The sequence below is a fragment of the Chroicocephalus ridibundus genome, chromosome 5, assembly GCF_963924245.1.
Source record: "Chroicocephalus ridibundus chromosome 5, bChrRid1.1, whole genome shotgun sequence".
NCBI classification, from domain to species: Eukaryota; Metazoa; Chordata; class Aves; order Charadriiformes; family Laridae; genus Chroicocephalus; species Chroicocephalus ridibundus.
Window position 1 is genome coordinate 35,169,629 of NC_086288.1, and position 143,739 is coordinate 35,313,367.

General features: G+C 41.6%; 3 protein-coding genes across 12 annotated transcripts; 2 read left to right on the forward strand and 1 right to left on the reverse strand.

Moving 5' to 3' along the window:
- Positions 1 to 16,790: 16,790 nt before the first annotated feature.
- On the reverse strand, positions 16,791 to 19,788 carry TIGD4 (tigger transposable element derived 4). The gene has a single exon (XM_063336046.1). It carries the CDS (start codon positions 19,664 to 19,666, stop codon positions 18,104 to 18,106), a length of 1,563 nt encoding a protein of 520 aa, XP_063192116.1. The 5' UTR covers positions 19,667 to 19,788; the 3' UTR covers positions 16,791 to 18,103.
- Positions 19,789 to 19,929: 141 nt separating this feature from the next.
- ARFIP1 (ADP ribosylation factor interacting protein 1) lies at positions 19,930 to 70,306 on the forward strand. Of its 9 annotated transcripts, none has more exons than XM_063336486.1 (10): positions 19,930 to 20,264; positions 24,609 to 24,688; positions 29,604 to 29,705; positions 38,911 to 39,025; positions 41,785 to 41,856; positions 43,344 to 43,453; positions 48,278 to 48,499; positions 51,944 to 52,101; positions 55,137 to 55,311; positions 63,583 to 65,849. In XM_063336486.1, exons 2-10 carry the CDS (start codon positions 24,611 to 24,613, stop codon positions 63,736 to 63,738), a joined length of 1,188 nt encoding a protein of 395 aa, XP_063192556.1. In that variant the 5' UTR covers positions 19,930 to 20,264; positions 24,609 to 24,610; the 3' UTR covers positions 63,739 to 65,849. The 9 variants fall into 9 exon arrangements, 8 of the variants coding, with proteins under 8 accessions (XP_063192556.1, XP_063192557.1, XP_063192554.1 ...); XM_063336487.1 differs by having other exon boundaries at positions 38,911 to 39,019; XM_063336484.1 differs by having other exon boundaries at positions 19,931 to 20,264; positions 41,785 to 41,880; positions 63,583 to 65,847.
- Positions 70,307 to 70,803: 497 nt separating this feature from the next.
- On the forward strand, positions 70,804 to 108,414 carry FHDC1 (FH2 domain containing 1). 2 transcript variants are annotated; one of them, XM_063336506.1, is made up of 12 exons: positions 70,804 to 70,917; positions 75,454 to 76,083; positions 83,089 to 83,150; positions 83,730 to 83,832; positions 92,567 to 92,652; positions 92,738 to 92,838; positions 95,483 to 95,553; positions 95,644 to 95,751; positions 96,645 to 96,715; positions 98,953 to 99,070; positions 101,210 to 101,374; positions 104,361 to 108,414. In XM_063336506.1, the coding sequence occupies exons 2-12, from the start codon at positions 75,601 to 75,603 to the stop codon at positions 106,404 to 106,406; spliced, it is 3,414 nt and encodes a 1,137-aa protein (XP_063192576.1). In that variant the 5' UTR covers positions 70,804 to 70,917; positions 75,454 to 75,600; the 3' UTR covers positions 106,407 to 108,414. The 2 variants fall into 2 exon arrangements, with proteins under 2 accessions (XP_063192576.1, XP_063192575.1); XM_063336505.1 differs by lacking the exon at positions 70,804 to 70,917 and adding an exon at positions 71,373 to 71,586.
- The last annotated feature ends 35,325 nt before the right edge of the window (positions 108,415 to 143,739 follow it).

The window sequence follows — 143,739 nt, forward strand, 5'->3', positions numbered from 1 at the left end:
AGCAGAAAACCACATCATTTTTTGTTAGGAGCAGGTGGCTTAGCTGGAAGGCACTTAGACACAGGTGTGACGATGGCCGCAGATGACAGGGGACAGAAGGTCTCAAGCCCCACCAGGATGGGATGCAGTGCCTGGTGTGGGGGTCCGTGGTGCCACGGTGGGTGGAGGTGGGGATGGGGCAGGTAACTCCTGCCTCCCTTCCTCCCTCCTCCTCATTTTTGTCCCCGCCCCGGCCCCCCTCAGTGGTCTCTGGCTGGGGGCGCAGACTGCAGGGCATGGCTGTGCTCCCCCATGCTGCCCCGTCCTCTGCGCCCACTGCCCCACCACCGCCTGCTCACTCAGAAACAGGCAAGGGGTCACCAGGGGCTTCCATGTGTCACCTGTCACTGTGTAAGAGCAACAGAGGAGCTTCAACATTAAAAAACCCAACATTTTCAATCGTCTTTCTATAAGGGGTGGGCCAAGCCAGGGCTCAGAAATTGGACCTGGGTCTACACCACACCTGTCCCAAAGCACGGGGGGTGGTTGGACCATAGGTTTGGTTTGTTCCACTGTACAAATAAGTACTAGGTCTGAAATTTATCCCTCGGTCCAGGAGAGTCTGCACCCCAGAGTTTCCTCTGGAGCATCGCAGGCTTGAGCGATTTTAAATACTTGCTTAAAATTTTCCAGTAATAAACTGAGAAGAAGAGATATATGCTGCCTCTGTAGCAGCTTCATGGTACTCCCTCTACACATCAGTCTGTGTCAAAATCTGATTTCTGCTAAATTGGTTGGAGCTGGCAATGGTGAATATTTCTGTTCATATTGGTGGGAGCTGCTGAAGTGACCAATTGTTGCTCTCCTGCAGCTAATAATTTCTCTTAACACACTGATGCTTTTATAGGTCATCAGTTATAGTATCTTAGCTTGAGTAGGTGAAAAATAGGTCACTGATTCATTTACTGACCAGCTTGTTAATAGATTTAAAACAGTTGAATGATTTAGTTAACTAAAAATCTGAACTGGTTGCCCAGTATCAGCAATGTACGTTTAAGCACTTCATAAAACAGTGGGAAAAAATAGAAAAACAAAGTTACAACATTGCAGCTACATGAAGATGAAGAGGAGCTCTGAGTTATGAAACCACTGACTGACTAATTAAATATTTCTACGAGATATTCTTTAATATGATGTCATAGCCATTCATGATAATATTTACCAGACAGAAGTGTTAGAGGGGAGACTTGTGATTGCTTTTAAGATTTTCCCGTTAAAGAATTACACAAGTTCCAAGTATTAGTAATACCATCTAATTGATATAGATACTTTCAATTATGAAAGTACAGAAATCGAGGCTACCCAGGCATCTCCTATGTGCTCAGAGGTGCCCTGGCTTTGTCTAGTCTGGCAATGGGAAAACCGATAATCAGCCATTGGGGCAGCAGGGGCAAGGACTGTCCGTGTTTCGATGAGCGTAGACTCATCATAGCGTAGACTATTACTATTGTCCAGCCTCAGCTTTTCTGTAGCTTTAGTCAATAGTAGGCAAAGTCATGCTTTTTAACAGTATTTTTATCTGTCATTAATTTAACGCATAAAGGATGTGTCATCCTCCTTGCCATTTCTTCCTCATCTTCTTCCCAAGTTTGGCACTCTCAGTCTTCCCAATACCCCATGGGCTGCAAACATTTTCTCTCCGTTTGTCCTGCCCTGTGTTTTTGGCTGTTTTGCCCCATTCTGTAGACTTAGCCCAACTCAATCATCCCTTACTAAAACATAAACCCAGATAGAAAGACTGGAAGGGAAAAGAGGAAAGAACTTGTTGCTTTTGCTTTGTATTTTTGCTGCATTTTACCTCCTATCTCTAACGTACAAGACTACATCCTTCCCTCTTTTCCCTTCCAGTCTGTCTGTATTGGTTGTAGCATTTCCCACTCGGATTCCCATCAAATACTTTTGACACACGTTCGGCTAACAACTCCTTGGTGCCCCTTGAGACCAAGAGAGCCGCCCACTGGTGTGTACCCAATTAATGATTTCTAAGGCAAATTAAGGAAACGTGACTTCGTGCCACATTACATTTTAATTAGAGACTTTAGGGTGACACAAAGGCAGCTGGGCACGCATTCAGCTATTCTAATTTTTAAAAAAGAATTGTAGAGAAAGAGGAATGAGGTATTTTGGATGCTGACGACTCGGACTGTCGCGGAAGGGCAGTTACCTCAGTCCATCCCCAGCAGCGCTGTGACCGTGCTCCCGCTGGCGCAGCCCCAGCGGCTCCCTTTTGGCTGTGTGGGAAGCCAGGTTAGCACCTCCGCCTCGGTCACCATCTTCAGCCGCACGCTTCTCTCTTCACAGCAGAAATACAGAAACCAGAAGCGGTAGCGACAACCTTGCTGCAAAACAAACTTGTGCATTTGGGAACCCAGATGATTTTGGTAAGGGGTAGATTGTATCTCATAATTTCATAGGCCTTAGTGTATTCACTAGGATCCACAACACACTTTAGCAAAAAGGAATCTTTTCACAGGTGAGACAACTAAGTTTCCTGGGTGTTTTCAGTGTACGTTACCCAGCTGGAAACACCTGTGCGTGCTTTCAGTACTGTTTCATTGATTTTTATGTTATAAAGTGCATTTCCGACTGTGCAGCTAGGCTGTTTGCTACTGTTCTTCCCTAATCAGAGACAGGTTTGCATCACTGGGATTACATCGCTGTGACATTTTCCGAAAAACAGAAATGTTTTGTAACGCTGCAGCCACTTGACTCACACTCTTCTTGTTCCTTTTTTCTATGAAAGCACCAACACAACAACAACAGCAGCAGCAGCTGAACTTTTGAGAGTGATGGAGCAAGATGCTGCTTAGTTATAGGGCTAATATTATAAACTCCTGCTAGTGCAGCTTGTCTGCCGTGGATATCAGCAGCTAACCTGCCTGCTGTGAAGTGCGGGCAGGGGCTAGCGCCAGTCAAGTTCTGCTAGTCCCCTAATGACTTATTTCTGCCTCTGACATATGTTGGTGAAAGGACAGATAAAATTTTCCCACTAGTCACCGTGAAAGAACGGAAAATTGCACTGTATTGAAATTCACTGCAACATTTAAAAAAAAATAATAAATAATCCCCAAAGCAAGGGAGGGTTTGCAAAGCCCACAGGGATCTTCTCAAGCCAGCCTGAGTGCCAGCTGCAACGGTGCTTCAGTGGGCTGCAGAGATAAGTAAGAGTTGCAGAATCAAGGCTAAAATCCACAGCATCCTTGTGTAGAAACCTCACGTGGATGGGGAGCCGCATCCCCAGCTTCAGAGCAAGCTTTGCCTGGGTGAGGTGCAGAAGATAAAGCTTTCTCTCTCCAGTAAACTCTCTCAATTCTGGATTATATGAAAAGACAAGTTACATTTTATTTCAGCCGCAGAGGTGCTCAAGAAAAAGATTTATACCTTTCTGAAACCAATGCCACCAGTATAAATTAGAACAATGCTTAGAACAATGAGATATTGGCCCTAACTGTGTATCATAAAATAACATAACTAAAATTAGAGTGATAATAAAAGCATAAAAACAAGTACCTGCCAGTTTCAAGTACCTGTCTGCTTAACTGGGCTTGTAAATTTCTGCTTTCTTTCATTGTCTTTTTCCTTATTTTTTTCCTTACACGCAACACGGGCCATTAAATCTTGGCTATAATATTTTGGAGACTTCAATAGGAACAGAAAGAAAATACAAAATTATACTTGAAAACATCCAGATGTTTGTATCTAATTTTCCTTTAACAAAATGCAAAATGGATTCAAAGAGAGACTTCTAACATCGGAAAACTCCTCTGAAATGAAAGAGACCGCAGGGTGCAGCTAGGGCCCTGGCAGACTTACGTCAAAGTGTAGCTGGACACTTCACTTCTACTCTGTTTTTGGAAAGCGGTACATGGATTTTAAATTTTGCACATGCCAAAAGCTTCCTAAGTTAGTTGTAACTTGTGTAAAATCCTAAAATGGACGATGCCTGTATTAAGTTTGCAGCACTGACTGTGTTTTGAAACGTGCTTCCTCCTGAGGGCTCAGCTTTACTTTGGGCAAAATCTGCAGCTGAAGACTGCACCTCTGAAAGGACGACCCCTCTTCAGCAAAGTCATCTTATTCAACCACCAGCGAAACACAGCGTCACTGTGTGATGTAGGTAGTCCCAGGCAGTGCCTCGGGCGGGTTTGCCCATGAAATCTTTCACCCTCCATCTTCCAAGACTCCTACCATTGAAATCTAGGTGAGACTCCGTGAGATGTACCTTTCTCTCGATGCAGGCTGGATAAAGGTGGGATGAACCCCCCAAAGTACAGCTTCAGGGTTTGTTTGGGGGGAAAGCCTGTGCTTATCTCAGGGCTACCAGATTCACGTTCTCTTTGGTGGCTGAATAATAAGTGTTCTGTCCCAACTTTGCAAGGTCTGAGCGCTCCCGAGCTCCATCAGCGGCTGTGCACACCCCACTCCCCCCTCACCCTCTTCTGCTCCCAAAACTCTCTGTTTTAACACGGAAACCCTCATCAGTTGGACCAGGAGACTGTGCCCCACTTTATTTCAAAACTATGCAAAGCACCCTTGTGAGACAGGAAGCCGCGAGCATCTCAGACAAGCAGCCGAGGCCTGCCTAATGCAGTTCTGAGAATCACGTTTTCAGGCACTTCTATTAATTCTGACAATACCACTATTGTGACAGAAATCTACAATTTATTAATCTCTTCTCTTTGGATCCTTCAAGGCCAGTGATGGAACGAAACTGAAATAAAATGCATCAGCTTGTAAAATGGCTTGGGTCAGTTTCCTGATCTTTTATGGAGGAATAAGTCAGGGTTTCACCTCTTTGCAGAACAGCACAGGGAATTATTAGTTAAAGGTTTGTCTCACTCTTTGAAAATAATTATGTAAATGATGCATTACAATGCTTAGGGTCTAGGGTGGAATTAGAGACTGAATGATTTCAATATAAATTTTCTGCAGGGTTGCAATGTATCCCAAACACCTTTGGTATAAACAATCCAAGATAAACTAATGTAAGGAACAAGTGGTTCACCCTGCAATGCTGTTGGCAGGGGAAGGTCCCCTTCCAGTCCCCACCAGAGGTTTGGGAAGATGCCTGACCAGAACCAGACCCCAAAAATCGTGTTGCATGCGTATGGATGTAATAAGCTACGTCTTGTGCTCAAATGCCTGTTCAGAACAGGAGGTGACCGCAGACTCCAGTATCAGGAATAAAGTCGTCTTGTATGGAAATGACTGCGTAGGCACAGGAGGGGAGCAGACCTCGCAGTACAGACAGACACAAGACAGACAATACAATTGTAACGCTAAAAAGAGTACCTGCTCAATTTGGAAAAACACTTCAGAGAATGGAAATTCTCTGTGACTGCTCCCGGGAGCAAGAGAAGAAACAGTGCCTGGGTGTCCGGCACGAGGATCAGAGCCTTGTCTGGCCACAGGCTTTCATGCGCCAGCTCAGTTCATGGACGCGCAGACGCCAACTTAAATGGAAAAAAGACATCGGGCGATGAATTATCTTTACATGAAATGCCACCACTGCATGCCTTACATGGAGGTGCCTACTCATTAGTTGTCACTTTCAAGTCAGTGTTAGCTTAAGATTTGTCCTGAAAAAAACCCCACAGTGCTCTATAGAAATTGAAACATTTTTCTTAAAGAGATAACAAGAAGCAAGATTGACGGAGTAAAGGATTGAAAAAACAAACATAAATCTGCCTTGAGTGTATTCATTGGTGAATTTAGTAAAATGAAGAGTAGAGAATCAAGATACTTTCCCTCAAGTAAACTAGAATTTTTTTAAACCCTTCTTATTTTTATTTCTAGGGTGCTTCAACTGAGGGATTGAAGGTTATTTTCTCAGCTGTGAACAATTCATAAGAAGAGAATAAAATCTGAAAAGCACATTCTTGCAGTAATGCTCTACCATAAGAAAACACGTCAGCACATCCAAACTGTAACGTGAGTACTAAGATTTTTCCAGCCACACCTTAAGTATCTGAAGATGAACTTTGATGTCCTAAAATAATGCTGCTTAAAAGTTGCTTGATACTTTTTTAGGCTGTGGCAGCTCTCATTTGATCCTCCCATCTAAGCCTCCCTTTCTCTATTCTTGAATTAAAATGTTCTCTACTTTCTCCTTTGCATATTTTCACTGTAATTACTCAACTTTACTTCACAAATAGCTAATATGAAGTCCAGACTAAAAAGAAACATTAAAGATGAGCTTTTTTAAAGCTACTTAGATACCTAAAGCTGCAAATAAGCACTAACTACTTTCAAGAGTAGGAATATCTGATCTGGGGCAAGTTTGGTTCCTACATACTTTGAAAAAGTGTATTTTCCTAGTTGGTCATTTAAATATCTTTAAAGGATCTAAGCCAAGTGCCCAGTTTGAGTCTAGCGTTATGACCCACCCTTTAAAATCATGGAGACAGGCTCCAATCCTGTCTTAGTCCAGCTCTGGCAGAAGCTGTGCACGTATTTAAGCATTTAAATAGTTCCAGTGGAATCAAAGCGACGGCATCCGGATGAAAACAAGAGAGATATTAAAGGAAAAAAGCGTGATAGTCTGTAAAGAGATTGTATTTATAATGTGTATGCCAACAAGAGGCTAAATTAAGGCTGTGTGGATGGCTTTCAGCTCTGCGTTTCGAGCATGTGCCTTTTTAACTTCAGGTCCCCGTACAGAAAATCGTCGATGCTCCTGAAGGCATTTTTGCACACTCTTTTATGCCAGTAGAAATGAGGACAGAAGCAATGAAGCATAGGTGGTTGTTTTAAAATGGAGCTAAGTATATTTTTGAAACACGATTTTTAAAAATGTATGCAATTAAACTATTTTTTATGTCACTGGTTTGAGCATCACAGATGCTGGTATGTGATACATCCCTTTGTCAGTGTGATCGTATTAAGCACACAGACTGCTAACTCTGTGAGTTTTCTACAGCCTTTGCAATGCCAAGGACGCTACTTCAGGAGTTTGTAAACTTCTGCGTGGTTTCTCAAATCATTCAGATGCCATGCTGAAACCTGGCAAGCCACATACCTACACCCTCATTTTCACTAGGCAATGCGAGTAATATCTTGCCTACAATTCTTATTTCTCTGAAAACAGTGCCCTGTCCCAACACAGGGTGTATTTAGTCCCTGACCAGGTCTTCGTGCAGCTAATATTTTTTTTTCTGATACTTTACTCATCCAAAATGCCATTGCTCACAACCCAGGGAGCGATATGCTGAGTGGAGTTATGGCAGCAAGCACCTTTTCTCCACACCCTGTGTTTAAATCTAACTTTCAGTTCAGTATAGCCGACTATAGTGCTGCAAGTGTAACTTGCAGGGAAAAAAAATCAGAAATTTTGCCTTGTGTCTTTTCTGCTACTTTATTTTTGTTTCTTTCTCTCTAAGATATGCCTTTCTTCGTTCCTCATGAGAAACTATGGTGGTTTATTACATTTTTAAAGTAAGTTTATGTGTTTATTCTCTTCATTTAGTCTGAATGGCTCCATATTTAAGTTGCAATATAGCTGTCACTTAGTGTAACCTTAAGAATTTGATTAAGTTGTGCAAGTGCTGAGCTTACCAAAATGTCACTTGGTGAAACCTCATGAATTTGTACAAATTATAGAAACATTGAGTTTGCCAAAATACAAGCAGCTGTCTACGTCCCTTTCCTCTTGCTCGAGTCTGGTATGGGAAGAAATCCTTTCCAAACAGCTGGGTTAGATGTGCTGTAGCTCATTTTCAGGTAGATCCATGTTTTGACCAGTATCTGTGACACCAGCGCAAGTTGGCGTACCTTCACTAGATTTCTTTTTTTGGTTCCTGGAGAGAGCTGTAACAGTGAAATATACTTCAGGATGGGCTAGCAGTCCGAAGAGCACTATTAAAGGTCTCTTCCAACCCAAATGATTCTATGATTCTATACAAAGTGATACCCTTTGACTCCCACGGCTCCTTTTCCATGTACCTACCCATCCCACAGTCACACCTCCGTGCCAAAGTGTAGGTGCACCAAGCGTGGTGTGAAGCGAGAAGTTCCTGGGCCTGACAGGCTGCTGCACTGCCTTTATGCTGCTCTCCAAAGAGTGATCTACTGCCAGAAGGTGCCATGTTTGTACCTAGGTGTACCTTGCGTACGAGGCAAGCAATATTAAAATCCTGCGAGAATTGCTATTCGTCCGGTTACAGGCAGCTGCATCAAAAGTAAAAGAGGTCAATGCTAATGGCTGGTAATGAAACCCAGGATGGAAAGAATCACAGTTATGATCCTATAGGAAACAGAGGCTTCCTGGAAGCAAACGTGTGATTCCTCTGTTAATCCATTTTGATTCTGACTGCTTAATTGTGAAGTTTTACATCTCCTGCCATGTCTGAAAGGTTAATCCCCACATAGCTTGAGTCTACAACGCCCTTGAAAGTCAGTGAGGGCAGATCTCTGCCTGGTATAAATTCTTATAACTGTATCTCGACACGGAGAGAGGAACGCGGAGTTCATTTGAGGTCCACAACTCATTCTTTTCCCATTAGAGCTGGAAATGCTTTTAGAGAATGCAAATATCTGGAACTCAAATAAAAGCAAAAAAATGCCTGCCAAATATAGGAGCTATATTTAAAGCCTGTAAATCAGGCGTGTGGGTGGCACAGAACTATCTCAGGTTTCTGAACTGAGATAGATCTGTGCCTGGATCGGATCAGGCAGGCGTCTGACGGGGAATTTTTAATCTCCGAGGAGCTGGAATGGTAGACAGGAAGAAGAGTGCAGGATGAATGATGAAAAGCAAACCAGTACCTGCATTTCTGCTTTCTGAAGATGTAATCTCACAAATATGTGCTTTGCCTGAGGAGTCGGCATCCTCGGAGAAGCCTGGCTCGGCCCCCTCGGGAGGCAGAGCAGCAGTTACACCTCCCGCTGGCTGGAGCATAAGGGCTGTTTTCCATATGTTGCAGTGTTTCCTCCTGATTCTTGCAGACTAATACGCTGGCAAACACTAGCAGAGCTCCCCACAGAGAAGGCTGTTCAGAATGATGGTGCTACCCCCTGTGAGACTGCACCAGTGCAAGCCACTGGGTTCTCTCCTGTGTGAGATGAGGTGAGAAGATGAAGAAACCCGAAAGAAGTTTTAAATTTGTAAAGCTTCCTAATCCCCATTCTAAATAATCCCTTAGGAAGCTTACACTAATGTAAATTTCATATAATCTTATTGCCCAGGATGATACCTGCCATCCCAGCATTAGTCCTTGACAGATCAACACTGGCACTTAACTAGGAATACAGGTTTGCAGCTGCACATGTGTGTTAAGGCTGGCGATAGATAATGGTGTAGGTATTGTTAGGGAATTACCAAGTCCTGTAATTTTCCTAAAGCCTCTTGGTTGCTATTTAACCATGAATATTTAAGATGCAATCGCAAGATGGTTTCTAACCATCCAAGCATCAAGTTTCCCAAACGCTCTCCTTTTAGGAGTAGTGGTCAAGTTGCTGCCATTAAATTAGATTTTGACAAATCTTTGAAAGTGCTGTCTGATTTAGGGAACTGTGCAGGTGGCCCCTTGTAGTAAAGTTACTGAGTCCACATGGGCTGAACAAAGGCCAGGTAAGAATGTGACATAAAAACTACAAGATTCATTGTGCACTTACTTCAGTTTTACCTTTTGTAGGTCTGGTTTCTGCTGCCAACTTCTACATGCTACAAGGGTATGAAGCACGACATTGCCAAACTGGCAAGAAAAGCTCAAGTCTTAAATCTCTTTCAGTTCATGAGAGGATTTCCTTGGCTTTTTGAAAAAATTGGGTTGGTAATGGGGCACGTAGGGAAAACCCTTCTGATGGGGCATAGGACAATCCTTTATAGCCATTCAACAAGCGGAGCCGAGAGCCTGTAGCTCTGTCTGCCTCTACTTGTCTTTTCCGTCTTGCTGTTGCATGTCTACAGTGTATGCCATGTCTGCTCCTGCTTCCCTGCAGGTGCTCCCCATACATGCACTGTGCCTGGTCGTCTTCAGCTCTCACAGGGAGAATTTGCTAGAATTTGAATTGTAATGTTTGTCTGTGCCGTGGGTCGCACGTACATGTAACGCTCTTTGCCACATTTTCTCAGAGCTGTAAAACTGATATCCGTCATGCCAGCTTTTCAAAAATAGTTCAGTAGTTGTTGGGAACTGCACGTCATAAGTATCTCTAACCCAGAGATCCCAAGTCCGTTCTACAAAGTGTCTCTCAGTAATTTCTGAAATGCCATGCCAATCTTCAAGCTCATCTGACTCTTCCTGCAACTTCTAGACTATACAGAAACACTGCTCTTACACAGAAATGCTGTTTCAGCCTTGCTTTGTCTCTAGGCAAATTTCTATTTGCTTACTGAATGTAGGTGAGCGGTACTGAACACAGGGCCGCGCGGTTTATGCAGATCATGCCTCCTTAGCTCTGGGAAAAAAACCCTGCATCAATTAATTTTGAAGACGAGCTGAATTACGGGTGGCCATTTCTTGCCATCCCAAATTCAGAAAAACTGTGGTGTTTTCTCTCATATCAACTTTCGTGGCTCATTTGTGTTTGAATGTGGACTTTCAGAGGACTCTGAATATTGATTTTGAATAAAAAGTTCTGCTTAACCTGAGTTACAAATTCTCCTCAAGTTCCTGCAGGGGAATCTCAATGGACCAGGACCTTCCCTATTAACTCCTCTTTTTTTATGATCTACCTGCTTTTCTCCATGATCTCAGGCCATATGAGCTGTCTACAAAGCCAAACAGGGCGTAAATATCTGAAAACTCACAAACAACTATTGAAACAGGAAAAATCAGAGTGAAAATAAACAGCAAAAAATGTAAATTCAAATAAAAACCTTGATAGAAACTAGCTAAGGTCTGACCTGGCTTTCAATCTGATTTATTTTATAAATCAGTTTAGATCGGTTAGATATGTAAACAAATAGCCCCAAACTTTTTCTTAGTGCCGGTTTTGTCTGTGGGTTTATTTTTTTTATGAGCTTGAAAAATGAATCAAATTCACGCTGGTGATCAGGAGTGCAAAAGAAAGGCTCAAGCAAAGGAAAGGCTTGAAAGTGCTAGGAATAAAGAATGGGAGAAAACAAAATGCAAAAAGGCAAATTAAGGGAAAGTAGCATACTTTTAATCAATACGCAAGCTTTGATCTAAAGGTATCATGAAGACACACCAAGTGAAACAAAAAGCAAAAAACTGGTTGTCTCCAGAAAGCATTAAATATTTGGGTTTGGAGAAGAGAAATAGACATCGAATCATGGAAAGGAGGAAAAGGGAGTTTGAAATGTAGTTTAAACATTAGATGGGGCCAGTAAAAGAGGAGGGAAGAAAGATCCAAAGAGCTGAGGTTAGGGGTATGATATTTAGAAATGGAAATGTAAAAGTGAACTGTGGCGAGGATGCTCTACAGGCAGATAAGAGTAAGAGATGAAAGAGAAACAGAAACGCTTTAGATGAAGATACTAAGTGTCAAATTAAGAATCTCAAAAGTACAGATCAGAAGGGACCACCGACAGAAGGAAAAAATGGAGACACCTGAAAGGAGAGAAAGATTACATGTTTTATTACCAATTCTCTCACACATCCCGGGCAACTGCTGGAAAAAGCACCACTCACTCTCCTCCACAAAAAGAAAAGACAAAAAGATATGTGGACCTAATAAATGTTCTTGGCTCAATGAAGCAAGGATTTGGGAAGGCCACTAAATAAAGCAATGGAGAAATTAGGGCCTGAGATCACGAGCATGTGTACCAAGAGGGTGAGACTAGCTGATACATGAGATGATTCAAAAATATCACCTGCAAAAGATAATATTAGAAATAGGGAGAGTAAGGAGAAAAGCTGGAAGGTTGTGCCAACAACCCTACCATTAACACTACAATTAGCAGGATATCAATGAATATAAAATGATAGAAGGCAATGGATGAAAAAAGGTGGAAGAGGAAAGCAATACAATTTTAAATAGCGAAATATCACATTGTATCATTTATACAGCTTAGAAGTATAAGGTACCACCACTGCTAGAAGAAAAGCCGTGGTTTCAGGAAGTTGTCTCCTCGTATGCGTGATGCAGTGGCAGCCCCACAGCACATGTCTCAAGAGAAGTGGATGACTTCAGATGAGAAATCCAGCAGCTGGTTATCACATGTGGAAGCGATCCTTCTTAAATACCGAGTGTTCTGCAAGAACTTCTCCAGAGAGTAGAGCTCTTCAGCTTTGCTACTGAGCAGGGGCCAGGAGAGCTGAGACTTCTTACCACCCTCCTGGGATGCCTCTATCAGCAATCCCAGGCCCCGCAATGTTTTCATATGTTATGAATGGTGTTTCATTTGGCGTTTGGGGTGAGGTTGCACCCTCCATCTGTTATGGTTTGAGGAACCCACAACAATTTGTTGTCGTTTAGACAATTATTCTATCACACAATGACCCTTCCCCCACCTGGGAAGGGGAATCAGGGAAAAAACACAGAAACTGGAGGATTGAAATATAAATAGATTTAATAGAATAAGACAGATAATTAACATTAATAACACTGAAGAAGCAATATTGATCCCAATACCAATATAAAATACACAAGGATTATACTCAGCCCATTCTATGAGCAGGAAGCTGGGCACTCCCAGGAGGGGACAGGAAATGTGGGACACTGTGAGCGCTGCAGCTTCGGGAGGAAGGGAAGGGCTCAGGGGTCCGGCACCAGGTCAAGAAGTTCTCAGGATCACAGCCATCAAGGGAGAGAGAGAGCTTAACAGCAAACTTTCTAATTTATGTTGAATATGATGTCCATGGTATGAAATAATCCTGTTGGCCAGCCTGGGTCAAGTGCCCAGGTCTCGCTCCTCCTCATCCCTGCACCTGGTGAGATCGAAAACACTGAGACCTTGAAACCCACATCCCATAGCTGGCTATAAAGTAAATATTTTCATAAATCCAGATACTAGAGTCTTTTAAAAGTGCAGTTTTTCCAAGCGTTAGAAGAGAAATTTCTCCTGTGACACCATTGTATCACAACTTTCTCAGACAGATGAGATTATAACCAAGTGGTTATTGTAACCAAGTGATTATAACCAAAGACTCACACAGTCACACAAAGCAACACGAGTGCAGGAGAAGTGGAGGATGCAAACCAGCTCTGGAGCCCACCTCCCCGGTGACATGGCTGATGAGCTGTGTGCAGGCTCACAGTTCGCATGGGTTGTAGCTGCGTGTGGTGAGGGGATGGATGGACCTGTTCCCCTTGGTGGAACAGAAACACGCGCAAGGCTGGACAGTTGCGCCAGAGGTAGGATGGTATGGAAGTTTAGCAAGAATGTGACTTTCAGCTGAAATACTGTAAAACACAGCAAGGCATTTTAAAAACTGTTGTAAATACTGCATCTTCTCGCTCAGCAGATCGGGTAATTCAGTGTGGTTATTTGTTCACTTTACTGATCACACTAATTTGTCATTCACACTTTTCCACTCCGCTCAAGGAGTAGAGGTGACACAGCTCTGAGAAAGTTAGCAAGATGCTCCTCGTTTTCCCACTCTGCCATAACCCAGAAGTTGTACGGTTTAACGAGACTGAGACAGCTAAACAGCTGCAGCTGTAAGAGAGAAAATACGTCTCAAATGGAGGAACTCTAGTTGGCAAGAAGGGCAATGAGCTATGCCTGAATTAGTAATCCCATATAACAATTATGTGGTTATACCACAGCCAGTTATGTCAGTAAAAGAGAATCGCATCTCTATACATCACCGCTTTAGCAATACAAAAGCTGTGTGTAAAAGCAGGCCGTCGGACATAAAATTGTCATCTTTTCATCTGTTGCAAAGATTTTTCTATTGTTAAGAATGTATCGATAAGAAGGACACTGTCACTCATCAATGTCACACTAACTCCAATTACAAGAGAGTTGTTTGCTTGTGAATTGACTGATTTTGGTTCTGATTTTCAAGAAAGGAAACCCCAAAATGGTCATATTAAAGCATCTGGATACAAATACTGACTTCCTTGCTTAGATATAAAATCTCTTCTCTGGCGATAGCCCCAGTAAGAACTTTGCAAAGTCCTCCTTTGACAATTGTCAAGTCCTCCCAAAACCAGGAAGCACCAACTTTTATTGATATTAAAGCAAGAAAATAATGCGGAATGCTGCCATTGCATGCCATGGCTGCCCGGTCACCACAAGTTTTAGTTAACTGTTGAGTAGGACAATATTCATTCTACCATTTCAGTGGACACAACCACCAAAAAATCTTGAAGGTATTTTACTAATATTTTAGTGTTAGAATTTAATTGACATTTATGAAATCGATGCAGTTAAATCTGACTAAATCGGTTCCTACTGTTCATTGAAAATTAGCTGCCTATCTGAGCATACTTATACTTTCCAGGGTGGTAGAGAGAACAAAGGAAAATGATCTGAAATTAACTGAAATTAATACTTGCATGTGGTTGCTGTTTTCTACTGCAAGAATACTAGCTACAAAGTAGTATGGCATTTCTAAAATTAAAATCACTAAAGATTCTCCGTGTTAGAGACCATCATTCTCAAGCTTTATTTAATAAATAACAAGAAACCATCTACTTATTTACTCCCTCCAGATTCCTTAGCTATCAAAATGTCACCGATCTTGGGTATGGAGGCACATATGGGTTGCTCTCCTATAAATCCCTGACTGCCCCCTCACTTCCGTTTTTGCCTAAAGGTGCAAAAACTTGTTAAAGTAATTTCCTTTTACCTTTAGAGGTGAGTAACATTCCTTTGAGTGACAATTTTAAAAGGAGATACGGTTTTATAGATCTGAAAGGCATCCAGAACCACACACAAAAATCAGAAAGAGTGTTGTATTTATTGCAATTTTCAAATGAAGATGTATTTTGAAAAGCATACTTAATTTTACGTATTATTTGTCTCGAGAATGACTCTGAGGATTCTTTTGATTATTTCAAAGATCTATTTTGGCCTTGGTTTGGAAACTACTTATATTCTTAAACTTCATATTTATTTTCAGTTTGCACTTCTAAAAGTAACTGTGGGTTATTTAAAGTGACCTCACTGACTTGATGCCAAAGCACATAATTATTATCTAGCTATAGCATAAAGTACAAAAGCGTAGAGAAAAAAAGCACATAGATGTCCAAACTAGTATCTGAAGTACTAAAGCAAATGACAGCCTTAGTAATCTACCTTTTCTAGAAGAGGTTCTTATTTTTAAATATGGTGCAGTCCAAAGCAATATTCTTACTCTCCCTCCAATAGATACCACGCCAGACATAAAAAGCCTCTGTCCTGAAGGTTTACCTAGACAATGTAAAAAAAATCTCTAGCTTGAGCTGTGTACACAGGCTGAAATGACTAACATTTACATAGCGTACCAATTCCTTTTCCACTGCTAGCATTTCGGATCTGAGGAGTCGGCACTTCCCCGTGAACAAACACCTGAGATAACAACAAGCTTCAAAATGGATTTCACGTGCTCTGTTCGACTGTGTGACCAAAATCCAAGTGAAAAGAAATATTTGGGCTCCTATAAAATTTTGAAAGCTGTAGTATTAGAACATAAAGTGTCTGACTTAAAAAAATTGTTTTGGTGACTGCCTTTTAGCTTGGCTTCCTAGGAGGCTGAGAGAAAGTCATACATTCTCTAAAGATACAGGACTTCGATGGGTTGTATGTTTTTTAAAGCAAGTTCCACAGTTCACCTTCAAAGTCCAGGGCAAATCAGTAAATCCTTCCTGTTGTTTTCATAAGGGAGTATAACAGCATTCAGTAATTTATTTTCTTTGTCATCAGCTAATGATGTTATGTCAAATCTCCTGATTTTCTAAGCCTCTTCTTGCAAAGACTACACTTCTTGTACATTGAACCCTTGTTTAACCAAGGTTTGCTGCCTACTTGCACAAGTCTTTCTCACTCAGATCAACCTTTTCACACTGAGAATTCTCTCAGAAGGAAACAGAGAATCTCCTTATCTGCATCCTGGGCCGATGAGGTCCACATGGGAGTTGAATCTTAAAGAATATACAAATTTACTATACAGGTAACAGAAACCTTTTCCTAAACTTGTCTTTAGCAGGAGAAGCTGTTGCAAAGAAAACCATGGATTTTAAATGAAAATATTACTGTAGGAAAATTATCTGTAGGGCTTTGTGGGACTTATATGAACTTCAAATAAACTTAGCCAAAATAAAATGTACTTCTCACAAGCTTGTGCTAAAGTATTAAAGCAAGCAAAATGTGTTGATTTACTTGACACAGCTTCTGAATTTAGAAGGCTTTGCATATGTATCTTAACAAAATTAATAGTGAACAGAGATAATACAGAGGAGTACCTCTTTCACAGAACCTATAAATCTCTGTGTGGGACTTTATTTGTTGGAATTTCAACAGAAATTTCTTCCTTAATCAGAATATCATTTGGATGGAATTCATATCAGATATTGCATAATAAGAAAACAGAAGTTCGTGGGGGCTTTTTGTAATGTTCTAGTAAAACATCCATAGCCATATGCATTTTCTCACTGTCACTCCCCGCTCCCCACTTTGCACTGTTCCAACAATTGGATACATTTTCTGAAATGCTTTTAGAAAAGGATAAACTGTGCTCCCCCAGAAAGAACAGTAAACAAAGCTTTAGCCAAACTATTTATTGAAAACTAAATATTCAAGTAAGCAAGAGATTGTTTCTCATGATTTAATTATAGGCACCATAATGGATTCTTCATTACACAGGTTTCCTAAAGGGCTTCCATAAAATATTTTATACTTCCACTAAAATAGAAAAATTACTATCTCTAACTTCTTAAAAAATTAGAATTGGTAGATGTGGAAAATGTTTAAAACATGTTTTGAGAAAAGTCACAAACAGCACGTCTCCAACAAATTGAGATTTTTGGCTCTGGTATGATTACATTGCTTGAACCCCATCCTTAAAGACGTGTAAATGCACTGTCATTTACTCACCTTCACACTGCATTCATGCAAACATTCATGCAAACCCCTCTTAATGGCACCCATAATAATGAACTGCATCGATGCATTGACTCCTACAAGTAAAGCCTTCAAGTATAGTAAATAAAACAAGAGTTCAGTAAAGTTTTGAGTGCAGATACTGCATAAGCTGTTTTTTTTTTCTATATTTACTGTAGAAACACATGGAGTTGCACAGAAGGACCTATATCAAATCCTAACACCAAAAAGGCTGAAAGGGAGAGAATGACCTTCCTTTTTGACCTCTTCAAAGACCAAGTAAAGGTTTGTTTGTCTTTGACTTTTGGATAAATGATTATGCTATTTGTGTGTACCCACACATGAGCAGCTTTAAGAAAAAAAAAAACACGTCCAAAGCTACTAACTTTCTGCTGTTCATCATCTGCTGCAAGAATAAAAGATGGCCAGAATTCTTGAACAAGGACCAAAAAAATTTATTTTAAAAACCCCTTAGTTCTCAGAACTGAAGCATGTATTTTCTGTGTTATTCAACTTTTTCTTTAAGTATCAAAAGCACCAAGCTGCTAAATATTTACCGTTCCACTGACAACAATACCAAAGACGCTGGTGAAATCATCATAGAATCATAGCATCATAGAACCATAGAATGGTTAGAGTTGGAAAGGACTTTAAAGATCATCTCGTTCCAACCCCCAGCCATGGGCAGGGACACCTCCCACTAGACCAGGCTGCTCAAAGCCCCATCCAGCCTGGCCTGGAACACTTCCAGGGATGGGGCATCTACAACTTCCCTGGGCAACCTGTTCCAGTGCCTCACCACCCTCAGAGTAAGCAACTTCTTCCTCGTATCTAATCTAAATCTAATGCTAATCTCTTCCGGAAGACAGAACTCCAAGTGGGCACCAGTGCATCCTGAATTAACAAACCGCTCAAAGAATTGCTTTTGCCTTCACTGCACTTACTATAGTTATAATTTTAAAGGTTCAACTTATTTCCTCTTTCCACCCCAAATTTTGTGTTCTTTCCTCTTCATTTTGTGGAAAACTTAACTTCACAGCCCTTTTTCATAATTTCCTTTTGTTATATACATCTAGGCACCTGAGCAAGGCACACTAGAGAAGATTGCAACAACAACTGTTACTAAACTGCCTATTTTTCTTCAATTATAGTTTCTTTTTTTTCAGTTACTTGTTGAATAAAATGCTCCAGGTCAGCTAGGGAATCTTGAAGAGAATCATTTGTGTCTTGACTTCTGAGAAACTTTCGAAGGGTATCTACAGCACTCAAAGCCTCATTTTTTGATGGTAAAAGTTGTTCAGCTCCCTGAAATCCATCACCTTCATCAGCAACAAATGTCCCAGCTTCGTCTGATGTGGTTTCTTCGGCACACATCCTTTCATTATTTGTGGGCATTTCACAAGTTACCAAGCCATCATCTAGAGCTGCATATTCCTCCAAAGATAAACCTTTTAGAAACTGCACTCCAGCTGCCTGTGCATGTGCAATCAAATCAAAATCACTTTCAACTTCTGTGTCGCTATCATTTGCCTTGGTTTCTAATTTGAATCCCACTTCATCGTAACTTTTTACAAAAGTCTCTGGTGTTACTTTCCTCCAGCACAGGTGCAACATCTCAATTGCATCAAGAAGTGTCAGCATAAACTCTTTATTACCTTCTACACAGTCAATGAATCTCTTGGTAAGACAGTGCCTGTATTTAAGCTTCAGACTTCTGATAATCCCTTGTTTCATAGCTATACATGAAGAAGAGTCTGGTGGACAGAACACTAATTTGATAGACTTCAGGTTCTTTACTTCTGTGTGTGCTGGGAGAGAATCAGCAAGAATAACAACTTGCCGCTGCTGTGCTTGAAATCTGTCATCAAGTTTACGCATCCACTGTTCAAACACTTCTGAAGTCATCCACGCCATATCATTTGCTTCATAATCCACAGGTAGCGACTTTACATCTTTGAAAGAGCGTGGACTTTTGTTTTTTCCTATAACAAGCAAACGAAGTTTCTCAGAGCCATCCATATTTGCACCCACCGCTACAGTTATTCTCTCTTTGCTTAGTTGACCTACAGAACAAGTTTCCCCTTTAAATGCAAATGTGCTATATGGTAACATCTGATACAACAATCCGGTCTCCTGTATAAAAAACATGTTTTTCGGCTGATAATCATTTAAATAGTAAGGCAGAACATTTTGATACCAAGGAGTTGGAGCATTCACTGTAGTAGTAGCAGCTGCTTCTATAGGCTGAGCTCTGAAAACTAAGCCATACCTTGACTTGAAACGATCGAGCCAGCCATTACTGCATTTAAAATCACTATGTCCAAGCTTCTGGGCAAAATCATTAGCCTTGAGGCGCAACATAGGACCGTTTACCGGCACGTTCAAGCACTGAGCCATTCTGTACCACTTCACCAATGCCTCCTCCAGGTCAGTATAAAAAGCAGTCCTTAGCCTTTTTCTTTTAGGATCAAATCGTAAAGATTCAAAGGCTTCCAAGACTTTTTCTTTATTCTTCATAATCGAAGACAAGGAATTCTTCTTTATGCCATACTTGGCTGCGATCTCTGCCTTTTTCTTGCCGCTCTCCACAGCACTTATGATGTCGATTTTTTCCTCAATAGATATGCTTTTCTTCCTCCTTACTACGGGCTCGGGCAGAGGACTCCCCGAAGCCTCTGCCATGGTACTGAGCATCCGTACCCCGGCAGGCACGCTCCTGCTCTGACGCTTTTTTGCTGTGGGCACCTTCAGTGAGGCCGGTTTTCAAGACTGCACTCTGATCTCACGGGCATGGCACTTGGCAGAGGCAGGAGGAGCCTGATCCCGGTTATAGCTGGCACACACACCAGTGCCGCAAAGCTTAATTCTGCGAACGCCCTCGGCTGGGGAGTGTAGCGTAGCTCCCCAGCCGAGGGCGTTCGCAGAATTAAGCTTTGCGGGGCTGGCCGGCTGTATTCGGGATCAGGCTCCCCAGCCCCTCGCAGCAGGCCTAGCACCGCGCCTCAGGCCTGACCAGGCCCCGGCTCTGGTTGCCATGGCTACGGCTCGGCCGGGTCAACGACCATAGAGAGGCGCGCCCCCGCAGCCTAGAGAGGCCGCTGCCCGCCACCGCCTCCCGTCAACCGCCTTTCCGGCCAAGCGTTTCCGGCTCCTGCTGGTACCGGAGGAGGAAGAAAATAAAGCTGGAGAGGGAGCACCGGCACCGCCCCGCCCGGTTTCCTCCGTCCCCCCCTCCCTCCCTCCGTCCTGTCCTCCCTTCCCCCTCAGCACGACGCCTCCGGGGCGGCAGCAGGTGAGGGACGGGGCCTTTAGGCCCCAGGTTCGGGCCGGGCCGGGCCGGGCCTGGCCCAGCCCAGCCCGGCAGCAGGGCTGTGAGGGCCGCACCTCGCCTCCCCTTGCCTCCCGTTCTACGTGTGGCACCGCGGGAGCGGCCACCGTTTCCCCACGCGCCACGGCAGCCTCTGGGTGCGAGCAGCGGGCGGCTGGGCCCGTGGGCGGCGTGGGACCCCTAGCGGGGTCCACCCGGGGGCTGCCGGCGGCCGCTTCGTCCTGCCCGCCGCCCCGGGTGCCCTTGCCGCAGGGGTCGGGAGTGCGGTGCTGGTTGGGGTCTGCCCGTCTCCTTGCCTGTTTGCGGGGGGCCGGTTCCGGCGGGTGGTGGGCACCCGGTGAGGTCTGGCACAGCCTGAGCTTGGTAGGAGGTGGGTTTCGTGGGAGAGAAAGGGAACCTGATTGTTGGTGGAGGAAGAAAACTCTAGGTGCTGCATAAATTTCATGCCCCTGGGACTTATTCCACACCCTGACAATTACTCTTTTAAGTGTTCCAATTTGTCTTTTGCAGCTGGCTTACTATTCTTAAAACATGGAAACACTGTGGTGTTCTGTGACAAGCAGGTGTTGCATCTGGTATTGTTGACAAACTGTATGCAATTCTTCTAGTGTTGCTTGTAGTACATGTTTGATCTATCATTTTTAACTGAAACCCCTCATAGCCTTTAGTATTGCATCCCCTGAACTGCGTGTAATTTCAGCCTCTTAGGTGTGCTTTTTATGCTTGGTGGAACTGGTTACAAGAAGTTAGCACTTGCAGTCAGTGGCTTTGTTAGCTAAGTGTTGATAATCTAGAGTAGATAACAGAAGGGTTCTTTTGCAGAGCTCAAGAAGGATGTCATTTGACCAGTGCAACTCCAAACGGCTGTGTGAATGATACAGAAGTTTGTGTATATATGTATGTATACACGCACAGTTAAAATTGTAAGGGATAAGTAATACAGAAAAAAGTTAGATTGGAAAAAAATGGAAGCTGAGGCAATATCTTGATCATCTGCTTCTTTCTATTTTGGTAGAAGTTGAAACCATAATGGGAGCCCATGCCTCAGCTAATCTGGAGACAAGCAGAGCGTTGAAGTGCTTAGGGGCAGGTTGACCGAGAGTAGGGAGTGTGGTAGTGACAGCCCTGTTCTCCGGTCCTTATCTCCATTGTGTCTTATAACTTTCAAGCATAATTCGATCTTGCAAGTGGAGCAGCCAGGGAATTCAAGAGCATGAAGAGGAAACTATGGTGTGATTGCAGCAGGAAATGTTTAACACAGTTCTTTATATTATTTTTTAAAAGGGATTGATTTTGATCTTGACAAGAATTAGTGATAGTCTTCTTAGTTAGAAATTGAAATTAAGAAAATATGTGTTAAATCATTATTTTCCACCAGCACTTGCATTTTCTGCAGTGTTACAAAAAGTGTTACTCCACTTATCTGTGCAGTGGAGTAATAAGACAACAATAAAAGTGTGTAATAAACTTTATCTGGACAGAAGATATCTTGCTTTTAACTTATTGATGATTAATTTTAGAGAAAAACTGAAGTGCAGGACCCAGTGCATCCTGCTTAGAAAAAGAGGTGTAATTGTTAAGAATTCTGTGGTTCTTGTTTCTGATACCATAAGTCATTTGCTTAAGTAATGTAACTACATTAAGAATAAACCCCATATTCAAAACAAATTTATTCTTGATGATGTTTAATTCATATTTGCATGAATAAGCAAATATAAACTTGCCTTTTTCATGAAAAGTCCATAAGTGTGCTCTTATAACCACTAATTATAATTGGTTAAATGTCTCAGAAGTCTTCATCCTAGAGGAAGCTTAGTATGTTCTTTCTAAGTTTTTGCTTTGCTTTTTATTTTGCCAGTTGAAGAAATGATATATAAATCCCCAGGACTTAAAATTTGTGCGGTTTTATTTATGGGTGAGCATAGCTTAAAATGACTGAGTTTGTAATCTGAGATGCGTTTAAAGTGGCCTTGCCATGGGAGGGAGGATTCTCAGTTTATTCTGTCTGCTCTGTTCTACTCTAGTACATTATTTGTGTGGATTTGCATAATTGGTCTAGTGGGGAGAAAAAAATGAAAATCCAAAGGGGCACGAGTGATGAGGTCAGGGCTTTGGGCTTAAATTCATGTTGGAATATGGATCAGGCATGTTTTTTCCAAGTAGAACATCTCTGAGTTGCAGCTGATGGTAATTAATGTCCTGGTAGACTGAATAAGTCACCTAACATGTTCTAAAGTCATGGCTGCTTTAGTGAAAACATAATTGCTAATGCAGAATTCATATGGTACTGAAGATTAGCAAGCTCTTATAAAGAATGGCTCTTTCTCTGACACTGCAAGAGAAAATTAGGAATTACTGAAATACAAAAGTTTATATGCATTTCTGTAATGGAACCTTAAATATAAGTAAAATATATATATATATATGTAGATGCCATGTTTGCCACAATTTCATGCGAATGTCTTAAATTCTGAATCTTCATAAACATGTAGAAAGGTTTTGTCCTTACATTCAGCATTGATGTTTACATCCCTATTTTTTTGTTATAAAAGCAGTTGTGCAATTCTGTAGTTAAACTAGACTGCATGGTTAAACTTTTTACAAAAGCCACCTTTAATCTATGGTTTACCCCTTACTGTGTCTTAAAGTTGGTCAGTGTGATCCTGCAGAGCTGTGTTGATACTGCTTGCAGGAAAAGAATACTATACAAAATATTGAGGAAGGGAAGGTTGTAATGCAAATGGTGAATTAATTTGGATTTTAAAACTTGAATTATTTGTCTTTACATAATGTCTTTTATGTGGGTTTGTGAGATGGTTCATGCCTCTAGATTAGGTTGAGTTCTTAAGGCTGTCAAGAAAATATTTTTGCTGCTTGTACCATTTAATAGTTTTAAACAGTGTTACTGTGGTATGTAAGTTTGTGTGTGAGGTACAAACATAACTCCAGGATCAGCAATGTGGTGAAACTGAGGTACAGATTGCCTTAACTAAGTGTGCACTACAAGACGAACTTAGCTTCTTGTTTAACCAGAAGAGCAAAGAAATCACACTTACTCTTCTAGTCCATAATGGACATTTTTTATCTACTCAGACACAAGCTGTTAAGAATGGAGGTTGTTTTCAACCACAAGCAGAGTTTGGACAGGACTGTGTGGGAAAGCAGCACCACTGCTGTACGGTCTTTCCTATTCGAAAGAATTGTAGAAAATTACGAAAGATATATAAAAAAGTTATACTTAATTACTTTGAAAGGAATTTTGTATTGGTTGGAGAAAAATCCAACTTCGTTCAGTGATAGCCCTGACTGAATTGTTTTTCTGGACACAATCTCTTATGTGTTTGGTTTTCCAAAGGAAGGTAGTAGGTTATCCAGTGTAACATGATATAGATAGTTCAGTTTCTCAGCCTTTGTGTCCTTATTTCCCTTGTCATGTGAGCTGCTTACCTTATTAATTATTTGCTTTAATTAGAATGTTTTATAGCTTGGAAAATACAATATAAATAGTGATCTCTGGAATTTTTCTTAATCTGCTATGTGGCTGAACATGTATAAAATGGTGCAAGACTTAATGAATTGAAGTCACGTGGGATTATAGTCAATACAGACTTTGTTTAATTCTTAATGATTGGTTGTTTCCTCCTCTCAAACAGCTGAGTGAATTGCAGTGTCACCTGTAGATACCAGCTATTTGAAATTAGATTTAGATACTTTTCTTATTTAAGCTATATTAAGTATGTAACTTATCTTTTATAATCACTCTACTCGCAGACCTGATTTCTTGCTCATGTTGTCAGTGTTATCAACTTTCTTTGCTTCTGTAGGTGAGATTTTTTTGATAATAAAATGAAAGGGATTCTGTTTCTAGTTCAGCATAACAGACTGAGTAGCTTCCTAGGTTCCAATGGCTTAGCATCAATATAAATTTGCAACATTTGCATAAACTTCGTGTCTTAACAAAATTGTGATCTTTGCAATGCTAGGATACAGTCGGTGTATTGTTGCAGGTGACAGCAAATATCAGCTGAAGAACCTTGTTTGACTTGCTGGTTTCTATGTTGCAAGCTTAGCTGTCTGTGCGGGGAAGGCTGCTTTGGCTATGGGAGTTTATGCTAGACTATATTCCTAGTCTTTGTTAGATTTGGGAGAGCTAAAGTGCTGATAGTCATCAAGAGAGGGAGGTTTCTCTTTGCTTTAGCAGATCTTGTAGAAGAAATGTTTTCTGAAAGCCTGCTTCAGTTTCTGTAAGGTGCAACACCCAGCTCCTGTCACATCAATTAATGCATGCCAAACCTATTTTATTTTCAGGTATGTCAGAACACAGCAATGAATCCACAACACTTGATGAATCTCACCCAGCTGCAGAAGAGGTCCAGTCTGACTCTGAGGTGATTGGGTGATAGTTTTATTAGTGTAAAATCAACCAATCCCACCAACAGTTTCAGACTGCCAAAAATTCTGGTATACATAGCACAATGAAGTTAGTATGGGAATATGAGCTCATGCGCGCTATCTTGAATGGGTGGGTTTGGTTTTGAGACACTATTAAGAGCAATCCGATTAATTCATATCAAAGGATTACTTCAACCAATAGTCTTTTGCTGAGCTGCAGTATTTGTTTTGCAGGCTGAGTAGATTTAGGTGGGGTAGAGAGTCTGAAATGTGTAGGTGCAGCAGGAAGGAAGGGTTGGTACTTAAAAGGCAGCAGTCTTTGTGTGTGTAACCTTGCTATAACAAGGCATTCTATCTGCTGCTGGAGTGGTGAATCTTTTTTTCTTGGGAGCTGTTCTTGTACCTTCATTGTGGAGAAGTCTGTGACTTTTTAAAATAATAAACAAATTCCTAAGGTTCTCGATAATAAACAGATGTGCTTGGGAGGCTGTTTCAGAAAAATGAAGAGTAAATGTTTCCCTGGCTGCTCTAGAGTGAGAATGAAAAAAGGTGATGCTGAATTTATCATAAGAGTTTCAGTACCAGTGAATTTTCTTAAAACTTTTTGTAAAAACAGAATAGTGATTCCATAGATATTTAGTGTATCTCCAAATCTGATATTTGCGAACAGAGGTGTGCTAAGAAGAAAGTTACTAAAGATTTAATATCTTTTTCTAAGTGAAATATCTAGCTCAAACTTCATGGTTTTCCATAGTGCTTATTATTTACTTTAGACTCTTCCTACATTGGATAAATCTTTTTCTGAGGATGCAGTTTCTTTATATACTTAGTTTAAATCATGTTTTGGAGAACAGAATTGAGTGGATACCCATTCCCTTTTTGGGCATAGGTCACCTTCTTTGAGTATGCGGTGTTTCCGCAGTCTTGTTTGCTGTACAAATACATTGTTCTGGCCCAGGAAAGGGGTGGGGGAATGGGGGAAGAGTTAGAGGTAAAGGGCAAAAAAAAAATAAATCAGGGGCAGGGGGGACACAAGGACTTATTCTTGGCAGCAGTGCTAGCTTAGACTGTTGGCTAAAATGCAGCTGGTGATCTCTTGTTATGTCTGAGCCAAATTAGCAGCTTATACCACTTCCCTTTTTCAGCTGCTCACTTAATTTCTTTAGTGCTTGTCTGACCTCATTGCAAACTGATCCAACTCACTGAAACTGCGGAAAATGAGCCTGGTGAAAAGGTCCATTGCCAGGCCAGTGAGTTTAGTCTGTTTGCTGTACAGTCAGGTGAGTGAGCAGCAAGTGTTGTGGTTGGGAGATGGGACACTTGTATTGCTTGTAGTAGGGACTGGAAAGGGGCAGGATGGAATCATAGAATGGTTCAGGTCAGATGGGACCTTGAAGATCATCTAGTTCCAGCTCCCCTGCTGTGGGCAGGGGCACCTCCCACTAGACCAGGTTGCTCAAAGCCCCATCCAGCCTGGCCTGGAACACTTTCGGGGATGGGGCATCCACAACTTCCCTGGGCAACCTGTTCCAGTGCCTCACCACCCTCCAGTAAAGAATTTCTTCCTAATATCTAATCTAAATCTCCCCTCTTTCAGTTTAAAGCCGTTACGCCTTGTCCTATCGCTACACTCCCTGATAAAGATCCCTGCCCATCTTTTCTGTAGGCCCCTTTAAGTACTGGAAGGCCACTAACAAGGTCTCCCTGGAGCCTTCTCTTCTCCAGGCTGAATAACCCCAACTCTCAGCCTGTCCTCATAGCATAGGTGCTCCTGCCCCCTGATCATCTTCATGGCCCTCCTCTGAACCCGTTCCAACAGGTCTCTGTCCTTCTTGTGCTGAGAACTCCAGAGCTGGACACAGTACTCCAGGTGGAGTCTCACCAGAGCAGAGTAGATGGTGGGTTAGTTCAGACATAACATGAAACTGAAGTTAGCAAGTAATTTTTTTGCATTCTCTGAAGTAGATATGTAGGTTTGCCTCAAGTAGAAACACCGAAAAAAGTCTATGAATTGCTTCTAGGCCTTCTTAGATTTTGTAAGTTATCCAGAGAAGCTGGTGATTTTTTCCTTTTCTAATGTATGTATTAGAGACATGTATGCACATGTGTGAGCATGTATACCTCTGAATAAATGCATAAACATATATCAATGTACAATATTAGCAAAATTATTTGAGATTCTTGATGAGAAGCACCCAAGCCAAGCTTTTGTTTTGCCTTTAGTTAAATTTGGAGATGCAATTTTGTTTGTGATTCCTGCCAAACTAAGTGTATCCCTTGACAGTACAGGACTTCCCCTTGACACTGTTTTTTCTGACAATTTGCAGAAAGAACAACAAGAATAGCTATGTTAGCTGATGCTAATGTTTCAGTATTGTGCAGATTGCTGTGACAGGCCAAGTATTTTGAAAAATAGCTCACTTTACCACATCAAGTAGAAGTATAGTTCTTAGCAGTCTTGGAGTTTAAGCAGATATGAGATTTAGAGCAAGCTTAAGCTTTTGGACAGATTTCTAAAATTAAAATCTAATGTGGCAGGTAACTAGAACGTTTGATCTAATGGTGTTGTATAACAACTCCCTGCGAGGAGCAGGGAGTTGGACTCAATGATCCTTATGGATCCCTTTCAACTCGAGGTACTCTATGTTCTGTGAAATGAAACAAATTACTGTTTTAAAAGTAGTAATAAAATATAGATATTTTGGTGTGCTTCAATATTTTCAATATTCACTTAAAAGCTATGAGTTTTGATAATTTTTTCTGTTGTATGAAGAATCACCCCAAAACCAGCTGTTGTGTGTTCTAGTTGTGGGTGAAGACTGGACTATATGGAAAATTTGGTGTGCTAGGCCAATGTGAATGTACGGCATGTGAGCTATGCCTTCCCAGTGCTGAAAGAAGGTACTTACTGGATCCTAAATGAGAGGGACTGATAGGGTAAGTTAGTGTGTTATAAAGTCACTTTTTTTAATTTATAGCACACTGACATTTTCTTAAATGATTTGAAATCTGTTTCCTGTGTGTTTTAGAATTTTTTCAAAAGCTATGTCTAAGTGTTTCACTTCTCATTTTAGGGAAGTGTTTCATAAAGCACTATTTTTGAAAGAGTAGCTTTCAATTCAGTTTTTGCTAAGTCAGTTGTAGAGAAAGTCTTGATCCTCAAAAGGGGAAAATGTATCATCTCAGGTGGTATTTTATGGGTGTGCATCCACGGATTGTAGTTCATATGTATGGTTCTTAGAATGCCTTGCCCTTCATCTTTTTCTTTCTCTTCTCTGTATGCGTAAAAGACAGCATTTACTCAGAACTTGATGGACTTCTGTCTCCTTGCTCTCTTTTTTTTTTTTTTTTGTGGCGGTGGTAATGCTGCTAATTGACGAAGCTTATTACACTTTCAGAAATGTAAATCAGATTTTGTAGATACCAAACAAAGTTTGAATAGTGAACTCTGCTTCAAAAGACCAACAGAGGTGAAGTCTCAGTAATTTACAGTCTTTGGAAGAAGTAATGGTAACATAGCTTTGAAAGCTATCTGGAGTTAGTGAAGCATGATTATTGGAGCCCACAGACAGTGACTAATTAGAAAAAAGCCTGGGAGGCCTCAAAGCTTACTAAGGACATCAAGCTTGCTTATGTAAATGAAGTGGTGATAGGTGAAAGTGGGGGTGAAATATTAGCAGTGGGGTATGATAAAATATGTTGCCAGTTAAGAATGGTGCAGGAGATCCTGAGTAAGTACCAGTAAAATCTTTGTTTTATATCGATATCCTGTAAAAGCTTCACCTGTGGTTGGAGAAGCTGCTGGTACTTCAGTCTGAGCTCAGACTGGCTCTCTTCCTGACTGTCTGACTGAAAAGAGCTAGTTCAGTTTGGTGATTTGGAGCTTTAAGGGACCTTTAAGCACCTATTCTCAGGTACATGTTGATGGTGTACCATGTCTTACGAGTCTTGCATAGGTGCATGGGCTGGTTTGAAGACTTCAGGCAGTTTTTATGTAAGTAATTGAAAAAACACTGCTTTGGTTGTGTGTTGATTCTTCTACTGTTTACACTTTAACTGAATAATGAAGCTGTCTTGCAGAGTCAGGGCTAGCTTTTTGAGAGGGCCAGAATTCTCAGTTTCTCTTAGTTTTGGAGAGTGTTAGGGTGCCGTTCCCTCTTCAGGTGCTTGTGAATGGTGTACACTTCTTCTGGAAATGTCCCTTCTAAGTTATACCTTGTGTCATTCTTGAATGCAGTGGTTTTACAGTTGCTCTTACTGTGCATAATGCAGCTGCATTTTGAAACTGACTTTGTTTCTTGAATTGCATTGGTGCTTTTAAGTTCTTGTTTCTGCATTGTGCTTTAGATTTACTGCTGTTGACTGAATGAGAGTTGCATACCAACAGTTTAGTCAGAAGGTGGCACTATATTATGATAAAATAACAAGCAAGTTAAACTATTTGAAAGTTTGCAATCATTACTTTTCTATTTGTAACACGTGATAAACTCATTGCACTTCTCTGATATTTCTTGCTTATCATTAGCTAGTACAATTTTTTTTAGCCAAGCTAATCTTTTTTATTTTTTGAGATACGTAAACTACTCTGAGGGTCAAATGCGCATATAAAGTACTTGCCTGGCCCCACATGTCTCATTTGTGCCTGACACTCCCCCCCCATTTCAATGGGCTATGTTTTAGTGTTTCTTTTCTCTTAGATCCTGAAGCTTTAAATTACTTCTCTTTGGGCTGTGCTATTAATGTGGTTTGAGTATGTGATGAAATGAATGTATATAGACCTGGTATATCAGAATATTATAAATAGAAGTTAGAAATCAAATCAACTGTTATGAAGCCTATACATCAAATATTTTCATATAGATTACTCATTGGAAACTTAAGATAAATGGTAACCTGTTTCTTATACTATAGGAAGGTGCAATGGCTCAAGAGTCTCCCAAAAATGCAGCAGCAGAAATTCCTGTGACTAGCAATGGACAGCTGGAGGATTCTCATGAGCACAGCTTTAACAGGGTAAGAATTTTCTTTGCTGTCTAACAAGGTACCATTTTCAAAAATGCTAAAGTTACAATGCAATGCATAGCAGGCTTCATTTGACATAGCTTTCTAGAGCTTTAATGGAAAAACTCATAAATTATTGTTAAAGTTGACATAACGTAATGTGATTTCACGTTACAATAATCTTTATTTGTATAAAAGGCATATTAGTAGTGGCAAATATTTCTGAACATGAAATAGTGTAAAGAATTTTGTGCTCTGTAATGCACGATCAAGTGTATATGCTTCGATGTTCTTGTCTTTGATCCTTGAGGATACTGATTTTTAATCCAATAAGTTTATTCATAAAACAGGACAACAAGCATTTTAAAATGAGACTTAACAGGTCCTGTGAATTCAGGCTGCCAAATCCTAAATTTTTTATGAAGTATTAAATTGTTCGAGGCAAGCTAAGGGGTGTTAAGTTTGAAGGCAACATGCCTAAAAGTAAAGATAGTTACATTCTTATTTGAAATTGTAAACAGGGGAGAAGTAGCTTTTCTTGTGTTGAAACTGTAAAATTACTACTGTATTGCTGCATGCTGTATAGGTGAGATGTATCAGAATCCATCTTATTTGTTGTATGTTGACAAAAAAATTATACTTCCATAATAATCTGTATGCAATTTTGCGTTCTTTCCCTTAACCTTGATATATTTTACTATGTTCTTCTTGTGTTTGGCTGTCCAGCAGAGGGTGCTATGGTATAATTAATGGAATTTGGGCTTGGTTTTCTTTACTTTTTATTTTTGTTTTGCTTTTCAGTTGGAAATATGAACACTAGTTAATTATCCATGTTTATTTGGTGGTGTTGAGACTTAGATTTTAAGGAAATAGCTAAGCTTTAACAGTCCCACGCTGACTTGCAGTCCAGGATTATTTCTAAAAGAAATACTGAGTAGAACTTCAGCATTTTGTTCTGTCCTACCAAAAGGTTGATTAGAGGGGGGAACCTTCATAAGTTGAAAAGCAAATTAAATATCCAGCCTGAATATTGGTAAAATAAGCATCTGCCTAACTTTTTCTTCTGGTTTTAGCTTTAATGGAAAAACTCCTTCAAAGGTAATAAATTATTGTTAACGTTGAAGCAGATACTGCATGTTGCAATAACTTTTTGTATGAGAGGTATATTAGTAGTAGCAATTTTTTCCTGAATGTTAAGTGGTGTAAAGTATTGGGTGCTCTGTAACGTACAATCAAGTGTATAAATTATTGACTCTGAGCCTTTAGGATACTGATTTTTAATCCAGCCACTTCAATCCTAAAACAGGAAAGCAAGCATTTAAATATATATTAAAAGTGTATTTTTAAACATGTATTTATTACATTATCATTATAATTAAAAATGTTTTTTAAATATGTAAAAATATGTACTTTAAAAAATATTAAAAAATAAAATGCATCCTGAAAAGAACACCTGAGACCATTTGACTGTGATTGCAGGGTAGCTGTGTAGTGAGCATGGCTGTGAAAAAAAGTATAAAACTTCATGAGATGTAAAAGCATCCATATATGAGCTCGTATTAAAAAAATGCTCCACTTTTTTTTTATTACTGCATATTTTTTCTAATTCTGCTGAAAGGGCCATGATTTTTTTATGAATAGCACTGCAGTGAGGGAAGATTTACGTTTCTTAAGATTTGTTGTTCAACTAAGATGTACCAAGGAACATAATGTAAAACCTAAGATGATGCTTAATGAAATAAAGTTAAAACTAAATATTGATAAAGATGTGCCTATTTTGGGGGAGAGGGGAGGTAAAAAAAATACACCTTGAGATAGTAATGAATTTGGGTTTGCCTGGAAATAGAAAAACAGATTTACTATTTTTAAGTCTGACCTTGATGCTGCTGTGACTTAACTGCTGTCTGAGTTATCTTTTCCTTAAGTAGTAATGGCTTCTTCAGTGTAGTGCATCCAATACCTATTTATTAGTTACAGTAAATCGAACTTGCACTCCTGTTGACGGGGTCAGAGCCCATGTTCGGTCAAAATACAGTCACTATTTTCTATGGAAAGTTGAAATATTAAAGTTGTTTCTGTCTGTGGCCACATACATATTTGAAGTATGCTGGCATGATAATTATTTTGCTGACTTGGAGTTAACTAGATTTGAAACTTCCACTTAACACAAAAATGGGTCAAATACTTGGCTGAGTTGCAGAAAACTCATACAGTGCAAGCATAGTTGCGTTTGCTGCTGTAATTATTTTCACTGTGCTTATTCTGAGATCAGTGAAGATGAAGTGCACTTCAGAAATTTTTTTGAACTGTCTTGTACAAGTTAACACCTGCATGTGTGACCTAAACTCAGAATATGTGATAATCGGGGCTTCTTATAAACAAAACAAAGAAAACAAACTTCTTGGAATTAACATCTAGGTCTGTTTACTAATCTGTTAGTCTCAAATTCTAATATTTAGCTTCTATTCATCTTGCTTTTGTGTTTGTTATTTCTAATGCTTAATGCTGTGCTTTCTCTTTTTTTCCTTGCCAGGTAATTTTTTGTTTTAACCTAAAGCAATATGAATAGCACCACAAAATTTCTGTGCCAAGTTTTCAGGGGTCTTTTTTCCTATCAACTTATGGAAATGACAAGCCAAGTACTGTTTTTTAGGAGGTCGCTTAAGAAAGGCACAAGAAACCATTATGACTTTAAGTTGTACTATTACCACAGCGCTTGGTAAGACTATGTGACTATAGTAGAGTTTAGAGCACTCAAACTCCAATACAGCATAGGTTTCAATTAGACCTTCTTGGGTATTTGCGGAACAAGGTTATTTTAGTTTCTTGTTTTCTTATTGTTATGATCAGGGAGCTGTTCGTTTAGATGTTTTATAATTCAGATGTAAATGATAAAACATCATATATCCTGTATATTTTATTTGTTCAGCTATTTTGCGACAAGCACTTAAGCAACTTCATACGCTTTTGATAGACTGAGCAAAAAGGTAGTTGTACAACCTTTTCTTCAGGGTTCTTGAATTACAAAACTAAAGTTTCCTCTAGCCTCACATTCTATTTAGCGATTCCATCAGACTTCATCGATAAGCTACTCAGGCATGAAATGCACATTTATTTTCCACGAAATGCAGTATTTGTATGTACTCAAGCATGAGAACTCTTTCATTTTGCAAGGCAGTGCAATGCGAATGTATTTACCTGGAAATGGCAAGTAGGGTTGCTCCTTCTTTGAAGAAAAATGCCATTAGTTGTGCAGAACATCAGACGGCATAGATTGCCATAATATAATTTCAGAAGGAAGCATATTAGTTCCAGTCTTGTGGGAACGTGATATAGCACTACTTGATGCATCTTCTTAGTTCCTTAAGAAAAAGAATCAAAAGCATGTTTATAAGGTAACTTAAATAAGTGTTTGCCTAACTGTAAAGTCTCATTCAGAAATATGCTGCTACGTTCTGTCTTATTCTGTAGTAATAAGAGATGCCTGTGGAATTCTGACAAGTTTTGTCCTGCCCATATGATGGATAGAAACTTTTTTTAACTAAAAAAGCCTGTAGCTTCATTTGACATTGGATGAAATGTCTAATGTCCTTTCATTACGAAAAAGCTTGACCCAGTGCTTTTCAGCTCTCCGAGCTCTGTTGGAACTCAAGCTTTAAAAACTTGGTGTTTAGAACTGTTTACCAGTGTCTGGATGTTTGTTAGTCTGTCTTAATAACACATGACTTCAGCATTTCCTAATCAAACGTCTGTCTTCTGATGTTTTTCTTACTACCTTATACAAGAAAACTCAAAAAAACCCAAAAAAAGCCTTACTGCTTTATATTCTTTATTAGTTTATTTCGCTTATCCCTGACTTCTAGAACACAGTTTTCCTCCCATGCTATTATAATTATGTGATTAGAATAGTGGTGTTTTAATGTTGCTGAGGACTGTGGGAAGCAGTGAAGAAGTATATTATTCCAAATTCAATAACATGCCATATAGTGTGGAAGCTGCATATGAATAAATTAAATTAATCAAAAAACCTGTTTGGTCTGCCTGTAAAGGTATTCAGGCAGCTGTAAGCTATTTGTTATGTTTAAACTATTGTACAAAATCTATATGAAGTTCTTATCAGTCTGAGTCTCTGAAATTGTTGTTCCAGTTGTTTCCTTTCATTTTCAGTGCAGACTCTCTTCTCCTGGCCCTTTTTATACTCTTATGGGGACAAAACCATTGTTAAATATGTATGTAATACCAGTAATAAACTTCAGGCTGCAAAAAATAAATTAACTTTGTGAGTCTTCAATTTGTCTTATTTGTCTTATTAGAATTGTGAAATAAGCTCTGGGATCTGATGAATCTGACTGTATGTGTTTAGTATCTTGTTCTGTAGTTTTATTGCCAGACTGCACAAATAGATAGGTCAATTCTTTTTTTGTCTTTTGCCTTCTGAAAAAAATGCCAGGCTTGTCACTCACGCTCTACGTGAAACATCTGAGTTCATATCTTAGGTTTTGCCATGTTGACTGGCATAGTTAGATTTTACTTTGGGCAATTAAATTTCAGTAATGTAGACAGATTTAAAATGTATTTCTGTGTCAGTTCTGGAAAACTGTTTTCAGGAGATGAAACAAAAAGGTCTTTGTTGCCAAGTGGTCTGCTTCTTATAGTCTTAAAAACCAAAGATATGGATGTTAATGATAAGACTAGAAGAAACTAATTCCAAACACAATTGTTGTATGATGTTAGGTAAGTCAAAAGGGATGTAGTAGAAGAAAGGATCTTCTGAGTGAAGGGCAATGTATTGGAGAATGGAAGCAATGTGTCAGTCCATGTTGTCACTTCAGCATAGATTAAAGCCTTTCAGCTCTCCTCTTATCTATTTTTATGTTTGAATTCATATCAATGTAAGGATCTAGTGACTTAATTCATGGAAAATAGGAGCTGAGTGATATAACAGGGCAAAGAGAAGAAGAAAATGCTGAGCTGTGCTTGCACACAAATTAGGGTAAGATATTAAAGTTCAGAGCCAGTTATCTTACTGGATAGATGTTAAGTCTATCTACACAACTTTTTGTTTCACGGGACATCTTTAAAAGCTTAAACTGTGAACTTTATAATAAGATGTGCTGCAAATTTTTCCAAAAAGTAACTTGAGTAGTTTTATTTTAAATATCATCCACCATTAAAAAATAAATGAGCATATGATTGTTCCCATTTTAATTGCTCCAGTTTTAATGGACTTCTTGAACTAGCTAGTGATGTGGGTGTTTTAAAATAGCTTTATTCAAGGTAGTAAAGGCAAGTAAACCTGCATCTTTTAAATCTACTGTTGGTACTAAGCAAAAGATAATGCTTAGTCATGCATTAATAATGGACTAACATAACTAAGAAAATAATAGTGTTGTTTGCTGGCTAGCTTTGGCTGGTGGAAAACCAACATAGTTCTGGTATCTTTCCCCTCTTCATCTTGGATTACTATGGACATCATGTATGGGAGGTATCTTTTTGGAAATAGTCGTGTAATTCTGCCAGCATTCCTTCATGAACATGCATTCTGAGCAACTTTTGCTGAGTTTACTGTCTCAGTAGGATTTATATGTCAAAAATTCATACAGGTTCATCTAGACCCATATAATAAACTGATGAATATCCTTGTTAGTTGCATAAATAAACCTTACAAAAATATGTTTAGCTTTATGTGGTGTTTTGAACTAATTAAAATGGGATTTTAACAAAGAGTTAAAGCAGTTTAAATGCTCTATACAATATAGGTTTTCAGTGTCTTGACTAGACTAAATTAAGCTAATGCAGCTGTTCTGTGTACCTGTATTTCATGCTTTTGCTTCTTTGAGCTTTTAGCATGCTAAATGGCTGAGAAGAGGATAGGTAATCCAGTCTTTTGACTTTGTGGGAATCTTCTGAGTTATAGGGTTTTTATACCTCTATCTCTGGGTCTCACTGAAGTTACAACATTAAAATACTTCTGTTAGATGATAATTGGATAAACATGCAATGGTTTTTGGCTTCCTACAATTGAAAATTACGAGTGAAGCATTTTTTTTTTTGTGATGGTGATCCCTTAACAGATTTGTGGTTTTGAAATGTATCAACAAATTTTGCTGAACTCTAAAGACTTGATTTTCCTTTTACAAAGAAGGAGGGAAATCACTTATGAATTTGAAAGCAGATTTTCTGATCATCAAAATCTTCTTAGCTAGAAGAGCAATATGTACTCAAAATATAATCACTGTATTGTAGTAGGGGAATCTGTCCTCACTTCCTGTGTTGTACCACAAACCTACATTTGGTGGGAACAAAAAAGAAAGCTATTTATGTTGCTGCCTTACCACTCTAAAATCTCCTTAAGTACAGTCATACCTTCTCTGAAATGTGGTTTTGTGCATGTCTTTTCTTACTCTAAGGCTGTTTCTAAAGTATACTCCTTTCTAAATTATTGAAGGGGTAAATTGCTTTGTCAAAATGATTACAAATTTTCGGGGTAGCTTTCTTGTTTATCTACGCTTGTGGGGAAAGAAAGAGCAAGCACAATCAGTTGCAGGAATGACATGTTAAAAATTGAAGTTTACATGCAGAAGCAAGTCTCCACTGAACAGTAACTTGCATGTTTATAAATAACACAAAGGTAGTGTAATGATGATCACTGACTTGATGGCAATTCTGGTCATGTATAAATCAGCAAATGGTAAATCTTTCTTTTAAATTCATATGCAAGGATATCTTTCTTCAGCAGGATATATTTCAACTGGTTAATATAGGTTTTTAAAAACAGGTTTGAATGCAGCTCTTTACCCTGAACTTTGCTTTTTTGCCAATGAAAAAAGTGTAGATCTCTTCAAACAAATATGTGTTTGTGTACATATACACACATATGTATGTATTTATGTAAAAAACCCTGATGTGTATATATACACGGTTGTAAGTCTTAAAAACTTTCGTTATCCAAATATCAAGTTTTTATTTAAGAAGGATGTGTTGTAATATTCTGGTTTATTTAACTCTGTAGTTTGTTTGGCCTATGTTTGGCTTCAAATTAGAGTTAAGTTGAATGTACAGAAGTAGTACAATTGCTTAAATTTAGATATCAACTTTTGTCTTTACAAAGCAGATGTTCTGCATTTTAACCTTAAATACAGATGATTCCTTAGATTCTTCCTGCAGACATGCTTAAGCAGGTTAGCTGTCTACACTTCTTTGGCTACAGGTTTAGCTATTTCTGAAAACTATACAATGTGCCAAGGTGCCTCCAGGAAAAAAAATTGATGCTGTGTCCTTTTTGTTAAATCAGTGCCTCTCTTCTGCAATCTGGTTACCCTTTTTCAAGTGTCTCTGCTTTTTCAGTTCCTATTGACTTGCTACATTTTCAGTTAAATGGACTCTGTCTATTAGCTAAACTAAGTTGAAGCAAAGGCTTTCCAGCATACCATCAACTGCGAGTACTTAAATGGGAGCACCAGTGCTAAGTCAGTTGTGAAGACTGAAAACAGTATGTATGCAATGTTGTGATATCTTCATTTGTGAGCTCAGGTTCTGCATGTGACTACTATTTGTTGTTCATGCTGTTTATTTTTCCCTTTTTTTTGTATAATGTTTCAGATACACAAATATAGCATAATTTACTATTAAAATAGCTGGTTCATGTGGGTGAAAGTATGGCTATCGGAAAATTGATTACTCTGATTGCAATAACATCCTGGGTTTTCATTGTCAACAAGATTTCTGTTCTGCTGGAATTCATATGTTTGTAGGTCTTTCTTTTTTCCTCCTCTGAGGAGTTTGTTTTAAACTGAAGACAGCTAACGAAATTGGTAGGGATGTGATCCAAAGCCACTTCTTGGCAGTCTGAGCCTCTAGGCAGTATCATTCTTACACACTAGCTTGCTTCTGGTTTGTGGATCGAGCAACTACAGTAGTATGTCAAACATAGACTGGATTTTAAAGACTGTGTTTTCTTTGTAATTAGAAGCATTGCATATATCATAAATAGTTACTGCGCATGTCCAGGCACTGACATCTTAAAGCTATGGATAGTTGTTCTCTGTAAATTTCACTGTTGCTTCTCTGTACGTTTTCATCTTTTTTGCCTCTGTATGGAAGCAGAGGGGATGCAAAAGAGTACTTGACTCCAGAAACTGCCAGTTTTACAATTTCTTGATGCTTAATTCTTTTGTAGGTGTATTTTTACCTTTTTGCTTTCACTTCCAGAGTAGCTTTTCACTCACTTTTTACTTTTATGAATTAGTAATTTTAAATTGCTTTGAATACCTGAACTTTTCTTGAAGCACTAAATATATTCCACAACACCAGAGGCTTAAATTTCAGTCACGTGGCTGGAAATAACAGTCCAGGAAACCTTTGGGAGCTATTTGTAGAGGTGGGTAAGATAGGAAAAATGGGCAGTAGGATGCTATATGAATTATGGTGTTTGAATTCATAGTTTAGTAGCAGGCCTGCATTGGGTTTCTGTGAAGACTTCAGTTGCCTGAAAATTGGTTGTAGCACGTAATCTAGCTCTCAAAAGTTAAACAAGGTGATCTCAGGCAATTTTAAATCAATGAGTTTCAATAGCAAACAGAAGTAAATGGCAACTTTGTGGTGCGAGCATTTGTGATGTAGAGTAGGTGCTCAGAAGGAAGCTGTTGAAGTGATGCCTTTCTGGATGTTCCTCCCATGTCAAATATTCAAGAGATTTCATGTGCTATTTGTAGAAATTAAGAATGCTGTGAATTTTAAAGCTATTTCTTAGAAGGAAATAACTTTTTTTTAATCTTTAACATTATGATAGTTGCTTCCACACTTCTGGTTTGTAAAATGTTGTCTGCACTTAATCTTAGATCACTTTGTACCCCTGTCGGTTTTTGACTGGAAACATTTTTATACTCATATAGTTGTTTGCTTCAGACCACGTAACATGATGTTGCGGGCCACATTTTTGGTAACCACTGCTCTAAGAGATGGCATTCTAATTGTTCATCAATATAAATAAAATAAATTTCTAGGATAGATAGGCAGGCTATACTTACAGTGTTTCTCATTCATTTATGTTTTATTTGTGCATTGCAGTAGAATGCTGTAACACCAGTGAAGACATTCCAGCCTAAAGGCAGAATTGCCTGTCTTGAGAGCTGCTGAAACTGCATTGTAGTACTTCTGAGTCACTTGTATCTGTTTTTAAACGCTAACTTTCCATTTTTATTCAAATATTTCCAAGGACTTGAAACGTTCGTTACCAGTTGGACTTGGACTTGCTGAAACCAAAATAACATCTCATGGCTTTGACAGCACCAAAGAAGGAGTTGTTGAGGCAGGACCATTTCCAGGTAAAGGTAACTGCTTTTTTGTCTTTATTTCTCAATCTAAAATCTTTAGGCATATTTTCATACGCTCAGAAATACAATGTTCTGTACCTGCTTTGAGCATTTTAGTGTGAATGTACCCATTGCGATGTGCATTAGTGACAAGCTGTTTATCTTCTCTGGTAGCTGGGTTATTGAAATAGAGAATATATGCTATACTTGCAGTATCTGTCAAGGGAATAGTGGAAACTATTTAGTGTTAAATTGGTCTGCATTTACAAGAAGGGAAGTCCTTGAGCACATTGAAATGGTGTCAGACTGAAGAATTTTACTATTATATTGCATTGAAGTTTTCTTTAAAAGTTGCAGGAATTGTGCTGATTTGAAACATAACTGGAGAGTTATTTATTTCTTGATAAATAGTTCACTTACCCAGAGCAGATTAATGAGTGGAATAATTCTTTGCTGCCCTTGAGACTTGCCTCTCTGTTTCTTGTTATAGTGCATATATTACTTTGATTATTGTTGTTAAGAGTGATAATGCTTTGAGTCTCACTTTCCAGGTACTACCTAATGAAAAAGTGTCTGTTTTCCTATTTTCTCAGCACAGAGTTGTGGTTGTTTATAGCAGAAGGATTTTAGTTAATATTTAATTCACTATGCAAGTACTAATGTATGTTTTAGAGAATCTAAGCTAGTATTAAACAATGAGAAATACAAAGTGATAAACAAGCCAGTAATGTCAGTGTTTTCCATCTGTCTAAAAACAACAGAGTGCCACAATATAGTATGTGAAAGTGGTATTTTAATGAATTATGTAGCTTTGACAATTTCTGAATTCGAAAGGTTTGAAATGATCTCAAATGAGCAGCTGTGAAAATAAGTCTCTTTGTAGTCATAGATTTAATTTACATTTTGCTTCATTTCCTGTTTGGTAAAATGTTGTGCTTCTGAAAACAGTGATTTACATGCTGTACTTTATATACATTACAAAGTGAATGCTGTGGTTTCTTTAAGTCTTTGAAATTAGCAAAATATCTAGCTAAAAACTGGGCAGATGGCAAACTGCTCACCATTCTTGCTGCTTTGTATTCTATTAGCAGGGTAACTGTTGCAGCTGTTAAGTGCATTAATCTGTAAGGGGGAAAAGTGTGTGCTTTAAGCTGTGCTGATATGTTTGAAATCCAAAATGTTCTCTAGTAGGTTACGTACACAAATGATCAGTTTTGGACATGTAATTTTTAACACTTCAGATATCACAGTTTTCCTCCAAGGATATTTTCTTCAGATTTTTCCTAATAGTCTCTCCAAATCGGAGACAGAGAGAAGCGGTAGAAACTGTCTTCTTATGAAACTATGGATAAAAGTAGAATGATTGCTCTATTTCTAAAAATTCTAATTTTTGTTTGTGTCCTTATTAGGGCTTAATTTTCGAATGCAAAGTGGACAATACTGGAGGGGGAAGGGCTTTTAGGATTTGGGGGATATTGAACAATAAAGAATGCATAAGGCTGCATTGATACTCTGTCAATTGATAAGGATTTTTTAAACTGCTTGTCTTAGCTCGCTTGCCAAAGTGATTCAGTCTTTAGGCCTTTAGCAGGATCTTGCAGTCAAACTTTTATGCCTGGATGAATCCAATTGCAGCTCTTATGCGATGTATCGCTACAGAAGGGCACAGCAAGTGAACTTTCAATCTCATCTTTCCTGTGCAATTTGATCTAAATAATTGGATTAATTGTGCCCCACGTCAGTAGTGCTCTATAGTATGCTTAAAAGGCAAAAGCTGATTCGGTTACTCTGAGTGATATTTTTGGTGTTACTGGTACCTACGTTTTGTTGAAACTGTTAAAGTTTAGGTTTGATTTTTCTTTACTTCAGCAGCACACTGTCAGCCCTGAAGTATCTCAGAAATTCCCAACAAAAGTAATAAAAGCTCCCCCCCAATATGATGATTACTCATCACTACGGAGAAAAAGCTAATTTGTTTATTTGGTTTTTAAATCCTGAAAACTTCACAAGAATGCTCCTTCACATTTGGTATGTGAAAGAGTTGCAAAGCTCTGAAAAGCATAATCCTAAAACGGCTTAGAGAATGTGCGTGGTGCAAGCCATTTAAAGATGGGTTTGGGGTTTTTGGGTTTTTTTTTGTTTGGTTTTTTTTTTTTTGGAAAGAGAACAAGCAAGTGCTTTAAAATCTTTCTTTTGGAAAGGAGATTACACACCTTAACGGCTAATGGCTTGTATGATCTTCAGGATAGCTTATTGCTGGGTGTTTACACAGACTTAGGAGCAGATGTTAATCGAGTATATCTGACATTGGCACAGATTTCAGAGCTTACTTCACCCCTTAATGCTGTGAGTACTATTCGGTGACAGTGCAGAATGAAATCTACCTAGACCTTAGAAAGGAGATTTCAGCTGCGGAAGCTGTATATAACAATCTTTCATGGAGTTTTATGCTGATAGTATATACTTTACTGATGAAGCTGTCAGTTGTATTTTGATTACTCTTACAAAAAAAAAAAAAAACCAAAAAAGTTTGACATCATGACCTAGAGAAAAATATTAAATCATGAAAACTTGGAGTAGTTCACATGAACAGCTGCGCGTCTTAAAAAGCATTTCTATCAGAAATTCCAGCAACTTTTCTGTGAATGCTTCTATTTAGTGTGTTGTTGAAGCAAATGTTTCTTCGTTTTGAAAAAAACCCTATTAGTGTAAGAGTGCACATTGCTGTCTTAGGGGAAGATGATGGATTTTCATGGTTAAATATGTCCCCTTTTCAGGTTCCTCAGCATCACCCAAATCATCTGTTATATCTCCTAGCAGTGCAGCAGCTAGCAGACTGGCTGGACAAGGTTGCGATTTAATTATTCCCACAGGTATCTTAGCAGTGAATGGATAACGCCCTTGTCTCTGCTGACACTGTACTAACTCCTCCATGTCTATAATAATTTGATTTGCTTTCAGTTGGAAATAGAACTTCTGGGGTTTTTTGGTGGCTCTCATTTCTGGCTTTTAACAATTCACAAAGTAACCTCTGCTTTCCTTTCTGTATGCTGCTTTTTGTCCTATAAAATTTAAAAAATAATTACCAAATGTTAATAATAACAAATGGTAGCTAAAGCGGGAGTAACAAAAATCTTCTATTTAGGGTAAAGCTGGAACGTGGCAGTTCTTGCCAAAATGATCATGTATTCCAGTAGAACAGAATATGAGGTGGCCATTAGGAATTCACAACACCCAAACTAGGCTTTGCCACTTGACTCATTTTGTGCCTATGGGCAAATTACTTAACATCTTTGTCTGTTTCCTCTATATAAAAGGAGAAAACCTATTCAGTTACCTCATAAGGGTGTTGAGAGGATTAATTACTTAATGTTTGCACAGCATTTTGAAGACGTAAGGAACATAGTAGAGCTTGATGCTAAAGGAGTATCTTGAGGCATCTGTATAGACTTTTTTCCAAACTCTTATTTACATAAATAACCTGGCAAGGCTAAGGTGACTGTAAGTAGCAGTAGGGATTAGAGGCAGGAGTAGTCAAAATTGTACATGAATCAATAAAAATGTTGCTTAAAAAGTGGTAGTGCTTTGCAATTCTTACTGTTTAGGACACTAGGAAATATTTTTGCAAAACTAAAACTTAGAATCCATGTGATATCCCATATTACCTTGAAAATGCTAAGTATTGGCAGTTAATGTGTGGCAATTGGCCCTAGATATTTTTATTTATTGCTTTAAATCTTTTCTTTGTTGTTGTTTTTGTACTGGTGGTTTGTAGAATTAATTATTCCTTATACAATGAGTTAATAAAACCGTAATAAATAAGTTAAATATCGGCTGAACACATGTTCTGTAAAGGATGGTGTTAATTGGAAAAGATTAAAAACTATGGTTTGAAATTTATTAGTTGTTCTCTGTGAAAGCAGTTTTTATATGCCAATAACTTTCATTTAATGGTCTGCAGACTGTAAACAGACTTTTAGATTGGCTAAATCCAAGAGGGTATTAAATTACTGGAATTTTAAAACGTAGATTAAGTAATAAACATGTCTCAAAAGCTGTTTTAAGGTCAGTTAGTAAGACTCCGTCCATGCAGGTAAGCTTTATTCAGCCTGTTACCACATGAAATACTAAGATATATGCACAGTTTATGTCAATTTAAAAATAATTCTATCTTTCTGGAATTGATTTTGAAAATCTGCATAGTTGTCTTAAGTTTTTGCTGTCACCTTGCTCTGCTTTTGCATGTGCAATTGCACAGATTTTCCATACCTGCTATTAATCCCTTAAAACAAAAAAAAAAGCGAGGCCTTGAAGATTTGCTTTGTGTCTGACATAGGAGGCAGAGCTCAGCAGAAGAGTGGACCTGTTGTGTTAGCAGATGAAGTAAAGAATCCGGCAATGGAGAAATTGGAGTTGGTGAGAAAGTGGAGCCTAAACACTTACAAGGTATGCAGACATATTTTTGTGTGTATGTATGTATTCTAGAAATGGGTTTGCTACTAGATCAGACTAAAGCTTTCAAAGTATTGTACCGCTGTATGAAAGTAATCTGTTGTTGCAGTGAGCATAAGCAGAAATGCCTAGGAAAGGCCTAGTTTTCTTCCTAGTGAAGCATTCTTTGTAAGCCTTTTTAAATACCTGGTTTTAAGTGTAAAATCTTTCATAGGTATTATTGATTTTAAAAGGTAAAGAATGTTCCATTTCTCACGTCCCCTTCAACATACAGAATGTACAGATTTCAGTACAAATGCTTGTAATTAAATCTTCTTGCTGTCTTTGAGTTGATTGCTGATACAATAAAATTTTAGCTGACGGGGAAAAAGTCAATCCCATCTACAAGTTCCATAGTTGTTGCTAATTGCTATTCTGATGGTTTTGTTCTGCCTTGGCTGGTTGTTTTTCTGAGTGTTGGAATTGTTGCTTCAATTCAGGTGTATTTTAGTCTTGTATGATGCTTCTTTGTGATCAGTTGGGATTTGATGAAATTAAAATAACAACAGAAGAATAAAGAAAAGATGCTTAAAGCACACTAGTTTGCCAGAAGTGACTCTCATTAAAAAAACTATAAGGTAAGGAAAATTGCCAGGGAATACATCACTATCAGGAGTTTTAAACAAAGACCAGTTTTGAAAAATAGCTTTTTAATATGCCTGCAACTTAAATGACAGAGATATGGGCAGATGGGTCGTGGATTAGTGAGATCTACTTCAAACCATGAAAAAATGAAGAATCTGTGGAAAAAACTTCACTTGTAAAACACAGATCTGAATCCCTCCAGTGTTTTTAAGTCCAGATAAGGACTTCCTCACCAGCAAGGATGGGGAAAAAGGGCGACATTCTACCTACTAGTAAATGGTTATGCTGTTCTTTATATTAGAATCAGAAGCTTGCATCTTTTTAATGTCTAATTAAATGGCTTTTAGAATTTCTGCTGCTCTTGTAATCTAGAATTTGTAGCAACTGCGGAAGTCTGTCAGCTACTCCCGGACTGTGCTGTGGTCCAATCAGAATCTGTGCTATTCAGTTGAAGCTGTTCTTTATAATTCTCTGTCTGTATAAGAAGCATTGACTCTTGAGATTGAATCTGCTATACCACGACTAAATAAGAGAAGACTTAACCTCATTTGCTTTTTTTGGAGCCCTGATTTAGAAAACAAAACCAAAAAAACTCCATGTCTCAACGGCAGAATGATTGCAAACCTATTTATGTGAAACCATAGCCAGTTGACCAGTGAAAAATGCTGGGAAGAGTGGTCTTGGATCCTTGTTTACAACATTATTTCATTGTCAGTAGTCTTTGCAAAGTCTGGATTTTTAGATTTCTTTCTTGGCTTAAACATCTCCCTCCCTTAAATCCATAATCCCACCAGTTATGGCATAGCAAACAAAGACTAGTGCTTTCAGAAAACTAAATGAATCTGTTTTCTCAAAATCTATAAGCTTGAAGTTATTTCCCAAATATGGCTATGGAGATAGGTCAGTTAGGATCTTTCTAGAGTCCCATACTGGCTTCTTGTATGGCTTTTTTTGGAGGAAGAGGATTGTTCAGAGAAAGCTTATGAATTCATTGTGAATTGAGGAAGCGTTATTCAAATTTTCCTGGAGATGACAAACATTTGAAATCACTTTATACATAGGCTACATAAAAAAAGCATATTTGATTTGATTAAGGAGAGTGTTTCAGTTTGTGGACATACTGGCTTGCTTTGGTTCCCTTTAGGAACATCGTGGGAAGAGGCCTCCTCCTTGTAATAGCTAACTGATCATAGGTTAGAAGATGGAGGGGGGGAAAAAAAAAGGGCAGGAGTAAATGGTTAGTGGAGGCAAGTCAACAGTTGAATCCCTCTAAGCTGAAAGCCATGCTCTTCAATGTACCGGACATTGATGTGCAAGTGGAGTTTGGTGGTGAAACTTGCTGTTAGGAAGCTGTTTAGGAATCTCACACGAGTTGTTCCTCTGTCACTGTGTCTGTATCAGGAGTTGTCAAATCCAAATTATTGGATGTGTTCAGAAGTCATACCCATCTGTGAAGAGATGATGAAGTATGCCTTCATGTAGTTCAAGTACCTCGCTTTTTGTCTTGTATGCATTTTGGTGAATAAGACAATTGCTGTTGTTATCCCCCACTTTTATTTCTGTTTTAAGAAACCGTTTCCAATTGAAAAATCACAGGAAGCTGTTCTTCTTTCTAGCCTAACCATGAATTTCTGTAGACTGTTTAACTTTTCTCTGTAACTTCGAATTCAATAAGATTGTTCTGTTGCCTTTGCAACTACTGTCACTCTTCTCTCTCCAGTCTTATGCTCCCTAGTAAGCATGAGTTAGTGTAAAAAAAAAAAAATTTACCTGTCTTTTCATATCTAGTGGCAAGAGCTTTTTCTGTTCTTTCCCCTTCCCTTGCCTCCCCTGCCTTTGCATGAGAAAGGCATTTTTAGTTTAGCAAGAAGACATAGGCACAAGAAAGTCATGACTCCTCTTGACTTTCAGCAATTATAATAAAAAGCTTATCTTTTTCGTTTACATTCAACTTCTTAAACTTTGAGGGGAAAAAAACCCCAATATACCTGTTTTACAAGCCTGTCTTTAATACCAGGCTACTAGTAGGACTTTTATTTCTGAGACATGTCCAGTAATGTCTCTGTTCATCTTTTAAAATATGCCATTTGAAATAGATCTTGCTTAAATGTATTTTTGGTGGGTTTTTTCCATTGAGACTTGCTTTTCTTGAACTTTGCCTTGCACAACTTCTTGAGGAATGTGGCCTTATTCAGGACAGTGTTCTTTACAGGTAGTCTTTTAGAATGAAGCAAAATGGAATTAATGTGTGGAATTCTCTGTTTGCTAGTGAGAATATACAGCAACTTGTGCGTGCTAGTCCACTTAACCAGAAAGTTAGATAGAAATAGAAAGTGCATCTTCTTTCTCAATTATTCTTGTTCAGTCCCAGTGTTCAACTTCAGTTACATCTCATTTAACAAAGTATGCAACGTAAGTCTTTCAAATTACTAGTTTTTACTCACTTGTCACTCCTGGATTTTTTTAGGTGATAAAAAACTCCTTGGTTGCAAATAATTCATTCTTCTGTAATTTATTCTTGATTCCAAAAACTTTGCCTTCCACAATTCAGATTTTTCTCCTGCATTTCCATAGTTGCGTGTCTCACCTTTTTTGGAAAATATCCAAAATTTGTCCATCAGTTCCATAGTTCCTAGTGAAATTCTTATTCATGCTCTGATCACACTCATTGCTAAGCTGTATGTTGCAATTTCTGTTGCAGACTTTGGTAGTAAAGTTGTATTCTGTGTTGATATGATTTGTTATGCTCTCCCAAATTTCTGATTCTTGACAAATGTCTCCCCGATTAGCTGTGGTCTTTCTTATTAACTGGTTGAATCTAATGAAGTAGTCCAAATAGTCTGTACCTTCCAATCTGAGGCTTATGAGTTATGACCTGATCATTCTTGAGTCTTTCCTGTGTTTGTCTATTAAATTTAGAAAGGAAATAAAAGTTCTAGCATCTTAAATGTGTATGTCCTTTGGACATTTTAAGACTGGATTAAACTGAAGTCCTTGAATTTGGAAACCCTGGGAAATCCAGTGATGTAATGTATTTGGGGAATGTGATATAAGATAGGCTTGGGCATTATTTCACCTAACAAAATAGCAGCTTTGCACTTAGTTTAAGTCCCTTCAGAGTAGTTGTGGCCTTGACGACTAACTTAGTTTCCTTGTAATTCTGTTTCTAGCAGTAATTCTTCATATGTGTAACTTGGTTATCGCTTCACCTTGTGGGATCACAGATGAACTTCAAGTAATTTACTGTAACAGTAAATAATTCCTGCTTTCCATAGAGAAACTGTATGGCTTTTGCCACACATCTGGTTTACAAATGGCTTCTCCTGTGTCTCAGTGAGGGGAAACCCAAATGTGTGTCTTGGGAGGCTCACTGACAAGTTAGGCTCAAATCTCTGGCAGAAAAGGTGTCACAGATATAAGGGGAATGTGTTAGCAGCCTCAGCTGTCACAGCCATTGGCTGGGTGAAAGTGTCTACAGCCTTGTAAGAAGAGCACATTTTCTGCTCACTGTGTTAATGCAAATTTGTCAAAAATTTGTCTTGTAAGAGAAAAGAAATATTAAGTCTTTCTGAGACAATCATCTCCATTTTATAGATGTGTAAATAATGAGAAACGTATTTTAATAGCTTTATGGATTTCTCAGTAGGAGTTCCCAGTTTCCTAGTCAGCTTTAAAAAACATGCTGAAAAAAACCATGCTCTTTACCGTCCACCCTTAAATAAACTCCTGAAATAACATTTTTGGAAAACGTAACATAGATGATCTGGAATTGAAAGGTTGGTAGACAAAGCCCAAAAGATTACTAACTAGATATTTTTATGCAGAACTAGTGATACTCCCATTAACTGACTTCAATGCAGTGGGCTAAATTGCTTCTTTTAACTTAATGAGATTCACCAAACCTAAAAAGAGATAAGAGTTCTTTTACTTGAGAAACAATTAGTTATGCTCTTGATTTGCTAACTTGAATATTCATCTTAGTAGGAGTTGAGACTTGTCCAACTGTTCTTGCTGAGTCCTGATAAACTTCTAAAGAGTGTGTTGTTTTTTCAGTTTGTTGTGCAAACTTATATTGGGAGGGGTGATTGTGAAAGAATTGTATGTAATTATATGTCCCTTGAAGCTGAAAATGGGTGTATGCTGTGTTGTCTTGAATATACTTGATTCTTTATAATTTAAATTTTTTTTCCCCAGTGTACACGTCAGATCATCTCTGAAAAATTGGGTCGTGGCTCAAGAACAGTAGATCTGGAACTAGAAGCTCAGATAGATATATTGAGAGATAACAAAAAAAAGTACGAAAATATCTTGAAACTGGCACAGACGCTGTCCACACAACTCTTCCAGATGGTACATACCCAAAGGCAACTTGGAGATGCATTTGCTGACCTGAGTTTGAAATCATTGGAACTTCATGTAAGACTTTTATAGTGTTAAAAAATAAAATGGCAGAGATGAAGATAAGCCTAATTGACTCATGCAGGGTATACAGTAGTTAGCAGCTATTTTTCTAAACATTGTAGTTAACAACATATTAAAATGTTCTTTGTGTTAAAAGCTTATGTAATTCACTTAAAACTATAGGAAATAATTGAAATTACTGTAGTTCTTGTTGTTTCTTAAATGTTTGCTTTTAGTTAATGGTTGGACTCAAGAACTGACAACTTTCCTTTGTATAGAAGATACATTTTACTATCCATTATGCTTCTAATGAAATGTCATCAAAGTGTTCCAGAGTGTTACGTCATTTCAATTACAGGATGTCTTTGGGGAATAAGCCTGGGAGTAGGTAGAATAGGGCACATTACTTCACTTGTGCACATTGAATGTGAGTAAATTATTTTTCTGTAGGATATTTAAGCATTGAGATTTCATCTCAAAGTCCTTTTTTAATCAGAATTTTGCTACTAGTAGGACTAATCTGTATTCTTGTGTTGTTTAGAGTTTCTGAGCAAAAGAGGCAATCTTTAGATACCTGTGTTTGGGTTGCTATGATTCCTTGGTTTAGAAGTTTATGTAGCACTGGCACTTTTTGTTGCTGATAATAAATCTGTCTGCAGTAAAGAGAGAGAAAGTAAATGTTGCTTACAGAACACAGGAGCTGGCTTGTTCCTACACTGGTTGTTCTGTACTTCCAAAGTTAAAGCAATTTGATACTGCTACTGTTCTTTTAGAAAAACAGTACTAAGGGGCTTAATGATTCCTTAAAACATAGCAGCTGAAACAGCCCAAATTACCTTTGCGAGTATTAAACTTTAAACCTCTGTTTATTTTTCCCTTTTCATGATTTTCTATTCCCATTGAGGAAGGAGGAGGTGGAGTTCATGCTTGCATGGAGGAAACCTAACTGATAGCTAGCTGAAAAAATTTGAGACTCCTGCACTGGAGTACAGGAATTCTTAATATTACAGCGTGACAGATGCAAATCTGTGGAAGTAGAGCATTTCTAGCAGATAAAGAATTAAGTAATCTGCTAAAAGGAGTCTGTTTTGATGATCAGTTTACTCTGACACAAATATGGGCATGTGGTTTGTGTCAGAACTTAGTGATGGTTATGAAGTATGTGCTGAAGCTGGATGTTTCTTCTGAAACTTGGATTAAATCTGGCATCATGCTCTTGTCTAATGAATGCTGGGGTTTTTTCCATGAATAGCTTGTAACTTCTAATGGGAATACTGTTCTTCCAGGTTCTTTCAGCATCTTGTACTGGTCTTGGAATTTGTTTTCAGTCATTCATCTCTTGTGTAGATTATTGAATGGGGCTCTTGATGCAAATCAAATAAAGGTTTCTGCTGCTGTAATAAAAGTTATCTAACCTTTGCCTCTTGGAGACTTGCCTGATGTTTGTCTCTTTCCTCTTTGTGTTTTCCCTTTGTTTAACCTGTACTGTATTACCGTCTGTAGCCTGGCCTATTCTTGGATGTTTGGTTAGCATTGTTGCCTCTAAAACTTGTGCAAGACTAAAAGTAAAATTCCTGGACAGTTAGTCTTTAATGTTTAATATGATAACAGTATATAAATTTAAAAAACCCAAAAACAAAACCAACACCACTTCTTAAGGTAATATTTCCTATTTTCTACGTGTTAACAAAATGAGATCTTAATGTGGTATCTGCAGAGGTATTACTTAATGTGAATGTTTTGCTGTTTCTCTCTTGGATACAAAGATAACTCCTGGTTCCAGGCTCATGTGCCTCTAATTATATAGAGAGATGAATTCCAATTTTAATTGACCTGTGCGTAGAGTATGAACTGAGTGTAAACTCTTGATAGAGGAAGGATTTCCTGGCTGTTTCTTAAGAGGTATCTGCAGAGGTCATGGACAAAACTCAAAAGTTTTTATATGAAACTGCATGAACCAGTAGAAGGACAGTTTTGGCGGCTAGCATGCTTCTTAGTACTGCAGGCCCCTGCAGTCCCATCCTTCTTACCCTCTTCCTTTGGAGCTGGTGGTGTTGCTCATTTGAGTCTGTGGTGATCTGGGTCAGAGGACCAGATGGAAAACTAATTGCAGTCTTGCCTGCAGGAGGGAAAAGATGGGACTAAACACTGCTGAAAAGGGCAGTCCTACTGCTGTTGTCTCTGCCTGTATGCTCCTGCTTCTTCCCTGTACTAGTGCTTCTGTTACTGGCAATGTTAGAGCAAAACAACCTGAAAAAGACTTTATTTTTTGATTTCAGCAAGATCTGTAGTGATTTTTCTGGTTGCTTTTGCCACGCAAGCAGCTGTGCAAAGCAAAGGTGACAGATCTTTAGTGGTGTTTAGAGGGTTTACTCATAAAACTTGCCTGAAGTTCTCTTCCTTCTTTTCTTCTCCCTCAAATTGCTAATTTCCACTGCACCTCCTTTTCTAGGGGCTTCTTCCCTTACCATTGCCCATTACCCTTACTCTCATGAAGTTGTTAATCTGAAATATCATTTGGCTTTGATGTTTGTGTTCTAGACAGATGAAAGGAAACTGGGAGAATACAGCACTTCTGAGTCAGCTGTTGGCAGGGTGCAAGCCTAAAGACCAAGTTCCAAATATGAATCTACTGTGTTTTACAGCCATTACAACCAGAGATTGTACTCTTTTGTGAGAACTCCCATCTGCAAAACATGAAGATGCCATATGGATGACATAAATATAATAATTGGACTTGTTTGGCATCCATGTGTTAGGAAAATCTTTGCAGCCTTGGTCAGGGTTTACACTGCTCTTAATAAATACATGAAAAAACATATATCCAAATGTGACTGAAATGCCTTGGAAATAATTTTGCCCTTCTCCCTTTAAAATTTATAGCTGAGCTGCATTATCATTTTTATTTGCTATCCATTATAGTGTTCCGCTTTTCAGTTATTTACAATCTATCAAACTATGGTAGATGTTGGAGGTTTTTTGCAGTGCTGTTTTCCAGAATGTGAGAATAAAACTTAATAGCTAATTAATGTTGTATGCCCTTGTGAATTCAGTTATATTACTGTATTTAATGTAGTGGTGTCTGTTGGTATTAAAGCATTACCTAGACAACCACATGAGAGATGCTGGATTAAAACCCTGCTGAATGACAATGTAAAGATTACATTAGCACTTACTTTTAAGTAACATTCAAGACTTCAACTGCAAAAAAAGATCACATTATAAAGTAGGACTTAAGATGTGTGGTAACAATTGTAAAACATGTTTTACTGATGTTAGATTTCATAAAAACTGTGAACTGAATATTGTATTGAAATCATGTCTGTTTAACCACAAGCATACCCAAACAGAAGTGACAGAACTTCCACATCTGTGCGTTTGTATTTTTTTTATAGTTGCTGATGAATGTTATGATTTTAAATGATCTACAGTTTTGTTTTCTCTGCTTTGTCTTTGTAGGAGGAGTTTGGCTACAATGCAGAGACGCAGAAACTTTTAGCTAAAAATGGAGAAACTCTTCTTGGGGCTATTAACTTTTTTATTGCCAGTGTGAATACACTGGTGAATAAAACAATTGAGGATACACTATTGACTGTGAAACAGTATGAAAGTGCCAGGTAGCTATTCTATGTCTAGCTATTTTCATTACAAACTAATGTTCAGGAAACAGGCTTTGTACCAGACTTTTGTACGCTAGTCCTTGTATTTGCGTGACTAATCTGTCAAGTATAACACAACTCCGGTATAATTAGGATTTACAGTTAACTGCCTTATTGCATGTATCTTCACATGTTTTATAAATGCTCTGTTGTAGACTCAATTTTACTTGTTAGTTCTATGTCTAAGAGTAATTATAGCTATTTTTTTCCTGTGTGCTGGATTAAGGTGGCTTTCTAAGTAATGTGACAGTGCAAGATTAACCCTTTAATTTAGCTACATTGTAATAGGTGAAATAATTTTTGATTGAAAAATGTTTAATCATGTGCTTATGTTGATGTACCATGTGTAATTCACACTCAGTTTTTATGCAGAAGTTGCAGGCATGGTCAGAAGGGGGAACATAGAAAAAGAAATGTCTTTGAGTGAATAAAATCTAGCAGTAGATAATGGGTTTCCTGCCCTGGAGAAGATTACTTTTGGATATGGCATAGTACTCTAAAGCCAGGTTCCCTTCTCCTGCTAGGGTTTGGACTTTTGGTCCTTTCTGATGCTTTGTTCCATTCTGACTTTCTTTTACTTAATAGGATAAAGTGTGTTTCTTTTAATTTGCCAAAGGATGTAGTTTATGCATGTTATTTTTTTGTGATTTTGATCAAAAATTGCAAAATGCTTGAGTTTTGAAGTTCTTTCCTCCCCTTTTTTTCCCTGTCGTTCTGTTCTAATGCTTTATCTGTAAGCAAACAGTAAGCTATTGTTTTTATATTTAGGTAAACTTTCAAAAGGCATGAAAGGCAGAATTAATCTGGATTGCTTTTTTTTATATTAAAGTATTAAAAAAAAAAACAAACCCAAAACGGTTTACACATTTTCCAGGTATCCCCTTGAAAATTCATATAAAATACATCAGCTAACATCGTTCTTGCCAGTCACTTTCAATTTATGGCTCTTCCCTCCTAAAATACCTTAATTATTTTCCCTTTTTGTTCTTTACAGACATCAAGTATTTTGCCATTTCAATAAGGCAAATAAATTACAAAGGTTCTTTGCTTACATAGCCAGTCTATCATTTTGGAATGTGAAAGTAGGTCACATTTATTCCTGTGCCTCTTCTTCCCTGTCCCCAGTTGCACTCCAACATTCCCCTCTTCTATCAACTATGTATTGGTTTGTTTCCTTTTTGGAATTAAGTCATAAATTATTTAAATAAAGCCTGAATCATAGTGACAACATGAATCAGGAAGTGCCCTGTGAATATTATAATTCCTTTTACTTCTGAAAATGTTATATTTTATTTTGGGGCAGTCATACCACCAACTGAAAAATTGTGTTTATAACCAGGTTTTAATCCTGATTTTTTTTTTCTCCCCAATTTTAGAAATGTCTGAGGCAGTATTTTTGAAAAGCCAGGAATAGGTTGGTTTGCTCCATTAAAATTGGTGGCTATCGCATGCTGAGATGCTAAGTTCCATTATTTGAAAACTACAAAGAGGTGTGGAAGGAAGAGTGAGGCTTTGGGCAGGTCTGCCTGTGACCCTGCAGTGATTTCTGGCTATTGTCTCTTGCTTTACCTGGTCAAGTGCTAGGTGGCTGTGAACAAAGGAGCAGAGCACATCTTGTGTAAGAGGAGGAAGAAAAAAGTTAGAGGTTGTTACAACATTTGTCTTATCCACTTGCAATAATGTTTTTAAATATAAAAATAGTTTATCTGGCAAGGATCCAGTGTTCAGTAGACTTGTATGTAACACTGGAAAGCAGAAGATTGATTTAGTGATATAATCTTTAAACTACTAACATTCCATAGGTGCTTTTCCAACTTATGTTATATGCTGATGAATAGAAAGCTTAACTTAAACTTTCTTGGGAAAAAAAAAGCCAAACCAACAACAATCAACCAGTAATGTTTTTGAAGACAAAACTGAATATTCAAACTTAATTCTGTATTAAAAATAATTTTAAGACATTTTGATTTATTCCATTAAAACAAGTAAGAAGGTATGACTAGATCATCTCTATTCATGTAATAAAATGGTACAGTCTAATATAGAAGGATATCAAGGAGGTTTATAACTTTTTTTTTAATCAATAGTGGTATATGAAGACTAGCTGGTTCAATTAAAATGTTGTCAGGTATCTGCAGGCAAGAGCCTATACCATAACATAAATTCTCTTTCTGCTAGCAGTATCCATGATAGATAATTTGGAGAGAACAAGAGTAAATTAAAAAGTAGTTTTCGTCTGTCATATCTAGTCATGAGATAGATATCTTTGGTGCAGAGTTAGTTTAAATACTTATGTATCTGTTAGTCTTAACCTTCTGTCTTTCTCTTGCCTTTTCTCCTTCAGTGGTGGTATTGATCCAGAGAGTCTGACTTCCCTAGGAAAATAAGATAGGCCCTCAACAGACTATAAATAATGCATCATCTTTTTTTTTCAGCCTGTTTATCCATAGGACAGACAAGTTCTTGTAAAACTACTTGTGGAAGAACTGTAAAACTGTTCCAATTAATGCATACAGAGAAGCCTAGAGCATGCTGAAAAAGCCATAGGACAGAGTTTAGTAAAAGTGAGCCATTGCTCAAACATCTGCTTAAAGGAGACATCCTGCTCTTGGTGCTTCTCTTGCTCTCAACACAAACTCTTCACTGAAATGATTCAAAAGTAGAAGAATCACCTGAAAATAAATTTACTAGCTATATCTGGGTTAGTAAGCTGAGATGTCCCAGGAGAGGTTCTGACTACCAAAGCCAGCACAAAACAGAGGGTTGGGAGCATGTGGCTGAGACAGGAACAGAAGTGGGGGCTACTTGTTGAGGCAGCTTTATACAGTGTGCTTATGGGTGATTTTGTTGATGAGTAGGAGGAGGGGGGAAAAAACTTGCCTTTTATTTTTTCTATACTTGACTGTTTTGTTCATCTACTTGGCCCTGTATGTGAGGTCTGTTTTGAGACACTTTGCCTTTAGAATTTTTTTCCTCCTCCTCTTCCTTCTCAGGATTGAATATGATGCTTATCGAACAGACCTAGAAGAGCTGAATCTTGGCCCTCGTGATGCAAATACTCTGCCAAAGATTGAGCAATCACAACAATTGTTCCAAGTGCATAAAGAGAAATATGACAAAATGCGTAATGATGTATCTATCAAATTGAAATTTTTGGAAGAAAATAAGGTAAGCTACAGCTTCTGATGTTGTGTTTAGGAGTTTTGTCCTGTAAGTTTCTGCTTTGATAGAAATACTTCAGTTGTTAGATCTTAAAATATATCTTAATTTAGAAGTAGAGCGAGCAAAAAAAAAAGTTGAATTTTTTGAGTTCTTGCTGTATCACCAGAGGACAGACTTTTATAGTGGGCAGCCTGAAAAGTTCCTAATCAAGCTGCTGCAGCTACAAATGGCAAATACTATGGCAGTAAGTTTCATGTTGATATGGGAGGTTTCAAGTTTGGAAAAGCATTACTTTTCCAGTTTACCACATCTAATGGTTAAATGAGTCATATAACTACTGATTTAAAGTAAATGTTTGACAACACTGTCATGGAGGATATGCACAAAGAAAGTGAGAGAACTGTGAAGAGGCTTCTTCAAAATTAAGCTTTCTTTAATAACTTGAACTGAGAAATATAACTCTATAATTAATGCCTATATAGTTTCTTAATTCTAAACAGAGCTGCTTGTACTGTTGGTTTGAAATTGTTTCTTTTTCCCCATATGTGTTTATTCCAACCATACAATTTCATCTATACCCTCTTAAGGATGGGATTCCTAACCCTCTTATTCTGTCTACCAGGCAAAACTAGAATAGCCATACAGAACACACTATTAAACTGTGTTTTTTTGATAAACAAGTCATGCTAAATTATTTCTAATTAGATGTAAAAATGATGGTCCTTCAAGATATGATTTTCGTTCGTACTCATAGTAAATGAAATGGTTATAATCAGCTATTACTCTATTTCCTGTGACTTCAGAGGGAGGAAGATATTATCAAAACTTACATAAAAGGTAGTAGTTTGTCAGTTTGTCCGTGTCTAGCAGTGGATTAACATTTTCAGTATGGGTTAATATACTTTAAAGATCTGAATGTAGGTAACAACTGCCTGTCAGAGAATACGGGAGCGGCCCCAAATGACAACAGTAGCAAACTAGGCTCCTTGCATGGAAGGAGGAAACTTTAAGGGAAAATCGTGCGTACAAGCCAAATCAATTGAAACTGATTACTATTATGAATTCTTGAATATATTATCAGATATGCAGTTGCATCAGCTACTTAAAATTAAGATGAAAGGCAGGGAAGAAACATGAACTGTCAACAGATGAGAAGAAAAAAAGTGCAGAAAATAAAACCTTTTGTTTTCCAAAACAATATATGTTAAAAATGTAGCTGCTAAGCACTGTTACTTCATACAGGCATTTGCATCAGGGGTCTGGAGTCACATGGCCATTAAAAGCTAATGAGCCAGATCATCAGATGATTAAAAACTGGTATTGCCCTGACTTTCATTTCTTGCTGAACTTGTAGCCCATTAACTTTCAAATGTAAAAAATCCCCATGAAATTAATTTTCTGGAATACACTGAAGTCTAATGCAAATGCTGATACTTATGCTTAAATTAGAAAATGCTCTTAAGAACTGAGTTTAAAACTATGCTAGATTGAAAACGGGTATGCTGAAGGTGTCTCCTCCCCCCCGCTTTGTTTTTATCTTCTAGTAAATTGTTTGCCACTAATATAATGTACTTCTGTTGAAATTGTTTGATCCTTCCAGCTCATATCTCTACAGGAATTCTGATGCTTAAGTTCAAATTGGTTGAAAACCTGCTTCCTCTTGGTTTGCATTAACTATATATCAGACTGATCAATTTATATTTATACAGATAGGAAAGTTTTAGAGTGAAAGAATTTTATTTCCATTGTGTAAAAAAAAAAGTTTCCATATTTTTTTAAAAATTAGATAATTTATGGAACACGAATGAAGTTGTCTTCCTAGTGACGGTCTTGAATTAGATCAAGCATCCTGTTAGCAGTCACAGCCTACAAATTTTGTTTTCTGAAAGAGATTGTTTTTTCCTTCCTGCCTTTTCTTTTAGATTATACAGAGGAGACTTTTTTACTTGTTTAAGCCTTTTTATCACTGGTTGACATTTCTCAGTTTTGACACTGGAGATGTCAAAATACTTACTCAAGGGTGTATGTAGTTTTGTTCCCAAAAGCCATAGAAAGGACTTCCTTTACAGTCAAATATTGGCTTAAATATAATTATCTACTGAGAGCTTTACTCAGATAAGATTTACTTTGGTGTTTTCTATTTGTTGTATAGGATTCTCCATAGTAAACAATATGTAATCTTAATCCTAAAGCTTCATTTCAGAAGCACTTTTTTTTTCCATCTTGCATCTGTCTCTGATAGTTTTTGTTCTTCTGTTGCCCAGAATACTTACTGGGGTGTAGTGGGAGGCAGTGGTTACCTGAGAGATGATGTTCTTGCCAATCTGACATCTTTATTCCTTTTTGTGGTGTCAACCATTTTTATTTTTTTTAATTAATGTCAATGGAGGGAAGCTCTTGTGAGACCTCGTTCTTGTCCTGCAGCTAGTATTAAGAAATTGGAATGCACAATTGATTTGCTAGACAACTGTATAACCATTATAAACATTACTTTTAATTTTTAGCCGCATACAAAGTGTAAGTGACTGCTCTTAAGTCAATTACTACTTATATTTTAAAGGATTATTAACTCAATAAGTATAGGATTAGTAAGTATAGGATCTAGACTTTAATTTTAGTTAGATTTAATAATGTCAGATGTTCTACTTTTTCCCAAAGGTACATGATAATAATTGCTGTGATCCACCATAATTTAAGCATCTGTAAATATAGCATGTGCCTAATGTGAAGGAGAAGAAGGGCAGGAGGCAGAGCACAGTGGGTACAGCTGTACGAGTGTGTCTGTAACACAGCTGATTCATCTGTGGGAGTAGTGCACTGTGCAGGAGGAGGCTTAAACTGAAGACCTTATATGATGTTGAACTCCCAAGTGGAAGGGTGATTTTGATATTGTTAGGCTGTTACAGTAGTCCAGGGGAGGGAATTATACTGGTTATGCTGATACTATATCCTTAGTAACAGGAACTTGCTATTTTGTGTGTCTGTCCGCAGGACAGCATTGGTGCTGATTTAATAGGATGGGAGATCAAAATAAAGGAAGATCAGATAGACAAGATACTGGTTTTACTCAGCATTTCACAAAGGGCCTTTCTGTAGCAGGTTTTAGAAAGCCTGTGCTGTTGCAGGCTTATTGCATACAAGGCAAATGAGGGTTATATTTGAGCAGCTATAACAAGGCATGGCCTTGCCAGACGCACGTTACAGTGTACTAGAACATGCAAATCTCTAATCATCAACTTTATTAATAGGTATTGACATGGTGCCGAATCCAGATGTGGATTAATATTTGTTCTGAGTCTAATTAGAGAAGCCTTTTTAGGTAAGAAAATTGTATGGTAGCCATATTACTTTTTGTATCATAGATTGTAAACCTTTGGTCTTCATCCTGTATATATTGATACAGGATGTAGTACAGTGTAGTCTTGAGCTTAGTTGTTATTATCACTTCTGTGTTGAAAACAGAATTGTGTAATGAAACCTGGCCATAGCAAAGCAATTAAGCAATGTAGGGTTTAATTTTAGATTAGATAAAGCAGTTCATCATTATCTCCCAATAGATATGCTTTTACAGTCTAACCAATATTAAACATTTAAAAACAATAAACTGTATATTTTTTGCCTGACAAATTAATGTCAAAACAGAATCATGGATATTCTTTTGTAATTGTGCCTCCACTAGATGAACTCAGTTATATTGCCACTCAAAAGTTTTGTCCCGTATTTGGTTAAGTATGACATATGAGGAGAACAGGGGCAATCGGGAGGTGATTCAAGCTGTCACTGCAAAGGAACTATAAAGCCAGTTTAACTGTCTGGTGGGCTCCAGTTGGTCTGTGTTGCTGCAAATGTCACCGAACGACCATAATCTAGCTGGCCCTACGTTTAGGGGAGGGAAAGGCATCACGTGGGTGCAGTCCTTTTGTGCCTGTTCTCCTGGGTTCTAACGTTAATATTTCAGTTTAAAGCCCCCAAAGGTGCAGAGAGCTGAATTACAGTAAAGCTGGGATTGCAAGTTTCTCTCTGTTAAACCAAGATATACAATATTTCTATGCACTTTCATTATAGCATTTGATCTTGAAGTTAGAACTGATTTTTTTAATGTTGCTGCAAAATTATATTGGTGCTATCCCCAGGTGGTGGAGTTCTTCAGAAGTTTGTGGCATTGGGTAACGAGTATAAGAATAGCTGCAGTCAAAATCTGTAGCTTACAAATAGTTAATCTTTTTTTTTTCTATAAAGATGGCTTGTTCTTAGCTTTAAGATTTCTGCCACTGAAAAATATTTGAAAAGGTGTTGTCTTTTTGAGAAAGGAAAAAACTGTTTTTCATGTATGCACTTGAAAAATGTCAAATCTTTCTGTGTAAAGAAAGGAACTGAATGCACTTCTGCAAGTTGTACTTCAGGAGTTTGATGTTTAAATGCTTGCTTCTACAAATGAATGCAATGTGCAATCTAATGGAAACCTGTATGACATAAGTGTTTAAATCAAATAACTTCAAGTAAAGATAGCTAGGGGAAAGGATTATTATGGTTGTGAGGAGGTACAAACTGACAGAAACATTAGAATGGAGGTCGTCTTTTTGGTTGTTGAGATGGCTGAAACAATCTGAATGAGGAGGATGTAAAGTCTGTACTTACTCCACCATGGAAAATATGGTGTTCAGAGGCAGATGGGGGGAAGAAGACAATGTTTAAGTATTCAGAGGGAGGTGGGGGGAAGAAGACAATATTTAAAAAGAAATGAAATGTTAAGAGTGTCCAGAGGAAATATGACAAATCCAACCTACGGTATCTTCTCTATACGACACTCAAGCCATCTGTTTAGGGCATGCCCATTTTTTTTATGCTCATACACAAAGTTCAGTTTTGTTTTGAGACTTAAGTTTGCCAGGTCTATTACAGAGTGCTTATTCTGCTTGTAATTAGAAACAAATAGGTGTATGTAGCTAGTTAACAAGGAACAATGATTTTAAATGATGCTCAGCTGTAAAACATGATGGCTTTTTGACAGGCATGCTAGTCATACACTGGAACCTGTATTTTAGCAGCATACCATTAACATTCTTTGGTTGAAAGGTAAATCTTCAAATGCTCCTTTACTGGAATAGGTGCTACAGCTTAGTGCGCAAGAGTTGGCCTTTAGTGCTGTAGTCTGACAGTGATTCCAGGTTTTACTGAAAAAAAAAAAAAAAAAAGTGGTCCCTTCATCCTCTCTCCCCCTTCCTCCACATTGCCTTCTCTGTGTGCTTACTGAAGTGTTTTTGCAGCTGTGCAGAGAATCAGATTGGGGAACTGATCCAGGTTAAAGCAAATATGTTGTTGTCTGGTTAGTTTTAATCTAGATCTGTTCCCTGATCCAACTGACTACATAACTGCATGAATGTTTTGCCAACAGAGGGCTAAGGTGAAACATAGTGTGGAAGTAGGAATCAATGGCTGGATATGGGAGTGGGCAAAGCTGAGATTCTTTCATGGGAAAACTGGTGAGGTTTGTGCTTGTCTTTAAGTGAATACTCATCGACCAGTTCTTAGCTGTGATTGCAGGTGTTTTTGCAGTGGACATAAGGTGATGTGAGACGTTACAGCTTTTTCTCTTCCCTTAGCTGGCTGCTGCTTCATAGTAGAGCTCACAGTACAGCTTCCTTGTATAGTGTCAGACAGTTTAAGTGGTCTTTTTCTAGAAATTTAAAGTTACCTGAATGAAGCTATGGATAAGAAGATCCCACTATCACTTTTGGGATTCATTTAGCAATCGGTTTCTGAAGGAGGAGAGCAGAAGTTGCAATACCTTGAACCTCTGCAACCAGTTTGATAGCGATCATGAAATTTACACCACAATGAGGTAGCTCTGGCTTGGGGATAGAACCTCATACAATGAGGTAGCTCTGGTAGTTCAAAAAACCCCACCAAAACAAAGCATATTCTTTCAGTCCAAATCATCTGCCTCTACATTGTCAATTCCTGCCTCTGTGTGTGTGCACACATATTAAACCCTAGGCCTTACTGAATTTATAGAATTATTAGAAGACTTCAGGGCAGTTCACAAAAGCTTTGTGTTAAAAGCTGCCCTAAGAAAATGCCAAATTTGGCCTCAAATTGATGAACTTGGGTTGGGAGGGTGGATTAATTACCCTTGTTTTATTTGAGTTCCTATAAACAGAATAGAACTCTTGTAGCACTTTAACAGTGTGCTAGAACTAGCTTGGACTGTAAGAGGCCATCTGAAAGAGGCCATCTTTTGTGACTCTGAGAAGCTGAACTATATATTTGTTGAACAAGTGTAGTTAGTTATATTCTAATCTCCTAAATATTAAAATGTCTGTACTTTGTTAATTTAGTGAAGTCTTCTATTGTAAATGAAAAAAACCCAACTGTGCACTGCAGACTCCTTTCTAACTATATCCGCCTCTCTCATCCTTCTTCTTGGAGAGCCTTTTGATGGAAAAACCTACCATTTTATACTGTTAGTGAGGCAAAAGGCCTATTATTTCACATGTATTAAGTTTAAATTAGCCTGAATTATTAGGGGAGAAAACACAGGAATACCAGTTTTCAAATTGTCAGAGTGACTTAGACCAAAATTTGGGTTACCAAAGAGGGGTTATCACTTAAATAGGTGAGTTTTCCTTATTTTTCTGATTCTTCTCCCCATTCCATTGGGAATGGGGAGAAGTGAGCAAGTATGGTTCTAGTTGCAGGCTGGGGTTAAACCACAACAGTAGGATATTAAGGTCTGTACAGCCATCAGTTTATGGGCAAAACTTAATTAGTGAAATGACACTATTCAGTAGAAAAAAAATGAATTGTTGTATACTCAAAAGAAATTTTAACTTTTAGTGCTGAAACTTTTATATACACCTGTGTGCTTGCACGCACATGCGCACATGGTCAGTTCTTTGATTCTCAGAGTATTTTATTTTAAAAGTATATTATTACATTTCTGTGTAATAGTGTAATAGCGTAAATGTTACTCTTCTAGTGTAATAGCACATCTATTAGATCTTGGTTTTTTATTTTGAGATCCTTTCTTAAATGAAGGCAATAAAGTATCTCTGTATTGAGTTGCATGCATTTCAGAAAAGCATGTTAGCCAAATAACCTGTTAAAACAGGCATGGCCAACTGGTAGGCATAGGCCAAACCTGGCCCAAGGACAGTTTTGCTTCCTAGCATGGCAGGAGCAGCCTTTCCCTTGTGGATTGTGCTGACAGACGGGGCGATGATCCAAAATTTGAATAGAGAAAGCTAAATCTGCTGCCTGCCACATCTTTCCTTTGGGCTCAGTCAGCCGTCCTGTTCCTCTGTTCTCGTCTGTGTTGGCTAAATGCTGTTGGACTCAAGGTCTCGTAGGCTGAAAGCAGGCACAGGGCCACCACCTTAGGGGTTTGGGCTCTGACACAAGAGTTAAGGTTGTTCTGGGCTGAGAGTACACTGAAGAACAAAAAGGACAGGTTTTGGCTGCAGGAGAAACTGGGCAGATACCTTTTCCTGCATGCTACTGTTCAACATTCACAACTTCAGGTTTACTGGTGTGCTAGGATGAAAATATTACATTTGTTTAACTGTAACTTCATCAGCACTATGGCTTGTCGTCATACACTAGACTAGAAGAGAAAAACAGTGATGCTCTCTAGCCTGCTCTTGTGCTCTTCTCCCCAGGTTTTGATACTGGTATGACCTGTGTGTTTCATGACTACTTTGCACAAATGTTATAGTCAAGATATTGACCAAGTGCTGTAAATAATCCTGTGTTACAGGAGATGGGCAAGAAATATTGCTGGGAAAAGAACATCAGTTTCATTTGACTTAAGTATATGTGAGCTGGAAAAAAGCAACTCTCTGCAAGGAGGGTTCGGGGGGAGAGGCAATTAAATGAACTGTATACTTAGATAATGCATTTGTCATGTACTGTCTCAGGGAAGTCCGTTTAGCCTGTAGGTAGTTGTCTTAAACAGAGGTTTGGCATCTAATTTCAAGGAATCAAGTACTCATAATCAAGTGTTTGATATTTGATAACATTATGCTGTTTAGTGAATTGCTTTTGGTCCCTGTGTACTGAGTTGGCATTGACTGTTAAACATACTTTATGAAAGATCTAAATCACTTTAATGTTAAAGAATTTTGTATTTGCATTTTGTATTTGTATTTTTAAATTTTTATTAAATATACCTGTATGAAGTCTGAGCATCTCAAATATACCTATTTTTTTTTATAACTGGCTTGTGATGTTTTTAACATCTGCCTCCTCCTCTTAACCTATCTCTATTCTTGCCTGCAGGTTAAAGTATTGCACAATCAGCTTGTTCTGTTCCACAATGCCATTGCGGCATACTTTGCTGGGAATCAAAAGCAGCTTGAACAGACACTTAAACAGTTCCACATCAAATTGAAAACTCCTGGAGCAGATGCCCCATCCTGGCTTGAAGAACAGTAATCGGATCAGAGAAGAGGACCCAATGTTAACCTAAAATCTTTAAATCAGATTATAATTACAGGTTGGGGTTGAAGGACTGTTGTAGTGATTCTTGCACAAGACAGCTTTAACTTTTTTTTTTCCCCCTTTTTGTAATACTGTAAAACTGAATTTGGTGGGAAAGTGGGTGACTTTAAGGTAACCAAACATAATTTCTGTCATTTCAAATATATGCAGCACTCGTTTTGTATGTGAAGGTTGGTGGTTATTTCTGTAACTGGGATGGGGGAGGGAGGGGAAAGAGAACTTATTATAGATTTGCACTGACAAATGATGTTTGTGATTTCTGGTCATTTTGGTGGCTAGTCAAAATATTTCCAAAAGGAGGTTTACATGATTTGTACCAACATCTGGTATTTTATAGATGAATATAGAAAACATCTTTAGTAATTTTCATATGACTTTTAAAAAGGAGAGAGTTAAAAGACTATTTTGCAGATTAATAATATAAGGCCTATGTGCGATATCTGCGTATAAGGCAACAGTAGCAGATGGATCATTGACTAGTGGAATTTCAGCAAATGCCTTTTTAAAAGATGTACCTTTCCATCATAGGTTCAAAAAAAGAAAAACACTAAAGCGAGAATCACTGTCAGTCTGAGGCTTCTAAGCACACATTTTTGCTTTGCACCAAGTGGTTTGCTGAGTGAGGCCAACCATGCAATGTACTAATTTCATTTAAAATTTTACTTTCTCTATGAAACAAATACCGTACTAGCCTTAAATCACAGGTATGTGCCTTTTTATAAGATAATATTTTCCACCAGTGTACATAATCCAAGAACCCTTTCACATAATGGTTTGTCAGTTCCCAACAAGGGGAAGGAGACTGTGTAAATTCTGTTTCGTTTTACACTTAGAGCAAGTTAAAGCTTTAGTTAACCTCCATGGACAGGTATGGTTTTAAGTGAGGAAACCGGGCCAGTATGGTTTTTCTATTTAATTGAAAAGCATACTTTGGTAATGAGAGTAACATGGAGGATGCTTTTTTAATTTCTCCATCAATCGTGTAGTCCTTAAATGTAAAGTTCTGTGTCAATTTTATCATAGACATTTTAAATTCAATGTATTGGAGTCCTCATTTGCACGTGTTACATTGCTTTGTGTTCTGTTAAGTAAAATGAAATACATCAAATGTTATTTACAACAGTGTGGATTGTATGATTTATGTACTGTATGTTCAGTTGCCTTTCAGCTGACGTTCTTAAAGTTTTCAGTGCTTAACACAACTGTAATGTAACTGTAAATCAAACTTTTTAATCATTCCTCATTAAATTCTTGGCCTGACAGAGCTTTCTTTTATGTTTTTGTTCTGTCAGAATCTCTTGTAATAGTTCATTTATGTTCCCCAGAATGTATATCCTATGTGAATTTTGTATTCGTATTAAAGGTGTTTGCAGTCAAACTTCCTTGACTTGTGATGGTTAAGGGTAGAACCCAGCTTCTGCACTGAAAGCTTAGTCCTGTTTTTCCGAGTTCCCACCCCTGCCCAAGAATTTCTGGTAAAGCAGTAGTAGGTGGTAACATTGCTGTTCTATTTCAGGATGATTTAATATTGTGCAAGTTCAACATGAATGTAAACTCATTGTGAAACAAATCTTTCAGTATATATAATTCTTGACTTAAAGTTTTGAAGGAAGTTTACATTTACAACTTTTATGAAGCCATGGACTTCCACTGTCTGAATCTTGGCACACGTATGGTGTGATGGTGCAAGAAAGCAGTTAGCTGTGTCACTGCAGTTGAGCTAGGAAATGCAGATAGGAGCATTGTAGCAGGGATGAAGAATGCAAACCTATGGGCTCCAGTTGAAATACCAGCTTTCGGACCGCTATAGGAAAAGGATACATATGGAACATGTGTCATTGGTTTCTTTCTCAGATTCGTGTGTCTCCTGCTGAGGATAGTCCCTGCCCCGAAGGAACTGATCTGTCAGAAACGGTAAGAGTGAACTTGAATCTGAAATTGCTTTATGCAGGAATGGCCCATGTGGCATTGTGTAACCCTCAGACTTTTGCAATGGCTTAAAACAGCTGGAGTCTCTTCACCTGGAAGAAAAGGTTGGACAAGAGAGATTGCTTTCTAAAACCTGGGTATTGTTTAATACCAGGGAGAAGGAAGAATGACTTCCATTTTGCTCACCGAAGCAATTGTTCTAATTGATAGCCTCAATGAGGAGGGTTCTGTCTTCAGCTGATCGATAGGATGTTAAACTGATTGCCTTTTGTAGTACTTTAACTTTCTTTTTTTGCCCCCATTCAAATATATGTGCCTATGAAATAAGTCGAGCTCATGTCTTGTATTCAAAGTTAGCTCTTCAGATCTAACCAAATTTAGAAACTTTTGCTTCTGGAGATCATAAAAGGAAGACACTTCTGAAGTTTCTAATGGAAAGTAACTAGGGTTGTCAGTTTTTCTAACAAAAAGCTATACTAACAAAAAGTGTATTAACCTTAAGATTGTAATGCTGGCATTTATCTGGATAGGCAGTTGTCAGGGTGGATTTTTTTCATTTGTTTTAGGGGGCCATAGCCACCTAGTGGAGTCTTGTCTGTGAAAGATTTCATCTCTGTTGCAAGTTACCACATTAGTGTTTCTAGTCTTGTGTCAGGTTTCTCAGAAAGAAGAATTTAAAGTGGTTAATAGAGTTTCAGATATGCTGTTGTATTTGCTCTACCAAACTGAGATCCAGGGAGCTGTTTTGTTTCTCAGTGACCATCCTGTAAGTTATCTGCACTCCTGGCTTCTTTGAAACTTGTAGCTCCTGTTATTTTTGTTTGTGTGAGTTCTACGAACAGCTCTTCTGCTCTAAAAATGCTCTTTGGCGTACTTCATGCTTTGTCAAGCCCTTACAAAGAACATTTTGGGTTATAAGTGTATCTATAGTTATATTGAAGAGAGGTCTATGCAAGTAGAGTACAGTAACACGCCAGTATCGTTAAAGTTAACAGCTTGATACCAATCTTCTGGCAACTGGTTTTCCCAGCAACCTTATCTCTGTTCTGTCTCTGCTTCGAAAAATGATCAAAGTAATATAAAAGGAAAACTAAACGTTCCCCTCAACTCTGTTTTGAACTGAACTAGGGGCATGTTCAGTTTGTATTCTCTGCTTATCTGCTCTTGTTCCTTATTGTGGTGTTACAAGAATAATAAGGTATTATAATTACTTAGCATTCCTCATCTGCAATTATCTGTGGGTTGGTGGGGTTTTTTTAAGTCTGGCTATCTTTCCCATGCTGCATTCTTGATGTGGAGGTTGTACTAGTCAGAGACTTTTTTTAATTAGTCATTAATCTTTTCATATTTTCTGGTTGCCCCCACCCCAAACTTATGCAACTACTGGCAGCTAAGTTGTGTCAAACTGAAAGCTGATTTTTGTTATATTTTTTTTTATGAGAGGATCCACAGAGGACCTGACTGTTCCTTGGTTTATTTCTTTGTTCTCTTTGTTACTTGTCGTTGTTAGTAGCTCTTTGACATCTTTGTGTTCTTCCAGGTGTTTTGATATTAAAGCTAGTGGTGCATAGAAAGCACATTGCTGTCTGTGTGATGGTGCTCTCATTCATCTCGCTGCACCTATTCTCAACAAGGTCCTTTCTCTTAATTTTTGTCAGTCTTATATGGGAATGAAGTGGCCGGGTAGGTGGAATGTGTCACTGTGGTAATAGTCTGATGTGAATTAAGGAAGGACCTGTAGTGTTAGAGTAGCAAGCAGGATGGCTTGTGCCTGCATTGGAAAAGGATGGCATAAATTTGATAGAGCAGCAGTGGAAAGGAAAAGTGATGTGTTGCTGTTTCATCAGAGTCCCTATACTGAAATGCAGAGGAGCATATGAACCTTGCAGAGCAACGGCCATGGACATAAAAGTTTGATCCATAGTTTGCAGATCTGTGGTTTCCTATGGCTGAGAGTGCTGGCACAAAAGCATTACTTTTTAAACTTCAGCTGCCTTTTGAAGAAAAAAAATTGAGGGAGGCAGGAGCAGCAACAATTCTGTGCTGTCCACTATTGGTAGTGTATTTCTGTTAAGTACTTAACCCGGCAAAATGTATATTCAACTTTTTTTAATCGCTGTGGGTGAGAAAAAGTTTGTTTTCTGAGCAAATACACTGTATCTCATCTCTTTGAGAACCCATTTTGAAGATAATAGCTATTGGAGGAGTGGAAATATTTGATATTCCAGGACAAGCAGAAAAAGAGATCAAGAGTACCTTTCCAGAATTCCCTTGCACCACCGGGTGGTAGAACTTAGATGGGTACCATCATACAGTGTGGCTGTATGATAACATTTCTTAATTAAGTGCAGAGATCAGATAGAGAACAGAGTAAACCTGAAACTAATTTTTAGTTCGGGTTTGCCCTGTTATTACAGTTTATGCCAGCATAAATCCATTGGTTCAGTCAGGAACAGTTCAGCTACCAGCAATGTGTTCCTAGTAAATGGTACTTAACAAATGGCATGTCTTGCTGTGCTAATTAAAAAAAAAATAATTATACACCTTGCTACCTTTTAAAGAATACTGAAGGCTGTAAATTTAAGCACTTGAAGAGATAAATAATGCTAAAAACTAGTGTTGCCTGTTCAGTCTTGATTTGCCTTTCTTACATATGTATATGCATCATGCTAGTTTTATGTGATAGTGGTAATTAATTGCAGGGGTTTGTTTCAAGAGGTTAACTACCACAGTGCTTAATTTTGAAACCAAATAGAACTTGGTTTTAATGTGTCTAAAGTGTCACCATTAACTTTCTCTCCTGCCTTTGTCCCAACACTAGAAATGAGGGTTTGTAAGGAAGATGACGACAGCTTTTGTTCAGGTGGTATAAATTCCTTTGTTCCTATTAGATCTGTTCCATCGTTAAATTTGTGTTCAGCCTGAAGCACCAGAAGTGCTTTGTGCTCTAAAGAGAAGCAGAGTTTACAAAAGACATTTTTTTTCTTTCATGAGAAAAAAAAAGCAATGCCTTAAAAGAAGTAGTCATCTTGAAAACTGTCCTGAGCATTTCATTAACTAGAAATCTTAAAATATTAACAATAGGATTTGTTTTTGTAGTATACCAACCCACCTAAATGCTATCTGTTCTAGGGAGGTGCATTAGTTGCTTATTATAGGTGGGGCTGCTCGATCTACCTATTATTAAAGTTGCTTAATACTTCCTACTGTGAAGACCTGTTTTCAGTTGTTTGTAACTTGGATGAAGTTTAGCCATGTGGGCAAAATTTTTGCCTGCTGAGTGTTCACATTTTAGGGGGAAAAAAATCAGCTGAAAACTTAAAATTAATTTGCTAACATTGTGTTTTGGAAAAGTTCTGGGGGGAAAAAAAAAAAACAACCCACAGGGTGAAGAAAAGTTAAGAATTTAACTTCACATCCGGACTGACTGCCAGGTCCTCTGCTGCCCTGTTCGGTTTTGGTTTTGTGTTTTTTTTCTTTTTTTAATACAATGCCATTATGCAAGTCTCGTGTTTGGCTTGCTCTTTCCGTCTTTTTGAGCGAACATTTGTGCTCATGACTGGCAGCAATGAAAACAAGTCTCTTTTTGGTTCCAACACAAGCAGCTACAGTCCAAGCGGCAACGCGCTTCCTCACTGACGACCTCGGGGGTGACCCGACACTCTCGAGGAATGTCCGCGCTGGCTCAAACCTGAGCGTGTCCTCCCTGGCTGCCGCAAACCCTGCCAAGTGGAGATGTGTGGTGTGATAGGAATTGCCCTTTACTGTGGCTGAACTGTTTTCAGTCAGTGAATTTTGAGCTCAAGTGACCAGGTTCTGACATCGCATTCCATAATTCTTGTTCTCATTTTATTTTATTTTTATAAATTGAGTGACTCAAACAGGCTGTCTTGCCAGACCAGTAGGTCAGATCTCTGGCTGCAGAACTGTAAGCTGGGATGGTATAACCTCAGAACTGTAAGCTGGGCTCTGGCGCTGTGGGAGGCTGCCTGGCCTCCCGCTTTTCCTCCGGTTCCTGCCTCCTGACCCCAGGCAGAGGCAGCCGGGTGCAGGTTAGGCACTCGACACTGACATGACGTGCTTTTGTCCTCCTGCTCCTGCCTTCCCACCCCCGGCCTGCCCTGCTAACGTGTTTCCTCTCTCATGTGCTGTGTTCAGAAGCTGTGGCAGCTGGTTGTGCAAGGCTGGAGGTGAGGGTTTTGTTTCCCTCCCTCCGTTCTCAGGCAAGGAAACATTTCTGATTCTGCCTTGGAACTGACCTCCTGTAAAAAGGAGTGTTGGGGTGTTTGGGATGTGTTTATTCCTTATGGCTGGGACTATTTATTTACTTGAGTGAAGTTCTTCACCTGTCCTCATTTGGGGAAAATGGTTTTATTTTTGAAATGTGATTGACCCTCTTGGCAAAATATTTTAGAACAATGTATTTGTTTCCCCGTATCATCTGTGGATGGTACTTTGGCTTTCAGGTGTCCACAAGTCACGTGAACTGCCTCGTGTGACATAACCCAGGGCTGCCATCACAGCTTAAATCGCTCTGAGGTTCCCTCACGCTGTCCCCTTTGGAGACTGACTCCCAGCCCTGGGCTCTGAAGGTGAGTTTGCATGCCCCCATCTTGCCGACCTGCCCGGGGTGAGGACCTGGGCACAAGGGGATGGGAAAGGGGCTGGAAAAGGGGATGAGCACCTGGGAGCGGGATGGAAAAGAGGATGTGGGGCTGGGAGCACGGGCAGAGGGTGAAAGGCTTCAACGGGGAGCGTGGGTGGTGGTGCTGCTGTCCTGTTTCTGTAGAAATAGTTCCTGCGACTTCGCTGACAACATGTGGAAAATGATATATCTATCTCTATATATACCCATCAGACAGCTTATCAAGAGCTTGCTTAGACCGATACCCACCGCGGACACCACTCCGCACCCCCGCACGCCCTGGCACCAGCAGCAGCCGGCGCTGGGCATCAGGCCACCCCCGGCCAGCACAGGCCGTTGGGCAGCGCCGGCCGCTGCCCCGCTCCCGGGGACCGCCGCCACCGCTGTCACCTGCCGCGGCCCCGCCCGCGCCGCGCCTGCGCGCTGCCCCGCCCCCGCCCGCTCCGCCGGCGCGGCCGCGGCGCGATGGGAGGAGGCGGCAGCCGTGGCGGCACCGGGCTCTGCTGCGCGCGGCGCCGCCTGCTCCCGCGGGCGCGGAGGTGAGCGGCGGCGGCGGGAGGGGCGCGGTAGGGGTCTCACCGTGGGTCTTCCCCGGCTGGGCGGGGGGCTGCGCGCTGCCGGGGAGCGGAGGAGGGGGTCGCCGCAGCCCGCGTTGGGTCCTTCTCCGCCTCGCCGAGCGCTCCCGGGGAAAAGGGGCTCGCTTCCCTGCGGGACCGCGGGGGTTCGGCGCGCCCTCCCCCCTCCGCCCTCTCCGCCTCCCCCTGTCAACGGGCGGGAGCCGCCGCTGCTCCCCGTGTGCGGCGGAGCGGGACGACCCCCGGCTGTCCCCAGCGGGTCCGCCGCCGTTGCGGGGGTTCGGGCAGCTGCGGCCGGGAAGGCGGCGGGCGCCAGGGCGCCCCCTGGCGGCGGGGCGGGGCCGAGCCGAGCCGGGCCGCTGGGGCGGGGCGCGAGGGAGCGGCGGGCGCGAGGCGCCTCAGGGTGCCCGGGAGCCGGCGGGAGGCTGAGGCGGAGAGGGTCGCGGTGGTTCCTCGGGGCGGCTTCTCCCCCCCGCCTTGAAAAGCCCTCGGTGCTGTCCCGGCGTCGGTCGGAGGGAGTCCCGGAGTACAGAGCTCTCCCCGGGCCCCCCGGGTGGTCCCGGTGGCGGGTGCCCTGTGCCGCTTGCCTGCCTTTCGTGGGCGCCCCGGCCCGACACCCGCTGCGGACGGAAGGTAAGGCACAGGGACTGTTCCCCTGGCGTCCCCCCTTCCCTGCGGCGGCGGGGTGAGCCCCGAACAAAAAATAGCTGGAATTGAGCCCCCTGACAAAACCCTGATCACCCCCCTGCCTGGTCTGGGGGGCCCTCTGTCCACCCCCCGTCTCGCTTGCGTGGTGAAGCCATGAGGGGTTCCCTTCCCGGCCTGGCTGGCAGGGAGGGAGGGAGGTTGGGCATACAAGGGATTTTTGTTGGATGCGTGAAGTGGTTAAGCGTGAAGTTGCTGCGATAGCGCGAGCTGCGCCTTCTCTGTAACCTGCACGTCTCGGCAAGGTCGGTGGCTGGTCGTGCAAGGCTGCGTCCGCAGCCTCTTTATCTGCGGTGAGCAACTGATTGCTCCCTTTACCTTTTCGCGTAGCCGTTGCTGAAACCCAGACACCCAAATGCTGCGGTCGGGCTTTGGTGTCAAAATCGGCGTTGTTCTCATGAGAATTTGGAGGATGCCTGACACAGAAACGTGGGCAGCAGAGAACATAAGGCGTGAGTTAAAGGGAGTAATATCTTGCAGTATGAATTATGAGATGCCCTTCAGCACATTGTGCATTTCACCTGTTAATTTGTGTATGCAAATATAATGTATGTCCGTCTCTGGCAACTGCCTTTTTTGCAAGAAACAAATTACTGTAGAGCGTTTGTCTCCCTACCTGGGGAGAAAGTTGTCCCACCCTCTAACTTTGAAATACATTTTCAAGTTAGATTAGGTTGGCTAGAACAATGAATGAGACAAAGAAATAAAATATTTCTTTTATGCCAAATATGGACACAATTAAAACGTGCGGTAAAGATGTTACTTTAGAGCTCTTGCACTTCTTGGGCTGTTTTGGATAACAAACATGCAATAATGAAGTGTAATTGAGACATCTTAAATGTTTGTTCTTGGGTCCCATTCTTTTTTTTTTTTTCCCCTTTGATCCTTTGAAAAATGCAGAGAGGCTCCTTAGGAGTTAAATTTTGCTTGGGTTCTATTACGCATCCCCATCCCGGCTGCGTGTCTTGTGTCTCGGTAATCTGTAGTTCACAGTCGGAGTGGCTGCGCTGTTCCCCACCTCCTCTTGCTATACTTCCTGCGTGGAGGCACCTGCTGATACCAACAAGCAGCCCCAGAGCCTGTCCCGGCTGCCAGCTTCTCTCCTCTCCAACCCATGTAATGGTGCGGGCGCTGGGAATGTCTTCGAGCCGCTCCTCCCAGAGCTGCTCAGGAGAAGGGGATTTTGACCAGTCTCCTGGTATCTGGTAACTTGAGACCGCCGTCCTCTTACAAGCAAGTGACCTCTGTCACCTGAGTTGTGCTTATCTGTCAGAAGACAAAGCTGAATGGCCAGCCTTTATGCTGTGCCTCTCCTTTCATGCCTTCCTTCTTAATGCTGATTCTTCCCCTTTCCTGCTTCTGGGTGACGGTTACCTCATCTAAAGCAATACAGGGCTTGTTGGCTTGAGAACAGTTTTTCCTGTTCTATCTATCTATCTTTACATCTAGGTTGGGATGTTTTCTTCCCCTTGCGTTCTCCACTCCTTTCACTAGGAGTGTCCCTTGTCTAACGCAGAAGCATTCAGGTCTGAGATCAGTCGTTTTCCACTCTTGTGTGTTAGCACTGGGACTCTGATGAAACATCGCCTATAACTTGGTTTCATTAGGATTTGATCCTGTTTTTCTTAAAGCATCTAGACTTATTGGAAGCTTCAAAATGAGGTTCTTGCACATTGCCCAGGGGTATGGTCGGTTGGTCTGTCTGTCTCTTCTGTCTTTTTTTTTTTTTTTTTAAATCTGTGGGAACTCAAGTTAGAAAATAATAACTGTTGAATACTGCTTTGTGATGGTGGAAAACTAGCTAATACATTTTTCATTTTTGTCTAAGTGGTAGGGAGGAAAAGATTTTTTTCCTAGTTGAGTATTTCTTTAAATTAATGCAACACTTAATTGCTTTGAGTGGTTAATCTCTTTCCACCACCTTGCACCTGCTTTTTTATGCCTCTCTGAGTCTATGATCATGAACCTGGGAGGAGAGGCATGAACATACACAGCTCTGTAATAGCAGCTCGGTATTAATGCTGATTTAAATTTGAAACCCTCTATCCTGATCCACTTTCTTTGTAGCTCTTCTCCTTTTTACCCTGCCAGTAAAATATTTTCCATCTTTGCTAAACTTAAAGCTCATACAGATTTTTATATGTGTTTTCTATTCTTGGAAATACCTTTATAACGTGAGGTATAAGGCTAGAAAATCTGAAGCAGGAAAGAGGAGTTTCTTGCTATCTACCTATGCAAGCTTTTGAGAAGAAAAGGTACAGTGGATTATTTTTTATTTGTTTCCATTAACTTCAGCAAAGCAGTGAGTGACTGAGTCCTTGCAGACCAAGGGAGAATTTGCCCTAAGGCTTGTTTCTGTGACTTGGGTCTGTTTGTTCGTGTACACTCTGATGATGGATCTCTGGCAAAAAAGTGAAGGTTTTTCATCACTATTATACAATGTCAAATTGATCTGGATTGCTATTAGCTCTATGTGAACCCTGCTGAAGAGGCATACAGGTAAATCAGTGCCAAATTTCTGGTTTTATATTGTTCTGGTGCTAGTGCATTACTTCAGCTTTTTCTGTTGAGTTTTCCTGTGACTGATCTTTGCTCAGAGGCTGTCTTTCCTCTATCTAAATTTTTATTGTGCATTATCTTTGATTTTTTTTTTGTAAATTCCCAAATTTTTTTTTGAGATAACTTACAAATTTCCATAAAATCATGGAATTCTTCATTGGTCTATATTTGAAATACCTTAATTTGTTTTCTCTGAGACTATGAAGTAAATCTGTTCTAATAGATGTGGCTTGTCAAAATTGTGCTTTTTATGGAAGTCATATTCTTACTTGAAGGTTTACTGTCAATAACAGAAGCTTCATTTAGTAGGTGACAGCGTAAGAAAAATTGCTTGAAACTATTGTGATTCCTGTTAAGCTGCTTCATGAGGTAATTTAGATGTAAAAGCTTTGCTAACAATTTAAAGTTTTGCATATGTACAGTGCTTAGGATGTGTAGGTTACTGTTCCTATTGTCTCCTCCCTCTCTGTCTCCTTCCCCCCCCTCCCCCCCTTATTGAACTGGCTATATTAACCTAGATACTGAAATTATTAGGGGCAGCTTAATCAAACTGTGGTCTGTCTTCTTTTAGTGCATTTTGGTAGGTGGTGTAACCAGACCATTAATGGTAAAATGCAAGTACTATAAGTTTATGCTTAGGGAACGTAGAGAGTTTAGGGACTGCACGCTGTTTTTCCCTTATTGACGATTGTGTGAAAAATACAAAGGCAAAAAAAGCAGTACATTAGGCCAAATTGTTAAATCACTGACGTATTGTTTGCTACTTTAATGCGTCTTGGATTTAAGCCATGAATTTAAAAGATTCAAACAGGGTCTGTTTGATCCAGTTAATCCAGTACCATAGTTGATACTTATATTTTCTAACTGTGTGTAATCACCTTTAAAAAATTCTAAAATTAGCAGTGGGATAATAATTGTTTGTTTTAATATTTTGATACATTCTTTTACAAAATTGCACTTAACTGAGATTAATAGATAGATTTGATATGTACTATGGGCGATTTAAGAGGTATTCTTATTTTTGTATCTTTTTGAAATCTAGATATCCAAAGCTATTTGAAATGTTGGTGTGGATAAACTTTATACAATTGCCGTGGGAAAGACTTTTGATTCACTAAATTTCCTTTCTGGATTAAAAACTTGATAGCTGTTACACCCTAATTTTGGTGTCTTTTCAGTGTGAGGGACGATATCCAGTCTCTCTGATCTGAGTCTCCCTATTGTCCTTTGTTGTAGGTTGCGAAGATGGTACAGTCCCCTCTGTGTTGCTACTGCTGGCAGACCAGAGTTTGAGAGAGTGTGATATCGGTTGCTGCTGCACTCACTATTCAATGTTTCAAACCGATCTAAGGAAGTAACTCTCCTCTTTGGAGAGACCATAAAATGCATGTTATGAATTGTCTCTCCTTGGTCAATGATAAAGAAAATGGGGCTATTCCAGTTGCAACAGGATTAATGAACGAGGATACGACAACAGCATCTCAACTTTCTCAGTCTGCAGCACCACCACCCCCTCCGCCATGTCCCCTCGCAGGGGCACCCCCAGCCCCTCCGCTCCCCCCGGGGATGCCGCCCCCACCACCACCCCCTCCGCCACTGCCTGGGCCAAACATACCTCTGCCTCCTCAACTGATAAATGGGCATGACAACCACAGCAAAAAAAAACGAATGCGGAGCTTTTTCTGGAAAACTATCCCTGAAGAACAAGTCCGCGGTAAAACCAATATCTGGACGATTGCTGCAAGACCGCAGTATCAGATTGATACAAAGAAAATTGAGGAACTTTTTGGGCAGCAGGAAGAAACCAAGCCTCAGGACCCCAGAAGTCGATCTTTAAAGTCTTCATTCAAAGAGACTAAAGAGGAGGTAAGAATTGAAGTAAACCCTGTCTTTTACATAGTGCTGTAGGAATTAGTGTCATTCTGACTCACCTTTGTCTCTTTCTCTGTCATGTTATATCCTTATGGCAAATTTTTCTTGATTTGAAGGGGAGGGGAGCGGTGGGGAGGATAAACTCTTTGTTCTTAGTGACACATATTTGTTTTTCAGAGAACTAACAGTGTTTTATTATTTTAACTTGGCAAGTGCTGTGATTTGGTCACCTGTTAAAATAAATATAAATAAGTGGAGGGAGCATCTGTATTTACTCATGCTGGATAGCCCTTGAGTTTTCAGTGTGAAACGTAGGTTTATTGTAACTTTTTCTCTTCATCTCTTCCACTACGTCACTTGTGGAAAGAAAATGTTGTATGTGCAAACATGCACCAGGCAGGAGGGAAGAGAATCCTATTGCACGGGTTAACACTGTATATACTCTCGATGTCCTAGAGACAGCGGGAAGGGAAGTCCCAATATGACAGCAAGGAAATAAAACATAATATAGTGATTAAGATAATTTGTTATTTAATTGAGATAGGTTTAAAGTTGCAGCTTCCATAAGCGTTGCTTTCCTGCTAATTAAAACTTTATTTTATCTACCCTGCCTTTTCTGGACACTAAAATAACCTTCCAGTAAGGTCGGAACATTGGTACTGATTTCTGTTCTGGTGGTGAGAAGGTATATGCCAAGCAATTTCAGGTTCAGACACTCTCTGGTGAACTGATAAGTAGCTTTTCTAGTTCTTAGATCCTGATTTGTAGACAGCGTCTCTGTGAAGCCTGAACTAATTGTCTCAAGTGATCTTTCTGTGAAGTAATTGGAGGGTTGAAATGCAGATTTAATCACTGGTGTGTGTCTATATACATGTGAGCTTCTAAACAAAATACAGAGGGCATGGGGTTAAGAGATGTAACAACATAGCAGTTTTTAGTGAGAAAATAGGGACTTGAAGTTAGTGGAATCGTGCAGGATTCAGAAGGTGCCTGAATAAGATCAGCAGGGACAAGGTGAGAAACCAAGGTACTGATAGCGTGCGTGTGGTACATAGACTAAAATAAGGGGTTTAAAACAGGCATGTGTATTGCAGACTCTGAAACCCTGACATCGGGAAGGAGTAATTGGGGCCGTCATCAGAGGTAGTCATTAACCTCTGCGCTGTTTTCAGGCTATGTTCATCTTTAAATCAGGATTGCAGTGAGTGGACTTCCTGTACTGCATACAGATGTACACAACTCCAGCCCCGTGTGTTTCCTTAGGAGCTCCCCCTTTCAGGACTGCCGTGTGGTGAAGATATAGTAAAAATGAAGATGAGTGTCATAAATGGAATGTGGCCCCTAGTGTACGGTAGCCAGGGCAGAGAAAACCCCAGCATGCTCCAGAACTCGCATGTTTTCATGTACAGCTTGAAACTCGAGGCATCCTGGGGAGGTTAAGAGCAGCGTTAGAGATTAAAATTACAGGCCTGCAAAACATGGCTTTCCCCAAGATACAGTGCCTTGGAAACAGAAACCTGCCTTGCTACAAGTTAATGTTTTTGTGCATCCATCTGGAGCTGATAAGGTGGTCCAGTGTGTCTCTACTGCTTGACACCTGTCCATCCTGGTTCAGGGCTCCCACGCGGTGCCTTTGCACATGGCAGGCAGTGAGGCAACAGGACTCTGTTGCCTCTGAGTTGTGCTACTTAAGTGACAAAATGTTCAACTCCGTTGCTAAGCTGTGTCAGGCATGCTGCAGCAGTGTGTCAGACAGTGATGAGCAATTTCATGTGTGTTAATGGACTTTGCAGTACCAGCTGCTTAGTAAGGAGGGAAGGAGATAATCCTGAAGAGCTATGTGTTATTGGAAGTGCGGAAGCAGAGACACGCAACAGCTCACATGCTTAACGTTACTACAGGCGTCATTCAGCAGGAGTATGGAGATTTGAGGCATAGACGATGTTTGTGATTTCTGTCATCGGTGCTGTCAGCTGCTGCTCACTTACTTTAATGGTACGAGGTTGTCCTCAGTTCACTGTAGTAAAACCTAAGGAGCTTGAAAGGAGTTGGGGGCAGGCTGAGGTACGCAGCGTCTGTGTGACCTTGTGGAGAGCATGTTAGCGTGGGCCTGAGGAAGCAGTAGTTCTGTTCCTGGCTGCAACACTGGCCTGACAGGGGAAGGTGGACAAGACATTTTGTGTTTCAGTATCTCTATTCCTTTTGCGTTAAGTAAAACACAATTTGTTTTAGAACGTGCTTTACGGTCTGACAGTAGAAAACGTTCTTTGGAGTTTAAATAGTGGAATTAGTCTAATTGCTGTAGTGTGTTAACAGTGTAATTTCAAGATAATTTCAAGTGCCTAAATTGAAGTATTGCTTTGATTCAAATCTGAAAAAAGAGCATGTGTCCAAAGTGCTGTACAAAAGTGCATGGCCAGAGAGTCTGCTCTTTTGGCTCCGTGGGGTTCCTTTCAATGCAGTGGCATAGCTTCGGTGGGAGCAGTGAAGAGTGACTCTTCAGCCAGAGTTGAGGGCACTCCTCTAGAGACTGTGGTGGAGATACAGTTTTCATACCTTCTCCAGAGATCGCTGTTAATTATGAAATCATGATCAGTTTTGGAAAAACTTCTCTTACAGAACTGGACGTCCTTTTAATTCCTCACTTGCCAGTGTTTTGTACAGGGAATTTAAATGCCCAACTCAGGGTACTGAATCCCCGTTCTGGAGGCTCAGCACTAAACATCATCATTATAACAGAAGTCCCTTTTGAGATTTGAGTCAAACTCCTACAGTGAATGCTTTCCTTTTCATAAACAATCCCTCACCAAACACTTAGGAGATTAATTAACATGTTTCCTTGACTAAAGGCTTAATTTGCCCTATGGTTTCATGTAATTTGAGCTTCTGAAAAATAGGGGATGTAGAGTAAAGTTTACACACCAATTTACTTTCTCCATCCTTTAGTGGTGTCACAATATGGCACAACATACACTCACCTAGGTTATAGCTAACCTGGCAGCGGAGCGGGCAGAACAGCTTGTTGCCAGCTAAGGGAGCTGGTCTTGCTTTCTCCTTAGATCTTTAGATCTGTCCCTCAGCTCCTGTCCCTCACCTCCCCCTGTCTGCATGCTGGCTCTGGCAGACATTGGACCCTCTGTAAACAGATTTAAGTCAGTAGCTTAGCAGAATACTGTTTGGTTTGGTTTTGTTTGTTTTTTTTTTTTTTCTACTGGAGTAGTTTTCTGCTATTTTAGTGAGTTTTGATGGCTTGCAAAAGGGTGCAGTGAATTCCAGAGGCTGTGCAAGGGTCTAGTGAGAGGAGAGAAGGAAGATGGAAGGGGCAAACAGGATGTCTCTTCTCCCCTCTCCTCGCCATGCCATCTCTGTGTTTTCCCTGTACTGGCTGTGATGCTCACTCCACCTTCTTGAGAGCTGATTCAACCTGTTAATCCAGCAGAGGACTAACACAACAAGAAACCAATGAGATGAGTACCAGTGCCTGCCTAAGGGAAAGAGCAGGCTAAGAACGTGACAGGGAGGGTGACGTGGAGTGGGACAGCCCTGTAGTAAGCTGTTAGTTCACTCCGTTGCACTGTGGAAGCGTACCTTTCCTCAGCCACTCCAGGCAGTGCGCGTAGCTCGCAGAATAGAGGCCAAAATATTAAACTCAACAGTGATGGTTAGTGTGTTGTAAAGTGGAAGCTAAAGCAGGAAGCTGTTCATATCCTTCCTAACCTCCAGCACCAAGCCTGTGCCACCAGGCTGTTCCATGTTTGCTGTAATTTGTAAACTATATTTCACCATGTGAAACCCCATTGTTCTTATCCAAAGAATACATATAATCTTTTGCTTTCACTAATCTGTTATAAATCCACTTTGCCATGTTCCTGTTCCTCATTGACAATCTTATGGCAAGAAACTCCTATTACATTTTTGCAGCCACTACAAAGTCGGTATTGAAGTGGGGCTTTTTGTGTCTCCCAGAACACTCCTTTGAATCTTTCCTGTTGATTACAAATTTCTGTCAGAGTTCAGGAGTAGATATTTCCATATTGGTGGATTAACATTTTTCAGATCGATGCTGTTATTACCCCACATGATCTGTGCCTGCTGCAGATTTCAGAAATAGGCTGAGTTGAGTACTGTGGTAATGAGAAGCAGATTCAAGAGTGAATCAGCTCTTCTTGCTCCCAAGATTGCACTGTTTATGAAGGAGAGGTGTCAGTTGTGTGAGGCAGTGGCACTTGGCATTGGCTGACAGATGTCGAGATGGTGCAAAGTGCAGATGTTGAGATGGTGCAAAGTATATGAGGGAACTGTCATATTTAAAGAGTAGGATAAACAAAAGTTTAATAGTTTTCTCTGGCAGAAGAATTGAAGAGCATGTGAATGGAGAAAGCTCTCCTGAATTTATCTAAAGTAAATCATAAGAAACTATATGAGTATAGAGGATCCCAGTGAGACTAGGAAAGTCTGTTCTCAATTCTTATAGTCCAGTGTAACTTCTTGAGACAAGAAGTCAAAGGATGTCACTGGCAGCACTTTAAAATCTCTTTAGGTGTCAACAGAGATTTGGAACATGCTGTGCTGACACCAGTGCTGAAGGTGTGTATGAACAGAAGATAGGAGCAGACTTCATAAAAAGCTGGCATAACGTTTAAAGGGTAAAAAGCAACAGCTTGGTAGGAAGTCATATGCAATTTTCTGCAAGGAGACAAAATCGAATCAAAGCTCAGTTGGGAAGAAGAGTAGACATTAGGAACAGATCTTAAGGCAGAGAAGATAAATCTAATATGCAACATGGTAGTGAATGTGAGATGGAAGATACCATATTTGTGTGCAAGGAGTAGGAACTTGTATTTATGGAGTATCTGCCAGGTTCCCCTTTCTTTCCTCTCACACTCCCATCTGGAAGCTCCTTGAAGGTAGTTGAGCGATGACAGCTTTTTCAATCACTTCTGATAATCTTGAAGTGGACACCGAGCAAAGAATGACAAAAAAATGAGCCATGTGTTTTGACTGTGTGCTTGGAAAAGAAAATGGGAAAAAACAGAGTACAATCATATACAGAGCAATAAGTGTGTAAGATCCTTGCACTTAAAAGAGAAAAAGAATTATGACATTGGTTTTATGTTGTGTGGATAAGGCAAATGCATCTGTATATGTTGCCATCTGTTGTTTTTCTTCAAGGGAAGGTGTTAAAAAAATATCTCTAGTTTTGTTTGAGGTTGCACTGTAAATCCAAGTTGTGCCATGGAAACCAAAGGTTTACCCAGCTGATGGTCAGTCTTACTGTAACAGTTATCAACTATGACTGAAAATAATATGTACAGAAGGTTAACTGTAATATGCTTTAAAAACAAACAAAAAAACCCCCCAAAAAACAGCAAACAAAAAGTCAAATCATGATGGCAAAGCTTATAGGCTTAAACTAGTACAGAGAAATCAGAGAATTAGGAGTGAGCAAAGCAATTGGAGACTGGAGCTGCAGTTTTGAGAGGTCATTGAGAGGTCCCTGCAGTAAAACATTTGAAAAAGATTAGATACTGCAGGGGGAGAGATAGTTGAACCTGTCCTATGCTAAGGGGCTTTCCCTTAATGATCTGTTAGGGGCCTCTCAACTCCTAAGATAACAGGAGAATAAACCACAATCTGTCCTCTTATCTTTGCATATGTTAAAACTGAAGGGCTTCAGGCTAGCAATCATCTAATTAAAACTAATAACGATGATATTTCCTGTGTTTTCCAGTCTTTGCTGGTTTCAGAAGAGAGAAAATTCCAAAATTTCAGAAAACTTATTAATTTGATTCACTCTTTTCCGCAGATGAGGAGGCTGTCTCACAGGTGTATGTTGAGGATAGCACATTAATCATACCTGTATTTTCACTGTCACCAGCTGACTGCAGGCTAATTCAATTTCGTGACAATGCCAACATTGCATTTATATATGTATTTGTAATTTGTGTGCTGTCACAGAGGTCAAGACACCTTTCCAATTGTGAAAACCTCAAACATTGTGTGAGTCCAACAGCAGTCTTGAACATCTGTGTGTACTAAGCTGTTTTATTGTAGCAGTCGGGTGGCACTGTTAACGTGAACAACTCTCTTGTCCTTGTAAATCTCATGACTTTTGTAGCTGTTATCACCAAAATAGCTGTGGTAAAATTTTAACCTTAAGAACATGATTTGTTAAAACAGCTCAAACATCTCAGATTTGAAGGTGTATGCAGTTACAGGGAGAAAAACTAATATAAAAAGAATTAACGCTTTTATTTCAAAAATTTTTTGAAATTAATTAGTGGAAAAAGTGTTTGGTTTTTTTTCTCTGCTTAATCTCCAGAATTGTACATGTAAGATGATATAGCAAATCAATTTTAAAATATAAAGCAGGGGAAGACTGTTATTTTATTATGGGTTTCTGTTTGCTTCTAGATAAAGCAAAAAGATTTGAGCATTATCTGTCTCAGGTTTTGATTCAAGATCGACTTTCATATCTTTCAGTGGATCAGCCTGGCTGTTAGTTCGGTAAATGACATCAGTAGTGCAGACTGACCTCTGCTTGGAAAGTCCATCCTCACATTTGTTACAAAACCCCTGAAATATGTGGGTTTTGAAGTGTGGTGCTCCCTAACCCGGGGGGGGGGGGGCAGGCCTCCAAATGTGATACAATGTATTACTTGATAAGCAACAGTTTGCAGATGCAGGGTTATGAAATAAGCAAGAAGAATGCTTTTACTTTGTAATGAAATCTTGATTCCTTCCTTCTATAAATTGGTATGGCTTTTTTTGTTTCACTTGAAAAAAGGTGTGGTGGGTGTGCTGTGTATTTCCTTGGTAAAAACTAGCTCTGTAATATATGAACTTTGTTGATAAGAAGTGACTCTGTATTCAATTGGTTCATGATTTGGTAGCAACTGCAAACAAGTATCTGTAGCAATTTAAGGAATGGTATCTACATTCGTTACATGCTATTTTCTTAGGTATTAGTAGATTAATCTCTCTTGTTTTCTGTTTCAGGTTTCCATTTTGGATGCAAAAAGAAGCATGAACATTGGGATATTTCTCAAACAATTCAAAAAGTAAGATTTGATTTTTCTATGCAGCTAGTGCAAGCTACAGATGTGTGAAATTCCTTGTAGTTCTCATCAAATGTGGTGTATATTATGCTCTGTTCCTTGTGTAGTTTATGTTTCCATACAAGTTTGTCATAAGTAACTACGTTTCCTAATTTGTTTTCTAATATGTTTAGTTTTGAGTGCCATTATGACTTAGCACTAAACATTCAGAGTTTGCTACTGTTAAGTCATTTGAAGTGACTTTTCAGATATAGTTAAGGGAAACCCTTGTGTATCATGTAATACTGCATGAAAGCTGTTGTCTGACTGTCTTTTTATAAAGAATTAGTAGAAAGGGGTGAGGTGAGGATTTTTTTTCTAAGAGCAAGCTGATTCAGTGCTGTCTTTATTCACTGATAATGTTGCCCTTTAGTAAAGGCATCACTGAAAGTGGTGTTAGAACGGTGCTGCTGTGAACACTGATACATACCCTCATTATAATTCCTTTGAGTAGCCCAAGCATGTTTGGTTTGTTTTTTTCAATTTGTGTGACTATTCACCCTGCAAGTGTTAGAAATGTGTATGCTCAATTGTTTTTTCAAGGTCTGCTGAATCCATCATTGAAGATATTTATCATGGAAGAAGTGAGCCCTATGGTTCTGAACTGCTGCATGAATTTCTTAAATTATTACCAGAGGCAGAGGAGGTAAAAAATGGTTTGACATGTAACTTATTGTTTTATAGAGTTCTACTGCCTGGGATTCCAACATGAAGGTTTGCAAACGAGGAATCCCAAAGTTTTCCTGAGGTCAGGGGATAGGAAACCATCAAATGCAAAGGTTTAATCTTCATTTGACCTGTGGTATTCAGGTGGTAGTATAGTTGTTCCCTTCACATCACGTAATTTCACCTACTTTTAAGGTGCTTCTTAATGAAAGAAGTGATAAGGTATTTTTGTTTCTCTAATGTCCATTGTGATGTCCCTTTTGTCCCATAAACATTTTACCAAGACCTGGAACCCTGCTGCGTGCAGTGTAGAAAACTCTGCTCTGGGGTTCAGAAAACTCAGAATCAAAGTATATCCTAATGCAAACAAATTAAGGTTCACTTCTTTGGCACCTGCCTCATGCTTTCCCGTTGCATTGCCTGTGAGTTGGATATTTGTAGCCTTATGCTACTGTTTCTTCTCCCTTCTTGTTTGCTACCTGCTTGGTGCATCTGGGATCTGCCTGCTCTTGGGCCTGGTTCGTTGGATTCCAACAGGGCAGAATGGCTGCTCTGCTGTGCAGCACCTATAGAATTTGCTAACATGGTTTAGTGCTCCAAAGGAGACATATTGAAAGGCACAGAATTACCAGCAGCACCTTCTGCAATGTCCCTGTGCTCACCATATGACCAACAGCAAGTGTTGCTTTCTCCCCTCCTGCTCTTGAACTTTCAAGTCCATTCGCATGATTAAAGGAGTGAGGCTTCATTGGCTGACCTGGGAGCCCTGCTTAATGATGCACAGTTCCTTGTCTGCTCATGTATTTGCACTGACCCATTTGTATGTACTTGAGAGAAATGTATACCACAAACTTGACAAAATTAGCATTAGAATTGCTTGAGTGCTTCACATCAAAGCCATGGCTGAAACTTGGGAAATTGCTGGTTAATGTCCACATATAGATCAACCTCAACTCACATGCTTTACCACTTCAAGGTCATACTGTCAAAGCACTCTATTTCCTCTGTGCAACAGCAAATCTCAGATCTAGTCAACAGCAAAACACGTTGTGTTATTTTGCTATCAAATATATAACCCTAAAGTGGTCTGCTTTTGCAGGGAATTTTGTAAGAACTGTGTTACATTATTATAGTTGATTAATGTGTTTCTTAGAGTTGGGGGATATCAACAAGTTGAAATGTAATTAGTGTGAAAGAGGTGACTAGTTTTGGGAGCTCAAAACTATTCCTCGTTCTGTCTTTGTTTCAACTTCAGTACATATTCCTGTATTTAAACAGAATTTATCTCCTTCCTCTGAACGAGTCAGACGGAGGAGAACAGTGAAGCACTAACTTAAAGTGACTCCTAGTTAACTTAACTTTGTATATATTCAACAGATTAGACTGAAAGAAGGGTATTTTTTCTTCTTTTTCTCTTTCTGGTTTAGATCTTGGTTGTTATTTTACCACAAGTAGAGAATCTTTGAAGTAGTATACTCCTATGTGATACAAATGTTGTAATTCAGCTAGAATTGTAATGTAAGTTGTTGAATTTTATCTTTTGGTGCATGACAGTAGTGAAAATGTGCCCTTCTGCTAACTGTTGGTAGGTGGTGCATGGTTTCTGCATCTGCAGGAGATTGTCGGCAATACTCAGCCAGAGGCTTTAGATATCCTGTAGGTGCTGCTAAGAGTGAAGAGGTATATTTATCTCCTAGTAGATTATTTGACAACAGGCCTGCACCTCAAGATAGTGGGTCCAGAGCACTTAAGAAGTGCTTTTAAGGAGGCGCTTGAGAAATTAATAGGGGAGACTTTATGGTCCAGAGGAGTATTAGAAATTCAGGGGCATTAGATGTTAGATTTGTTGCTATTCCCAAGGGAAAGCTGGAAAGAGGCTTGTTCTCAGTGTGCAGGTGTTTGTATGTATTTAATTAGTTCCACGCTTTGGAGATCTCATTGCTCACCATCAGGAAAAGGAAGGACCCCTTTCCCTTTGTTATTCTCCCCGTAATTGTTTCACTTCTTGGGAGGTTCCCCTGCTTCCTGGGAAGTACCACAACAAGAGCTGGGGTGGGGGCACAGGACGGATGGAAGATCCTGAGTGCGAGGGACTGATGCTTCTGCTGGTATGGAAAAATGTTTCAGTGCCTTCATGTCCTCATGCTTCAAGTTTTCAAAGAACGAGTGGACCTAATAACTTGTTTACTATTGTGGCTCCTAAAATTTTAGTGTAGTCAGTTGAAAAATTTGTTCTCTTTAGGAGTCTCAGAGCTTTTATTGCTCATCTTTCTCAGCACATTTTTCTCCCTAAATATATGTTCAGTGTTCTCCTTGTATGTCTCCATCTTTTTTGTTAGTTTATGGTCCACCTAGTCTGAATACCCTTCTCCTGGAATACTGCTTCACTGTTTGCTAAGGGGAAGCCATTGGAACGATACAGTCCCTCCTCACATACAAATAATCCAAAATCACAAAAGCTATCAGATGAAGTGGTGTTATTTGTTCTGCTGTTCCCTATTCTGTTTAATTGTCCTTAATTTCTTTTTAATCTGGCGGTCATGTCACATGAGATAGCTTTGGCAAGCTGTCATGATAATAGCCTGTCCCTGCAGAATGTTGCACCCATCCTCAGCAAGAGTTGCCTGGGATTACCCTTAGATACTTCCCATTCTCCTGAAGAACCTGCTTTGTTGTTGTAGGGGTTGAGAATTACTCTGAGCAGAGATTTAAGCAGTCACATCCTAAAAGGTTAGTTGTTATTCTGTTATCAGCGCTAACTATCTTGGTGTAAACATGGGTGGGCTTCTGCAGTTCCCCTTTGTATACTCTTTTCAGCAGCTCAGCTCTCTACAGTCACATTTCCTAGTAGCACACTTGTCTTGCAGGTTGGAATGAGAGCCAAGTATCCCCTGCCAGGCATGTGCTCCACCGCAATAGCTGTATTTGGAAATGTCTTGTACTTCTTTTTTTTACATGGTGCCATAAACCCTTAGTCTGTAAAAGTGAAAGGAGGGAGAGAGGAACACTGTTCCTGGTCATAGCTATAGGAAGTGCAACTCTGGACCGTCACGTTTCTTCTTTTTTACCAACAACTTTTACGGTTTATCTAGTGTGAATAAACACTGGCTTTATACTCCAATCTTATCTTATCTAGAAGCATTGTGATATATAGTCACATGACCTGAATGTTCCCTGGTCACTAGTTTGACGTATGTGACATATTTTACATCATTTCAGTCCATATTATCTCAGGCACCTGATGGATGTTCCAGCGTCTTTGAGATAGAACAGCTTTTTAACAATGGAGGGAAAGTACTCGGGCTAACAAATACATTTAACATCTGTTTTCTTTAAAACTATTCTTTCTTTTTGCAGTATTGTAGCAACTCTGTCTACATACAGAAATAGGTGTCAGTAGCAGTCATTTTCTAGCTGTTTTCTATGAAAAATCTCAACAGCTGTGAAAGCTGTTGGGATTTTTGTGTATAAATGGCAAATACTGTCTCTTTGCTGAATTTTTTTGTCAAACTGAGTAAGACCATTATTGAAATATTGGCACTGCCGTGAAGTCTTTTGTCAAACTGAAAACATTTGGGTATTTTCAAATGTTTAATTTGAAAAACTTGACAAGTTCATGAAGCTGGCAAACCTAGAGCTTGCTGCAAGCAATCTTTTGTTCAGGGCTGTGGGTGTGGCACCAGCCAAGCCATCACACAGTGGCTAAAAAAAAAAGACCAAGAAAAGGTATAAAAATTCTCAATACATTAACGAGTAATGATTTTGTATAAGCCTTGTTAGAAGTCCTGCTGTGTGTACCTTACTGTGGTTAGCAGTTTTGTAAGAGGAAGAAGTGCCTATTTGGAATCTACTCTGCTTCATCCCTTTTGCAGCTCATGGTTTTTTCCATGAAGCCTTTGTCTTGACTGAAGCAATGGCCTGCTATATCACTTCTAAAAGAATTTCTAGCTGTTTATTAACAATATCCTGTTAAAATGGCTGACAGCTGTCATTTACTGGCATCCTGAGCAAAGCAGAGGAGAAACTTTTAGCTGCTTTTATGTGCGTGTCATTGCACTCTTCAGCAGGTCCAGACTGGTAAAAGTTTAGAGAGTCCAGTGTTTAACGAGCTAGAATAGCCAGAATTTGTACTTTAAATATATACAGAAGAGAGCATATCATACTGCTGATCAGCTCACCTACACACATGCACACCCAGGTTATCAACACAATGTCTTAACTTCCTTTATAATGTCTCGAGCCTGTCCTTTGCTCCTACACTCTGTTTTAAAACCCTAGTCATCTGTCACCTGCTTTACTGGAATTATTTCTGTCTGTCACCTCTACCCTTTTCAAACCATGTTTGTGTAGTTAACTGCCCCTTCCCTTCCTCAGTGAGTGCTGTATATGGCTGACCATCCTTCATAGCTTTCATCTCCTGCTTCCTTTTTTGCCGCTGATGATAGCTGCAGGTTTTTCTTCTTTTCTTTGTATCATTTGCTGATGGCAATTTTGCCCAATGGCACCTCCCCACCTAATAGAGCAGCTGCTTTCCCATGTGCCCTTGTAGTTGGATTCCAGTGTGATGCCTTTTGGAGTTTTGGTATTTTTTAGCTCTGTTTTTCTTTACTGCCCTGAATGTTTGCAATGGTATGGAAATATTAAAAAAAAAAAAAAAAAAAAAAAAAAACAACAAAACAACAAAAAAAAAAACCAGAGGAAATATTTAATCCTCTGGACTATTGCACTTGGCTTTACTTATTTATTTGTGAATATTTGTGGGGAAGATTTGACTTACTTGATCGGAATGTGGGGAAATACTTTGTTACAAGCATATTTGAGGATGAATGGTGTACTGTTTACCCTGTTCTTCAAAGATCCTGCATAAGAGTGCAACATACCTTGTTTAAGCCATAAAGTAAAATCCCACTAGTTATAAATAAGTGCTACTGGTAGCTCAAAATGACTGAAAACTTGAGTGGCAGGAATGCAGTAGCTTTCCTGTCTGTGAGGAATAATGAGGTACTTGCAATAGGCAGATCTACTCAAATTGTTCACAAATCAAACCAAAGATCAGGCTTTGTCTTTCATAACTGTTTTTAAAATGAAGCAAATTACATATGTGAGAACCTTCTGTATCTAAAATCTGATTTAGTGTGCATGGGCATGCATGGACAGTGCAAATACATATTCCATATACAAATATAATGAAAAATTAAATTAGTAGCTCTGCGCCCAATTTGAGTAATACAGAACTGGGTATACAACGTAATTATGCTCTCTTGCATGTATGCATTACATGCCATATCTTGGTACGTGGCTGCATACTGTTGTGGAAAAGATTTTGTTGTGCCTGAAGGGAGGAGGTCCAGGCCAGAACTGATAGAGGTATTCATTGTGATTTTAAAATAAAACACAGTTTTTTAGTTCTTTTGTGTTCTCAGACTAGTTATAAACCTATCTGCTATACCTGTTAACATGATTAATAGTGAAAATTGTTGTCAATCCCCATAGCTTCTTTGCAGTTCCTGGCAGCATTTGATATTTGAATTTGACCACCACTTCTAGGAGCCATCAGAGAATCTCAGTTCTCTTTGGAAGGACTTAGACAGAATGGCCGCAGAGTGAAGAGGCCAATACCATGGGCTTTTGAGTAGCCTCCCTTGGAACATGTAGGGGCAGACATCCAAAAATGTGTTTCAGTAAATTTTAACTTTGGGGTTCAGGAGCTGGTTTTTTATTTGATAGGTAGTGTCAATTAAGTCAAATTAACCTTTTTTTGTTTTTTCCTGCTTCATGGTGAGACAACTAGTCTTTTTCAATTATGAAATTTGTAATAAAGAAGGAACACAAAAGAAATTGTTACCCTAATGTTAGCTATTCCCCAGACTATTTACTGTTTTAAGACCAAGTTAACAGAGGATCTAGTCTCCTGTGTCAAAAACTTACACACGTATGGAGAACCAGGCTATGCTGTGCTGAATTTCAGGATGAAAAGGAATTTATAATTCTGTTGTGTTTCTGTTTTGTCTGCTTGTGGAATTGGTCACTATCCTTCACCTTGCTTGGGTTTTGGGCTTGTCAGGTGAGCTGCTTTGCTGCTTTATATAAAGGTAGTTTTGGACACCTAAGGCAAAGACAGTGGGGGTTAAGATGGCTGATGTGGGCTGGAAAAAGTGTAACCAGGTGGTGAGCACATCTTTGTTTTAAGGCTGATTACACAGACTGTCTTTTAGGTTGACTACTGCCCAAGGCTTTTTGCAGTGTGACATTCACATCCCATCCTACGCATCAGAAGGCAACCTTGTCAATGTCTTCTGTTGTGCATGTATAGGAGAGTTCCTTCTCAGATGAATTCTAGGATTTATTCCCTTGTACCACTCCAGGCATTTTTCCTAATATAACAGGGTAGAAAGAGGACTTCTTCCAGTGTCTGTAAAACTAACATTCCACATAGATAACATTGGTTGCTACTTACTGTCAAAAGTATATTTAAATGTAGTACAGGTAGCATGAATAAGTTAATATTCCTGTGAGCATTTCAAGATCTCTTGTTGTTCACTTTTTGTGCTATTAAATCTTATAATTGCAACTTCCTGTAATTGCCTCTGGTTTATATGATCTCGATTGTGGTGATCTGGAGTGAGTTTTTTGGTGGGCTGCTTTTCTTTTTTTCTCCCCATCCCCCCACCCCAAATCTGAATGCCTGTATCCTTTTCAGGCAAACTTTGGTATTTGCAACATACTAAAATGAGGTTTTGCGATTTGAGAATTTGCAATTTTTGTTCTTTTGGTTGCAGACCACTATTTTTTGGAAGCTAGGTTAAAGAACTCTTGCAAAGACTAACATGAGATAGTAGATGTCTCCTACTCCCCACTTCATGATGTAGGAAAAAGTGTTTATTTTGGTTTTGTTTCTTGCTTATTTAACACCTTAGAAATATCAGGAATGTCAAGTCTGGTCTTTCCTGTTTTTTGTTGGCAGACTTCTTGAATGACTCTGTAAATTAGGGGTTTTCTCAGGCCTCAAAAAAATAGGTATGCTGTTTATCTTTAGAAGGAGCTTTTGTCTGAATGTCTTGAGTTAAAGGGGTGGGGGGCTGTTAGGAAATGGAGTTAGCTAGCCTGAGTAAAAATTGCTCTTTGACTAGAATTCTCTTTCTTGGTCATAAGTCTTTGTTGGTTTGGGTTTTTTTTATTTTTTTATTTTGAAAATGAAGTTTTTTCTATTCTGGTTTTAATTTGTAATTTTTGTTTACTCGTTCTTAATGTGCTCTCAACGCTTCTATTTTTTTATGATGTGGAAAAAGAATGGGAATAAAGCAGAACGAGCTGTTAAAGGCATCCTTTTCTTCTGCTAGTCCAGAATTTATTTTAAATCCCTGATTTAGCATAGTGTATTTTGTCTTCTGCTACAAATCAGTCACTTTTTTTACAGTGAAAGCAAAAAAATAACTTAAGTGATTAATTTGGAGCCTGATGCTTTAAAAATCCTGTGGATTTCTTGCTAAATCATGGCAACCTTATAATTGTTGGTGCCCTGATGGTAGTGTGCCTCTCTCCAGGATAGTTTAGTATGCTTTCTAAATCTGAAGACCATCTCTGTAAATCTGGTCATGAATGGGTTTTTAGTGTAATGTTATAAAAAGGAAGGATGATGGACTGGTGTGTAAATCAGTGGAAACATACAACTGATACTGGGTGTGAACCTGTTAGTTGAATGAAGAAATAGTGTAATTGAGAGTGAGCTCTGCTTTTGGACACAGTTGCTGTGTTGGAAGATGTGGAAGAAATTCCAGTTACACTTAAACATATGTGCATGTATTTTCCAGTTCTTCTATATAAACAAATAGTAAGTATGTGGGCAGATCAGTGGCTTCCAGATCATGCAAATATATGGATTTTGGTGGAGCTGGGAAGGAAGATCGACAAAATTAATGCAGTGATATTTCCTTTGCATGTAAATGGTGTTCTCAAAGTACTGACAACAAAAAAACTTAAAATGCAAGATTGCATTTATCTTTAAAATATTTTGTATGGATGAAAAAAAAATACAAACTCAAGAGTATGAAGTTTACCCCTTAAGAGAGTTTTAGAGAAAATGGTTGAAGCAAGCATCAGGAAAAAAAGCCCCATAACTTAAACCTTAACTGCATTGTGCCAAAGAGATCTAGGCAGTCCTATGCTGGAAATGCTGAACACAGTTAACTTTCAGCTATGCCCAAATATATATCCCAGATGTGGAGGAGTCAAGGATCGTTTTTCAGATCATCACTTAAGCAGCGCTTTTCTGGTCAAACAGCTAGAGAATAGCAAATGCACCAGTCAGAGAGAAAAGAGAACATTCTCCTGGGGAAACTGGAGCAGCAGTGTCCTAAACATAGTGATGACAGCATCACTATGAAATTGATCAGAAATCAGAACGATGAATTGGAAATCAGCAATCACTGATCAGAAATCAGAATCATCAATCAGAATGATGGCATTGTATTTTTTCTGCTGGACTGTGTAGCTAGTTTTTTGGGAGAAGAGTTATGTTACTGGCTTTATTATTTTGTGATTGGGGTGTGTGCAAGTTACAGGAGCTTGGACAGTGAAGCCATTCAGTCAGTCACCGAGTGGACTCTCTAATGACTCCTGTTAAATTTACTGTTTTTCAAGGTGTTTCCTTCCAAAGTCAAGTTAATCTTGATCTTTGATAAAATTCTTTGCTAGTGTTTTTTTCTCTTTTCTAGGTAAAGAAATTAAAAGCCTTTGATGGAGATGTATCAAAACTGTCTCAAGCTGATTCCTTCATGTATTTACTAATCCAGGTGCCAAAGTAAGGAGATAGTAGGTTTATTCTGTTCATGATAAGTGTTCTCTTTTGGCTGTCAATTCTAAACCTGTTTGTTTGTGTGCTCCAGCTATGCTCTTAGGATTGAAGCCATGGTGTTAGAGAGGGAGTTCTCACCCTCCTGTGCTTCTCTACAGGATGACATGAAAATTATAAGACGGGCAACAAAAGGTAATTAAGCATGTTGGGACATGCATAGTACTCTTGTTTTTGTTACCATGTTAATTAGTCTGCATTATGAAGACTAGAGCTTGAATTTCAGGTACCTTAGCTATTAAAAGGCAGCTAACTCCCCTCTGACAAATGCCATCAAGGTGTGTCGAATGAATCTTTTCTTCCAAAATCAGAAATCTGGAGACTTTGGAGACGTTAGCAATAAGTTCATGACCAAAGCCTACAAGCAGTGTATCTGAAACTGACAGAAGCAAAGGTGTCCGTGGCCAAATGAGGATAAATTGTCTTTTGAGTACAGTTTGCTCATTCATGTATCTCTGTCTCCCTGAATGCAGTTCTTAGAGCTCTCTGCTCACTCTTTCAGAGATCCATAGAGAAAATCACTGAATAGTTTCCAAATTTCTGTGTGCTGTTGCCTTTTGAGGTGGCAGTATTGATGGGCTAAAATCTTTATTGAAGAGCCTTAATACTATTGCTATTTCCTTGCTTTCTGTTTTTGTTCTCTGTGTTTCTCTACATTTCACAAGTTTTGAAATGCTGCAGCTGGTTATTTGTAAGATAATCTGGTGTCTTCTACTCTGCAGGAAAATAGTTAATTTACTGATTTCAGTTAAACATGAATTACTGACCTTTACAAATGCCTTGAGTGCCTATTTGTCCTGTTCCTCAATATGAAATTCCTATTTCATGCTGGTAGAATTTTGACAGACTACTAGAGTACTGTTTAGACTGCTTCTAGTGGTATAAAAAGGCACAGTAGTAAAAATATTCAACTATGAGCCCCAGTGCTTAGGATAGTCATTTTTAGTGAAAGGGAAGGGAGAAAAGCCTGGTGTGTTTTTTCTCACCAGTCCTCCTTGACTCAGAAAAATGTGCCTTAGCTTAGGCTGAGGTTTGAGTTCGGCCTTTTATTGGAATCTCTTTCAAACCATTGTTCTTTGTGTTTTGAGCAACAGATGTATGTGAGGGAATATGTTATGCATAAAAGCAGCCGCGCCCTGTTGTCCTTCACGTCCTTCACCCAGGACATCTGTGAATTGATGAATGCATTCCCTCCAGAGGAGACTCTTTGGTCTCCAGCTCCTGCATCAGGCCAGTCATGCAAATCAGACTGAGCGTCCCTGTTTTCAGTCCACTTGTGTCATGTGCTCTTCTCCATTTGGTCTTTTCACTTCAGGGTTTGTTGATAGCCTGAAGTTGTTTAGGAGTTATGTCTACTTTTCTGTTCCTATCTCCTATGTTTCTTTCCTTGTAATTAAGATGAGGGAATATTTACTTACTAATGCTGATAATCACTAAGGGTTAGGATGGTCTAAATAGCCTGATGGATTGTCATCTAGCCTGCAAGTGGGTGTATCTCATAGTGACGCTGAACAGGCTCTTACTATGCAAAATCTTTAAAAGTTGCCTTCTCCTCTTGGCCTTATGAAATTTGGTATTCTCTTTTGTATTCTCTCCTCTTTCTTCTTCCTTGCTTCCTCACCTATAGCTTGTTAGATTAAAGGTTATTTAATTAGTTCGATGTTTTCAGTCTGCTAATACTGAAATCAAAGATACAGGGCTGTCTGCTTCCAAAATGATAGATTAGTGTATTGTGTTGAGCAGATAAATGCAGGGTAAATTATAGAATGTGCACTTCCAAGCAAAATAGTTTTTAAAAGTATTTACACTGCAATCAAATTGATTCCACCTTTTATTATGCTCTTCAGTGTAAAATGTAGTACCTTACATTAAAACCAGCTCATGTTATTTTTCTTTCCATATGGACACTTGCAAATTTGGAGTTGTGTGGATTGCTGTGTGACTTGTGTGATGCTAATTTATTAACTCTTTACTGTTCCGAATTTCTGTATCTTATTTCTAAGGCAGTCCCTCTGGTGACTCTTAAGCACATGTATTGTTTTGTGTTCATATGTGGCTGGGTGAAAAGGTGTATTAATTCAGATAAAGCACTACTGTGCATTTTGCAAAAAATGGAAATATGTACAAAACAAGCTTCTGTGATGGAAAAGCTTTAAAAGGCAGTTTTATTCCATTTGACTCTGCATCTCACTGAATATAACTTTGTGCTAAATCATCTTTGATGTAACTGAAGTAAAATAAATGCTGCTCTGAGTTGGTGATCATACAAAAATAAAATGATGATTCATAGTGGGAGTGGGATAAGCAAGGAAAATTTAAACATTGCCTGTTATCTTTTCAGGCCTTATGGCTAAGTCTGCCAAAAAAAGAATAATTGTTCAAAAACCCAGTCCTGGCAGATGGCAAATGGATCCTGCAGGGTGCAGAACGCTTACCTCGCACTGGAATTAGTAGGTGGTGAGGGTACTTAACCGCTTGCTGAGATACTTTGCACGTTGCAGGGTAGGCCCAAAATGTTTTGTTAGCTGCTGGGGGTGCCTTGCAAAAACTACGCACGAGAAGCTAAAGTCTGAACATATACTTGAGGTTGTCAACTATGCTTGTGAATTTGAATTACATAGTACCATTTGTTTCCCACAACCCTTTCAGATTGTTGTATTTTCCTGTTAAAATAAAAATTTTCACCTTTAAAAGCTTGAGATGAAGAGGAGTTTGGTAACTGGCTGTGTATATTTCTAAATAAAAGATTATTAGACAGAAATTTTCTTGTTCCTTACAGAGTTAATGACTTGTGAGGAACTGCATTCCATATTGCACTTGGTCCTTCAGGCTGGGAATATTATGAATGCGGTAAGTGACATACAAAGTGGGGATGGCTGATTGACCAAACTTCCTTGTTAGTATTGCAGTCCATTGATGTCATGCCTCATTTCTTTTTAGGGAGGTTATGCTGGCAATGCTGTTGGATTTAAACTGTCGTCACTGCTTAAGCTGGCGGACACAAAAGCAAACAAACCTGGGATGAGTCTGCTGCATTTTGTTGCTCTGGTATAGAAAAACTATTTTGCTGATATAAGCAACTGCTACAAATGTAGAGCCATAGATATAGAAGGGGCCGTGGACCTCAGAAGTAGCTATTTTACAGCTTTGATCCTAATCTTCACCTTTCTTCTGCTGCCACAGAATTCACGAGTTTACCTATGTCTGTTCATCCTATCCAGAAATGCACGTAAAACTTAAGTTTTTTATATTATGTAAAAGCTTGCCTTCATCTAACTTCTTCATTGTAGCTTTTTTCTTATCATCCTGAATTCTTAAACTGTGGCAGTGACTTATTTTGATAAATATTCTTTCAGTCTTCCCCTTGAATCTTTTGAGTAGTGTTTTTGGTAGAGGTTAGGGTTTTTTTCTCCCTCAGTGACTGACATGTATTTTTAAAGCTGCTGCAGACTTTTTTTGAAGTTATTTTTTTCTTCCTTTCAGACTTCTTGATTTTAGGAGGGAGAGAATTTCAATGGTTCCATATGTGACTTTGGTTATCTCTGTACAAACTGGCTTAACATTTCCAGTCAGCTAACAATGGGGTATTAATTGATGTTTGTGCAGGAAACATCGTATCTGCTCAAACAATGGACATCAGTAAATTGTTCTTTCCCTGACATTCCCTATTAATACATATGTGTTCACTGCCAGAAGCAGCTATTATTGTGAATTGCAAAACTGAAGCTGCTGTTTAAAGTTTCCAATCCTGATCCCTGCATTTCATTGAGGAGTGTCCTCCGCTCAATTGTGTTAGGATTGAACGGGAAGAAAAACAGGGCAGGAGAGAAACCTTTAAGTGCCCTCCCAGAGGCTTTAGAACTGTTGGACTTAGGGACTTTGGCATGGTGGTGGAATGTTAATGGATTGTGTGTGTTTTGGTTTTGTTCTGTTTGTTTCAGGAAGCCCAAAAGAAAGATGCTGCTCTTCTCAACTTTTCAGAAAAAATTAGGGATGTTCATGATGCTGCCAGGTAAGTCAAAAAGAAGAGAGAGAACTTATGGTTAGACTGTGAGGTGGAATTTTCTTATTTGTGAAGCAGTGAGGCTTATTCAGAGAAGTCTTGGCACAAAAACTGAGATCTTTACAAATGTTTACTATAGCTTTGAGGGCTTCATTTCCATTTGCTAGCAGAAGTATGCCTGCAATGTGCCTTCAGGTATCAGGTTTTTTTATTACGTGATCGCCACAGGTTTTTGGTTGTTTTGTCTCTGTCAAATACATGTGTATGTATGTTACTTTTAAGAGATTGAACTAAAGCATGTTACTGTTTTTCCTTAAACCAATTTTCATCTGTGTCTGAGCAGGATACAGTACTTCTCCAAATCCGGTACCAGGTACAGGTACTGGCCCTGGCTTCTGTTAGAAGCTTTTTAATATTTTGCTTGCTTCTCCATTTCTGTCTTCAATGGAAAATCTGAATGGTTTAGGGCTCCGTATTGTTTTCATCTTAAAGTGTCTAGCTGCATAATTTTAAACTGAACCTGATTCGTACCTTGATAACTGTACTTGCTTTTGCGAGACTGTGATCTAAAGCCCAAAACTGGAAGCTAGCAATGCTGCAGTTCTATTCAGTTTTGCTACTTCCTTACTCTTGAGCTTTGGGCAATGTATTTACATCCTTTTACCAGCTGTAAAATGGATCCAGTCTCTTAGATCTGATGCAGGGTTAAGTAATGTTTGCAGAGGACTCTGAAATATTCTGAGGAAAGGAGTGGCCATGGAGTTAATCAGAAATTTTTTGAGGGACCACCTGTGTGGCTCTGTGCCATCCAACCCACACACCTTCTTGGCGGTCTGCCATGTGGCCTGCTGGGGAATGTAGCTTCCCTCGGCATCCAAGCCCCCCTGGCAAACAGCAGGGGAACAGGCAGAATCACAAACCTGGTGATATTTTTTTATAACCGCTTTGTTCTTTGATCACAGTTGTTAATGCTGAAAATCTTTTTTTGTAACTCATGCTGAAATCTATTCAGGGAATGCACTCTGTACAGGAAAATGAAACAAAATGAAATACATGTCTCACCATTGGGCACGAGGAATATCTTTTTTAGAGACAACTGTCATGTACAAGTTGCTCATAAATCCTCACAATTAGAGCACATTAAAACAGCTACCATTATGTTCTTTATTTTTTATTGTCTTGCCTTCTTTACTTGTAGGCTATCCTCTTCCTCCTTCACAGGCAGAAAAATATATCCTGTATCTTCTACTGCTTTTCTTGTTTGCAAAAACACCCATGATCTGCCCAGAACAGGGAACTAACCTTTGCAGATGAAGGAAGCAGAGGAAAAACAGCACAAATTATAAAAATAGTAATTTGTGTGTGCACTGACAAATATTTATCATGTTGGAAACTGTAGTGCTTCAGTTCCTAGGCAAAGCTCAGTTCTCTTGTGAAGGAGATGCCATAGATTTAGAAGCATTCATTTACCCTCAAAGTCATTGAGAGGTTTGGGTGGGAGCTCCCATTGTATGGAATGTAGGTCTCCCAGGATAAAGCTTAGATTATATCTGATCTGAGCTCTTTCCTGTTGTCTTCAATTTCTGAATTACCTCTCCACAGGAGCAGCTCTGCTGCTGGTATGTGGTAGAAGGATGAAATCTTATAACCACTGGGTTGAGACTCTGTAGACTGCATTGCTGTGAGTGCTTGGAAGAAAGTAACATGCAATTTCATGGTGCCAAATGCTACTGCCAAAATGGGTAGTCCTGGCTGATGATCCCTTGTGACCCCCTTTTCGTGCCAGCTACTGCACTCAAACAGTCATGTAATCAGCTGTACCAAGCAAATGATCCACCGGGAAGCAGATTGGGTTCTTCCTTTTCCTAGGTTAATTTTCAGTACACAGATATGGCTGGCCATCTAGAAAATGAGTGCTAGCACAGGCACCAGGGAGAGAAAAGGAACACCTGGTCAGAGGCAGGGCAGCATTACCCGTTTTCGTGGTAAGGTTGGGTAGGACTGGCTGGAATTAATCGTGAAACCACACCTCGTGGGAATCTTTTCAGGTTGTAAATAAGAAAAAATGTGCTTATCTCTCTCCTAACTTTCAGTGTCTGCTCTGGAAAGATTTCCTGGATAGGCAGGTCTTGTTTGATAGCCAGGTTGCACCTCATGTTACACATCCATTTTTGAAGCATATTATGGACAACCTTTGGGTGACTCCTTCCCCCTCAGTAAATGTTCTTTGTATGTGCTATTTTTAGGTTATCCATTGATAATATAGAAACAGAGCTCCACTCACTGTCTTTCAAGGCAAGATCCGTTAAAGACAGCATTCGGCGTGACCCAAAACTCTTTCACCAGATGGAAAGCTTTCTCCAGGTTTGTAGGATATCTGTGTTAGTGTGTTACTGTCGCCTAAATACAGGAGCATGCCTCAGCTCAATGTAATTTGTGTGGACTTGTAATAAACAGAAGCGTTGTTTTAATATGTCTACCCTGTCAGTTGTACAAAGATGTTCCAACTGCATGCTGCTTGTCAAGGAAGAGTGTTGGAAGGACTGTATTTTTACAGGGAGGGATATTGAGTGTACATTGCCTGGGGCTTGTTAGGCAAGCATGTTTAATGCCTGTAAATGACTGATGAAGATCAGTAGTTAAACTATAAGACAATTTGGATTGGTCTCTGGTTTTGTGCTTCACAGCTGCCCAAAATATAGTATCTGCATGTTAATGTGATACTGGAGCATGTCAGTTTTAGCTGAGGTTGTGCTATGCATATGAATCCTGATTGTTGGGTGACTGAAGAGGTATTGTTAGAAGCTGGAAGGTTAAGGAACTGTTTTCTCTACTAATTTACCCTTAGCACAGAGTGTATTATTCTGAGTCATACCATTACTTCTGGGTGGGTTCTCCTTTTCTTTTTTAGTACTGCAGTGACTTTATAGACATGAATGTGCATAGCACCTAACTTTGAAGCAGAGTTCTTGATATTTTCCGAGTACGTGGTGATGCCTGGAGAAATACGTATTATACTTCAATTAAATGATTTTTATGTTTCACACTATAGATAATTATTAAAAGCAAGAAAGCAGGTGTTGATCTGGAACTTAACCCGCCCTGATTTTCAACTTGCAAATGTAGTTAATAGTCCCTGCAGTTTTTCAGGAGATGAGAAGTTGATGAAGAAAGGGGCGGGTTAAGATTGAAATATTTGTCCTCATTCACTCTGAATTACTGGCTTTTATCCATTGCACCCAGACTCTTTAATGTTATGTTCTGACACGTTTGGGATTTTTTTTAATTTAATAGCTGGTTTTATGTAACACTACAACCTTGTTTAGGCCACATTCCAAAAGAAATGTTGGGAAAAAAAATCATTTTACAAATGCGTACCTTACATAAACACTTCCGGTTTTTGTTTCTAAATCACAAGTGATAACCAAGCTGATTTAAAAGTCAGCTTTCGTTATCTCATCCTCATGAATAAATTAGTGAAATATGTGGGAGGAACTAATTTTTTATGTATGCTTTTTATTGGGCTCTGTTTTTTTAAAAAAAAAAAAAAAAAAAGATTAGCAAGTAAGATTTGATCCTACCCTACTGGCATAATTTACCAAGTAACTTTGTGGCAGCAGGGTTAGCTTAAATGGTCACCAGTGCCTCCAGCTGCCTATTCCCACCCCGGTGCTGCAGTATCAAAAGAACCTAGGTGATCATGGGGCCCAGGAAAGTGGTTGAACCGCCATCCGTGAAGCTATTTAAAAGATGTGTAGTGTATTGCTGAGGGACATGGTTTAGTGGTAACTTGGCAGTGCTGGGTTAACAGTTGGACTTGATGATCTTAAAGGTCTCTTCCAACCAAAATGATTCTATGATTCTATGAGTTAGTGTCAGAGAACAGATTTGTCTGAAAATTAACTTTTCTCCCTGGGTTACTTTTTGCCACATGTGGTCTCAGATCTATGATTGTGCAAGGATGGGAGTGAATGGCTGGTGATGCAGATAGGGGAGACAGGGGCAACTGCTGAATGTGTTTTAAGCAGTTCTGCTGCTCAAAGTCTAACTACTGCCTTATTCTCTTCCTCCTGAGAAATCCACTAATCTACTCCAACCCTGTCTGTCTGGCTCTGCACTTATGACTCAAAGTGCTACTTTATGGGCATGTTTTCTGGATGTCCTAAAATATACATATTTCCTGCATTTCCTTACCTTTCTGGCATGAAAACCTTTTTTATTGTGGTCTAGGTTCAACTTAGGAAGGAGTTAATTCTGTGACGTATATCCATGAAAGTAGGGAGGAGGAATTAATCCATTTATCCTTAGTTGAAAGTATCAGGGAAAATGGGAAAATAAGGCATGTAGAGCTTTCAAGGGGCTCCAAAGTGGTCTGTCACTGTCCTGGGCTCTGTAACGGCTCCTAGGTTGAAACTTGAATTTCCTAAGTTCCCATTACGTACATAACCTGTTGTGACTTTTATTTTTCTGTCCGGTTGATGCCATGTATGTTTTTTGCTACAGTTTGCTATAAGACATCTAAAGGAGCTTGAACACCAGAAACGAGAATTACAAAAGGATGGAAATGCTCTCATTGACTTTTTCTGTGAAGACAAAGAAACTATGAAGTTGGATGAATGTTTCCAGATATTTAGGGATTTCTGCATAAGATTTGACAAGGCTGTTAAGGTAAGAGCACTGAATGACATTCTCGCTCACTGGAAACAGATATTGGCTCCCATGAATTAAATTGTTTTTTCTGCTTAAGGGACATTTTACCTCTTGTGGTATTTGATATATTTGCTCAAATGGTTACAGCAGACTTCCCTCTTGTAGGCATTCCTTGCCAGAAGCCAGGTGGGAAATGGTCACTCTGCCTAGCCCTATGTGCAGTCCCGCTGCCCTGCATCTTCTGCTGCAGGCTGACTAGACCGTTGAGATGCTACGCCAGGATAGCCTATTGACCTGCTTCTAAATGGGCTCCTTCCTTCTGTTTTGGTGAGGAGGTTGGTGATTGCTAGGCTGAGCAGTGAAACAGATTGCACAGACTTCCTTACTAGTGCTCACTGTTCAGGCCCTTGACTGGTAACGTTCAATCACTGGAAAGGCCTTGAGATGTGGCACCACGTTACATGGACATACCAGCCTGAATCAGCACTAGCTCAGGCTCTCCACTGCTCTTCTTTACATGACTAGACACACTTTGCAAAGTAAAGTAAGGACTGTGTCTTCTACTTTGTTCTTTCAAATGCTTTTTGTGGGTGAAAACTCAAGAAATTAAACAGGCCTACACTACAAAGATACCTCATCCCCAGTGTGACCATTTATTTGCTAAGTACCCTGAACTGGTCCCAAGGAATTCAAGAAGTATACTAAGATGAAGGAGCAGTATTGGCATTGGTTACAGTTTTCGTTCAGCAAAGTCTGCCTATTGTTACAAATATTTTTTTAGGCCTCTATGAATAGCATGAATTAGATGGATCCACACATTTCTTTATTTTTCTGCCTTATGCAATCTGCGTTTGACAGCCCTTTGTATAAGAGCTTGAATTCAGAAAAGAGAGAACGATCTTGTTAGCTGACAGGATGTACAGCTAACATACCTGTTGTACCATTAGTTTACCTGCCCTTTACTACCCAAGAGATCATGTAGTTATGCATGTGCGTGAACATTATACAAATTTATAAAACCAAATGGTGGTAACTATTGCAGACATTTTAGTGAGAGGTGACTTCATATATGTTCAATTATTTGGGGGTGGGAATTTAATTCATTACAAGTAGTTATTAGATCGCTATTACTTCCAGGTCCAATGGGGATCTTCCTTCCTCTCTCTGTAGTAAGTAGTTACACTCAAAAAATGACAAATTAGTCTCTTATTTGGAAATATTGAGGAGATTTGCTTACTAGATATTTTGTGGGGATTAACCTCGGTCCCTACAAAATTAACAGAACAAGTCAGAATAAAGATTGCAGTTCTGACAAATGAATGTGATGTGTGGACAGCACAACCAGCAGTCTGAAAAGATGGCTCATACCACAATGGCCATGTGCACATATTTTAAATGTTTAAACATGTTTTGCAATTTTTTAACAAGCCTACGTGTGCTTAAAATGTTTTTCATTTGAATAAAATCTCCTGAAACATGTTTTGGGTGATGTTAACATGTTCTGTGTCTAATATGGAATATTATAATAATATCTACAATTATTTTTAACCATTTCTCTTTACAATGGGATATTTAAAGTTGAGCTTTAGCATTTGGCAGTAATTCATTCTGTAATTCCATACCTGTGAAAGAAAGCTTCCTGCCACAGACATTTTTCCTGAAATGCAAGTTTTCTTTCTTTTTTCTTAGCTGTTCAGGTTTCTTAGGTCTCTAATGCGTCTTATCTTTCGCAGCCCAGTGTAGTCTCAAATCCATTTTAAGAGCTGGAGATTAACCCATTCATCAAAAAGAGCTTCAGCATTAGGCCTTTGTTTACTGAAAGCTTTCAGGTGACTTTTTCTAGTTGTGCAGCTCTTCTGTTGTCACAACAATGGAAACATCAAACTAGACAGAGCTTCAGACAAACATAGGTGTGGTTTTTTTTAAACAGCACGTCATTACTCAGAACAGATTTAACAACATGCTGGAAAATTATGTAACTTTTGAATCCTCTGTCAAGACTAGACTCCCTTTCTTTCCTTTGTTAGAGCTGTACTGGCTCTAGAAAACCAGGTTCTCCATTTCAGAAAATAACCTGGAAAGTTCAACTGAAGGTTCAGCTAGATTAAATCTGAAGCCTAGAAGTGGCAGTTAAAATATTGATTTTCGCAGTAATCCACTGCTAATGATTTCAGTAAAAAGGTGTTACTGTGTTGTCTTTCAAACACAAACTACTTCTTTCTATGGCTTCCTGAACCAAAACCCCTCAGCCTAGCTGCCAAAATCTCTAGCCTGCCCTGGGCAACTTCTGTACTATAGTTGTCAGTTTTGGAAGCCAACAGTGAATACAAGATTCAAAATTGGAATGAGGCATTGATTGATGATCCTTGAGTGGTGTTAGTTGATGTCTAAGTAATGATCGTGAGGCATTATGTAAACTTTTCTATTTGCTTTGATATACAATTAATGTCTTTGCAGAATTTCAAATTGGTAATGTTCGAGTCAAAGGTAAGTAGCACCCCATGGAAACTGCACTTGCTGAGGAACAATTGCAATTGTAGTAAGGGAGGATGGAAGGAACACATTGACTGTGTACTCATTAGACAAGTTTGTCTTAAAATATGAATGTAATGATGAGGTAGAGGTTTGCGCACCTGATAGAACTGCCAACTTTAAACTTTGTGGGGACGTGAAGCTCTCCATCCTATAGCAGAAACTCTTTGGCTGGACTTGACATCTGCTTGGGCTTGATAGGTCATGTTCTTGCTCTCTGCAGGGACTTGTGCATTTATTGTTTTTATGCTGACCAGACTGATGTGTCGCCAGCATTAGTTATGCAGGGAACCGCTCTTCATACAGTTAATGGTTGCAGGCTGTGGTTACCGTGGTGATTTTGTGTTGTATATGTTGGGGGTGGGCAATATCAGTAGGAGCTAACTTAGACGGGAAAGATAAAGGAGGGTGACTTGTTCTCATGCATAGGACATTGTCCTCTGAGACATGTATTTATGCTTTTCCTCCTTAGGAAAATAGGGAACGAGAGATCCAGGAACTTCATAGTCTGCAAAGGCGAAAGGAGCTGGAGGAGAAGCGTCGATCCTGGGCAGCTGGAGAGCTTGGCAGCTTTGGGCGGAGCAGCAGTGAAAACGATGTGGAGATGTTGGCCAAAAAAGGACTTGAAGAATTTCTTCCCTTCTTGCAGCAGAGACCTCAAAGCCCTTCATACAGAAACCCGAATTCTAGACGCTCCCGACTTTCTCTGGGGATTACTGCAGACAGAGAGTTGCAGAGTTTCCTGGAAATCTCAAAAGATGAGGATCCAAACAAGTTTAACAGCCTTCCCCGTGCAAACACCCGACAAGCAAGACCCAACGTAGCCTGGACTGAATCCAAAGAAACAAGAGATCTCAACTTAAATACCTTGCACTTACACCAACAGTCTGAAACCAAAGTGAAAAGTGGTGGCCTACTGCAGGTGCCTCCAGCTCAGCCCAGTCATTTCAGTGGCTCAACAGGTCCTGGTGCCCGTTACTCACAGAGAAGCACCGACTACAACATGCACGCTTCCAACGTGTCCTGTGAGGAGTCCACAGATATAAATGCTCTGGCCCTTGCAATTGAGGAGCGTGAACTTGTTAAAGGATTACGTAAGTTTGATATTCAAGGAGCAAAGCCTGTGGAGGATACACCTTTAATATATTTAGAGGATGCTGGTGGAACAGACTTGGAGACTTTAGATGATCTAAGCTTTCATTCCCTTAGCACTGCCGATGATGACCTGCCTCCAGCTTGCAGAAATTCCAGAGAGGCTCATGACCATAAAGCCAAGGCAGTGGGTTGCAAGAGTGAAGCTTCAGAGCCCAGCACCAGCAGCCCCATGTCTATGGATACAAGTGTTTCGGGAAGTAGGGAAGAGGGGCCGATGTTCTATGTGTCAGATACGACGACTGATTGTTCTTTGACATTGGACTCTGAAGAGGGAAATGATTTTAAATCAGCAGGCAATGACATAAGAAGTGAGGCTGGCAAAGCACGCTCTTCTGGAAATGATGGTCAATACAGGGCTAGAACATTCTTCTCAAACCTGAATTCTGCTTCTGCCAAGGATCTGTCTCTTCACACTTCCGCAAATGATAAGGATGATGCCAATAGCAAGCATGCCCTTCCTAAAGAAAAGCCTGTAAAAAATAAAGACCCACCAGGACCAAAGAGAAACTCTCTAAAAGATAGATCTCCAAGCTCCTCAAAATCCAGTGGCACTCGCCCTAGCCACACAGCTCCTTCCAGACCTGTAAGAACTTTGAATGCCTCTGAGAATGAAAGTATGAGGAAAGTGGTGCCTATTTCTCGGTCAAACAGAGCACCAAGCAGCGTGAAAAAGCCAGAAGCCAAGCCGGCATTTCGTGAAACTAGTACAGTGGAAAGTCGGCTGTCCCGTCGCAGCTCTGTCCGAGGCACAACAGACACACTGCCAAGAAGTCCTTACAGGCATAGCATGTCAGTAGAAGAGCCAAAGTTACAAAGGGGCACTGTCACCTCGAGCAGTGCTCATTTTGAAAGGGACAGAGTCTCTCTCAAGAAGCCAAGCTCTAAACCTGTTAGGAGTAATATCAAATCAAAGGCAGACGAAATGAAGATGTGTCGCTCCAGTGTAAAACCCCAGACCCCTACAGATGACACCAAGGTTGCCACAGTCAGTGTTCCCAAAACACCATCCGCTGTCCCAAACTTTGCGAGGAATACAGTGGCTTCTTCTTCAAAGCGTGCAAAAGTGGATCTATCCAGCTCTTCCAGACCTCCAACCATCACAAGGTCTGTGTCCCAGAGGCTGCCTAAAGGGAAGCCAGCAGCGACCTCTGATGATCCAGGTCCAAAGGAGAACAGTGTGAGTACCTTGAAGAGAGCAAATAGTGCCAGAGTGGTTGGAAGAAGCATCCTGCAGGGAGAAGCTGTCAGCACTAAAGTGGAGCCTGCACCAAAGGAGCAGGAAACAGTGGAAAAGGCCTCACTTAAACTGAAAGATGCAAACCGGACCACAATTGGTAAAATACTGAAGCCGTTACTGAAATAAGGGAGAGGTTTTTTCAAATATGGGAATGTGAACACTTGTTCAAGCACTGGATGTCTGTGCCGTGAAATTCCTTAAAACAGGAACTTGCCGATAAGCACCATCATGTGCTCATTAAAGTACGGCACACTGTGGAAAAGGGCAAGTAGTTGTGCTCTGGTCTAAATCCTTTTTTATGAATTTGAATGTATTTGAAGCTACTGTGATGGAATGCAAGCGTAACAGCAAATCTTTGCATATTTGTTATACAGAAGGTCACCAAAAGCCAAAAAGTTTTAAGAAGTTGAACTACAAGATGGAATGCTTTGTGACAGAAAACATGGATAAAGGCCAGTTTTTGTGTACATAAGAATCTTCCTAAGACTCAAGCCTTTGTGCTGGTTGGTTCCTTCTTTGATGTCAAAGTGAATCCTGTGGAGCAGTACTGAAAACAAACTTTGGTGATTGTGCTTTCCGTTACTTCCAATTCCTTGGATTCAGGAACTCTTTTTGCCTGTTGTGAAGTCCATTGCTGGCAATTGGACAGACTGGGAACTGCTGGCCAAAAACTAGTAAAACGAGACATTTGCTGTTTGTGGCTGTCTTTAAACTCACTGAAGAATTTCTAGCATGTTTTATGAATGTGTATGTGTGTCTGGAGAAGGCTTTCTGCTGGGCAGGAGGCTTATTCTCCAAGAATGTGGCAGCATTGTCTTGCATGCACAAGTAGATACGGCGAGTGCTGCATCGAGTAGCACGGCTGGAGGCCATGCCTGTTGGAAGGGCCATCAGTAACCATTGGGATGATGACTACTCCTCACTTGTTTCGGTCACAAGCAAACTTGCCAGCTTTTGGTCGTACAGAAGTGCCATATATTTATGAATACATATCAAGGATGTTTGCAGTTCAGCTCTTGAAGGCTGCGATGTAGTGCTGAGCACTTTCTTACCATTCCATGTTTCCACTGGTTTATCTACTACGAAATTACTTGAATGTTGCAATGGCTCTGATTGAGCCATTAAGTTGTTTCCCTGCCTCCTCCTCCTCCTCTCCCTCTCCTTGTCAACATGAATATTTAGCATGAAACACAGAGCTTACGCATGACAATGTTTTTGTAGATTTCCTTGGTCGCTTCAAATGTGGTTTTTAACGTTTAAAGACTCTAAAGGATAAATTAAGCTAGTATTTGATAAGCTTTTTACAAAATAAAACCACCTGGTTTTTCCTGCAGATACAAATTTTAACTCCTTTCAGATTAAGGTACAGAGAATGAGGGAAAACTTGTTCAGCATGCTGTGCATCTTCCCAAGAGAAATGTATGTAGGTGGGGAAACTGATTGCTATTCTCCTAAGCATCTTATTTAAAGAGTTGCCTTTTTATACACTTACGAATGAAGCCTCATTTAAGAATAAAATCAAAGGAAAATCTCTTCGGACAAGTGGCATTGACTTCCTAGCGGTCGGTCTGTTTGTCTGCTCTGTCTCTCAGCGCTGGGAGAGCGTAATGCAATGAGAATGAGCTATTTAATTGCTCGCGTGCTTCTCATGGGCTAGTATCAGGGACAGCTAGCTTTGTGTTTTGAATTTGGCAAAGGGCCTTTAGCTCTTCCCACGTACCAGCAAATCTTGATGCAGACATTATACCCAAACACCATAAAGTATTGCACAGGGCCTCTTGTTTGAGTCTGTCCCACAGGGAGAATTTATATAGCCCGCTTTTCGGCAAGGGCAAATTTTTGCTGGGAACCCTATAAGCTTTTTGGATACTGCCTCCCTTGTGGGTTAGATACGAAAGCATCTCCCTTCTTATTTGTATCTGTGTGTATATGTATGCGCATCTGCAAGAGAGGATGATTGACTTTATTCCTTTTTTAAAAAAAAAAAAACAACAAAAAACTTTATTGGTAGCAAGCTTGAAAAATAATTTAAATGTGTTTGGAATATGTAAATAAATTTCTATAAATCTGTGTAAAAGAAAACTGAACGTATTTAACGGAACATTTATACATTTCGGAGTAACTCAGTAGTTTAATAAAGTTCCCATTTACTGGGTATGAGGTTTGTACTTTCTCCTTCCTGTTACATGCTTGGCTTTGGTCCTGGAGATCTCAAGCAACTGGAGTCTGGGTGTAGGTGACTCTGGGAAAGTGCCAAAAGGGAGGACTTTACAGCAGAAATCCTGGTGTTTAAAATGCTAGGTTTGTTTTTCTACTAAGACACGCGATTTAACCTCAGTTTCTGAACGTTTCTGAGGCAGGACTTTCTGCACAGGTCTGGGTATAGCATGAAGGCATGAGACGGGTAGATGCAGCACTTTGTGTACACATTGTGTGTTGTGGCCAAGACAAATGTTCATGGCACTAACAAGTCTGGATCTGTCGCTATCTTCATGCCTTCTAGCTTAGCACACTTTATTGAGAAATCCTGGTTTACAGCTCCCAGGACTTTGGAAATAAAGAATAGCCTGTTTTGCAGGAGCAGGTGGTGACATTTACGCTGCAATTCTGAATTTTTACATTTCGTCCCATTCTCCTATTATTTTTCCTTCTTTACTGCATACAAAAGAACATCTATTCAGCAGAAAAAAAGCGAAAGCCAGCCAGCCTCCTTGTCCTCAGGGAGCACTTCCTCCCCTCTGCTATGGAAATGATTTTTGGACTGGAATTGCTGCTATTTGCAAACTTGTTTAGCCCCTGACTTTTCTCGTTTGGTGAGTGCGTCTCTCCCTGTTCGGAGTGGCAAGCACCTGCTGTCTGCCAGCGCTGAGTGATGGCCGCTGGTGGAATCTACGTGGGAAAGCCCTTCACCATCAAAAGGTGTGTCTCAAAAGTTTATGTTTTTTTTTTTTTAAACTTCATTTTTATTTCAAAAGGGCTTATAATTACCAATTCATTATTTAAACTACCAGCTGTCAGAGACAGCGATGCCCTGTAGGTTTAATTTCCCATGTCATGCAATTTTCCCAAACGCTGAGAGGCCACAGGGCCAGCCCGGTTGCAGTTGGTGTTCAAGCAAGTACCGAGACCTTTCCTCCAGCTTTGTTCTGCTGAATGGCTGCCGCTTCTGCCTGCGACCAGGGGCGCGTCTCTCTCCTTTGGTGGGTGTTGAGGTGGCAGTGAAGTGGGGGGAGACCAGGGGACCATGAGGAGATCTGGAGCGGTGGAGCTGGTGGAGATTGAGAGATAGGGGAAAGAGCTGTGGGAGTAAGAGGTGCTGATTCATACTTAGAGGAATTTAATATTCACATCTCATGTGGGAACTGCATACAAATGAGGGGCTCAGTGCATCCCTCATTACAACAGCTTATTAAATTATCAAGAAAGACAGAAAGAGTTCCCATCACGCCTCCCACAGTGTACAAGTCCGGACTATGTCATTCAAAATAACCCATCGGTATCTTTCTCATCTTAGGGTATGTCTGTGTGGACGGATGCAGACAGCCACACGTTGGCTCCGACCTAACCAGACACGAGCCAGCTCCAGGCTGGAGGCGGACGGCACGTTAGCTCGGCGCTGACCCCGAGCTCGTTATACCCTGGGTGTAATTGCAAACCCTCACAGCCTGTGCTGCTTCGGCAGCACTGCAGCAGAGCCCTGGCTGTCCATGCCCAGCAAGAGCTGCCCTCTGAAAGCCATCGCTGCCACACGTGAGAACGTGATCCCTGCGAGAGAGGCCCGGCTAAACACAGCTTCTTTCAGATTTGGCTGCTCGATGTTTTCCATTAACTTGATACATGCTGTTTACATCCTACTGCCGCCAGTGCCAGAGATAACTGCCTTGGGAACAGCTCCCTACAGGTATTGTTAACAGCTGCTGAAAACAAAGGAGTTTGTTTTAGCCACGTCACTATCTAAATAGCCAGAAATACATTGCTTTTCTATTACTCGTAAGCCAATATTAAAAAATCTGTCTTGTTCTCCTGGCTGAAAGATGCATTCTGGAAATCTGGCGTGCTGCTAAAGCTGGTGGCTGGGCAAACATCCTCGCAACCCTAAAAGAAAGTGACATTGAGGCGAAGGACGTGTGAAGGTTCTTGTTGCAGGAAAGCATGTTTCTCTTCCCAATGTGTGGTCACCACCACCAGCACCCACCACTTCCACTTAGAGAAAATTGTTTCCAGCCGGCAGTTGTTCCTTGCCGTATGGTTGGTTTCTGTGTCTTTTCAGGTGAAGGCCGAGGTTGCAGGGTGTGCGCTGCCTCAGCGAGCAACTCGCTCTGATTAAAAAGAAAAGAAAAGGAAAATCCTCGTTAACCTCCAGCTGCTGATGTCCTTCCTTTTAGCACTGAACCACTGGGGAGCAGGGAGGGGACATCAGCACGTTGACTTTAGTGGTGGTGTTTAGGGTGAGGTTTGCAGTGGCTGAGCAAACCCTGGGCGAGGGTGGCCTTGTCTGCGCCGGGGGGAGAGCGCTACACGCCCTTCTGAGAGCCTTCACCCCATCTGAAGCAGAGGCTCTGGACAGACTCCCTTTGAACAGAAATGTGTCTCTCCTGCTTTTGATCAGGTCTGAACAATAGCTCCCTTTTTATCCTATTCCGTCCTTATTTGTTGGGAAGAGGGGAAAAAAGAACCGCAAAAAACTTTGATGCCTCCTCTTGGGTCAAGTAGAGGAAAGAGATGAACTTTACCTACTTTTTTTTTTTTTTTAACAATAGGACTTTGATAAATAGAGCTGGTAGCTTCAAATAACCCTCTGCTGCACAGGGGCGCCAGGTATTTTCAGTGACAGCAGCAAAATCGGCATAAAAGCAAGAACTCACTTGGATGTGCTCTGCAGCCCAGCAGACCGTTTCCTCTTTACGCTGAAATACAAATCCTAGCAACTGAACACAGACGAGGTTCATTTGGGCACCCAAAAGGAGCTGGCTAGAACATACCTGATCCCACTTCTAAATAATTGTTTACAATGAATTTTATTTCCCATCACTCCTCTGTTTCGTCGTCATCAGAAGTACAAAAGCAACCGAGAGCAGTCAAGCAGGGCTGACGGGTGCAAACCCACCACCCACGGCTGCATCGTCTCCCTGGTGCTTACTCCTCAGGGTCCTTTTCTGTGGGGTTAGGGAAACAAATTGACTGCCTATTTGCGCATTTGATAGTTTCTTCAAAAGAGTAAGATATTTACATCTTTACGGTGGGCTGGCACAAGTTCTGGGAAGGAACTGACTGTATTTCTAAGGTGGATACACGCGCAATAGGTGTTATGAATTACTGAAGCCCCGTGACTGATGTGCTCCCGATGGAAATCAGGGAAAAGTGCATAAGGGAAAATCGTGATGACGACAAATGGATAGGCACAACCGGAGACAAGTTTTCAAAAACCATAGGGCTCCTTTTCTCTCTGTCATCAGCATCCTCATGCTTCCCTGTCTGCTCTTTCCGGCAGGTCCAGGTTTCAGCCACAGTCTCCAGGAGAAATCGGGGCTCCCCTGTGCCTGACTCCACGGAATCACTGCTGAAAGCATTTGACTGAGAACTGCTGGAGTTGCTTGAGTTCTAGGGCCGAAAATATGACACGTTGCTAGCTTTGTGCTTTGGTTTCTGGTCTTTCTCACACAGCGTTTTAAACTGATTCAGACGTATTCCCTATGCAAATCTTTAATCTCCTTTTTTAGGATGAAAAATGGGTGTAAATGTGGTTTTGATTTTTCCCCACCCTTTTACAGCTGTATTTGCCCCTTTACATCCCATGGCCGCTTCCTCCCACTCCTATTTCCTCTATTATAATTTTCCATCCTCCTCTATTAAATTTTCCAACCTCCGCTAATAACTCATCCCTCTTCTTTATCTCTTTTTTGCGTGGCAGGCTTTCTGTACTCTGCCGTTCGCTCCATCCTGCTTTCTCTCCGTTTCTCGGCTCCAGTGGCTGTTTTGCTCCGTCGCTCACTTGCTTCTCTCTGCCAACACGAGTCTTTCCCCAAACCTCTGTCTGCAAAATCTGCAAGCTGAGACTTTTTGCCGCCAGCTTCCAGTAAGATGGGGGAATAGAGCAACAAAATGGACTCAATTTTTGCAGGTTTACGTGTCTGGATTTTGCAGCTTTGCCTTGTCACTGCGAGTGAGTAGCTGGAGGAGGCTATTTCCGAGCAAAACTGCATCTTTGCGTCTTTTCCATATGAAATTCACTCACCCCCTACGCCGCGCAGCCGGTGGGGGGGGCAGGAGGGGGAGCTGAGTGCATGGGGTGATTTTGCAGAGGTGGGTGAGGAAAGTTTGTTCAAATAAAGGTGTGAGTAATTTAGCTTTGCGGTTGGAGCCTAAAAAGCCCTAATGAAAGACTGTCGACGACAGCTTAAAAAGCCGTTTGGCGAAGTGACTCCTAACCCCGCCCGTAATCTTGGTACCACAAGCAAATAGATTTGGGCAGTCAGTTCCGTGCTGTTTCACTGCGCATCGGAGCAAAATAATTGTATTATTGTTTCTTCAATTAGCACGTAGCTTTTCGCGGCATGGATTAAGGCCCCAGTAGATTTTGCTTTTCTCTCAAAGGGTGAGGACCAAGACCTTTTCACAAGAGATGGCCCTCGGAAGCCCAGAGCTGGCTCTTGGAGAATATGTACTCATTTTTCCTTCTGCTGGAAGCGACTAATCGCTGCAGAAAATGGAGAGCACTTGGAATGCATGCATAGTGTATTTATATAGGGTATGCACTGTTTATCCCTGCGAGTATTTCGTATTCACATGTGTTCTTTCTAAAAAGAACTGAATCCTCTTCAAGGCTGCCTTTCCTCCCAGGAGGTTATGGCCTAAGCCATTGAATAGTTGAGCTGAGAAGGCACCTCTGGAGGTCACCCAGCCCAGCCTCCTGCTCCAAGAAAGGCGAACTTCACACGAAGGTCACTTTGCTGAGGGCTATAGGGGGGTGTTCTTAGCACAAAGTGGTTAATAAGAGGGAGGCGTATGATTTTGCTGCTGAAATAAGGATGCTGAAGATGAGGAAAACACTAGGGAAAGTGCTGGTCTTCTGTAGGCTATGCCTTGAAAAATGTTTGCCACGTAGTCCGAGGAATATATTGCAATTTTTAATGCTAGTCTGCCTTAGGTGGCTGATGGTGATGTAAAATAAGTAAAGCAGGTAAAGGCAGGAATCAGGAAAGAAATCTGAGGAAAAAAACAGAAAGCAGAAGGGAACCTACTGGGTGCAAGAAAGAAGTTTGTGGCCTAAGAGAAAACAGGAAAAAAACCCACTGAATGTTGCAGAGGCTTGTGAGAAAGGGTAGACATCTGCAGTCTGGATGAAGACAGAGGAGGAGAGGTGAGAGATGTTTGTAGCCAGGCAGTGAATTGGTCCAGCGGCGCTAACCTGAGCACAGGCGAATGTGGGCAGCTGCTGGCAGCGCCGTGACCGACCCGTGGGAAACAGGAATGACCCTCGTGAGCTCAATAGCTCAAGTAAGTACTCCCAATGAGCAGCTTGTGTCCTGCAGGATGGGATGCCTGTTTATGCGTATACAGCAAGTCTCCTGATAAATGTGATGCTTCTCATGCACTTCTTTTCTTGCATCGTGGCTTTACTAATGAAATCAGCACCCCAACACTTCCGGCAGAGCCGCTGTGGTCACCCCAAGTAATACAAATGCTCCTGTTGAGTGTGTAAAGCATCAGCTAACTGGTAAGCCTAGAAATCTAGCAAATATTTTTTTCATTGCAGCAAAATGCTGCCTGGGTTGCTCTGAAGGATTCGATGCAATCTGTTGCCAGAGACTTGTAACTCGACTGGATGGAGCGTGGGCTGGATCATGTGGCAGCTCCTGCTGGTGCTTCCAGTGGCCCCTGCAGTATATGAGACTGGTTCAGACCTCAGTGGAGGTGGTCCTAGATCATGCTCTGCAGGACCTCACACTGAGTAAGGCAGCAAGGAGGTGGCTGTAGGGAAAATACGAATGCTCAAGCCAAATCTCGGCCCCTGCCCTCCCCGTGTGTACCTTGCGGTAGGAGCGTAACCCATTCTCACTGACCACTTGGACCCACTAAACAAAATCACCAGCCAAAGCCAGAGCCCTGCCAGGCGATTTACAGATGAGCTTCCAGCTGAAGATACAGCACAGAGGCAGGGATGAGTGGTCGGGAGTAGGGTGATAGCAGGGGCAGCTCTCTAAACTAGAGAAATATCCCTGAAGTCATGGGCTGCTATTCGCCTGCGCAGCACCCAGAGGAGTGAGGCCATTAGGCACGGCCCCGAGGGCCGTGGTGTCCGCAGCCCGCACAAAGACGGTATCTGAAATAGTGTGAAATGTGGCAAAGCAACCTGTGGGAGAAGGGCATGTGGCATTACAGCAGGAGGCATTTTGTAGTTGTAAAAGCGACCGACAGTATTAGACTATAAAGCAGAGATTTGCGAGAATAAGGAGCTTGAAAATTCAGCGTGAATTGGCAAAGCGGGTCCATGACTAATCACGGAGGTCCATTGTACGATTGAGACTAACCTCTTGTCTAATGAAAATACTTCTCTGAATAAGTCTCTTTTAAACTACAGTAAATAGCTCTGAAGAAAACGTCCAGCCTTAATATACAAGATTTTAAATGACAGAGAAGTCACCCCAACCTTTGGTAAACAGTTCGAACAGATAATCAAGCTCTGTTTAAAACTGTCATAGTATTTCTAGCACAAATTAATCGGGGTGGAGTGTCTAATTGCTGGTAACTGGATCTGTTACAATGCTGTGTGCCAAACTGGCAAGCTCTTATTATCGGATTTCTGCTTCTTGGATTAAGCCTTTGCAGGAAAGGAGCTGTGATTTCCCCCAGAGAAGACCCGCAGCGGCTCAGGGGCCAGCCTGCGCCGTGGGAGCAGCGTGGGGTGCGGAAACGCGTAGGAGAGGGCGTCCCAGCATGCTCCCACTGCTGGGCTGGGGTGTGGGGACCTTGTTCTTGGCGGGGCACGGTGGATTTTGGCGTCGGGGGCAGTTTTCTTGCAGGTGCTGGCTCTTGCCCTCCGTCTGGTCCACTATGTGCAGCCGGAGGCTGCCCTGGGAGAGTGGCTGTGGCCGACGGGCTGCTGCCTGCCCACTGGCCCCGGCAGAGACCCACGGGAGCTATTTAGAAACCTGTTCAGCGGAGTTTATTTTAACACGGGGTGGAAGCTCTGGAACGTCGGACCTGCTTTGGCTGCAGTGGTTTCCCAAAACCACTCTTGGTAACCCAAGTGTAGTCTCTGTCACATTAAAGACATGACTAACAAAAGGGGCTTGTTTCAGAACTGTGTGATGGTTGTCTTTAAATATTTATGTTTAACTAGGCATCCGCTATCTGGCCAGTTACAGAGCCTGAATGCTGCTAGAAATCAGCAGGGCTGTCTTTTGCCAGACCTGTTGTACTTGCTGTTCCCTTCTCCCTGATGGGGACAATGTGGACACTGATAAACCCTATCGACTTACCGCTTTCTTGTCTTCTGCAGCTGGCCTGCAGCTCTGTGGCCTGGTCCTGCTGTCCCTTAAGCTAGGAATATGCTTTTTTCAGTAAACCTCTCTCCCTCCCTCCTTGGGACTGTGTTGTGTGTTCTGCAGTTAAGGAGACAGTGATAACATCTGATGATTCATTTACTGATATCCTTTAAAAAGGGAGCTCTGACTCTGTCCCTTCTTCTCCTGGGCCTCCTCCCCTCCTTCCTTTATGCTTAGGCTGACGAGGAGCCTGGAGTGATTCTGCAGATTAAATGGTGGCTGTGCCACCTGCTTCTCAGTTGACCATTTTTTGACTGTGTTGACCATTTTCTCTATTTTAAGGCTTTAGGAAGAGGGGATTCCTTTTTAATGTCTTTTCCTTTTTTCCATAATCTTTTTCCTTTTTCGAGCCTGTGTGAGCCATGCTGCTCCCCAACGGCTCCTGTTGGCTGTGCCATGGAAGCGAAACGTCTCTCAGCCGAGCGCGGTACCTTTGCCGCAGAGCCTCGAGGGGACTATAAAACAGGTGGCTTCATCCCGGGTTGTTTTTCTTTATTGATGTTGTTGCGGAGCCCTGCGCTATGGCAACTGGAGGAGTTGTGCTCTTCGGAACAGGGCGGAAGGAGGAAGGACTCTGGAGTCGCTGTTTGGGAGCAGCCATGGCTGGGCTGGCACCGGCGCCCCGCCAGCTCGCTGCGGCGCGGGTGTTTATCCAGGACGGCGGCGGTGAGTCACGGGTGCCATGCTCCACCAAAGCCACCTCCGGCAGCTTCCCCGTGAATCACTGCAGCCTGAGAAGACTTGCAGCAATTCCTGGGCCACCAGAAGGATGATCTCATTGCCGGCTGAGGGGAATAAGGATAAAGTCACGTGGAGCTCTGCTCTCGGAGCCGGGGAAAATGCCATCCCAGCAAAGAGCTTGCAGGTGACCTAAGCGGGAACGTGATTCACTGTTATGGGACCAAACAGGGCAAAGATCCTTCTTGCAGGGAAGGAAGGAAGAGACTGCAAGATGCGTACAAATAATTTGAGTTGGCTTTCATAACAAAACCTGTTAAGGCACGGACGAACCATATGGCACAGGGTCCACAAAGGACTTGGTTTTAAGTATTTCTCTTGTCATCGCCTGTTTTCATTTACTTTTATGATTCTCCAAGCGGTGTTGCCTACCCTGGGTGATCACGTCGTGAAGTCTGATGATGTAATCTTTGCATATCGTGTCCTGCCCACGGAGCTGAGTTACTGCGATACTGCTTCAAACTCACTTGCCCAGCCCAGCTGAAGGATTTACTGAAGTTTAACTCCAGATGAAATAAAATCCTTTTGCCTCTTCTAAAACATTAATTCATGGCAGTTTTCCTTTTCCATTTGATTTGTCATTATTTCAAAGAGGCTGTCAATTTCTGACCAGGCATCAAATGGTCTTTTCTGATTTCAAATATAAAAAATAATAACACAAATCTTGAAATGCTATGAAAAGTCCTAGTTGTTATTTATTGAAAATATGTGGTCTTGCAAAAACAAGAACAGTGCAAAAAATTGGTAAGTTTTTTTTATCGTCTTGAAATTGCACAAGGAATTTTACAGAAATTAAAAATCAACTCGTGTTTTGCCAAGAAAGGCTGGTGGGGTGGATTTGATGAAGTTGCCAATTGCATCTGTGATGGTGAAGCAGCTCAAAGATGCTCCTTGCCTCTGTTGCTGGCAGCCAGAACTCAGACCTCAGGAGAAGGAGGAAACTTCATCCCAGAGATCCCCGGGGTTTTGAGGTGCCACATCTGCTGGCTCCAATGCGTGTGCCTGAGCCGTGGGAACCCAGTGGGCTGCAGCGAGGAGACATCACTGGGGACCAACTCCCATACGTGCTCGCTCCTCGAGCTGTGAGCATGATGGCCGTCATCCCTCATCCCGGCCAAGGCATCCCCACGCACCGGTGCAAATTGGATAGTGCTGACATCCCCCAAAATAATGTTTTGTCAGCTGCTTTCCATTCCTTGACTCCGTTAGGTGTATGTTGCTGGCTAACCATGTTTAACAGCGCAGGTTAGATAATGAAATTGTTGGGCTAAGCGCTGAGAGGACCAAAGAAACTGATCCCAGATGGGACTTCCTCACCATAGACCATCAGACCGAACCACCAAGCCCAGCTCTGCTCACGTCCGGTAATTTTCCCTTCCCCAGGCTCAACGTTGGTGTATGTCACAGAAAAGGCTCATGAAAATATCAACTAAGGATGCACATGGTGGTTCTCAGAAGCATGTTAGTCCACAGGTATCAAGCCTGACATTTGAAGTACTTGGGAAAATTTGCCTGGTATGTTTTCCTCTTCCTGTTCAGCTTCCCGGTCTGGTTTTAACGTTTATCCATCTCGGGGCAGCCTGATTTCTTCCCTGGTAAAAGGGATGGGCTGCTAAACTGGGGCAAAGTATCCCTCTGCACCTGCGGGATGCACTGTGTGACCCAGGAAGCTCTGTAATGATTTTGCTGGTAAAAGGGAGGCTATCAGATAAAAGACTCTCTGCCTTTCCAGCACAGCCACTTCGCTGGTGCAAGCGTGCATCCGAGTGCGGCCAGAGCCCGAGCACCAAGGGCACTATTTGCATGGCCTCCGTGAATACCAGCTCCGTTCCGGCTTGCAGGGGTTTTAAGGAAATGAGCTGCAATCGTGATGACATCTGGCAGCTAATGCTGAATTTGGGCTGGGTGAACTCTGAACGCGCCCGCTCCTTGGAGGTGAATCTGGAGCCTTTTGAAAGGACTTTCCTCAGCCGCTGCGCTCGCTCTTTTGAGTCATAACCGCAGCGTGTGCGGCGCTGCCCAAATGCAGCAAATGACACATTTGCTTGCGCTTAGAGAGAGGTGTCTCAACAGCTTCCAGTGCGTCAGGTTGGGAAATCTTGAAAATACTGATATTTTCCTACAGAGCAGGTTTTGAAAAGTCGGAGCGGGTGTGCATGGGAAGGGGCATGGGGCGGTCGCTGCTCTTCCACGTCTCACTCCCACGGGAGCTGGAAGTGCGGCATCTGCAGCTGGTTCCCCGCAGTGGCCCTCGCTCTCTTGAAAGCTTTAGAGGCGAGGAGGTGGGCAAAGGAGCTGAAATCTTTGAGTCGTGGCTATAAATGGAAGAGGGTTTTTGAGATGTTCTCTAGTGAAGTGGCTGAAAAGCAAAAGTGTCTGGAAACGTTCTGAGTGCAGAGCAAGCAAGTTGTTTATTATCCCGCAGTGCTCTCGGGCCTGCTTTATGCACAAATATGGCCAAAAATGATTTTTGAAGAGCTACATAGTGATGGGGAAGGACAAAGAAGCAAGGAAATCTGTTGGTCGGTTGCCCTGCTTGCCGGAGCAGGGAAAAGGAGCCCCGGGGGCCTCATGCCGGGGAGGGGATGCTGTGCAGAGGGGATGCTCCCGGGAGCACCGTAGGCGGCCAGAGGTGAAGCACAGCTCGTGCATCCCTGATATTCACCGTAATACGGGCAAAGGAGCCTGATCTTAATTCTTCACCAACACCAGAATTTCACCCGTAGCCGCTGTGCCGCCTGTTGTGCTGGCAGTGACCAAGCTGGGGCCATCATCCCGATGGGTGTAGGAGGCACAGTATCTCCTGCCTCCGCTTTACGCAGAGGGGAACATGGGGAGGGGCTGGGATTCCCCCTGGAAACTCGGCCCCTCTGTCCCCCGATCAGTGCTCAGTCCCGCGAGCTGGGCACAGGCACCTTGTTTTCATGAATGGGAAAGTTCAGCGTGCCCCAATACATTTTTGTTTTCTCCCCCGTGTTTTATCAGTTTATTCGTCATAATAGGATTATGTTAATGTTCATCTTGGCCCGATCCCAGGGGTGCCTTGTATCCGCTAGGAACAACCAACAGCCACAGCCAAGCCTTCTTGTTTCAGGACAGATATCTGGGACCGTGTGAATCGCACACCCTAAAATTAACTGTGTAAGTACAGGACTCTTCGTTGTCGGCGTGATGTCTTCATCGCTGCGACTTCAGCATAGTCCAGCTTCTGAATGGGGGCTTCCTTTCAGTATATGCCTCAGTTTAATTAATGGGCCTGAAACGTACCATGAGGCATCCAAAATATGAATGAGAGGTCTACACAAAGCACTTTATAAGGCACTTTGGATGAAGGAAATGTGCTGTATGGATCTGGTATCTAACAGAAAATATTCTAAAGACTCCTTCCTTTAGAATGTTTTACATCATCTGCTGTGCACAGAGCTGTGCTGTTTCTCTGGCAATTTTTGATATTCTGAGCTTTTGAGAAGTAGGATGCTGATACCTTCTAGTGAGGGATCTGGCTCCACTGCCACACATCGAAAATGAAGCTTTGTTATTTATTAATTTATTTTTTTTTTAAGGAAGGAAAAGAGGAGGAACCCGGGGGAAGAGCATGGGGCATGAGATGAGTGAGACAAGCAGAGCCAAAGGCACCGGCGGGTAGTGACCAAGAGGTGTGAAATGTCAGCAGGTAGGAGCAGGTGCCCGGCGTGATTCCTTGCAGAAGAAGCCGCTCCAGGAGCGGTCGGGTTGAGGCACGCACCACGTAAGCGGTGAGCTGTTCGTCATTACTCAGGGGAGCAAGACAAATGAGAAATCAATTGAACATCAAACCATCGCTGCTGATTGCCTATGTTGAAAATAAATGATTCATCGAGTGCTTTAATTGATTCATATACGTGGCAAGGAGTTCCAGTCTTGATTTACAGACCTCTCCACCAGTCAGGCAGGAAAGTCTTGCTCCCACTCTATTTGTGCAACAAACATCCTTTTCTCTTGGCGTGGATTAAGCCAACCCACTTACAAACCTTTTTTTTTTTTTCCCTTTCTGATTGTTTACTTTGCCTTTAAGTGATTGGTAACTCCGCTCACTTACATGGTGCTTTTTTTTAATTTGGATTTTATAGCAGGGGAGCCCGGAAGGGACGGGGATGGCTGTGTGCTAAGTGCTGGGCTCCGTGCCCAGTAGGGAAAGCAGATGACCCCATCCTCAGAGAGCTGCGGTCTGCAGCCTACCATGGATTTACAGTGTCCGCTGCCCAACTGGTGGGAAAGGGGATGTCTGGAGATGTAAAAGCCTTTTGTAACTCCTCATGCAATATACTGTGAAGTACTTTGTGTCTTGAAATCTGTATGCCCTCTGTAGATGTAAGCCATTGCTCGCAGGGGTTGAAGGAGACTGGGCCTCCTCCCTGCCTCTGTCTCTCTGTTTACCCACCAGCCCGAGGAGAAGGAGGTGTTGGAGATCTGCCTCTGCTTTTCCACAGCAGTTCGATAGAGTCGTCAAAACAGAAGGGAAACATGGGGGTGTTTGCTGTAGGTGAGGGGAAGGGATGGGGAGGGAGGTGTATCCTGGCTTGCGCAACTGGTGGGCGGTTCGGCGGTGGGGAAAGGCGTGAGGAGAGCTGCAAGAACAGGGAGGTCCCCCCCAGCCGATTCGGGAGGGCAGGTCTCCAGCAGGGCTGGACAGGGGGAACACCAGTGGAAAAAGGAGGGAAAAAGAAATTTGACAGTTGTCCCGGAGTTTATCAGGCAGCAGAGGCAGCCCCTCTCTTGCCCTGTGTGTCCCCAGCCATACGATGGGGAAATGGCCTACCAGCCCCTTTGCCACATGAGCCATATTGTAGCTGCTGTTGCTTTTGGGTTGCATGGATTTGCCCAGGTTTCTCTGCATGTCCTGAGACCAGGCCGCAGGGAAGCAGCACGAGTTACCTGGGGAGAGCCTTCTCCAGTCGAAAATACCATAATGCCACCAAGCTCCTTGATCTGCCAGCGCCCAAAGAGAGACGGCGACCAGCAAACTGGGGCTGAAACAGCAAGAGAAAAAACCCACCACCACCAAACCAGCAGCAATCTCTTGCAGTTATTTCCAACCAAGTAGAAGAGTCATAACTCAGGTGCCCAGGGGATGATTAGGGATGGAGCCTGACTAGCTTTTAACTTGATAGAGCCCATAGGTGCTGCTATAGGATGAACTGGATTGCAGAATTTATCTGGCTAAGAAATAATGCTTTCCGCCAGGTGTTTTTTTTTCAGCTGTATCATTTTTTTCACCCGGCTCTTTGCACCAGTGCTGGGGCAGGCGGGACGGGAGAGGGGAGCAGCAAGAGCTGCTTTTTTTTCCTGTAACTGTTCTGCTTCATACCATCGCTGCGGGGGCTTTGGCTGGCAGTAACTCCACCAGCCTGGCGTGAAGGGTCTCCAGCCTCCGTACACACAGGACGCCTTTGTGATTTGATGAACAAACTTGGCTTGGTCTGCTTGGCAGTGAAACAGCTAACAGTGCTGCCATGTACACTTGTCTTTTTTTTGGGTGATATGTTTTTGCGTTGCAGTGGAAAGAGTTCATGTCCTGTGCCAGTCTGCTCAACTTGCGTCCAGGAGGGAGCCCTCACAAATGAGAAGAATAACCTAGAGACAACTCCTGCACCCGAGCTGTCTCCGGCGCTTGTGAGCCTGAGCATCCCACTGCCCCGCAGCATAGCACATGCCCGTTATCTGCATTTCTGTTTCCCTAATGAAACCCTGGGTTCTGCACCAAAAGGGTGTGAAAGCCTGTACGGGATGGGTCCAAGTCCTGTACCCCCATCCAGAGAAGCTGCGTATGGAGGTGCTGGTGGGACGAGCCCTGTGCTGCACCTTACAGGAGCTGAGGTGACAGTGAGCTCTGAAGCTGGCTCTAGTTGTTCCTCTCTTTGGTGTGCAACTTTCCTCGCTCAGCGATGTTTCAGTGAAGACAGCATGGATTGGGTATGGCGAGGGAGCGCAGGGTTAAGGATCAGGAACTTTGACTTCAAAATAGGGTTTTTAGCGGGGGAGGTAACTTGGGAGTTCAGAAAAAGCAGTCTGTGGTGAAAAGAAAGGAGAAGAAAAAGATGCTGAGAATGGTGCTGGGCAGATAGACATTGTGATCATATAGGCATGGACAGGGACCAAAACCTGGAAGGATGCTGGTGTGCTTGGGCTGCTTGTTATTTCTTTTCTCGTTACTGGTTAAAAGACAGCAATGTAAATCTGGGTAGGATTCGTCATTCCCCATCTGAAGGACGTACGTTAGCAGGGAAGTGCCTCTGTAAGCATTGCTTCAGCACTGGTTCTGCAAAGAGGTTGCAGGAACTCATTATTCATGATTTTATCTTGCTACCTGAAATACATAAATAGCCTAAAGGTTCCTCTGATGGACTTCTTCCAGCTCTTTGATGTGCCAAAGATAATTTCTGTACATACTCCCTCAACCTGTCCCCACTCCCTACCTAAGGTTTAATGTTTCTACTTGTTATGTTTACCTGTCTGTACTAGACTGTAGGCTCTCCAAGGCAGGGACCTTGCCATCTTTCATGCTGAAGTACCTTGAAGGAGTTGTAACATCAACAGCTATAAAATGTGATATAAATTATCAAAGCAACATCAACTAACACAGCTCAACTCCTTGGCCTCTTCTGCGCCAGGCGAGCTTTCCGTGGGGCTGCTGGCTGCTCCTGACATCGGCATGGCATGATGTGTGCCAGCAGCGCCAGCAGCCCGGCTGTCATGAGAGCACGTGGTGGCTGTTATGACGACTGGCGTGATAGAGCCTGTGCCCACCTGTAGCCGGGCTCCTTATGAGGAGCCAGCAGCGGTGAGCCTGTAATGAAAGCCTCCACCGGAGAGAAATTGCATTTCCAGCGGCAGGACCCCATGCCTCCTCTGGTTTAAAAACTCAGGACTATACTCCAGACCTTTTAATAACTTTAGAGCCTCACGGCGCTCTGGATTTAAGTCCCCTCGTGTGAGACCATAACAGTGGAAGCAAACGGATGCATCCCTGCTTACAAGAGCTAATGCAAGAAATAGGCAGAGCCAAACAATGTGTGCTGTCCTGTCCCAGCTCCCGCATGGCTCCAGCAAATCCCCGGGGCTGGAGCCACCATCCTGCAGTGCTCTTGGGAGCCTGCCACTCAGACCCACAGTCCACAGTGTGCTCGCAGCCAGGTCTCTCTCGCCTTCCCTCCTTTGGAGCCGGTTTCTTTGTGAAGCCTGGGATGTGTCAGGGAGAGACCTTGTTTTTATAACCTCCTGTTATGGCTGGAGGTGATGCCTCTGTGGTGACAGCTGGGGAACTGACTTTGATCTGGGGCATGGATGCCTCCCCTGGGAATTCAGGCCTCTGAGTCTTATTTGCCCTGGGCAATAGTCAAGAGGATTTCCCCTAAGTAAAGAGCCATCAAACCTTATCGGCTGTCTTGCTATTCCTGTCTCACCGCCCCTTGAAGACAGCATCTGCCACGGAGAGGTCAGGCAGAGAATCTCTAAAAGCCTGGTGTGCAGCCCCATGCAGTGCAGAACCGTGGGGACGTGTCTTGGGGTTGGCCCAGCCCTGTGGCACCCCCAGCAGCTTGGGGACTAGCAGGCATCGGGCCACGAACCCAAGTCCCAGATAACCCCCTGCCAAGCATGTGGCGTCTCTGTCCTCCGTTTAGTTTAGGGTGTGGGCAGGGTGCCACTAGAGGGGTCTGACCACACACCTCAGGAAAAAAACCATGCAGAGCCTGATGAGCCCTGGCCAGTGGGAGAGGGGGCAAGCTGGGCTGCGGCTCTGGGCAAACAGGTGTTTGGTCTGGCATGTGGTCCTCAGCACCCACCGGCAACAACCTGAGGCCGGGCTGTGCTGCTGCAGCGTGAGCAGGGCTTACTTTTGGATTTTGCAGCTCTCATCCCTGCAGCACCCCAGAAATCAGAGGAATGGGGGCTGGTGGAGGAGCAGGGTCGGGATTTTGGATGGGAAATTGGGACATCCAAGTTCTGCTCCTGGCTTTACTACACACCCTTACTTTTCCTGCCTGTAGAAATGCTGTTGATGCCTTCATGTTTTTCATGCCATTTTGGTTTCTGAAGGGTTGACCGTGACACTTGGAGGTAAACTAAGCTGAGCTGTAGTGCTATTGCACATGTGGGTTGCTTTTCTTCTTCAGTGAAGCTTATTTCCTAAAACAGGGGAGTGGGGTGCTGTTACAGGCCCCGTAAATGGGTTCACGTGGGGAGTGCAGGCCCTATGCCCAGCCAGGTGGCCGTGCTCGACGCCGGCTCTCCATTAGACCTCAGAAGCGCCTGCACTTTTGGTTACTTCTTTTGCACATCTGCTCCTGCAGACTGTTCAGGGCTCTTCCACATTTCTTTCAAACAGAGCTATTATTTCACTGACCCGGGCCTGCTATTCACTGATGAATCGGATGCTGTTCATTGCAGCTTGAAATACTATTTTGCTACTCTTAATGCTTCCCATTCATTTTCTGCGGCGATCGGATTCATAACAGCAGATATGCAGCTTGCATTGATACTTGATGCAGCAGCCATACCCTCAGCAAAGGCTTTTTTGTACGTAGGGCTCCAAACCTTTCAACCACGCTATCATGGAAAGCCATAATGTCCTTTTTCTGCAATGCCCCGAGCCACCTGCAGCCCCTGAAAGAGCACATTGTTTCCCCAATTAAAGCAACAACACAGGCAGTGTCTGTGCTAGTTGCAAGGGAGAGCTCTGGGTAATCTTTTTGCCCTGCCCCCATCCTTCATCCCCCCCTCCCCATCCTGCTTGAGGCTGAATTTCGGCCCCACAAAACTAAATGGAAGGGTATTGCAGGGTGGGTTATTCTAGCTGCTAAATGAGCCTCCTGATATTATGCTACCAGGTGGGGCCGACTTTCCTGGGGTGGCAATCCTGCTAGGAGCGATTCCTGGGTGCTGGGGTTTTACCAAACAGCCACAGTTTTCTTCTTCTTGCTATATCTGGCAAACCATATGCCTCTAAGTGACCAGTTGGGGATGGGGGTGTTTTTCCTTTTTCATTTTCTTTTTTATTTTCCCAAAAAAGCACTTGTGTGGGGAGAAGATGCTGCACTATTGCTCAGAGAAAAGGAGTCTGACAGCTTAGCACTGCTCAGAGACAGGAAAATTACTTTGTCTAGTGAATATTCTAAAGAGATGAAATAACAGGGCACGATCAAAATCCTCTGTTTAAAAGAAGAGCTGTCTCACTCCTGCTAAGCCAACAATTTCATTGTTTTGCTCATCTTTTGCAGAAGAACCTTAGAGAAGGAACGGTGGAAACGTCTGTAAATGCCTTTTGCTAAAGAAAAGGAAGATTCAGGCTGTAATCCCTGTTGGCAATCAGAGGAAAAATCTCTGCCCCAACAGATAAGTGGTGGTTTAGTATGGGCATATCCTTGCTGGCACTTGCCGGTTTCACCCACTGGAAAAAGGAGTTGTCACCCGCTGTCAAGCGCCACCCAGCAGCAACGCGGCTGCCATTTGGCGTGGTGCGATACCAACCCTTGCTTGTTTTCAATAAACAGAGCTATGTTTTCAAGGGAATGGCAACGTTGTTTAAGAAAAACAGAGTACTTAACAAGACAGATTATATGCTGAGCTAGAAAAGAGTCAGAGATGGCAAGGATAAACTCCCAGCTGGCACACTGCAGCCCCCCTCCCGGGTTTTGTGGCGCCGGGAGAAGTGGCTGGCATGTTGTTATCCCACAGCCGAGGGATACAGGGAGGTGGACACAGTGCTTTGAATCATGGCTTTCTCTCTGCCCCACATTCTGTCTTTCCTCCATGTGACTGTCTCAGAGGGAGTGGAAAGTTGGAATCACCTCTGCGTCTCGGGGGCAAGAGAAAGTCACATTACATGCCCAGCCCTTGTAAATATTCCCCTCCTCCTTTGGAAACCTGTGCCTATGTTTTTGTCCTGCTCTGTTTCAAAGCATCATCTGGCAGAGCAGGCACAGGCCTGCTGCTCCCCGGGGGTGAGGGGCTCTGGGGAAGCGGGGGTCCGGGGCATATGAGCAAGGCTGCTACGGGTGGGCAGGCAGGGGGAAGCCATTCCTGGGCTCCCAGATGTGGTTCCTGTTAAAACCCTGGAAAAAAAAAAACCACAAACCTGGCACAGGAATAGCTCTCTGGGATTCCCCCTTCCTGCCATTCCTCTCGAGAGCTGAGCCGCTTGTTTATCTTGTGGGAGAAGTCCACGGCCACAGTTAGCTTTGCATATTTGATCCTGTCTGAGGTCATTTCTTTTCCTATCTGTAATATTTCTATTGCAGGCACCTATAATTGTTACGTTGAGGTAATGCTTACAATTGCTCAATGAACATATTACTTCTATTGTCCCTGTGATCTCAAATACAAATGTTGTGGCAGTCACCTATTGTTTGTGGGCTTAGTGACAGAGGCACCAATAAACAAGTGACAGAGCTAGCCATGGGTGGCACTTCAGCGCCGATGACTGCAGAAGCCCTGGGAGCCAAGAGCTAGCCACAGGTGGCACTTCAGAGCCGATGCCTGCCTGGGAGCCAGGCATGGTGCTACCACTCCTCCACCGAAGGCAGGGTTATCATCGAACACCTCCAGAACATCAGCTGAGGTGGCCGCAGTCAGTTTTAGTGCACAACCCACAGCAGCAAATTTGATTTTTTTTAAAGGACACGGTACCCAATGCCTTCGGTTCCTACCGAACAACCTCAGGGTTGTGGGTGTGCGGCGCTCCTGAAATTCAGGCTGTGCTTGAACGGGAAGGCGCAGGCAGACGTGTGACGGGAAAGATCAGAGATGTGCAATGCTATCTGTATGAGATGAGACAGAATCAGCTTCAGCCTAGAAAAGGGAGGACTCTGGGCTACAGCAGAAGTCTACAACGTGACGAATAGCAGGAGGAATGGCAGGAGTTGCTCATAAGACAAGAGCTGAAGGATGTTAAATCATCAGGCAGATATTTTTTAAGGCATAGAGGAGGAAGTTGTTTTTTCACACAACCATAATTAATTGGTGGAACTCATTGCCACGGGATGCTTCAGGTGCCAAAACTATACATTGGTTCAAAAAGCAATTAGGCAAATTAATGGGACAGCTGCTTATGGAGGCCTCTTAGAGCTGCTGCTGCAGATGCAGCCTGTGGCTCGGGAAGTCCCTGGGCTGCCGAGCGCTGGGGCTTGCAGGGTCACTCCAAGCTTGCCTCACTCTTCCCCCATAATCCCTATGGGCCAGAGCACAACAGCCATTGTGTGTCTTCTCCTCCCTGGGCTTGCCACCCCAGACTGGAAATAGTCCTCTGTAAGGACTTTTCTCAGTTATAAAAAATCAAGGGACTGCTGAATATCATAGTGAGGTACTGGGAGGAAGAAGACCTTGTCAGGTCTCACTTCTCTGAGATGCGTTACTGTGGGAGCGTAAATTGGTCCCGTTTGAGGGGAGCTGCGTTTTTACCTTTTGTCTAGTCCCTGGCTTCATGCTGGCAGTGGTGCTGCCTGACCAAGGGCGAGCCGAGCCACTGGGAAAGCCAACGGTGTGGGTGCCGACACGGGGCGTGCGAGGCTGTGGGGGCAACAGGACAGAGTGGGGAGCCAGGATCATGTTAGCTGCTCTACCTGCACTCTCAGCCTTGCATCCATACACCTGGACACCTTGTCCTTCACCCCAGCACACTCTATTTAATTGTGAAAGTGCCACTAGATGCAGATGCAACATCAAGGGATGGCGAGGAAACAGCCCCCACGTATATTCAAATGGAGAGAGAGAGAGAAGGGTAGTCTGTAAGCTGTCATTAAAGCTCAGTGCGTTTACATTTTAAATGCTTCAGTACTCAGTCAGTTTAGATAGCTTAATCTTTGAGAATTAGATAGCTTAATCAGACAGAAATAGAAGCTGCACAAAGAAGGCTCTGTAAAACCCTAGGGCTCTGGGTACAGGAGCCCCAAGCTTGACTTCATTTTTGTTTAATGCAGCGGTTTGCTAGGCACCTTTTAGACAAGCATAAAGACAAAGTGCCGGAAAGAGATTTCATGTGTGGAGATATGTAAAACAAGACCTGTGATTTGTTTATTATATTAAAGAACACAGCCAGAGCTTTAGGATAAAAGAATATAAAATAAATGGCATGGGAACCCAAACGGCAGCACTTTTTGCCTGGCAAAGAGAGAGGTAGGATGTGGATGGTGTCAGGTCCCCTCTTCTGCACCTGCCTGGGGTTGAAGTGATGCTTATGTTGGCCCTAGTTCTGCCCTACCCAAATGTCTCCTGGTGCTTTGCAAGGAGTCACAGTTTTGGGGTGGGCTTTTGTATGCAGCCCATCCAGACCCACTGCATATAGGACATGGGAAACTTGATGGGGTGTTCGCTGCGGCTGCAGCCAGCATCCCTCAGGGGCTACAGGCTTGGGGTCATAAGGACACCGACTGTCCCGATAAGGAGACAGTTAATGGATGTGATCTACAGAGCATTAATCCAGAGAGGCTGCAAGGCTGTTTATTGCAAACCAAAAATTACCTTTGGAAATTGCTCTTGGAAAATAACAGATGTGACAGCAGTGCTTACCTGTGACACAGCATTCCTGGGCTTCCATGGAAATTCATGAGCCCTGCTGTATAATCTGGCCTCTTACTTCTGGTTACCTTGTCTTGATCACTTGGAAAAATCTATATTCACCCAGGAAGAATGTACTTGCCCCAAGATGTGCAAGCGTGGGATTATTTACCGGTGCTCTAGAAGGGCAGAGCTGGGCAGGCTGGGGGCAGACAGTGCTCAGCCTTTGCACCATGGGACAGCAGGCATTTATTTCACAGAACTGAGACAAGTTGTTGTAAGGAAATGCTGGAGGGATCTGCAAGGCGTAGAGGCATCTCCTATGCCCTTCATTCATCTCTTGTTTTTTTTTTTTGGATTTAAACTCTCCATCTAGTTAATATCATACTTCTTTGTTCATTGTTTCTTTCCTCTGTTTATTTTCTTTTTTCTCTTGTTTTCCTCTAGTGATGCTTGAGAAACAGCAGAGGAACACTCACTTCAGGCAGTCTCTTCCCCTTCTTTCTTGCTCGCTCCAAGCACGCTCAGCTAGGCTCCCTCTCCTTCCCCTTTGCCTGTTTTCTGCTTTGAGGGTGGCCCTGGGGTTTGTCTCTGCAAACAAGCCACCCCTGGCAGGGTGATGGCAGGTCCTTGGGATGCAGCACAGCATCATCACCCCCCTGCCCTCTCCCTGAAGCTGAAGCTGCACTTTAAGGCCTGAAGCGAAGCGAAAATCTCTGCAGTTTCCATCCCCAGCCAGATAGCACAAGGTGGTGGGGAAGGGAGAGGCTAATCTATTCAGGTCATTAAGACGTGGGCAGAACTCAGCCCGTCCTAATGATCCCCTTTGAAATCCTATATGTATATAATTCATCTTGTGCTCCGGTGGATCTTGCCTGAAACTGGTATTGCAATTCTAAGCATCTGCTTTTGTATTCAGTACTTTGAGGTAGTTTACATAAATGGGTGGCTTTAATTTGTGTTCCCATTGTAACTGCCTCGAAGCTGTGTGGGGCTGGGCCACCTCCACCCAATTTTTGACAGGGACGGACTTACGGAGGGTGTAAGGGGCCGTGGCTCTCGCCCGGAGTGCTCGCGGAGGTACCAGCAGACACGGCACGTGTTCTGCAGCAGAGGATGGGGCAGCCCTGAGGTGCAACCTGCCCTGCTCCCCCCAGCCCTCCCTGCCTCTCGGAGGGGTCTGTGCCACCCTGCCTCCATGGAGCAGGGCCACAAAGGCTACGACAGTCTCCATCAGCCCGTGAGGGACACCAAGAGCTGGCAGGAATAGCTTTCAAGAGAACTGGCTCTGTTTGCACAAGGGTTTGTTTGGTTTCCTTTATGAGTGATTTTGAAGGATCGAATTGTTCCCAGAACATGCTTTCCAGGCTGATCGGATTCCCATTAGCCATGACCTTCCTCGCAGTCAGCTGTTGGCTCCCTTGGCCTTTTGCACATCAGGGCGGAAACTGTTTGTGGCAGGGTGTGGGACTTCCTGCACCAGCGTATCGCTCCACAGCATCTACCACAGCCCTGGTCCCATCTTGATTTGGGGTCTTTGGATGTGACCACAACAGACACCTTGGGAGAGGCGAGGCAGGCCACTTCTAGGCATGAGCATTTCTGCTATCGCTCGAGAGGCACCAGCTTTATTTTGGCAAAGCAAACATGGCTTTCGCATGCGAGGGCAGGACAGCAAGAGGCTTCCCTGATGGTTGTTGTGCTTCCATTGTTACCCAGCGAAAGGGTCCTAGGAAAAAGACACTATCCTGCTGCCTGCAGGGCATTTCACACCGCTCTAACCAGCTTGGCATAACTCTGTGTGTGTGTGTGTCTGTGTTGTGTGTGTTTCTTTCATGTCTCCCTTTACAGTCCGGCTCTGGAGGCTTTGCTGGAGCTTGTGGCCTGGAGCCTGAGCGTATGGCAGACAAACAGGAGCAAATGACAGGAAGATTTGTGATAACTGAACACTTTCTCCAACACTTAGAGCAACTGCATTGATCTCAGCTCAAAGCTGAATCTTTCACAATAAACAATAAATAACAGACGCTGGACTTGACTTAAAAACAATCTCTCATCTGTCCTGAGAGTACACACAACTTCTTTGTACGTACAGGAACCAGTCCTGGTGGTTACAAAACAGAGAAGACGAGGAGGAAGGGAGGAAAAACTAGCACCACCATGTTCAGTGCTGAATCTGTGGTGAACAGTGTCAACGGGCATATACACAGAGAAAAGACACCTCAGCTCCCATCTTTCCTGGCTAGATGTTAAAATCGTGGTTAGAGCTGGCTGAAAAATTGATTTTGGAGTTTGATGGCCAAAGAGAAAACCTGAGACACAAAATGTTGTTTCTGGCAGACCCAACAAGTAAGGTGTCATTCTGTCTCCAGGTGTTTCAGCTCTTCGCAGTGTCACCCGTAAGCTGAGCAGCAGAGCCAAACCAACCCTTTGCCATTTCATCTAGGTGACCTTTCTCATGTGCTGACAGTTTTTAGCCCGGTTTTCCTCTCCCCCAGGCAGGGAGCAGTGCTTTTCCCAGCTGAGCCCTGGTATCCAACAGCACTGGCCTGGCAGCAGCCTGGCAGCAGCAGCACAGCTACCCCTGTGCCTGGCTGGGCCCACAGTTTTGGCAAGCAACTACCATGGGGCAGAGGCTGCTTTTACAGCTCCCTGTCCAGCCACCTGTGCTGGGAGGCAGGGAGCTGTGTGTAGGCAGCGGCTATAGGGGAGCTGTGCCCTGGCTATCCCCATCAGTGCAAGGCCTTTTGAGACACGCTGCCTGAGTCCAGGCATCAGTCTGGACCTGTACAAACCTGTCAAAGGACAAGGGATTTATTAGTCTCTCTCACCCCCACATCAGTCTGTGGGCAAATCCAGCCTGCCCTTTAGCAAGGAAGAGTGGTTTGCCCAATTCCCCAACTAACTGGAAGGTACCACAAATTATGGCCACATGATGGAGATTTGGTGGTGTAAGAAGTCCTCCCCCTGCTGAAAGAGCCTCTCTTCCTCCTGCTCCCAGTACAAACCACTGCCTTTCAGTGAAAAAAAGTACCTTTCATTCAGCTTACTGTGGCGAGGGACAGCTGTGCTGCGTTAGTGAGGGTCTTGTGGGTGGAAAGAGAGACACCAGCCCTTGTGCCTCTCCCCACATGCTGCGACTCACCAGGTCTCCTCTTTCATTCCCCACCAGGGGTGCAAGACAAAACCCCTGAACAGCAAAACTGATTTACGCTTGCTTTTTTATTCAAAATCACGGTAAGATGTCGCAGCTGATGGGCAGGTTTGCCTTTTAAATGAAAGGTGATCTGAAGCTGGCTATCAGAAATCCTACAGTCACTCCCTGCCATGTCCCTAGCACAGGTGCCAACACCCCCCTATTCCCTTTTTATCTCTTTCTCCCCCTTCTTCTTCCATTTCTTGCACCGAGCTCCTTGACTGCACCATGCTGTATTAACTCGTGGTAGGATTAATGTGAGTTGAAGCCCGAGGCTATATTCAGCTCAGATTTATGTCAAAAGGCACAGGGTCCGTGGTGCTGGCAAGCAGGCAGGCTGGCAGCGGCTGAAAGTGCTCCTCGTCACCGCTGCAGCATGGATGTGCAGGAGATAATGTCAGGCTTGGGGAGCCAGGAGCTGGGGAGCCCCTGGACACAACAATCATGTGGCTCTTCCTCTGGGTCAGTGCTGTGCTGCCACCGTCCCCTCGTGCTAGTGAGGATGAGGGACGATATTCTTCATATGCACCATGAACTGAGGTCGAATGGAGGTTTTGGGCAGTGAAGTTCCATGTGCTGGCTGCTGTGTGGAAGCCCCTGTGAAACTGGAGAGTGCAGGAATTAGAGAGGGTCCTCAGCAGCACGGGGCCAATGTGTGTTTCTTACAGGGCAGAGGCAAAGCTTGCAAACCCCCTCGGGCCACGTCTGTTCTCAGGGCAGGCTTCAGCACGCTTAGCCCTGCGACCTGCACGCTCTCGCAGAGAATCATCTGCCTGGCTGGGGCACGTGGGGCTTGATGCCACCCATGTCCAGCTCCCCCAGTGCTGCAGACATGATGGGCTGGGCTTGCACAAGGGTACCTGAATTTTCCCTCTCTAAATGGTGCCCTGGGGGAGCTGGAAGTCCTGACCGGAGGCAGGTGTGTGAGCGCGCTGGGTGGCCGACGAGTCTTGGCAGGTCTGGAGGCAAGGCTCCGTGGTGGCACGGGCAACCGTGCAACGTGGGACCTGGGAAAGGGAGCACCTCTGCACGTTTTAGAGGATGGCCAAGGAGGCTTTGACGTGACAGCACCACATCAGGGCTTCCATTCGCCTAAGTCAGGTAGCACAGCTGTAGCCAAAGGCTGAATTACCCTTGGCTAAGGATGCCATCTAAGTTTGCCTAGAGCCCAATAGGGTACTAAAAAAAAAAAGTTTTATTTTCCAGCATCCCAACATCAAATTTCAACTACAGTAGATAGTGATTTGCTTTCTGGAGACTAACTTAATTATCAAATCAGATTAGAAATCATTAAAAAGCTATTTCTGTTCATTACAGTGGGGTAATATATGGCTAGACTCCTGAAAGTTATCAGTCTCCTCAAAATTGTTCACCAGGCACAGAGAACCCAATTTTTGTCAGGCCATAATCCTACACCTTCAGTCCTGTGTGCTCCTTGAAGCTTTCTGCAAGCCACTGGATGGTCACATCACACTTCAGTGCCTGCATGTGGCAAAGGCTTGCTCATACTTCTGTTTAATAATAACATGGCTACCAAACATCACCTGTCACAGGCAGCTAAGCAATGTGACATTGGTGACTCACCCCACATTCCTGGGAACACCTTGGTCATGGAGTCACTTTTGTGAGCGCACTACACCCTTTCCTGCAGGCTTTAACACACCTTGGCTGAAAAGCATCTTAGTATTGTTGGCTTGAGAAAAGTGGTCCTCCGACAGGTTAGCCACTTGGCTACCATTACAGAAACCTACTACTGTACAGCCTGCTTTGCATAATGTACCGTTAAAACATCTTAATGGCATTTGCCTGCAGACATTTGCCACTTTAAGAGCTGGGATGCAGAAAGCATTCATTTTATAATAATCTAAAACTGGGGTTACCATAACGTGACACACACGTGGAATAAAGAAAGTGATAGATGATATGCTGTATCTCTGTAGATATATCCACTTGATTAGGTAAATACAAAAATAGGCTTATTTTGGATAATACATTTAGGCTTGGAAAGAAACAGTGTATTTGCAGATTCATTCAATGATTTATTAATGATTTTTTTTTCTCACATGAACATGTAATTTGTAGAAGTGCATTGCAAAGTTTAAGATCTGATTCTGTTTTCACGCCAGTTTCTCCGAAGTTTATATCGGACCCACTGTTGTGCGGATTTAGCTAATCCCTGTTCCCATGTCAACATATAACCTAAATAATGTTAAATGTTACAAGCTGTGTTTGCATTTGCATTCTGCTCCCAGCTCACTACCATCCATGATATTTGTCAACAGATATAATAAAAATTTAGCCTGACAATCTGCATCCTAAAAAATTTTTAGATGTTGCCATTACCTGATTTGCTAGTATCTTTTACGTTTACCACTCCCCCCTTTAGTTCCCACATTCTTTTATCTCCTCTGCTTATAACATCTTTAAGAAAGTTATAAGCAGTTTTCCCGCCACCATACTTGTTTAGATATGGAAGCATTTATACCTAAACTAGTTTACAAAATAAACGGGATGGCTTTAACCACCTTTATGGTGGGATAATCTCTTCCGCTGTGGGAAACTGAGCACATTTCACTCTGCTGCCTCCGAAGAGATGGAGACCGCTCACTGCCAACGCTCTCCGTAAACTAGACCTGGCAATGTCACTTCTCTCAGGTGGGGTGTCCCAGGGCTGCATGTTTCCAGAGTGCCAGTTTTTATCCTCTTGGCATCACTACCCATGCAAGATGAGAGTGACAGTCATTTTGCGACCAGATGTGCGGGCATTTTGATTGTTTCCCTGAAATTTCTGCTCTGTCTGCACCATGAAGCTGGATTTTTATTTTATTACTGCTTTTCCCTGTATTTCTCTCTCTCTGCAGCAGTACCTGTCACCAAGGAAGACAGGCAGTTTCGTGTCCAGTTTGCTGTCATTGAATCATTTGAAAGGCTGGAGAGGTGACCACGGGGAAGAGGAGATGCTTCCTGCCTGTTTCCCAGGCTCTTGGGATGCTGTTGATGAGCAGAAGTGTTTCACTTACAGGCCAAGAGCTGCCAGACCCCTGTTCCCTAGATAAGCAAAAGAAACTATTACAGAGGAGGCTTTTCCACCCCATAAACTGTGGGGCATGCAGAAGCCCCTCCTTTCATCTCCCAAACTCATTTCTGGCTGCCAAATCCTCCCAGACTGACATCATCCTCCACTAAGGGTGAATCAGCGTGCTTAGGGAGTATGGTTTTGCAATCTCTTAACGACAATTCGCCACAGCATGTCCCTGTATCAACTGGCCAGGGAAACAACATTAGTGCCCAGTAAGCAAGAAACATGTTTAAACCTGTGATTTAGGCAATGCAGCTGATGCTGCAGCTGTGCACATGGCCTGGGAGGAATTTTGTTGCTCAGCTCCATCTAGTGGCACCGTCTTTGGAAAGATGTCTGTGGCCGTGGGAGGGTGTAGGGCCCGTGGGGACGGTGGGTGTCTGTCAGGCGTATTTAATTACAGCTTTTCTCCTTTTGGACAGATGCATACATAAGCGTGTACATTGGTGTGGATTTCCATAGTAATACGTACACAAAACGGTGCAGAAGAGTTGAAGTGATGCAGAATCACCAAAATCAGGCACAAAGCTGCTCCGCGTAACCCCGTGTTCTCCTGTAACCCTTCTGCTTTCTTTACGGGATGTTTTGTTCAGTTGATGCATCTTGTCTCAGTCAGAAGATGAGCTCTGGGACCACCTCTGGGTGTGCCTGGGTGGCGCTTCATGAGACAGGTCCTTAATCCTGAGCTAGGGTGCTCCCTGCTCCTGAAATACAGTAAATAATACTCCAAAAAGGTGGTGAGGTGTGAGAGCAACTAAAGCAAGCACGATCCTAAGTAGCAGTTTGGGTCTGGAATCTGCCTGGGGAGGATTTGGGCTGGGTCTCAACTCCAGCCCCAGAAAGGACCTGGCCAACAAGCCTGAATATGGAGTCACAAAATGCTCTTTATTCCTGGTCGGGGATCAGCTGGGCTTCAGTGAACCTTGGAAAGTCAGCTCAGCTCCAGGAGCCAGAATGGATAAGATTCATGTCAACCTGTTGGCAGGTTGTAACACTTTTTCTTTGAATTTTTGTATTTTCCATGGCAACTTAACGTAGGAGAACCAGAAAGCAAGAGTGACTCAAAGCAATGGAGAAGAGATAATGCCAAAATCAGCAGGATTGTGAAAAGCCAATTTGCATTTTTCCCCAGGGATGCTCATTTTTAATATAGAGAGGTGCTAAAAGTAAGGATATTTGCTTATAATGACGTGGGGTTTATGAATTACATCCTTGAGCAGGAATTTCTTGGATGTACTATTCCATTTGGAGATCGGAGTGCGTAGCAGGGATTTGCACTCCGTACTTCATTGAGTAGAGGCATGTTTTGAGTGGCTTTGCGAGTCCTCAAGATCAACAAATCCATATGAAAGTAATGCTCAGCTTTTACATGCTGCAGAACCTTTCAACTTCAAAGTGCTTTGCACACATTAACTCATCTGAGATGCGTTCCATCATGAAACTGTTATGCCTTTGGTTTTTCGCACCACACTATTATTATATATATTAACCTGGTGCCTAGAGGCCCAGCTGAGCTCAGGGCTCTGCCATGCATAGATGGAATAAGAAAACAGCTTCTCTCCAGATGAGTTCACGATGTACAGAAGTAGAAATGGGTGGGAAAGGAGAGAGAGGCACGGGGAAGTGAAGTATGCCTTGTGTCACTCAGCCAGCAGCTTGCGGGGCGCAGGCTTTCTGAGTTCAAGGCCGGCACGCAATCCCTGGGCTTCCCTGCCTCCTGTTAATGTCGAAGTTGGCAAGAAAGCCTGCCAGCCATTTTGTCTCCAGCTCAGAACAGGCTAATACAAAGTTGCACGCGACACCCTCTCACTAGTCTTTTGCTTGGATTGTTTCCTTCTGGCCCCTTAATCCCAACTAAGGATTATTCCCATTGAAATCACTCTTCACACATATATAAATATATATAAAAATATATATATAACACCCCCCTCAGTTATAGTGTTCACTGTCTGTGACCTCACCTGGACGACTCACGCATCTAACTTACAGGGTTGTGTATACATATACGTGTGCTGAAGTAGAGAATATGTCAGGTCTGCCATTTCTCTGCTATAGATTACCATTGTACATACACTGCAGCATCTTGAGAGCTTGGGCACAGAGCAAACAGATGGTTTTGTGAAATACGAAATGCTGATAGAAAAGCTTTTCTAGAACCTTAGATGATAGTTAATTTGTTCAACGCTTTGAAGATACAAAAGAACAGAAAAATAACAAATGTTATTATTACTAGCAGTATTTAGCATAAAGAATTTGCCTATGCCAGTGAGGAACAGTTCCATATATCCACAGTAAACTCAGAAATGTGCATGTAAAGTGCTAGAGGGCTGTGCAACCTGGGGCATCTTTGAGAAAAAAAGAGAAGAGAAAGGAGAGAGGAGAGGAGAGGAGAGGACCCAAGGAAGCTGCAAATACTAATAAGTTGGTTGCAACCCATGTGTTGCAAATAATATCTCCAGAGACAATAGGTACAAGAGTGTATATCCAGATATAGGGTATTAAACTGTATGCCAGGTTCAGAGACTTGCTATCCAGGACCCTTGAAGTAAGGGCACCATTAGCTTCCCAAGAGACGTTCTGTGGAAAATCAGCCCTGAGGATCAGGTAGGTCCTAGGAGTTTACTGCAGACTGCTGACCTTCCTGTGCGATTTGACACTGACTTCTAGTTCTGTAGCAGATCTCTGGACGATGGCACTGGGGCAGTATGGAAAGGTGGGCATTTCAAACTACCTAGGTAGACGCTTTCCTCTTAGAATAATTTCCAGTACGTTTTAGAGTATTATCTTAACCTCACTTTCACAACTAGTTCATTCAGCTTATATTTTATCCTCTTCTCTTCTATCTTGTACAAGGAGAATATAAGTCTTTTTGGGGCAGAGACTTGTTCTGCTTTTAGTGCCTAACATAACAAGGCCCCGCCTTGAGGGGCCCTAGGCACTGTCCTAATAAATTAGCTGAATTAGTTGCATGATCATCTCCTTCAACCATGTGGGAGGAATAATGCTAGTGGACCTCTTTCTTCTGTTGTCAGTTTTCCAAAGTTTGCTTTGGACGTTCATGGCAATTCAGGCATGTGCCACAGAACTTGCCCATGCAATCTGTCTTGGTGAAGAGCCCCACTCCTATGGCTGGTATCTTTTCTGGGGCTTGACACCATTTTTTAACAGTAATAGTCTGTCTGCTCTGGGGACTCCATTCCTTCTGATGGCTATCTGTACCTCTGACTAATTTGACACCGGCTTGTCACTGGCAGTCAGGAACAGCCAAACAGCAAACCCACAAATTCTCTAAATTGCGGAGAAGCAAATAAATACTTGTAAAGATGTTGCTTAATTTGCACTTTGCCTTTATGTAATTTATCATCTTTCAACGTCTTGCCTGCACTTTTTAATTACTGCAACCCTTCCATCATTTTTGTAATTTTAAAAAAGCCAATTATATGACAATCTTGATTGCCTAATAGTTGTAGTAAAATGTGCACATGTGTAAGTGAGGATGATTGTTCTTTCTTGTTTGTTTTTGTACTATTCGCCTTTCAGATTTCTAGGTTATATAATTGTTCCCTTTGGCTTGCGATCAAGTTTTCAGATTAACGATGGCTCTCTGCTGTAGTGCACTGTGGAGATGACATATGGCTAATCCACCTGACAGGCTCTGGCTCCTCATTCCTTAAAAATGTGTGGATGGAGGATTTTGCTGTTTAAATGGCACTGTCAGTCATGTATTAAGTGAAATCGAGGTCCCAGTCTCCATCTCTAAACCAGCATGAATAACAAGTTCAGTGCTGGAATACAGCGCTACTACTCCTCTTGCAGACGGGCTTGTGGATATGTAGGAGTCTCAGCTTGTTCTGGCTATTGGGCGGATTATACATACTTAGAAATTCTGAAAATCAGACATGTAAAACCCAGACCCACCTTTGCTTTCTCCAAACTAATTAGAATTGAAGAACACACGTTCGAGCCCTTCTCTTATGCATGCAGGACATAGATATTTTGTGTCCTACTTCCAGAGAAACCTTACTGGTGAGGTTTCCATGCCTCAGTTTTATTACTTGTTGTTGCTTATGTGTATTGGCAGAGTATCTGGCAGACCTTCCAGCAGGCTGTGACGCCAGTGGCAAGCACTGAACAAGCAGAAATGACAAGATGGTCCATGCCCTTTAGGGGGTGTAAAACTGAGACAAAGAATCACCTGGAATGTACACTTATCTTAAGTGTATCTTGAGACAACACTTAAGTGTAAGGATGTGACTAGGTTGTGCCCACAAGTACTTGCAGGAATGCAGGCCCAGGTCCACCCACACAGCCCACCAAGCAAGGTTTTGTGTGGGTATAAGGTATGCGTGCCCATTAACAGCAATTTGCAAAGGAGAGATCTGATAAATAGTTCCTTTGCCAGCTGTCATTGGATCATTGACACAATAAGCTAATAGAAAAATAGCTTTTTAAAAAATGCTTCTCAGATACCCCAGGTGGTGCCCCTTCAGATGGAGAAGGGCAGGCTGTTCTGGAACATGTATTTGCACTCACCTCTTCAAAGGGAAGATGCTTGTGGAGTTCAAAAGACAAGAATGAAACAGCAATGCTAAGAAAAATGCTATTTTCTGGATTTGGAAAGAGAATTATAAAAAGCAAAAGGCTTTAAGAAGGCCTGAGGAAACCAAGAATACAATTAGATTATCAGATCATTTTGCAGGTAACCAAAAAAACCAACCCCTGTCATAAAAATTACAGGATGTATGAAACAAAACAACTGGGAAACACTGAGATACTGTCTTCCCTGCGAATAATGATCAGTTCATTGCTATCAAAACAAGACACAAACAAAGCTATGCCAAAGAGATCCTGCAGCATTAAGAAGACAGAAGTATACAGTGGTGGGAAGAAATAAGGGGAGGGAGAGAGGGAGGGAGGGTTCGGCTTGCTGGTGCCGCAGGTGGGGAAGCAGGAAGAAGATCGAGGGTACCCCAGGAAGAGATGCGGGAAGGCGTGTGCTTCTTCGGTGGAAAAGATGGAGAACAGGAATCAGTTCAGACCAAGTTTGAAGTCTGCAGATTAGCCATCATTAGATTTTACAGTTTAGCTCCTGCAGATGTTGAGAGTCAAGATAAGGGGTTGAGACATTATGTTAAAAATTGAGTTAGTTCATCTACAGTAAGCAGCAGCTCTGTGATATAAAAAACCATGTGCTTTCATTTAGCTCATTATATCAGTTAAGTGGTTGAAAGAGGCAATGCATCCAAGGACATCTGAAGATATTATTGTATCTCTTTGTTGCACCCACTTCAGTGTGGTCCTACCACTAAGCTTTGGCAGCAATTCTTAGAATAAAATTGCATTTTTTTTAATTATATAGCAAATTTGCAGGCCTAGATCTCACAGCTAGGGGCAGAGGAGGGGCTGCCTTTGACTTTTTTGTCAAAGTTGGGTTGGGTGCTAGAGCTAAAAACATTTGCCCTAAATGAATTTTCACTTCTGTGGATTGATTTGACAGAAGGGGAAAATCTGAGAAAAACCCTGGTTGGCCGCTTTATGCTTAGCAACAGGCAATCTTTGAAATTTCCATCCTTCCCGAATACAACCTCGCATAAACACAAGCAGTTTTTCTTATGCAAAGAAAAAAACAAACCACCCAAAACTCTAAAAAAATGTGCATTATGCATATACATCACTATTTGCTCATTTTCTGCATAGGTCCCTGAAAGCTGGGAAGGCCCTCCAGCCCAGCACAGCTGTGGGCTGTGCAGAAAAGCTCCATCCCGATATTACTACTATCGTTAGTAATAACGTACGTGACTACTGCTGCTGTTTTGGGCTGTGGCTGCGAGGGGAGGCCCAGGACACAGCCGTGCTAATTGCTGACCTGGCACCGATGCCCTGAAGAGCCCGTGATCAATGACTGCAGCCTCAGCGATGAGAAAAGTCACGCAAAAAAAAGCCAGCGGAGGCAGCCATTTCGCATCGCTTCCCGTTAGCGGATAGCATTTACGGTGAGAACACTTCAGAGCTTTTTCTCCTCCTGCTTGTTAATGGGAGAGGAGAGCCTGGCCAGGGTTTAATTAATGAAGGGTGTGGGTGGCGGCGGTCTGCAAGGCTGTGGCTGAGCTCCATCCTGCCGTCCCTGGGCTGTGCTTTTGTGGTATAAATCCCCCCAAATGGGATCTTGCCTATATTTTTGGGAGGTACTGCTCTGCAAAGAAAAGACTCTTTATTGGGAGGGTGTGTGGGGTGTGTGTGTGCAGCGGCTCCTCTAACAGGAAAGCCGACTTCCTCTCTTCCTCACGGCCTCAGGGAAGGAGATGGAGGATTTAATCCTCCTCATGGGTCTTCCCTGCTCTCCGGGCACAGCTTTGCTTTCCGGGGATGGCGGCGGGCTTCTCCCCTCATGCCCTGGGCCGGCAGCGCCGACGCCGCCCGCTGGGTGTCGCCAGAGGGCTGGCTGGCGGCGGGGGCGCCGCGGCCCCTGCCAACGGCCGCAACCATCCCTGAGGGGGCCGGGCGCCATTTCCCCGCTGCTCGGCGGTGGGGGTGCGGGGTGCGGGTTGCATGTGGGCCACGCCACCCCTATCCGCGGATGCGGGGGGGTGGGGGGGGGCGGTGGCGGCATCCATGGGTGGCAATTTAATCCCGCAGCATTTTCATGTAGGGTGAAAGTCGGGGGGCGGGGGCAGGCAGGCTGCGTGTTTCTACAAAGTGCTGAGAGCATATGTCGTGGCGCACGGTTCGCCTGATGTCTCTGAATAGGCACAAGTCGCCTTGCAGGAAGAAAACAGCCTGTGGAAGGAAGGGCTTGCAGGGTGTGTTTCTGAAGGCTTACCCGCCCACTGGGGCAGAGGGAATGTCCAAGTTACAGGGGAGGATGTGATATAATTAAAAAAAAAAAAAGTAAGTTCATTTTAGTGTGATCGTGGGACTTCTCTTCAGATTTAAAAAAAAAAAAAAATGAAGTCATCTGTTTCACTAATTTTCTTCGAGAGGCAGGGAGTGTGGAACACATGTATTGGCCTGGCACAAGCTGTGCATCTTGTAGTAGCGGAGGAAGGGATGAGGTCAGGATCGAGAGCAGTTAGAAGTCCGTGTTAGGGATGTATTCTAGCTATTCATCATGTGGATGTGGGTGATGTGTGCTTCCCTGGGTTTTCAGATGTCTGCTTGAAAATGTTACTTTTTCTTTCATTACATGCATTAAAAATGGTCATGCCTACTCATCAACCTGCTTAAAGATACATGGACTATGCATAAAAAAATAAAAAACAAACAAACAACAAAAAAACCACCCCACAAATGAAACAAAACCAAACTGAGACTTGGTAGTGAGAGAAAATGAATCTTGGGTGAGTGTAGGTGACTGATAAAAGACTTGGATCTCACTGATGCGAGAGAGATCATGCAGCCTCTGAAGTAAATTATGGGCAAGCACTACAGGCTGAAAGCTGGTGCTTTTGGCAGAGTTTCAATTTTGTTTTCCCCTTGATGTGAAGAGTCAGACTGAAGCTTCTGTTCTCCATGAAGACATCCAGTCTTGGTTTGGAAACACCAAGCAAAGATGAAAAATCTTCCCCTCAGGTACTTTGCTCCTCTGGTTAATCACCTTGTAGATTACAACTTTGTCTGATTTCACGAATTAATTTTGTTGGCTTGAACCACTGGGGTTTTCTGTGTGTGTCTTTCTCTGCTGCCTTAAACAGCTCTCTAATATTAATTTTCTCCTTGTGACGGATTTACATACTGTAACCAAGTCTTCTCTTTGTCTTCCTTTCGATAGCCTGAGCAGCTAGAGCTCCATAGGCCTCTCCTGCAAAGCATTTTCTTGAGCACTCACCTCTTTGTTGTGTCTCTTTCTGCCTCCTCCCCAGTTCTTAATCAAAGACTTGAGAAAGGAGCTCCTCTTCTACTGCTGCTCCCCTCCCCTGCAGCACAGTACAAACATGGGGATTGTACTCGCTCTTTTTGCTTACTCAGATGTGCCTGTAATCTCTTAATTTTTCGTAAACCCAAATGCTTTTCAAGTTGTTTTCTAGAATACACTCTCATCCTGCAAGGCCTGCGCTTGCTACTGTTAGGTTTATTGCATTGTATTTTCTTGAGTACTATGTGTTACTGGGCTGCATTTACTTACAATCCTCCTTTTACCCTTTCTAGTCTCAGTGTGATAAACATACATGTGTATGTATCACAAATACAAACATACACATGTATGTATATACTTGTTTCATAGAAGAGGGAGGAAAAACCTCACCTTTATGGGCTGTGTACCCAGAATAAAACTCTGCAGAACCCTACTAGAAACTTCCTCCACTCTCTGTGAGTTTCCCAGTTAGCCAATTTTTAATCCATTTATTGTACTTTCGTTGGTGTAGGATA

Excerpts from the sequence above, each read along its gene's own strand:
- TIGD4 (XM_063336046.1), bottom strand. The coding sequence starts at position 19,666 with ATGCTCAGTACCATGGCAGAGGCTTCGGGGAGTCCTCTGCCCGAGCCC.
- ARFIP1 (XM_063336483.1), top strand. The coding sequence starts at position 24,581 with ATGCATGCCAAACCTATTTTATTTTCAGGTATGTCAGAACACAGCAAT. Across the intron at positions 52,102-55,136 it reads AAACAGTATGAAAGTGCCAG|GATTGAATATGATGCTTATC; the intron begins GTAGCTATTCTA and ends CTTCCTTCTCAG. Across the intron at positions 55,312-63,582 it reads AATTTTTGGAAGAAAATAAG|GTTAAAGTATTGCACAATCA; the intron begins GTAAGCTACAGC and ends TCTTGCCTGCAG.
- FHDC1 (XM_063336506.1), top strand. The coding sequence starts at position 75,601 with ATGCATGTTATGAATTGTCTCTCCTTGGTCAATGATAAAGAAAATGGG. Across the intron at positions 83,833-92,566 it reads TATTACCAGAGGCAGAGGAG|GTAAAGAAATTAAAAGCCTT; the intron begins GTAAAAAATGGT and ends TCTCTTTTCTAG. Across the intron at positions 96,716-98,952 it reads GATGTTCATGATGCTGCCAG|GTTATCCATTGATAATATAG; the intron begins GTAAGTCAAAAA and ends TGCTATTTTTAG.